The sequence below is a fragment of the Sander vitreus genome, chromosome 5 (assembly GCF_031162955.1).
Source record: "Sander vitreus isolate 19-12246 chromosome 5, sanVit1, whole genome shotgun sequence".
NCBI classification, from domain to species: Eukaryota; Metazoa; Chordata; class Actinopteri; order Perciformes; family Percidae; genus Sander; species Sander vitreus.
In genome coordinates this window covers 18,049,298-18,193,476 of record NC_135859.1, presented here as the reverse complement: position 1 = coordinate 18,193,476, position 144,179 = coordinate 18,049,298, and the positions used below count along the sequence as shown (strand labels likewise).

The following is a 144,179-nucleotide window of genomic DNA, read 5'->3' as shown; positions in this document are numbered from 1 at the left end:
TTGCGTGCGCTGCAGGATTTTAATCCATGACGGCGTAGTGTGTTACTAATGGTTTTCTTTGAGACTGTGGTCCCAGCTCTCTTCAGGTCATTGACCAGGTCCTGCCGTGTAGTTCTGGGCTGATCCCTCACCTTCCTCATGATCATTGATGCCCCACGAGGTGAGATCTTGCATGGAGCCCCAGACCGAGGGAGATTGACCATCATCTTGAACTTCTTCCATTTTCTAATAATTGCGCCAACAGTTGTTGCCTTCTCACCAAGCTGCTTGCCTATTGTCCTGTAACCCATCCCAGCATTGTGCAGGTCTAAAATTGTATCCCTGATGTCGTTACACAGCTCTCTGGTCTTGGCCATTGTGGAGAGGTTGGAGTCTGTTTGATTGAGTGTGTGGACAGGTGTCTTTTATACAGGTAACAAGTTCAAACAGGTGCAGTTAATACAGGTAATGAGTGGAGAACAGGAGGGCTTCTTAAAGAAAAACTAACAGGTCTGTGAGAGCCGGAATTCTTACTGGTTGGTAGGTGATCAAATACTTATGTCATGCAATAAAATACAAATTAATTATTTAAAAATCAAAATGTGATTTTCTGGATTTTTGTTTTAGATTCCGTCTCTCACAGTTGAAGAGTACCTATGATAAAAATTACAGACCTCTACATGCTTTGTAAGTAGGAAAACCTGCAAAATCGGCAGTGTATCAAATACTTGTTCTCCCCACTGTATACAGTATATTTGCAAAAGTGTGACACAGAACTAGTTAGTGATCTAATAACATTTGATTCCACTTCCACATTTGAGTCCTCTAAATCAGACAAAAAGGTAAACTTTAAAACAAGAACAAGTACACAAGATGCACAGATAAGAAACTAGTTGTAAAAAGTGTAAATTATATTATCAAACTGTATGACGGGAATCTTTCAAGTAGGGCTGGGCGATAAATCGATTTTATCGATTAACTCGAATGTTTAATTAACGTCGATTTGTTTAAATGAAAATCAATTTTCTCCTTAACATCCGCCGATGCTCCCCTCTGGGCTCCCGTAGCTCCGAACAGGCTCAGCCCTCCCTCCGCGCGTTTGCCATAGAGATACACAAACAACATGGCAGCAACAGGGACTAACATTAATTCTTTTCTTAACTAGTCGTTTCATTACTTACTTATCCGTAATCTCCGCCGAAATAATCGGCAGCTCGCGGTGCTCTGTCCCCGGCTGAGAGTCATGTATTCTCGGATAACTGAACCACCAGCTACCGCTGACCTGAAGGAGCACCATGCGGGGCACCAGAGGCGGTGTTGAGGAACTCTTTTGCGGCTCAACACATCTACTAAATGCCGCTGATACGACTGAGCTGTGACGGAGGTCTGTAGCAGCTTAAACAACTAGCAATCGCCGCTCTGTAGCACGGAGCTCCTCTTCGACGTTTGTTTTTACAGTTATGCTACATTCAAGAGACCATGGGATGTTAATGTACGTTACTCAGCAACAGGTGATAATAGGGGCAAGGTTGCGCAATAACATTAAAATGATTTGAACTTTTAGCGAGGAACGAGAAGTGAATTACCTGTATGTGTGAAAACAGCTTTATTCCCCCCTAAAAAAACAACAACAAAAAAAACAATGGTAGGGAAAACACTCGAACCAATTTATATTTCCACAAAATTGGTACGAATAATCATAATGGTATACATGCCCCATGTGTGTGCGTGTGTGTATGAGTCAAAACTAAATAAAGTTAAAACTTGTTTCAAACTATTTCTTTGTCATCTGCAGATTGGTTTTAAGTAGGTGGAGAAAAAAAAATCGATTTAAATCGGATTTTTTTTTTATTTTTTTAAATCGGGGATTATATTTTTAGGCCATATCGCCCAGCCCTACTTTCAAGGTTGTTGGAGGAATATGGAAAAGAGCAGCATGTAGTCCAAACCCATGGGAAGATGTGAACCTGTGTGCGAGGGTACGTTTGAGTCTGAGAGAGAGAGAGAGAGAGAGAGAGAGAGATAATCTGAGAGAGACAGGTTTGGGGATTTACTCCACACTGTGCTTAGCTCTGCGGGGGGGGTGGTGCAACACTCCCTGCTGCACCACTGGCCATGATGATGGAGGCAATTTGAAGTTACAGTCTCTTTTCAAGAGGGAACTGGACTAAGGTGCAAGTATATTTGTCCAAATATGCACAAATGGTGGGTAAAAGGGGGAGAAAAAAAGGACGAACTAATAAATATTAAAAATGTTTAAAAAAAATAAAAATAGCATCTCCTTCACTTCTGCAGTTCACACAATGAAACTTTATTCTTCGAGATGAACAGCTCCACAAATTGTGAAATATTTTCCGGTACGACTTCCGCTCGCTACTTTATCATGCTAACCTGGATCTGGATTCTTTACTTCACATTGCAGATTCAATACTGCAATGACATGCAGCAAAACTATACTGGGCTCGATGAGTATATGATTGACTATATAGGGATGTATAGGCTAGGATGTAAAAAAATATCTAAAAACAGGAAAATTAGAGAGTGGTGGATATAGTATATGGACATAAAGTAAGTTTCACTAGCAGAGCTGTTGTTAGCTGATGATGAAACTTCAAGGAACGAGTAGAGAGAACATCTACAACTACACCCCTGATCAATGGCAGTGACAGCAGACATGAATACTTATTATTGTCAAATTGAATAATTAGATGAAGTCTATCTATAGCAGCACTGAAATTAAAACCTTTGAAACAGATCTTCATCTGCAGTACATATAGGACCAGCTAGAGGAATCCATACTAGAGATGCACCGATAGACCGGCCTGTGACCGGAATTGGCCGGTTTTCACGTGCTCGGCCATGACCGGCGACCGGCAGGTCAGTCTGACATATGCCGATTTCATGCCGGTCAACGCTACAATTAACTGACAACATAAGTTATACGAGTTACAGTTTTCAAGGACGCACGCACACACGGACGCGACAGCACAGTTTCTTTTTCCTTTCTCTCAACTTTTCCGCCATGTGTCGCGTGTACCCGCTCGCGGTGTGAAGCGCGTGTCCGCGCTATTCTCGCACATGTAGGGAACCTCGTGAATTAACCTGCAACATGTCAGCTGTTTGGAAATTCTTCAGCGTGTGTGCAGAAGATAACAAGTTTGCAATATGCAACACCTGCAAGGAAAGAGTAGGGCGTGGAGGGACGACACCAAAAACCAAAATCACATTTTTTTAGTTGGATATTGGATGTGAAAAGAAGGAAATGTTCTAACATTGCACTTTAGATGTGTGTGAATTTCCCACACCAGGAGTAATTTATATAGTTCTATTTTATAGTGATCCATTATCTGTTCAAAGATGTTTCTATGTTCTGTGCAAAATGTTCTATTAAAGAAAAGATAGAAAATAAATATTTGTGTGTGCTGTAAAGAGGTTAGAAAAAATGAAATCGGAATCGGCTAAAATTGGTATCGGCTGGCCTAACTCAAAGAAAATCGGAATTGGCCTAGAAAATTGTAATCAGTGCATCTCTAATCCATACTTCATCACATTTACCAACCTTCAACTGAAGCCAATATTGCCCGTTTTAGCTGCTTCCAAGTGTGCTTGTATATCTGCCTCTACTAGTCTTATGGAATGGGGCTTATACAGTGGGTACGGAAAGTATTCAGACCCCTTTAAATTTGTCACTCTTTGTTTCATTGCAGCCATTTGCTAAAATCAAAAAGGTTAATTTTATTTCTCATTAATGAGATGGTTGTACTCCTTCATTGGAGTCCTGCTGTGTTTAGTTAAACTGATTGGACTTGATTAGGAAAGGCACACACCTGTCTATATAAGACCTTACAGCTCACAGTGCATGTTAGAGCAAATGAGAATCATGAGGTCGAAGGAACTGCCCAAGGAGCTCAGAGACAGAATTGTGGCAAGGCACAGATCCGGCCAAGGTTACAAAAGAATTTCTGCAGCACTCAAGGTTCCTAAGAGCACAGTGGCCTCCATAATCCTTAAATGGAAGAAGTTTGGGACGACCAGAACTCTTCCTAGACCTGGCCGTCCAGCCAAACTGAGCAATCGTGGGAGAAGAGCCTTGGTGAGAGAGGTAAAGAAGAACCCAAATATCACTGTGGCTGAGCTCCAGAAATGCAGTAGGGAGAAGGGAGAAAGTTCTACAAAGTCAACTATCACTGCAGCCCTCCACCAGTCGGGGCTTTATGGCAGAGTGGCCCGACGGAAGCCTCTCCTCAGTGCAAGACATATGAAAGCCTGCATCGAGTTTGCCAAAAAACACATGAAGGACTCCCAGACTATGAGAAATAAGATTCTCTGGTCTGATGAGACCAAGATTGAACTTTTTGGCGTTAATTCTAAGCGGTATGTGTGGAGAAAACCAGGCACTGCTCATCACCTGCCCAATACAATCCCAACAGTGAAACATGGTGGTAGCAGCATCATGTTATGGGGGGGGGGGGGTTTCAGCTGCAGGGACAGGACGACAATTGGTTGCAATTGAAGGAAAGATGAATGCGGCCAAGTACAGAGATATCCTGGAAGAAAACCTCATCCAGAGTGCTCAGGACCTCAGACTGGGCCGAAGGTTCACCTTCCAACAAGACAATGACCCTAAGCACACAGCTAAAATAACAAAGGAGTGGCTTCGGAACAACTCTGTGGCCATTCTTGACTGGCCCAGCCAGAGCCCTGACCTAAACCCAATTGAGCATCTCTGGAGAGACCTGAAAATGGCTGTCCACCAACGTTCACCATCCAACCTGACGGAACTGGAGAGGATCTGCAAGGAAGAATGGCAGAGGATCCCCAAATCCAGGTGTGAAAAACTTGTTGCATCACTCCCAAGAAGACTCATGGCTGTACTAGCTCAAAAGGGTGCTTCTACTCAATATTGAGCAAAGGGTCTGAATACTTATGACCATGTGATATTTCAGTTTTTCTTTTTTAATAAATTTGCAAAAATTTCTACATTTCTGTTTTTTTCTGTCAAGATGGGGTGCTGAGTGTACGTTAATGAGAAATAAAATGAACTTTTCTGATTTTAGCAAATGGCTGCAATGAAACGAAGAGTGAAAAATGTAAAGGGGTCTGAATACTTTCCGTACCCACTGTATACAGTAGGTGGTATGAGAGGTAGAGCTGAAACAGACAACTGGTCAAAGTGTGAAAGGGTTGCTTACCTGGTCACATCATTAAATTTCCAGGTGCCCAAAAAAACACCTGGCTGGGGGTGAACACTGGGTGGTCCCACATCAGCCATTATTATTGCAAATGCTGTGTTACAGCTGGTTGGGGTAGTAAAGGGCAGATCCCACTTTAGAGCATTAATGCCTCCTGCAGAGCTGAACCAGAGAGAGGGGGAGGAAGTGAGGAGGACAAAAAAAAGGTTGTGAGCAAGTGATGCACATAGACAAGAAAAAGAGGCCTCTTCAAACTTCTTTCTCATCTCCTCTAACTTCCTGTATCACCTGGTGAAAACAGAAGATGTGGACATATGGATGATTGGCTGGTATATCACCAAGGTTCGCAAGGTTCTTCACCATGTTACGGTACAGTTGATTCTTTTGTCACTGAGACTGAACCTTTTGATCACAAAAGAAAGGGAAAAAGGTCAAGGGTAAAGAGCACATGTGCAGGTCAGGTTTAAATTTTTTGCTAGAAACCCTGCATTTCTTTATGCCAGAGCCCTCTACGTTGACATCCCTGCTGCACCGCCGGACTGGTCTTATTCGAAAAAGAGAGAGCTCAATTTTTACACGCAGGGGGTCGGTCTGAACATGGCCTTACTGTCTATGGTAAGTATGGACTCAGCATTGTATGTGATTGGACAGGCACTGACTTCCAACATACAGTCCATGAGTGACTACAATATACAACTGAAAAAAAGCTACAAATTGACTTATTTTAGCTACAAATGCTATAAAAGCCCTCACAGTGAATAGTGGGGGTCAATGAGCGTGCGTGTGTGGAAGTATGGGTGACTCACGTTTAAGATGGAAATGGAGAGAAAACGTAAGAGAAAGAAAGGGGGGAGATGTGGTGAAAGAGAGATACATCAATCTTCTCTGTGCCCCCTGTGGTCTGGGGTACCTGTCCTGTTTCTGACATCAACAGAGCCAAGCCTTCTGGGTAGTAATCAATCAGTCACACTCCAACACGCTGGTGGAACTGAATGGTGTGTGTGTGTGTGTGTGTGTGTGTGTGTGTGTGTGTGTGTGTGTGTGTGTGTGTGTATTTAAGTGTTTGAGTGCGTATTGGAGTGGAGGAAGCACATTAGCCAGGCAAAGGATGAGTAGAAACAGAGATAATGGAGTGTGGAGGGTAAGAAAGAAAGGCAAGTGAGGTCTGCACATGAAGAAAGGGAAATGAAACAAATTTACAGTACAGAAAAAGGTGACGTGCTAATGACACAACATTGAATTAATGTAAACGTTAAGTTTTCCCAAAATGTACTAAAATACCTCAGGATTACACAATGTCACGTTTATCTTTTACTGCCATCATGGTGAAGAGACTTGAAAAAGGTACTGGCTGTGTCCTCTGAGTGACCTTGGTTGTCATGACAATCGAGGGGGCTTCCTAAACTCTGTACAAGAAACATGAGCAGCACTGAGATCAGAGATTAATGACAATTACGGCTTTAACACAGAACGTTTGTGAATTTTGTATTGGATCTTAGAACAGCTGTTGACTAGTGGCCATAATCTGACCATGTCTACTTCTTATGTTTCTGTGTGCAGGTGAAGGAGGCTGTTTGTGTGAAAAGACAATGAGGTAGAAGTGGCACGAAAACAGATGACGAATAATAACAAATGCAGACTGTATAATAATGATGTATGGATGGTTAGAAATACAATCTCTAATTCTGCTGATTGTTCACACAACCGCAGGTGTTTTCACTTATGTCTGATTAGACCTCTTCTTAGGAGAGTGCAGGCTATATACATACCCGCCTGTCAGTTATGTTGCACCTGTTAGCACAAAATAACATGATTATTATAGGCCTTTTTTTTTCCCTTCTCTTTTTACACAATGATAATTTGACTCACCAGGTAGGAAAAGCACAGGTGTAATTAATGACGTCAATGATGGCTCTGTTCTATTCAAGTGTCCCAGTAAGACATGAAAGTGACTTCAAGTACCTAATCTATATAAAAACCTCCCAGCCCTGTTTGACAAAAAAAAAGTTCTACCATTCTTTTCTTTTTTTTTTCTTTTTTTCTTACACCATAACTTCATTTTATCCATGTTTTTCTTGGCTCCAATTATTTTCTTTACTACAATTTTGTCTTTTAATACAATGTGCTCTGACTGTGATCGATGGGTCTCAAGGTTAAAAGACCAATAAAAGAAAGCTAAAAACTGTGAATGTAAAAGTTTGTTTCAAGTTAAAAAGATTTGAAAAAATCTTACAAAGTTTGTCAGATATTTACAGTGTTGTGTTCTGTTGAGAGGTGTCCATTTAAATGTTTCCTGAGGTCTCCTTAAAGCCTCTTAGTCATCACCGGACCTTCCAACCCAGCACAACAATAAACCGGCCCTCGTAAATCACCAAGGATCTCTATCGAATTAGCTCTGCAGCCAGATCAAATCCAGCATAATTGGTTAAATGCATTATGTTGATTAATCTGTTCCACTAGCTGTAATAAAGTAACAAGAAGCACAATGAGAGCAGATTTCTTTTTTTCGTTTCTTACTTCGGTCTTTCGTACTGAGAAATCTTTACAAATGACCTGACAAACGAGAGTTGGTTTCCTCCTCCCCCTCCCACTGCCAGTCTCTCACTCAGTTCTCATTTTTGATCGTCCTTCCATTCTGTACCTCAGGATTCTGGTAAAAGCTCTTTCTACCAGCACCCCCTTTTATCTCATTATCTTCCTCTCCATCTTCTGATGCATAGGCTTTTAGGAATGAAAAACTTTGCAAAGCAACACATCTATCCATTCTAATGAAGAAAATCACATTCTTCTTCTCTCTAATCACCACTCCTCCATCAGTGCTGCTACTCACATGCCGCCTGTATTTAAAAGGAATGCTTTTGTGCTCTGAATAATGCCATAATTACTGAGGACTTTTTAGAGAAACAGCCACAAAATCTTTTATTCCAAAGACACTCAATTAATTTGGAGGAGGAGGAAAACTATTTACAACTGTCAAGTACCTCTTCAGCAAAAACCTGTGTCTTTTCTCCATTGGTTTGATCCTGCTCTGTTGAATGAATGCGGTGAATACTTTACTGCAAAGTTGTGGCAGTAGCATCTGTGACTTTAAGGCCTCTGGTGATCCAACTTTTACTCCCTGGAATAAATGAAAAGCAGCTTAAAGACCTCATATTATGCTCATTTTCAGGTTCATAATTGTATTAAGAGGTTATATCAGAATAGATTTACGTGGTTTAATTTTCAAAAAACACCATATTTTTGTCGGACTGCACATTGCTGCGGCTCCTCTTTCCACCCTGTGTGTTGAGTGCTCCATTTTAGCTACAGAGTGAGACATCTCACTTCTATTCCATCTTTGTTGGCACATGCACATGCACAGTACCTAGGTAAGGACTACTAGCCAGTCAGAAGCAGAGTAGGGCGGGCCCTCACAAGCAAGCTAGTGTGATCCAAAACAAACTCGCTTCAGCTGGTAACCATGGCTCTGGCTCAGCCGTACATGTTCAAACCCGAGTCTGATCCTGAAACACAGGCAGAACAACCTAAACCAGCTTCGTAACCTAGACTGGAGCATGACGTTTCAGGCGTCTCATTGGTAAGTTATTTAAATGTTAACAAATTAGTCTTTCATACGTAACGTTTTAATTCTGCACTGTCTCCTGGACATGGCGATACAACTATCTGAACTCTTGGGGCCTCCGCTCTAACTAGCTTGGTTTGAGGGCGTGCCACACTAGCAGCTAGGTGAGCATTATAACATGTGTTACAAAGTGACACAAAATGACGCCCGTTTGTCACAGAAGTAAAGGTTGGACTACATTAGAGCTGTTTCTAACAGTTTGTGAACAGTTTTCTGTGGGAGATGGTATTTCCCTTTGGGGTGGACTTTGGGCTTTTCCACTTTGTAAACCTATTACATGCACAAAAATGATGTATAACACAATAAAGGAAAGGGAAAAAGCCAAAAAAGCATAATATGAGCACTTTAAAACTCTGATGAGTGGCTGGAATAGTCTGTGTTGCCCCGCAACATTACTAATGGGAGCAGTTGGGGTATCAGCAATTTGGATGCCAGATAGAACCAAATGGTTGGTTTGAGAGCCAGTACCAAGGCGAATGCCATACGTTCTGGCTTACAGCTGCAGATTGCTCAGCAAAATTGGATAGATGTTCAGGGACGATATGAAAACATACATACTTTGTATTGGTTGTATATGGTGAAACATATATAATTCAGTAAATAGAGTAGCATTATCATTGCAAGGTTTTGGGGATTCGTACCCACTTCGGGGACGCATGCTCTAAATGTACTGTAAGCCACATTGGATAAATGCCTCCACTAAAAGCCATATGTTAACGTGGAACAGTTGAGCAAAACTTTGCAACATTTGCAGAAACCTTTTTAAATGTCTGTAGGGCATGAAACATTTTACAGCTTCTTGGGTATTTTTACAAGTCACAGCAGAAATTACATGAAAATGTGCAAGAACTGACAGAATGTACAATACTCAATGAAAAGGTTTGTATAAGTTAGTTATTGACTGTAGCTCTATTCTAATGCAATGCATTCAAGTAATTAAATTCTCAGTCAGGAGCGAGAAGCAAATCTGACCTCGTCTATTGCCTTAAAAACTGTGCTGAACCATTCACATTAGAATAAATATTTATCATGACTATGGAACATGTCCCTTGTCCACAGTGATGTTACACAGTCTGTTCCCCCAGCAGTCGTTTAGCAGCCAAGCACCAGGGCCAGTAACCAACATTCATCCAAAATATCAATCTCTCAACTAACCCGGAGCTGCAGTGCTGTTATTCCAATGAGCAATGCATGCCTTGCCACAACAATAAGAAACAGACCTTTCTCTGCACCACCCATGTCCTCACAGAGTAGTGATGCTACTTGATAGATTATGCTTTTACCAGAGTTCTTTGGCAAGAAACCAGAAGTATCTATTCTCTGAATAAAAGCTTTTAACAAAGTATCCTTGTAGGCTTGTGCCAATTGGCGATCGGATCATATATCAACGATTGAAGAGCTGATCGGCGATTGTTTTTCCTACACCTATATTAAAGTGATTTTAACTACTTACTATCAGAATCAAGATGTTATAATAAAAAAATAAAAAAAGTATCTAGAATCTGCGCTCTACGGTTCATTTAGAGATGTTTCTGGTAAAGCTGCAAGTCCCCCGCTGAGCCACGTTAATCAGCACAAGTGACGAGTGAATTTTAAATCCTTAACGTTAATTACAAACACGTTTGCTGGATCTGACACCTGATAGGCTAATGCTTCTTTCAGACAGTCATCCAGCCTGCCTGGCATCCCAGCTGCTGCAGGGGACGGCTAACAGGAGCTACATGTCAGCACTGACTACTGGGGACTAAGTTACAGCAGCTAACATTAACAATAGACTTTCCCTTGTGCAGAGCCTCGCATCCAACACCGCAAATAAAACTACAGTTATTACATGTACAATTATCAAATTAGGAGGCAAAGTAATAGCTAAACTGAGAGCAGAGAGTGAGAGAACAGCCATCACAAACTACTTAGCTAAAGTTGCTAACAGAACTGAATAACCTGTAAACAACTGTGGCATTAGCGAAGGAAAGGAGAGAGCTATGAGTGCTTGAGAGAACTAGTGTAAGTTTAAATGTAAAGCAGATAATTAGCTACTGTAATGAAGAATATGACAAAATCAACAGGTCGCGCTACCAAAGCAAGATGTTAGATGTAAGTAGGGTTGGGTACCGAACTTGGTACTTTTTTGGGTACCGACCGAATTACGTTGGTACTACCGAGGACCAATTCACTTTAACAAATTTTTTTTCTTTCTCAGTACCTGAGAGCGAGAAGCGCAAGCTTATCTGTCTTCTCTGCATATTGACAGAGAGCGGAGCGCCGACACACACACACACACGCAGAGGTGAGGACGGAGTAAACTCAAGCAAACTACTGTCGGCTCTGCAGTTTTGTTGAAGTCACAGTGAGTCATGGAAATGCCGGTAAAGCGGTTCCAAGTGTGGTTACAGTTTTTCAAAACTTCACGCAGACACCTTTCGCTGTGATATGATATTAATGGTGAGGTGAAAGCAGTCGCAGTGCTGTTGACGTTACACTTCCTCTGAGACAAGCAGGCATAACAGTGGTTTCTATGCCCTGGTGACTGACTGACAGGCTGAGGTTGTAAGGCAAGGCAACTTTATTTCTACAGCACCTTTCAGCAACAAGGCAATTCAAAGTGCTTTACATAAAACATTAAAGAGCAATTAAAAATGGTCATGATGAAAATAAAACAGGCTAAAATAGAATAATATACAAATACAAGAATAAAAGTTACAGTGAGTAAGAAATGAATACTTATTCAATTTAATAGGTTGTAGGGACAGGTTTGGGAGAAGAGAGGGAGGGGTTTTATTTTATGTTTGTTTAATTTCTTTAGAGTAAATATTCTAAATAAATAATGTTCTAAGTAAATAGGATAAATAGGTTTGGAATTATTTTTACAACTGAAATAATTTTTTTGTAATTATACAGGGAAAGTACAGAAAAAAGGTACAGTTGGGTACAGGAACCGACTTTCAGGTACCGGTACCATTATTGGTTCAGATGCGAAAGGTACCCAACCCTAGACATAAGCCAAGCAGGAGGCAGGATAGCCAAGCCAGTGTAGCCAGTTTCATTGATTAAAGTGGAAGCCGCTCCACATTTGCATAATAAGAAACTCTGCAATCTTGAGTAACCACAATTGGATGACTTGAAATTATAAGCGATCGCCCAAGCCTACAGTATATCCTTGTCCACTTTAGAACATATGCAGCTATTCAGCAAGATCACATCCATGCTGTCCTATTTGCTTCTTTTTCACTTTTTTGCATTTGTCAATCACGATCAATGAAAGTAAAATTATAATGATTGACTCGTTTCCCCTAAAATTTCATTAAAATAAAAATGCTGGTTAATGGAGCTAAGACATTAAAGTTTAATGTGTGTGTGTTTGAATGATCTATACAGTTCATCTGTGTATATTTGCTCACACTAGAAGACACCCAAAAGTCAGTAGATACAGTAGCATACACACTGCACCTTGAAAACACGATATCACTGTGAACATATTGTACACACTGCCCTAACTGCATTTTGACACACCTTTTTCCTAGACCACACACACACACACACACACCTTAGTCTTAAGGATGATATATGAGCTGTCAATACTTAGTCAATACCTTGTCTTGTTAGCTTAATAAATGTGGTAGTCAGCCAAATGATGAAGTTGATATTTTCAACACCATTAAGTCTAAAACTAACTGTCTTTTAATTTAAACACTTTTTTCAATTATTCAAAAAACATTGCTTCTGTGTTTGCCTCAGCAGACACGTACTAGTGTGAGTTCAAAATTGGCATCTGTTTGTTTGTCTTTTAAGTCTTTTCTATTTTTGATGCCTCATTTTCCTTGGTTTTGTGAACTATTGTTGCTCTGCTGGAACTGATTACAACATGAGTACAAACATTCAAACTTATTATAACCTATTTGGTGGTAAAAAATATTTTGAAATTGTACGATTTACAATTTTTAAAAAAAGAAACATTCCTCTAAGTTCTCAAAACAGATGCTGCCAAAGACAGCAACTAGCTGGTGAACATAGTGGAGCATTGAGCAGCTGAAGAGCCAGATATCTCCCTCAGGAGTCGGTGGAGAACAAAAACAGAGCTAAAAGAAGAGTGGATGTTGGACCTGAGGCCTGTACTACGAAGCGAGATTTGGCGTTAACAAGCTAACTTCAGGTTCAACCCAGGGTTTTCTGTACTACGAAGGTGGATCACTTGTGATCGGGTTCAATCGCCGTGGTAACTTACCTTAACGCCTAACCTGGTCGGGAGCAGTTTAAGTTGGAGATCAGAGATCAACCGATGTAAAAGCACCGCCTACTGACCAATCAATACTCGATTTATAACAGCGTCACCGTTCTTAGAAGATCAGGCGGAGCTCGGTGCGCGGAGAGAGAGAGAGAGATGCGCAGGTAAAAGTTAAAACATTTAGAGACCGACAACCCCGTTAGCATTCCCTGATGTGTACATTTATGAAATATATAGATTGTAATGGGAGGGAATTACATATCGGCTCGGCTTCTTGAGCCGTGTGTTGCCAATGCGCACATCAGTTTGAATTTTGTTTTTACATATTTTATTTGCTCTCACGATGGCTTCCCACTGCCAGGGCTGCAACTGAAATACTAGGCTAAAGCAACGACAGTTTATGGAAAGTGCACAAGTGTAATTATGGTCAGATCTTGGTCCTGACTGATGGGGAAGTTATATTAATAAGCGTTGTGATTTACGCATCTACAGCGTTGGCTATTTTTTTGCCAGCTTTCCTTCCTGTTTTAGGAAGCAGCGACTGTATTGCGTTTTGCCTGCAAAATTCATATTTATGTAGAATTATAATTTCCTCTTCTTATGTAAAATATGCGGCTCTGGTAGATGTTTGCAATTGGTCGTACTGTGCAAACACCGCCTCCTTTATGTGAACGTGCGCGCCGCTGGATTGGGAAACCCTGGGTTGACTGAACTAGTTGATAACCAGCGTCGTGATACAGGTTATGCGGGACCGCGGGTGTTAGGTTAGGTGAAGCCAGGTAACTGAAAGAAATCCAGAGCATGTTGATCTTGCTTCGTAGTACAGGCCTCAGGTGACCAGAAACATTAATCCAAATAAATGCTGATGTTGTTCCTTATCTGTTGGATGTGAAAATATAGGCAACAGTTTGCTTACATGTTTGCCACAACAACTTAAAAGGACAATTCTGGGGCAAAACGAACCTAGGGGTTAATAACAGATGTGTACCCACTTGATCACTCTCTGGGACATGTTTTCATGCTAATCGAATGCGTTTGTAGCTTGAAACAAGCTAGCGCGGACCACTGATTAGTTTAAAACGCTAGTATTCGGGGCACAGGGAAAGTAAAAACAAATCGCTATTTATACCACTAAAAAGGCTCAAAATATCACCACACTTCAACGGTAGCATATTGAGGGTCCCTAAATGTTAACCGAAGCATTGAGAACTTTGTAAGTGTACCGACAGTTTATTAAAAAGATAGATTATAAAGACAGTTGCATTTATAATCTATCTTTTTAATAAACTGTCGGTACACTTACAAAGTTCTCAATGCTTTGGTTAACATTTAGGGACCCTCATTATGCTACCGCTGAAGTGTGGTGATATTTTGAGCCTTTTTAGTGGTTTAAATAGCGATTTGTTTTTACTTTCCCTGTGCCCCGAATACTAGCGTTGTAAGCTAATCAGCGGTCCACGCTAGCTTGTTTCAAACTACAAACACATTCGATTAGCATGAAAACATGTCCCAGAGAGCGACAGAGTGGGTACACATCTGTTATTAACCCCTAGGTTCGTTTTGTGCGTGTTTTGTGATTGTCCTTTAAAAGGGTGATAATACGTCAGTCTTGTGTTTACTGGTTGTTTCCGCTGCCCTTTGAGTGTAGTGGTGTTGATACTGACAATTGATAAACATGCATACAAAGAAAATATTCTATTTTTTGGAACACTGGGTTGCAAACATGACCAAAAATAAAAAACGGATCACAACTGCAAAAAAATACAGGAATTAAATACAATGTAATATCACAAAATCTGCATGAAACAATTTCATGCTTTCAGTGTTTTATGAAATGTTACTCATTTTTATTTTTCTAAGATGAAAGCCAAAACTCAATCAGCATTCATCTCGTCTCCATCACAAGAGCAGCCAAAAATCACTGGGTGGTGGCACATCAATTTTGGATACTGAGTGAATGAAATGAAAAACATTTCAAACAGAAACACCATCTGCTAAAAATCAGGGTTTAAAAAGTGCATTGTTGTGACACTGATGTAAATCATGTAGCAGCTCATGTCAGCACATCTGGCTTCATAATTACAGTCACAAAGGCAGTGTTTATTTACTGTTAATCCTGACATCAACCTCACACATGATTGCACAAGCACATACACAGCTAAAATCCAAGTGCAGTTGGAAGAAAAATAATTCTGATAATAGCAAAACTGAATAATCAGAGAATTAAAAGAAAATCACATCTTCCACATTGCTTGAATTTTGAAATAATGAAACCCTCTTGACCTTCAATCTGTCTGGTCGGCCTTCAAGCCCGTCATCTCTGTCCATCAATCTCACACGGAGAGACGGAGAAATGGGTTAACTTTGTAGTTCTTTTCAAGTACACCTTGCTTTGTGTTTCCACAGAAACATTATCATCTGGCAATCTGCTGAAAATAACAGTAGTCTGTTTTGACAGTTTCACAATGAGATGGACATATCAATAAAAAATATACAAGTTTTCTCTGCCTTTCGTCTTCACAGTTAACACTGGTATCCAACTTGGTCTCACTATTACAGGGGCTAAAAGAGCTGCTTTTCCTCTCAAGCTACAGATTCAGCTGACCCGACTTTGCAGATATTTATTTTCTATTGTCCTTTACCCTTGTGCACCTGCCCTAGCTGATTACTCCCACTGATATTCCTTTGCATAAAACTCTCTCACCCTCTGATCTGAAATCAAACACTGTATGCACAATCTCACTGAGCCATCCGCGCTACGCTGACACACGCTCACCTCTCCCCTGTTTATCATTAATTCATATGATTTGTTCTCCCACCCGTTTTCATCAATTCTATTATTCAAAAACTCTTCTGAGCATCCCTTAGCAAAAAGCATGGCTGTTTGTTGTTTTGACTCTGAGCGTGAACTAAAAACGAACCTGGTTTGTCACTAAAGCGTTCCACCTGTCACTTATCTAACTTGAAAGTCTAAAAACAGCTTTTTATTTGAATGGCGGATAAAAGTTGTGTTGAAAAGGAAATCCACATGCACTAAACTTACGAAAACATACATGCACACACAGTCACGTTCAAAAATGATACGCCCGACTTGTCCCAGCCCTTCCTAACATAAAGGGCATGTTTGCATCTGCGAGGAGTGCACAGCAAAACTGATGATACAGACGTTGGTTTTGTTTCTGTGGAGAATCTGGAAAGAGATTTTTAGGATATTCAAAGCAAACGCTAATCAGGATATGCTAATCAGGGTACCGTTTGTTTATTCTTTGTCGCAAGACAACCCTGGTACAATCTGTTTAAAAAGACACCTTGATAATGAAATTGAGATGAACACAGAAGACTGCAAATGAAATCAGACCTCTATTCTTTAACTACGGTCTCCTGATGAGGAAAGACAGATGGAGAGAGGGAGGAGTGACGATAACAAACAACAGACCACTGCTCACGATGCGCAGCATTCAGCTAGAATGAGTGAAAGAGCAGTAAATATAGATAAAACACATTATAATAGTAACAGTACCTGAAAAACATGACTGGTTCTATGAAATCACTTTTTACATGCTGGTCAAGAGAGTGCTGAAATGGTTGGTTGGTTGATTGATTAGATAAAAATAAACCAAGAACAATTTTGATTCCATGTTTGCAGCTTCTCAAATGAGAGGACTTACTGCTTTCCCCTGTTTCATATCTTTGAAATTGAATATCTTTGGGTTTTGGACTATTGGGACAGACAAAACAAGGTATTTAAAAGATGTCACCTGGGATATTGTGCCAAGCACTTTTCACTAACACAATTAATCAAAAAAAGAAAAATAAATCATGCGATTACTGAAAATCATGGTTTCAGAGTATTATGTGAGAACCTAAAAGATTCACCATAGTTTCTGGACTACAAAGAAAACATGAGCTGTTAACCTCCACTATCTGAAAGTTTGACTTGCAACAATTCTGATAATAATCACTTTTCAAGCAAAAACATTCTGTTTCCAGCTTTTGTGTTTGGGACTGTTGGTCAAACAAAATAAGCAAATTGAAGATGTCGTCTTGGGCTGTGGGAAACTGTAATGGGTAGGCTATGTTTCATTATTTTCTGACATATTATAGACCAGACAATTAATCAAGAAAATAATTGCCACTGCATTTACTGAAGATGCATCTTAGAAGGTAAAGCATAATGCCCTGAAAAATACTGAACAGGTCCTAAACAAACTCTACTGTACTTAATTGGACTGATGAAAAGTAATGCCAGAGGTGTTTAGAAGAACTGGAATACTTGTGACAGTAGACAAAAAGGTTAAGTAAACTGCTTTTTAGAGATGCACCGATTGACCGGCCGGTGACCGGAATTGGCCGATTTTCACGTCATCGGCCATGACCGGCGACCTGCCGGTCAGTCTGACATATGCCGGTCAAATGAACTCGGGCGCCGCATGACTTACATCGCGCAACATCAGCACCACACGTGCACATGCAGGGTTTCCGCTATATGCATGTAGCAGCGGCGCACTGCCGCTCAATCAGCTGTTTATGAAATGTCATACAGTCATAATTATACACGGCGCGAACAGTCAGCTGCTCTCTCTCTCCCCTCTGAGGCTGAAAAACTGGAACATGAAAATCGCACTCACGCGGGTCCCGTGAAATATGACAACTACAGTTTATCGGAAAATGGCGTTGGGCACACTGACCTGAGACGGTGTAAACAAAAAAAAGAAGAAAAAAAAGACGCTGTAGTCCTCCGACACGCTGTATTAACGTTACTGTTTATGCTTTCCAGGTTAGTGGGGATGCATACCGCTCAAAACCAACATTAAAAACGTAGTAATATTTAAAGAGTTTAGTTTTGTTGTTAAACTGTAAAATGAGCGGTGAAGTTAAATCATCCGTTTCAGGTTTCTGTTTGCATGTTGTTATGCTGCAATCTCAACCTTAAAGCTCCAAACAGAATCTCTCTCCAATGATTCCCTAATCTGCATGATTTGTCATGATACAACTCTCCTGCTATCTGTTTGAGAATGAGCCCTGATAATGACACAGAGATGAACGCAACAAAATGTGGAAATTAAATCAGACATCTATTCTTGAACTACAATGGCCTGATGGGGAAAGACAGGGGAGTAGGAGGAGAAGGGAAGCGGGGAGGGAGGAAGAGAGTGCACAGGTAAATTAGATTGAAAGGAAGAAAGAAGGCCAGGCAGCAGAATGTGGAAGAAAAAGAAATAAATCAAAAGTGTGAAAAATAAATGATATACTGTGGTAAAATGGAAAAAAAGAGAGAGAAGCAGGGGGAGGCAGGGCGGTAAGGGAGCTCTGAAGAGGAAATCAGCTGCTTTCTAATGGGCGCTGATTACATCTCCTCCTAAATGTCAAGTATATTTCCATTTAAAGTGCCTTGCTGCTTAAAAAGGCATGAAGAGAGGCACACCCAGACCACACACACACATACACAATCACATACAGATGCTGGTCATATAATAAGAATATCATGATAAAGTTGATTTATTTCAGTAATTCCATTCAAAAAGTGAAACTTGTATAATGTATACATTCATTCCACACAGACTGATATATTTCAAGTATTTATGTCTTTTAATTTTGATGATTATAACTGACAACTAATGAAAACCCCAAATTCAGTATCTCAGAAAATTAGAATATTGTGACAAGGTTCAATATTGAAGACACCTGGTGTCACACTCTAATCAGCTAATGAACTCAAAACACCAGCTAAGGCCTTTAAATGGTCTCTCAGTCTAGTTCTGTGGGCTACACAATCATGGGGAAGACTGCTGACTTGACAGCTGTCCAAAAGACGACCATTGACACCTTGCACAAGGAGGGCAAGACACAAAAGGTCATTGCTAAAGAGGCTGGCTGGAAGAGAGGAGAGGCACAGAATCCACGTTGCTTGAAGTCCAGTGTAAAGTTTCCACAGTCAGTGATGGTTTGGGGTGCCATGTCAGCTGCTGGTGTTGGTCCACTGTGTTTTCTGAGGTCCAGGGTCAACGCAGCCGTCTACCAGGAAGTTTTAGAGCACTTCATGCTTCCTGCTGCTGACCAACTTTATGGAGATGCAGATTTCATTTTCCAACAGGACTTGGCACCTGCACACAGTGCCAAAGCTACCAGTACCTGGTTTAAGGACCATGGTATCCCTGTTCTTAATTGGCCAGCAAACTCGCCTGACCTTAACCCTATAGAAAATCTATGGGGTATTGTGAAGAGGAAGATGCGATACCCCAGACCCAACAATGCAGAAGAACTGAAGGCCACTATCAGAGCAACCTGGGCTCTCCTAACACCTGAGCAGTGCCACAGACTGATCGACTCCATGCCACACCGCATTGCTGCAGTAATTCAGGCAAAAGGAGCCCCAACTAAGTACTGAGTGCTGTACATGCTCATACTTTTCATGTTCATACTTTTCAGTTGGCCAACATTTCTAAAAATCCTTTTTTTGTATTGGTCTTAAGTAATATTCTAATTTTCTGAGATACTGAATTTGGGATTTTCATTAGTTGTCAGTTATAATCATCACAATTAAAAGAAATTAACATTTGAAATATATCACTCTGTGTGTGATGAATGAATATAATATACAAATTTCACTTTTTGAATGGAATTACTGACAAATCAATTTTTTCATGATATTCTAATTATATGACCAGCACCTGTGTATGTTGATAGGCTGATACAGTCCCACAGTCCACAGATGTACAGGCACATACAGGAATGCAAACACATGAGAAACAACCCAATCCTATGCACAGTTGATTCAATATCTGAATGCAGGCAGTGACTGTGTGCGTAACAACATGTGTGCACGTGTCATTTCTTCAAACATCCATCTTTGTACGTTCATGAATTATACCAAAGTGACACAGTAGCCGGAGTACACCTTAGTATCATCAATAAAATCCACAAACGCACGCACACACACACACTTCTTTATCCTTCCTTTCGACCCGCCCTCAAATCTGCTCTGAACCAATGAGGCGTGTCCTCCCACCGGGGCTCGGTAATGGCTGCCAATCAGGATCACTGTAGCTGTGCCCAACAGCAAAGACCAGTAAGATAGATGAGTGGCCCGAGGCTCCCGCTGCACTGGAGCGAACAGAGCTTAGGGATTGATTCAATATGTCACAATAACATACACATGCTCCAGCACTCCCACAGACACACATGGAAAAAGCCTGGAAACACAAGAACACAGTCTCGCAGAAGTGCAAAACCAGAGGCAGACATTTGTTCTTATGTTCTCTCTCAAACAGGCACAACATAGGAAACTCATATAGGCATGCATGAATATAAATAGTCACAAAAGTTGCACAAATACTGGGCAAACATGAGGTTTTAAATAAAATGCAGAGTGTGTGGGGCCAGCTGTTTGATTTAGAGGGGTCAGTATTAAATCACCTCAAATTACCTGGAGAGGTTCAGAAGCCAAGTCAGAAACAGAAATAAAGCATGTCGAACAATGAGTCATTTTACCAACTAAGTTAACAAATTCAGATTTGTAATGCCATTTCACTGAGGTGTAATATGGCACACCACATAACGTTCAATTCCCAACGTTTTAAGGCGCTGACACCGACACACTGGCGAGGTCGGTGACCCGAGTCCGTTTGGTGTGTTCCGTGCCGTTGTCAGTCGGAGGAGCCATCAGCGTTATGGAGACGTATTACGTCTCGTGCATGCACATAACGTACGCTCATAAGTCGACGTCGCTTCGGTGTGTTTCGAGGCACTTTTTTGACCAACTCAGGGAGACTGATCAGTCCGACTAACTCTTCTGCCGACGGTCGGTCGTCAGGTTGGTGTGTCAGAGCTTTAACACAACAGATTTACACTCAATGTGACATAGATGAGACAGAAACACCTATTAATGCTGTCCAGCGCAACACCACTGCAAACTAAAACATCAATAATAAACATAGTTAAATTAATACCTCTCTGACAGTGTCAACTAACATTATTATCTTTGTAAAGCAAGAATTTCTGGCTGAGCTGATGTATTGGATTGCATTCGAGTTTACACGTGTACTTAAAGAAGTAGCAACTAAGTTTATGTTCTCGCCAAAGAAAGTGCATAAGCTATCATATATTCATGGCTTACAAAATGTTTCTTGTGCATTAATATATTCCTACTGGTATGAGCTTTGTATTGCATGATAAAAGGACTGAAGGCTAAACACATCAGCTCTAAAAAGTTAATCAATGCATGCTACAGTACGAAAGCCTGTAAGGCCTGTAATCTGTAATATTAAATATCACTATAGAGAACAGCTTAAAACACAAGCATGAAGAAATTCTCACAAGCAACAAGCAGACCTGCACAAGGTCATTCACAAATGACACACACAGTCAACAGGTGACTGCATAACCATTCATGCAACATTTGCTCAGCAGCTCAGAAGCATGTTAAATATCGAATAGCCACACAGAGACATTTAACTAACCATCAGCAAAGAAACCAGCGAACAAAGACCAGACAGACATACAGATAACGTTATATAGAGGATGTATCTGACTCACGTTATTTGATGTCAAAGTCCATTCTCATTTTCCTCATGGAGGTGAGGTGGTCCATTTGAAGATGAAATGGTCAAAGTCCATTAGCCATTATCCCACTCTACTTGTTGTTGTTTGCTTGCTGACAGAAGCCCTCACGTCCTCTCTTTATCACTGCTAGGTTACTACTCTTGCAAAAATGTTAGCTGTTTTCATTAGCAACTCTGGAAAACAAGCAAACTCCCGCTTGTTTCATTCAAAATGTTAACTTTCTCTTGTCATTTTAGTAAGACCAAAGTATAACGTTAACTGGCTTCAAAATAACTGAAGTAGGCTAGCTAAGTGTTCCTTTTCAGGAGTCCATACACAATTTTGAAGCTGTGTGACACCGTCCGCATCCAACTGTTTGATACTTAGCCAGGTAGCCTATGTTTTAATCAAAGAAGGCCAGCTTCACCTGTTGTCATCTGTTGGGTGGAAGTCTATAACACCGTGTTTAACACCACACAATAGCTAACGTGGAGCAGTCGTTACAGGCTACAACCCATAGAGGCACTCTTTCCCTCATTTGAGGAAACGATGTAATCTGGGATGAAATTCGTTTTATTAAATTACAGTGATAGATATTGTTGCCCTGAACTTCGAAACCGCAAGTGTGTTTGTTGAATATTGAGCTTTCTTTGACTACGCATCAAATGTCCGACATTCGGATCGTTTACAGACGATTTTTAACGTAAACACGGTGTTACAGACTTCAATCTTGAGATATAAAGTTGAATAGAATAGCCTATCTCTCATGATAAATGTAGCCTATATCACTTACCCTCTCAAATGTTTACTGATGGAGCATAAGGATGTAGCAAAAAAGCTGTGCCACAATGAATCAGTGCATCTACACATTGTGATACTGTTTTGATAATAATTAAAATAATTACCTCAATAGAGACATGGCTTATTATTGTGGTGTCACAAAGTAAGCAAACTTGACAAGTTGTTGTCTGTTGACATTGCCTACTGCAAAAGGGAAAAGTTCACACCTTGAAGGTGCGAGACAGAGAAAAAAAAAAAAAAGAGTAGGCCTATGCATTAGAAATCCACCTGAATTGTCTCAAATTAAAGATTACTGAATGGAATGGCACTCCCGGGACCATCACCTGAAAAAAGATGGCTTTTATTACAGCCTGTATTATAAAGTCTAATGTCCAATACTCATTGGTTGGATTTTCAGGATGAGTTGTAAAAGTGTGAGCAGGTAAAATAAATGAATTAACCACCCTCCCTGAGTCCCTAAGCAATCCAGTGAAGCTACATGGTCGGTGGCCATCTGGGGTCAGAAGATGTTGTTCAGGTTGAGCAGCTGTACTGAAGTGTGTTGAACTGTGTGACAAATAACCAAAATGAGTTTTTCCTTGACAAAATAGAGGGAAAAATACATGTTTTGGTAATATGAACTAACTGACTGACTAACTGTAAACCCCTATTACCATCTATGTTTGCTTATCAGTGTCAACGAGGAATGTCTCAGCACTGTAACTGTAAAATGACTACCCCAAATGAGGCATACAGTTTGTCTCAAGACAAGAGTTTTTAATAATTTATCAGTAACATGCAGCTATAGTGGAAAGTGAAGAGAGAGGGGGAGAGGTGGTGGGAAAAGTAGCCTATGTGTGAAAGCAAGAGCAAATGTTTTTTGTGGTGAAATTATTCAGAGATAATGTGTGTGTGTGTGTGTGTGTGTGTGTGTGTGTGTGTGTGTGTGTGTGTGTGTGTGTGTGTGTGTGTGTGTGTGTGTGTGTGTGTGTGTGAGGGAAGGAGAAGAACAAGTAAGCAGTGCAGCCAAGTGTATAAAGCAAATACATTTTTTAAGTTTAGATTTTTGGCCAGCTAGTGTTTGGCAGTGTGTGAAATATGTTTGAATTAATCAAAAGATAGAAGAAACACTTTTAGAAAGTATAAGAAGTTGTTGTCTTGCACACAGTAGATGATGGTACCGAATGACAGAAAACACAAAAGGCCTAAATCAAACTAGGACATAAACAGTTCCATAGAAGAGTGATAGAAAAGAAGTCAGCATTACTTTCCATATAATATACAACATCCCTGCATGTATTTTAAAACCTTTAGTCTTAGGAATTGGAGTAATTGTTTGGCAAATCTCATTAGTGCAGAAGCCTTAAACAGCTGCATTAAGGTGGACATAAAGCTGGATAGATGCAAAGAGGATTTCAGCAGTGACTGCCACTGATTATAACCCTGTCTCATTCTTCTCACTACTCAATGTAGTATCTAAATGAAGCCGCACTGTCTCTTCTGCCCTTGTCAGCACTTGTTAACCTCCACATTGATTCTTCTGCACTACTGTACATCTCCTTTAATTAAAGACACCGGCTAATCTGGCTTTCAACGAGCTGTGTTTGCAAGCGTGAAGCTGTCATCTCAAGATGATTGGGGCTAAATATAGCACTTTACATTTACATGTATTGACAAAATAAATTATAAAGGTCAGCATAGGATTGATGAAACTAGTTTGACCTCTGGTGAGTTGCATCTCTACTTTCACATACACATTGCAGAGAAATATTGAAGTTTACAATGACTTATTCACAGTGGAACAAAAGTACCAAACCCCCCATAAATATCCTGGTTCCATCTCAATCTTTGACATGGTTTGTGCACATGAGAGCAACCGCCTCCTGCTCCTGACTTAAGCGTGTAAGGCATTTTTTAAAGGTCTTCTGAAATCAGTAGAAATGTGGATTGATATGGACAAAATGTCATCTTCACAGTTATACAGTATAGTTTTTAATTTTGATGCTAGGTTACAAGTTACTGGAACGAAACTCAAGCCTAACCAGAATAAAAACAGTAAATGTGAGATCTTTTTTAACAAAAGTAAAAGTATAACACCAGAAACTGAACATACAAAAAATCTCTAAAGACCATTTTGATGTACTACTGTCAGTTAAAAAGCATTGGTCAATTTAAAATAAATGCTATCTCTTTACTGGGAATAAAATCACCAATGGGAAATACAGAAGACCATCACAATAATGGACTTACACAGTAATCTGTGTAGTTGTCTTTTTTTAACTGGTGAAATGTTGACATTCCTTTACAAAACTATGGTTATTATGGAAGATGAATATAAAGGCCATGCTTGGTTTGGCCAAAAAATCATATCATTTGCTAACAACATATTTGGACAATATATGCCCAAACAATTATCTCCCAGAAGCAGTTATTTCCTGGTGTATCTGCAGCTTTAGCAGCTGCTAGTTGTTTGCATGTGTTCCATGTATTACAAGTCCCACTGTAACCGATAAAAACACTGATCAACTTACCTCTGTTTTACAATTATCAAGAGATCTCTCAGGGACAGCTTCAAGGTTTGGCAGAGCTAATTAGATTTAATAATGGCTCAAAGGCAGAGACCGAGTGCTTTAGCAAATGAGGTATACAAATGCCTTTTAGATGCCTAGGCACAAAGACAATGAAAATAGCCATCATGAGGGGACAATGTAAGGACAGGATACAATATGTCTTCCTCCCACACAAGACATCTGCAAGTGACGGCACTTGGTGCTGCATGAGAGATGAGAACAGAACAGAAAAAAGAGCCCATTCGAGCATCGATCACTTTTATGCCCCTGGTCTGTTTGCATATTTTGGACCTATAAACAACATGAATGATGTGCCGTGTAATGCACCATAATCGAGATTTATTCAATCTCGCGTGGAGGGGGATGGAGGAGGAGATGTTCACAATCCCAGAATCAGGAGGGGCTGTTGTGGCTGTGTGTGTGCGTACTTGTGTGTGTGCGATGTGATTTATTTGATTTAATTAGATCGCTGATGTAAAACAGCTCGTGGAAGAAGAAAAAAAGGTAAAGACAAGTGCCGAGGGAGGCATAAATAACACCAGGCTCTTTCCCCTTCTTTCCTCCTCTGCCTCTCATTTTTTTTTCCCCAACTCTCTGATCTTTCCTCTGCCCATATACAATCTCTCATTTTTTTCTCCATCTTACACTTGCCTTTTTCCTTCACCTCCTTTTTTTCTTTGCTTTCTTCTTTCTCCATTTTGCTCTATATTTTACCCTATGCTCTCTACCCCTCCCCTTCCCTCTACCTCCCTCCGTCTCCCTCTGCCCCGCTTCCAGCTGAATAATGATAGGGGGTAAACACCTCATTAGGCTAAAAGGCCCACAGGAACAACCAGAGACATGGTGCTCTGTCGAACCTGTTACTCTGCACACTCAGACATTTTGAACACAGCAGGACAAGGAGGCATCCAACATAGGAAGTAAGGAATGGTGGAGGTACTCATTCAATTAGAAAGGTTATTTCCAATTGGATATGACCAACAACAAGATCTACATGCACGGTGTCATCTGTGCTCTTCTGTTGATGCTTAAACACTTCTTGTTACTTTCTTTCTGTCTTTTAGGACTGGGAACACACACATTTACACATAACCATGAATAGCTGATTTATGGTGAGTGATCAGCAGAGAAGAGGAGCATAAATCTACACTCTCCAGTGGTAACGGCCAGTAAAAGTGGTTTATCTGACACTTTGAACCGCCTGCATCACCTTGTCACAGCCAGCTCTGCCTCTCTGATAACAGAGGCACAAGTCCAATAGGATAATCAAAAAGACATATGTTACAACACGGCAAATGTTTTTATTAATTTCAAAGCAATACTTTGACATTTCTTGCTGTGACTTAGAGGATTGATACCACTCTCATGTCTGTGTGGTACTTAACTATGATTCTACAGTACAGCCGGCAGCAAGTTAGCTTAGCTTAGCATAAAGTCTAAAAATGGGGGGAAAAGCTAGGCTGGCTCTGTCTGAAAGGAACACCACCTCTAAAGCTTGCTAAATAACATGTTATATCGTGTTTTGTTTTTTATCTGTAAACTTAAGCATAAAATAGACAAGCTGTGGTTTTACATGGGGTACATATGTGCCGGAATATTTATTGGCACAGTCGTCACTGTGAGGTTGCCAGGCAATCAGCTACAACTCATCCCAGTTGGCTGCTGGCTGAAGCTTCATATGAGATATGAGGTATATTGTATCAATGTTCTCTTATAGCTATCGGTGAGAAAGGAACTAAGCATTGTTATAAACCCAAAGTTGCATGGTGTCACGGTCGGAAAACAGCTGTTGGCCTCGGTACCCTCTGGCAGTCGACAGCGAACAGCTTCCTCAGGATCGGCTCCAGCGTCGTCTCTCTCTGGGCATGGACAGACCCAGCGTTTCCTCGTTGCATATTTCCCAAAAAGCCAAACTGTTCAGGCATAGTTTCCTCCATCACTGCTCCACAAAACTTTTGTTTCCTCTCTCCGAGGTGTGTCTCTCCTCTGCACGCTAAGCTGCATGCTGCAGTTAAAACCACGTCTAAATCACAAAATAATCCCTCTAGCTCTCGAACCTAAGTCCATGTTTGTATTTATGAGCAGAATGCACTTTCACATGCTGTTGCTGATTTGTGTTTCTGTATGTTGTGCAGCATGTGAGTGTGTGTGTGATACTAAAGGTGAGACTAATTTGATTAATGAGCAAAGAATATCAGTGTACAACAAAACTGCAACATAAGTTATGAGTCTTCTATATGACTTTCACACCTGTTTTTCTGGTAGTCAGCACAAATATACATAATGAATGGCTTCATAATTTATGCACGCTAAGCAATAATGTACAGCTATGAAGCTTTTTCTAATTCTAATAGCATTTTGTTTTCTAATTGTCTCATGCACTGGTCAATTGTCATTACATAAAACATGATTTCTGACAATCCTGGCATTTAAGTTGGCCAGTAGTTAAGCGCAGACTGTATGTGATCCCGTGCTACTTACCCAGCTTTCAAGTCATTAGCCAACACGGGCAGCACAGTAAAATCTATATAGCAAAACTTTCCATCATTTTTAATCTTTGTCTTATTTATGTCAGATTGGATCTTTTGATTGCTGCTTTAAGAAAACTTTTTTTAATAAAATGCTTTCGAAAAGACCTAAGGCAATATTCATACTAATAGCTTTTTAATTGTTATTGATTAACAAAGTGGTTTATGCAGAAGGAACTGACCCACAAAAACAGCTGAATCAGTGTGTCAAGCGTGTCATTACTGCGAGTAAAGAATGAGGGAACCATCAGCTGTAGATGTGATTGTAGGTATTTTACTTTGCGACACTGAATAAAAAGCAGTCATCTTCCTCCAAACTGCTGCCTGAAACAATACACAAAGTTAATCAGTCAGCAGTTTGCTCAGATACATTTTAGGTTTGAAAAATTACAAGTTTTAAGCTGCTCTATTTGTGAATTGGCTGTTAAATTAACTGTGAGGGCAATTTAGACTAGACTTTTACTAAAACAACAGCTGTAGGGATCTACTGTGTGTTGTTAATTGATAGCAAATTTTGGGCTGAGACACACACACACACACACACACACACACACACACAATGCAAAACATACAGAGATTGGACAGACTGCTTAAGTAAGCTTTCAACAGTGGCAGGGAATAGAAATATCGAACAGAGAAAGACACTCAAACAAGCTATAAAGTGCTTCAGTGGTGATTGTCATCACAATTCATTTCAAAACAGCTTGCTTGAAACCTTGCATTACATATTACTATTGCAATGTCTAGATTTACAGAGTTACAATTCAATAATTGAAAATAAGCTCATTTATTATCTATTATACTTTCAACAGAAAAGGATTAAAAAAATATGATTGATGTTTTACCCCACTCACCTTACACCTCTAAACTTTGACCCACAAAGAGCTCTAAGAAGTGCTGATGAAGGTGTTGGGCGCGACAGTGTTAATGGTCTTGTAGGCGGTTAAAAGGCCAGGGGCCGCACGAGGGCAACAGAAGGGACCCAGAGGGTTGTTGAGCGTCACATTGAAGGTGCCCTTCAGTACTGTGTTCATGACGCCTGGACTCAACTGCAGAGACACACAAAAAAAGCAGAAATTGGCAAAATAATAGCAATTTAGTATGTTTGTGTGAAATATGAGGTGTCTTAATTTCTGAAAATGCAGTCAGCACTAACATTGTTGTGTTTTGATACTTATGTGGCATTAAACAGTCCGTCCTTTTATGCAACCCTTTGTACAGTATTATATGTGAAAAAGATCCAGACAGGCTGATGTTACACTATGAAAACTGGCCAAAGAAAATAGGTATAAAAAAGAGAAATATTCATTTACAATTGCACATTTTTTTTGTTGAACAGGACATACTCTATGGCAATGAAGCCTTGGAGGAGTGATGATGAGGGTGGTTGTCCTTTGACTTTAAAACAGGAGTAATCAACAGTTCTTGGCATTTTCCACCAATCACCCTGTTTTTTATTGCATTCAACCGTCTAATAAAACTTCACATAAACTGTGTATGAACCTGTTTACTGAAGGCAGGAGTCTCATATGAAACAGCTTTACAGTGTCTTCCAGAACAGAACTTTTTGAAGAATGGAACCTCGCATTAGTTCAGGCAGGCATGGAAGTCATTTTTATAGTCACATGTTCCATACACCATCCAATCATGTGACCTACAGTATCTCTCACAATAGGTGAATCGATAAGTCTCTCCAACTCAACAGCCTCTTTCTGTATAAGCATTTAGTTGTGCATGCATTTTGAAGGGTTCTTTAAGGTGTATATGTTCATCAAATGTTGTGTATGTCCAGCTGCTGGTGGTTAAACATAACTTACACTCAAACATTCTCCCAAAGTACAACACATTTCTTTCTGCTAGAAAGTGGTCATTAAGGTGGAATTCACAAACTAGCATGCAATTAACACACAGCAACACACACAAATAATTAGACTGTCTGACCCAGGTCTTACTAAGGGGAACATGAGAAAAACAGTAAAAAATCACCTCACCACACAAATGTCAAAGACCTCTGTCTCTCTCTCTCTTTCACACACACACACACACACACACACACACACACACACACACACACACACACACACACACACACACACACACACACACACACACACACAAGCACACACACACACACACACACACACACACACACACACACACACACACACACACAGGCTAAGATGCAGGCATACATGACAACACCCAGGTACTGCCTGAGGAATCTACCTCTTCTATGTTACAAAAGTTTTCTCTTCCTCTCTCTCCCTTTCCTTCTCCCCTAACCTCCCAGCACACATACACGCATCAGTATGCCAGAGGTGCCACAGTAGGATTTAGGCACATTGCAGGGGCCGCTCAGATCTCAGTATTGATCCTAATGGGAAAAGGGTTGTGGGTTCAACTCCAGGTCACCCTCAGGGTTGGCCAGGAGGTCGGGGAGATGGTGAAGAGCTCTTGGAAGTGACGACACCACCGGCATAGCAATAATGAGGGAGCTTATAGGATGTTTCACTAGGTCATAGAGGGGAGATGGAAAAGGGAATCTGTGCGCGGAGTTGGTGATGATGTTACTCGGTATGTATGTAGACGTGTACAAGTGTGCACACACGCACGGTAGTAAGAGTGCTGGATGCAAAGTCTTTCCCACAATACACATACAATGCATGACACAACAACACAAGCTTCATCCCATACATGCATATACACATGCCAGCAAAACAAAGGATGCAAATTCTCTGTTGGAGTATGCAGAAACTCACACAAGGTGATGCCTTTGTTTTTCTACACATACACAATTCACAGAAACAGTCTTCAAATCTGAAGACTATCAGATCTAAATCAATAACAAAATGTGTTGTTAGTTACAATGGAGATTTGTAAGAGTGCTGCTGTCTGATCTGCCACTCGATACTCGATTACTAAAATAATTGTTAGCTGCGGCCCTAACACACACACACACACACACACACACACACACACACACTGTATACAGTAGTCATGCAAACTCATACCTGTCGTAAGTTAGAGTTTCTAACTATCCAAACTCAAACAAAAAGACAGTAGCAAACAAACAGAATGTTTATGCAAAGTGGGTGTGATGAATTAAAATGCAGCAATGGGGAGACATTTTTGCATTTTAAATTACTAGTGCAGTGCCTGTTGAAAATGTGCCTGTTTGCTTGGCCTGTGGTATTGCTGCTTGTAGAATTCTTCAAAACCAAATTGTACCCCAAAATTACTTACAGAAGGACCCCAAACCACAATGCAACTCCACTGTATAGCCTACTAATGACTTACAGTGTAGGCTACTTCTACATCAGAGGAAGACATTGCACTACTATATTTACCTGATAGAGAACGCTGCAGATTCAGAATGTAATCACAAAATATCCCAATGAAAATGTGGAGTAATCAGACATTAGCGTCATGGACTCATGGCAGTGCGCTACCCACCTGGCCCGTTATGAGAGCTAATCAGCACAAATCTGGGTTCATCAACCACCACAACCGGACCGTTTGTGTGTGTGTGTGTGTGTGTGTGTGTGTGTGTGTGTGTGTGTGTGTGTGTGTGGACACGCACAGAGAGAGAGAGAGAGAGAGAGAGAGAGAGAGAGAGAGAGAGAGAGAGAGAGAGAGACGTTGTCTCGTGTCGTTTGATCGTTAAGGTAGTGCAACTTTGTACATTTTGTGGGTCTGAGGTGTATGTCACATTTTAGCTGCCAAAGCACCGCTGCTCTCTGTCTGTCTCTGTTCCTGCTCACTGATCACTCAGTGAGCAGAGGGGGAGTGGCCAGCGGCTAGAGCGGCAAAAGCCAATGCGTGCTTCTTTTACAGACGATATCTTTTGCAATTCCTATCCAAACAACGTCAGACTTGGCACTGAACTTACTCGTGGCCGTAGCAAGACGCCTGTCAAGTTTGAAATCCATCGGACTAACGGTTCAAGAGATATGCGTTTAACACCCACACAGACAGACAGACGTTCCTGCAATTTATAGATAGATAAGGATTATTACCTCACTGCCTTCATCAGAAAGAAATTATGAGAACATGATGAGATGGTATCAGGTGACTGTGCTTCCCACTTAGAAGCATCAGCAAGCACCGTAGAACTATAAAAAATTGTCACATGTAGGAGGCACATGTTGAGACATAAGATTTGATGAAATTGCAGCTATGTTAAGGACACCTTCTGTTCTAACTCATAATGAATATCACATTAACTTGAGCTTCTTTTTGTTGGCTCTGTTTGTGCTTTGCACTCTGCAGGGTTTATATATCAGCAAAGATCACAGCATTTAATTAACATTTGTTTCTGCTTGACGTCTGCTCCAGTGTCTTTTTATATTCCTGTGTTTCATCCTCACACTGCTAAATTAAGCTCAACCAATAAGAGCAGTGTCATGAGTGAGAAAGGTAATCGAGCCTACTTTCCAGAAGTTGGTGCCTCGGATGGTACATTTAATGGAAACACTAAATGAGCCCTAACTGTGACCTAATGCTGCTGATGTAGATAGCTTTGTGACATTACTCACACATGTATGGATGGACGCATATAGGAACACACTGATGCTGAAAAGGCTACTATTCCATTACGTGGCCGTCTGCTTCAGATTGCAGGCCCTCAGAACACATTTTCAGCTGTTGAATTTAACTACCCTCTTCAGCTGCTCCATTTGCTGCTGTCTGTCTCTCTGCTTCTCTTCCTCTCTGCTTTTCCACCACCTTTTTATCGCTGTCTCACCTCGGTCCATGTCTCTTCTTTCTCCCTCAGCCATCCCTGCTTCTCTTTCTCATCGCTATCATCCCACTCTCTCTTTCTGCTTGTCTTCAACACTTACTTACCTCTCTGCCTCTCTGCACCACTTCACCCCATCTTTAACTCTGTATGGCCTACGGTGTCATATAGACTCAGTCCCACGAGCTTCAGAGAACTGATCCTCCTAAAGCTACAAAATGTCACACAATGCAAGGCATCAGTCTCTATAAGGCATGAATCACAAAATGTTTCTTTGTCAGTGTAAAGGTCTTATACATATGTATGAACTCCACATCAATATCTGAGCTCAAGTCACAGAAAGTTAACTAAAAGCTAAATGGTTTGTAGTACTTCTGGTGGCAGGTTTTCTGTTAATGTGCAATACGCTTGAATTGCATGTATTTATATGAAACATATAAACACATGCATATTTAAACCCAGGGCCTTATTTATTGGTCTGCAATTCTGTCTTCTACAGTAGGAGGTAGCAAGATGTTATTAGCTTTATTCCATAAACTAACCCATTTTTACTTTGTGCCAATTATCTCCCAACATTTACTCTACTCTCTGCTTTGACTGAAGTGGCTGTAGAAAAACACTTGACAAGCCAAAATTGAGGATTTTGATTTTACTTTTAATTGAATGCCCTAGTTGAATTTTTTTTTTTTTTACCTTCAGATACCCTGGGAGAGGAGAGGACAGGAGAAGAGGATGGTATGAGATACTTCAACAGTTTTAATAGCTACTGTCAGTGGAAAGATTCTCGCAACTACAGCTTCCCCTTATAACAGAGAAAAAGAGAGAGACAGAGTGAGAGACAGTGAAGGACTTGTAGAGCAAGAAAGAACATCCGCAAGCATACATCCACATAGCAAGATAGAGGTTTTAAAAATGTATGTGGAAAAAATATGCACTGCATTTTGCCTACATTACTGACGTTTAATACTTACAAAGTGAAACACTCTCACACTGGGGCATGCTGTTATTTTTGAAACGTACAACTAGGCATGTACCTAGTCCAGTGGCGGCTGGCAGTGTGATGAGGGAAGCCACCGGCGGAGTGCAACGTAAAATAGTGGATGTGTACGAAAATGCGCACTACGTCCACTATACGGTGTTCATTTTATGACATCCACAGATCTCAGACTCAAACGAAACGGCCTCAGCGTCGGAAAAACCTCTCTCATCCTCAGACAAAACGGCGTCAGAAAATATATATTATATATATATATATATATATTGGTCTTGCCAATATACCAAGAAACTTTGGAGCAGATTGTCACATTTTATTGCTGTTCATATTTACCCTCAATTCACATTACTTTAGGAAAATGTATTGTTTGGATTCACTCAATATGATAGAAAGTTTTATTCAGAGTATTATGCGATACATTTAATAATTATTTGAACCAAATTTTATTTACATAAGTCAACGTTTTTGAAAAAGAAGCCAAGCTTTTTGGAGCTGGTTTCCAATATTAAACAATACATGTTTTCCATATCTGAATGTACAAACTAAAAAGTTGTTGGATCATATGACCTCAGTAAGCTTTACAAAATATTGATATGAAGTTTTTTGTTTTGTTTTGATTTCTTTCCTTTAGTAACCAACTGGCTCGTTTATGAACATAGACTGTTGTTTCCTGCTGTATATCCACTCCTTTCAATAAAGCTTGATTAAAAAAATAAAAAATCACGAACTGCCGTGTATTCACTGTAAAAGCTGCTAGCTACTTTAGCTAATTCAGAAAGCTAGTCAACAGCTCCCTCATCTGGGCAAGTTATCTCTGACAACTTTCTTTCTGAAAAGGTTTTTTCTGAGGCTGAGAGGTTTTTCTGACGCCGTTTTGTCTGAGGATGAGAGAGATTTTTCTGACGCCGTTTTTTTTGAGGCTGAGAGAGGTTTTTCTGACGCTGAGGCCGTTTTTTCTGAGGCTGAGAGATTTTTCTGAAGCCGTTTTTTCTGAGGATGAGAGAGGTTTTTCTTTTTAAGCTTTATTGCAAATTAAAGCTGATGATGTATCTTTTACAGGTATGTGATGCCATCCTGATTCATGCCAAGGAGAGGTTCTCCTTCACCCAGCACCTCATCAGTGCAACACTGTTGCACAGAGAGTTGTTCCCACAACACAGTGTGAAGTTCCCCGATACAGTGCTTGAAACAACCGTGGAGGCGTACCCCATGTTGAACAAGGCCAAGCTCAAAACCGAACTGCCCCTCATCTATGAGAACAGTGAGTTCAAGGCTTGTAGTGGTGCAGTGCCCCTGTACCAGTTCTTCATGGAGAACAACCTTCAGAGCACTTTCACAGAGACTGTCAGCCTCCTCAAGATCCTCATCACCACACCCATGACAACAGCTGAGTCAGAAAGGTGCTTCTCTACACTGAAGAGGATCAAGACCTTCCTGAGAAACAGCATGACACAGGATCGCCTGAATGCTCTGGCTATGCTCTCCATGGAGAAGAAACTTGTCAGGGACATTCCTGACTTTAATAAAAGGGTCATTGAGAGGACAGACGGGCAAAATTCATGTACAAATAAGATGACACACACACCCACACACACACACACACACACACACACACACACACACACACACACACACACACACACACACAGCAGCACTGACCACATGTTTCTTTGTATATAGTTGACCTTAGCATAAAAAATCATCCATTTATATATGGTACTCTAGAAAGTCTTAATAGTGTGTTTGCTAATATTACTGTATATATGTTGTTTTGTATCAATTCATTGTTGCAGTTCTGGAGCACATTAACAATTAGTTACATTTAGTTTGATCATAAAATACTGTATGCTATTCTTCCAGTCAAAGGTTTGAGTTCAGCCCCTTGATATCCATTTCTATATTATACATCCTTTATACAGTGTAAGATTTCCAATAAACTTCATACATATATATATATATAGTGTTTGTGCAATATGATGTTTATGTTTTTGTGTAAGAATGCCTCAACTTTTTAATATTGGCATTAAATAATTACTGACTATTTCGCTGAGCACTGCTGTCCTGCAGTTTGTGTTAAATTGTATTGCGATGGTTACAGAAACAAAAAAGTATGGCACAGCCCCACCAAGAATATTTTTCACCAGCCGCCACTGGTACCTACTGTAATATATTACGATTATTTGCACTGATTATCATACAAACAATTCTTAGTCCTAGTGAAACAGAATTGGTTGTCTATCATGGTGCACAATTGTTCCTTTGTTTGGTCGGTAATTAACGTGTGGCGTCGGTGTAGATGCGTGTATTTTGTACAAACAATTGCCAGTGAATAACTCGTTGTCCAAGAGTTCAAATTTAAGGTTGGATATGACAATCCGTTTATTAAACTAAACAGCAAACTAATCAAACAAAATAATAGTTCTTCTTTTAATCTTACCACGTTATCATACACTTAACCACGGTCAAAACAAAACTGTGACCTTGCTGTACACAACACAGCTGAACCAATTAGGCCGCATTTAAATAAACTTTTTCCACCCCCCAGCGTCACGCGTTGGTTGCCAATGAAATGTCTCCAACACAAAGAAAAGTAGCAAACAATAATTCAGATGAGATGGTGGATGGAGAGATGTAGGCAACAAGGATTGTATGCTCCGCAGAAGAGAGAGCTGTGGAGGAACAAACTTAATAATAGTGAGGTGAAGTTCAGGTGAGCTGTGGCTCTGTACTAAAACCTGATGAACTGAAATGGAGGATGGGCGTCCGGCTGAGCAATAAAGTAGCGCTAGCATTGACTGCTTTTTTCATGCTTTAAAATCACTGGCTTATTCATCAGCTTTTTGGCTACCAGCTGACTAGTAACGTCCAATCATATTTAAGCAATCAAATCCAGCGAGAACACAAATTCTCACGTGTTGCTGTACATCCATCAAAACCGTTAGAAAAGGATGAAAAATGGATGAGAGAGACAGGGACTGTAGATTCTGAAGAGAAATGGAACTGGATATATGTAAACTTCATAAGTGGAGGTGAATCTCCATAAAGCTGTTGCTCTTGCTTTCATTCATTGGCTGGCTTAAACTAGGCATTGCTGATTGAATACAAATCAATATTCTTTCAGTGTATTGCATGTATCTCACCTAAAATGTTTTCAGAAACACATTTTAGTGGACCTGGTAAAAGCTGTAATTTGAGAAAGTTTGTAACCAGACCGCCATTTTTGTTCCTGCTTTAAAACGGACCAAGCACTGCCCCAACTTGCATGTGTTGCTCAGAGCCACGTCGTTTAGTTGCTCAAATTGGGTTGTACAGTAGGTCTATTCAATTGCATGCAGAGGCATTTTGGTATGCACTGTTTATAGCACCCCTTAGTAATCGAAAATGAACTGAGAGGTTCCAGACTACAGTAATACACAGTTGTGAATTAGTCTGCCTATGCCAGGCTACATGGGAGAGGGACATGGAGGTGGAAACAGGCAGTGAGAAGAGAGACAGAGACAGTGAACTGCAGAAGAGAAGAGATGGGAAAAGTTGAGGAGATAAATCCATACAGAGACAGCAGACAGATTGGGAGACAGGCAGACAGAGAAGAGAAGAAAGAGCCCTGTGATAACATTACACCCATAGACATGAACACGAACACAATGATGAACTCTGTAGTAAGGTTTAAATCAAACTCAGTGGTTTTGTCTTTGATGTTCACCACTCAAAGTCAGCAGGGACTGGAAGCAACATTAGCTCTTTCAATCATTTCGTACACGCGCGCTCACACACACACACGCGCACACACACACACACACACACACACACACACACACATGCACACGCAGCTGTAACCCAGGGCTGTAATTCCTATTAAAACACACTGAAATTGAGCAGGGAGAGATAAGGTTCTGGTTAGGTTTCATTACAACTGTATTATGCTTCAACCATAAAGTGCATTTGTCTCTGTCAGCAGTCTAAGGTGGCTGCTTAAACAACACTACACTTAATAAAAATGCACTCACTTTTGCCAGTTTAATTTAACTAGGCAGGTCAATTAAGAACAATTCTCCTGCAAAGCTGCCTTGAGCAGGAAAAGGCATCATTTAGCCTCATGTTGCATCAAATGGAGATTGGTCGAAACCACAGAAACTTATTGAAGTTTGGATTTTTTTTTATTACAAAGCAATCAATTTCTTCTGCACAGCTCAAGGTCAGAGACAGAAATTTGATAGATTCTCTGAGGATCAAAACATGAGATAATGTCAGGCATATATTTGTGGCCTCTCATGCATACACCAGACACGCAAACAGGGTCTGTGTATGCACACTACCGTCTCATCATACTCTGTTAGTCGTATATAGATACATTCAAATCCAAGGACACACACACATCCATAGCGACACTCATGTCCGTACACTATTACTGAATGTTGGCTGCTCAAGGAGTCATGTAGACATGTAGGAGTGTGTTTGGAGGTAAGAATGTTTCATGAGAGTTACATTTTCACAGTATGCTTACCTGATAAGCGCCTGGTCCAGGGTTGGTGTCCACGGAGACTTTAAATCGATCTTCTCTGGAGGAGATCAGAGCCATTTGGGGTACAGATTTCACACTGGGGTTATACTGGCCAGGCCCTGATGAACACATACACACATAATCCACACCTAAATTCATCATTTCACATTTAGTTGCTGTGAGGCAGGAAAGACACCCATGTACTTTATAGGAGCACATACTGACTATGCCTTCAGTGTGTGCTAGAAAACCAGCGCATGACACCCTACAAAAGTACATTTTTTCTGTCTAATACAGAATTTCCATCATAGTTATTCAGTCAAGTCAAGTGTTATATCTGGGGGTTGAGGTAGGTGAAATCATTTTAGTTATAGCTGAAATCCTCTGCAATGCTAAGAGGTCTACAGCAATGTAGACGGGTCAGATTACTGGTGATGAATTATTTTGCTCAAGGTTAAAAGGTTTTAATGTTTTTCTCTCTTATGTAAAAAGCTACCCTGATGTTTTGCTCCTTGCCAACATATTGGACAACGAATGTCACAGCAGTGTGGGTGCATTTTACAGTATGTTGCCAGGGTATGCTATCTTTCTTTCTTTCTTGGGCTGCAGATCATTGTGACTGGACACAACCCAGCACCAAGACGTGTTATATATTGTACAGATGGCCCTGTATAGATCAACCAAAATCTCTGCAGTGATTAGAAATTATATTTTTGCTTTGGAGAATGTGTCCATGTTATGAATATACAAACACAGGTGTACAGAGATCCATGTACATACACACATTCACACATACTCACATGCTGATAAGGTTACAAACAAGCAAAGAGGCACTGACAAATAAAAAATACCTACACATACTGCATACTGCCATTTTCATTTAAAGAAGAAACATTCACACTGAATTCTGAAAAAATGAAAACTGTTCTCAAAATGAAGAAGCTAAGCCTCAAGGGTTTATCCATTACACAACATTGTTTCCATAAACATTTCTTTTATTTAAAACCTACACTGCCAACCTTTCATAAATTATAGAAACAACTTTTACAATCCTTTTTGAAATGGTTTAATGGACCCCAGGGCTTCGGATTGTATTCAGTGCATTAAGAATTATGATTAGGAAAAAAAGAAGGAGAATCCATCGCTGGTCCAGCACGGTTTTACAGTAAGAAAGCAGCAGCTGCTTGTCTGACCCAACAGCTAATTGCAGCTTATGACTACACAAACATAGAGGGACTTTTAAAGTTGCAGACAAACACATACCAAAAAAACACCTTGAGCCATTGCTCATGGAACATTATATGGAACACTGTCATTCATTTTGCACGTGTGTGTCGGTGTGTGTGTGTGTGTGTGTGTGTGTGTGTGTGTGTTTCAAAACTGTTGAGTAGTCAAATGCTCTTACATTATGAGAAATGTGATCACAGGGGACCCAGCATGATGAGGAATATAATGTTCCATATACTGTATGCCTATTCATAAATGCAAATTTAATAACAGGCAAAATTATTGTATGTGCGTGTTGTGTGTCTCAATGTGAGTCTGAATGTGCGCAAGAGTGTCCATATGCTTGTGTCTGTATGAAGAAGAAACACTATTGCAAACAGTCCAAATCTATTTATATGCAAATTGAGTTTTGGTTAAACGGTTTGGGGTGCCTCATGGGTTAAGACCCTCGGTGAAATGGGGCTAGTCATAAATTATCCAAGTAAGTCATGAATCTATCAATTTTGAAACAACATTTTTCAATGGGAGTGTAATTGAGGTAAATATTAGGTTAGAAGCCCGCAGAGATGGAGCTAATTGGACTGCATGATGGTGAAAAGGTGGAGCTATACAGTTTTCCTTTTATCCTTTATATATTTTGTATTGTCGTTTAGCATCAAAGACAATTCCATAAAACATGTTTCAAATATTGCATGCATATATCAGCCATTTATGTTTGTCTGAAATGCCCCCATTTTAAGATTTGTGAGAAATACAGAGACAAATATAAACAGTAAAAAATATAACATTTAGGGAAAGATCTTTTCTTTTTCATATAATCATAAATTTGCACATAAAAAAGTCTGGTCTATAGGACGTTTGGTCAAACCAGGTCACCTAGCGTGACACAGATAATTCCAATTTATGGATAACATTAAGCCTTTAAAATGCTCCTTCTTTAATTATGTTGCACAGAACAGTTGTTTCTTTAGGTGTGTGTGTGTGTGTGTGTGTGTGTGTGTGTGTGTGTGTGTGTGTGTGTGTGTGTGTGTGTGTGTGTGTGTGTGAGATACCTGGTACAGTGGGGTCACATTGCAGGAAGAAATTATCCCGTGGTGCAGCAGAGAGGAAGCAGCTCTGTCGTCTCTTAGCTCCTTCATTTCGGGGTTCTAAGTAAGAGCGGCCATTAGCCTTCTCAAATGTCTGACTCACATTGTAACTGTTGGGTGGAGGGGAATCCTGAGAGGAGAGGAGAGGAGAGGAGAGGAGAGGAGAGGAGAGGAGAGTGTTTAAGTTTACATGGCAATACACATTGTATGTAGAGTCTACAGCCATAGCCATAGCTAACAGGCTGATGTTTAGCAGATATACTGTTTATCATATTCACCATCTTAGATTAACGTGTTCATTATTAGTATTAGTAATCATTAGTTTTGCAGGCATTTAGTCATAAACCAAAATATTGGACAGATTTAAATTTTGACCATTTTATCACTAAAGGAACAGTCAGAGAATTACGTCATTAGGATAAATTGTCTGGGGACGATGGATAAATGGCCGCCCAAAGTGTTATGCCAATCCTTGCAGTAAATTATATTTCACTGGATGAATGCAAACTTTGACCTGCTGGTGGCACTAAATAAAAAATCAGGAGATCACCAAAGTCATTTTGATTCATTCTGTGGCCCCCAGGAGATCTTGACATTTCAGTAAAAAAAGCAAAAATGTTAAACTCATGGTGGCACTGGAGGAAAAGTCAGGAGAACACCAAAATCAGTAGGCTAAAAACAGACACACATCATTTCTATATATGGGAGAAAAACTACTGAAGAAAAAGTCACATTGTCACCTGGCACTGTCTGTAACACTGTTAGATAATAATGTAATAATGTAACACACACACACACACACACACACACACACACACACACACACACACACACACACACACAGCAACCCCTTATTAGATTACACAATTGACAGTCCCACAGTATAAGGGACACACACATTATAAATAACAAATGACCCATTTAACCATCTGTTGTCAGAGCTGACTGTCAGGCTTGCTACAATATCACCCATGTACACACATTCATGCATGAATATCAGCGTAGACGCAAGGGGACATACAGTACATGTCACATCATCTGCATGCAAATGCAGGCAAACACACACACAAGCACAGATATCTCATCCATGGCGCAAATGAGTGCTTGTCTCACAGCTGTCATTATGCCACTCCTTCACAGAGGGAGGAACAATGATGGAACATATAATAGGTAATTTCAGATGAATAACCTCCATAACAAGGCCTTTATATTCTTAGTTGTTAATTAATTGCTAATAATTAAGAGCTAATTCCCGGTGGCACTCCAGCTGAAGTGAGCATGTAATAGATTCCAGAAACTGGGATATGAAAAGGGAACTGGGTGAATTATGTCACCTGGTTAGAAACTTGCTTTACCACCACTGCAAAGAAATCTCAGTTACTGTGGATTTGTCTTGTCTGTGGGTCTTTGAATAATTGATGGCGAAGGCTGAATATAGCTGCACAATCCATTTATCCTGAACATAGCAGAGCTGTCATTTACCTCAAACTGTCATTTCCCGACCGCTGTTTTCTCCGTCTCCTCCTCGGTAGCCGTCCATCTTTAATCATTGCTAACCCAGGCCATTTAGCTTTTCATTATAGACACAGCGGGAGGAAAAAGGAGGCAAGCACAACATGTGCTCGACAGTACAACCCACACACACACACACACACACACACACACACACACACAGAAACAGATTCTTTGTGATGTTAAAAGCAACTGTGGAATTGTTGGAAAAGTCAAATGAATTGAATGATGGTGAGAATAATTTGTGTTGTTACTGTTACTGTTTCACATGGTTAGATTTGGAGTATTTCTCATGGTTGATTTGATACACTCACTCACACACACACACACACACACACACACACACACACACACACACACACACACACACACACACACACACACACACACACACACCTGTAGGCACACATCTGTCACAGATCTATCTAACAGTGCAGAGCAATCATCCTCCAACCTCTGCAACATAATGTGCACATACCTGTCGAGGGACCCTATGGTCCGTAATTATAATTGAACATGGGGCGAACCACTGTTCCCAGTAGCAGTCATCACATATTGACAGCAATCAGGTTGACTTTAATTACACACCCTCGGAATTTAGACAGCTAAATGCTTATCTTCCTACATACACACAGAGGACGCACACTAACACACCTTTTCCTAACGATTCTGTCACATTGCCCTTGACTGTCAGAAAAATATCTCAGAATGCATAAAGTATACTGTAGAGGACAGATACACATTTGTGGCAGGCAGGCAGTGATGCAGAATAACTTAAATTGAATATTGATGTGATGCTAGCACCAAGACAGACTGTCAGACCTGACAGTATTTTTTAATAAGTTTTAATAAGTAAAGCAAGAGAAAATTTATCACTTTTTTTTATTTCTGATGCATACAAAATGTAATATATAAACTTAAAGTTGTAGTTCTAGTCAATCAAGACAATATAGAACTACCAATCAAGCACACTGTGACAGGAAATCATTAAGTCATGATATATACTAAATAAACTTACAGGTCAATACTAAATTAAGTAAAAGTATACAATGCAGCAGAGGTCCAACAATAAACTGTATACAATATGTAATAATGTATGTCCTGAATGTGCTGCCTTAGATAAGATACTTTCAAGAGGCACACTGTGCATCAACAGTGTTGAGTTCAGCCGAAAATCCAAATCACATGTCAAAGCACATGTTAAAACAGGAACATGAAACATTCTTATAAATCCTCGATATGACTATACACAAGACAGTCAAAGAACATGCTTGTTTGGTAACATTCCATCTATCCAAACAAAACACACAACAAAACTGATTAAATTAAACAAAATTCTATATTTTAAGTATAAGTTTACCCTGGCTCATGGCCACATGACAATGTGTCTCTTCTCTTTGAAGGTTTACAAAAGCATAACTGGGTGAATATATGTGTTTCTCCGGTTCAGTTTCAGTAGGTTGGATCTGACATTATTAAAGGACTTTTCTAAAATTGATAAAACAGTTGTTGTCTGTTGCTAGTTGAAAAAAAAGATTTTAGTGACAAGGCAATGCAGCTGCACAATGTCCAATGTCATTATAGTGGGGTTCCCATGTTTCTCCTTCAATAGTTTAATCCTGAAAAAGTGTACATGGCTCAGAGCTGTTACCTTGGCCAAGCACAATGAATTTCCAGGAAGGATTTTGCAAATTGCTTAACTGTTTTAAAGGTCCTACGACATGCTGCTTTTTGAATGCTTTTATATAGGCCTCAGTGGTCACCTAATACTGTATCTGAAGTCTCTTTTATATAGGCCTTAGTGGTCCCCTAATACTGTATCTGAAGTCTCTTTTATATAGACCTTAGTGGTCCCCTAATACTGTATCTGAAGTCTCTTTTATATAGACCTTAGTGGTCCCCTAATACTGTATCTGAAGTCTCTTTTATATAGACCTTAGTGGTCCACTAATACTGTATCTGAAGTCTCTTTTATATAGGCCTTAGTGGTCCACTAATACTGTATCTGAAGTCTCTTTTATATAGACCTTAGTGGTCCCCTAATACTGTATCTGAAGTCTCTTTTATATAGACCTTAGTGGTCCCCTAATACTGTATCTGAAGTCTCTTTTATATAGACCTTAGTGGTCCCCTAATACTGTATCTGAAGTCTCTTTTATATAGACCTTAGTGGTCACCCTAATACTGTATCTGAAGTCTCTTTTATATAGGCCTTAGTGGTCCCCTAATACTGTATCTGAAGTCTCTTTTATATAGACCTTAGTGGTCCCCTAATACTGTATCTGAAGTCTCTTTTATATAGACCTTAGTGGTCCCCTAATACTGTATCTGAAGTCTCTTTTATATAGGCCTTAGTGGTCCCCTAATACTGTATCTGAAGTCTCTTTTATATAGGCCTTAGTGGTCCCCTAATACTGTATCTGAAGTCTCTTTCCCAAAATTCAGCCTTGGTGCAGAATTCCAGCCACTAGAGCCAGTCCCACAATGAGCTTTCCTTAGGATGTCCCATTTCTGTGTCTGTAGCTTTAAATGCTATTGAGGAGGAGAGAGGGGGGGCAAGGTGGAGGGTGGGGGTGTGGCCTTGACCAACTGCCACTTTGCTTGTTTGCAAGCCATGATGTCTCTCTCTTTCTCATTGGCGGGCCAAATTCTCTGGGCGGGCAAAGCAGAGAAAGGGGAGGTAACCTTCCTCCTAATGACGTCATAAGGAGCAGATTTGAGGTCGGCCCATCTGAGCTTTCATTTTCTCAAAGGCAGAGCAGGATACCCAGGGCTCGGTTTACACCTATCGCCATTTCTAGCCACTGGGGGACCATAGGCAGGCTGGGGAACTCATATTAATGTTAAAAAAACCTCATAAAGTGAAATTTTCATGCCATGGGACCTTTAAAAATGGTCTAACCCTAATATTTACACTCAGTAAATATTTGTTGACTGCTGGAGAGCAGCCTTTGCATGACCAGTGAATTCTTTGAAATAATTTTTTTTCATTGTTCAAAGGTGATAAGTATTGTCAGATGCTGATGTGTCTTGGACACTTTACAGTATTTAGTACTAATTCTGACAAACCTTGTGTAATCCATTTAGAAAGTCAAATTAAACAAATCTTGTAAGGATAAAAACCTTGGTGTCCTTTAAAGTAACTATTAAAATATCTTTAAAATCAGATTTCCAACCTGATCATTTTATTATGAATATCTTATTCAATGTTCTGCAGTTTCTATTCAAAATAAACACCAATAAATGTACTGATTCTTTTAAATACAATACAATAATGAGCCCTATTTGTAAGTGATTTAAGGCCATTTATGTGCATAAGCCTCTGTTCTTACCATTCTGTACAATCAAGAAAAACAAACATTTCTACAGAGATCAACAACATATTGCAGTATACTGTAGCATACTTTACATCCAATACTAAATGCAGAGCATATTCGCAGTTAAAAGGCCCGCCTCATAAGGGTTCAAACAAAGTTACAGTTTTTTTCGATTGCTAAACGACACTGGTCACAACTGAAGCCACATGTGCAAAACTCTACAGTCGGCATTACCAGCAGTTACCTGCAAAACTCATTCCTAACAACACAACTCTTAACCCATGTCTTAAAACAGGCTGCAGTGCAGCCAAACACTTTGAACAATCCTCATCTAGATAACACACACGGTCACTCAGAACACACTGAGAGTAAAAACACTAGCATCAAACACCAATACAGAAAATACTAACTTTTCATCTTTACAGTTTGTATAGTTTAAGTGACTTTACACTAATCAATGTTTTCCATAAGAAAAGAGTGAAGTTATTTTCTTTTTTGAGGTAAACAAGAATAAATGAAAATCCTCAGTTTGCTTACCTACAGCACCGTACATAGATATATTTTTTTTTAATTTTTTAATTTTGTCTGTAGTAATTTACATAATTACTATAGTCCAGAAGTTTTACAAGTTTTTTTTATCAACAAATTGGATGTCTTCTCTTGCCATGAAGCTACATTATCTATAAATACAAATGACTGTGGTGTTCCCATTGCTTACACCTCCATTACTTTGTGAAAAACAGTAAGTGTGCAGTTTTACTACAGTAAAGGAAGTGGTTTTCACATTTTCACAACTATGTATGTAACCTCAAAGATCTTACCTGGACGTATTGGTATCTTTGCTTTTTTACCTGTTCACTGTTTCTCTCAAACGGTACAATGCATAACTGTTTCATTCCTATTTGGTGTTTCTTTATTTCCAAAAAAGGCTTTATGAGCTTTCCCTATATACTGTATATACAGTATGTGTTCACTAACAAGTCTAAAACAAGAAACCATTGCAATCAGCAGTGTTTCATAGGCACCAGACTGAAATCTATTCCGTTTTGAATGTGTGGTTTACAGTTTTGACAGCAGCGTGTTAGCATTTGAACAAAATGCTGTAGATCCACAGTGTTGTGCAGGTCGAAAAAAACTGTAAATGCAAACACAACATTAGATGTTACTTGGTATCTTCTTATATAATTTCTTCCACACCAAGTTCTCTCACACTAATGGCCATTCAAGTACACCTGACAACCGCCATACTAACGATTTGGCTTATTATGTACAGTGACAGCTTTGACTAATGTCCAGGCATGAACAACACGATTGTGTGTGCATGTGTGTGTGTGTGTGTGTGTGTGTGTGTGTGTGTGTGTGTGTGTGTGTGTGTGTGTGTGTGTGTCTCTTCTCTCATTATTCTTAAAACCTTTCATTCTTCCTCGCAGAGCAGAATGCTATTTTCAGACACTGTATTTCCATATTTCATATCACCGTACTACAGATAATATATATTCTTACTGTGTATGTGTGCCAATGCATGTGCTTGTCTGTGTGTGACACCATTATACTATCTACTCTACACATGACACCGGCCATGACATATTCTCATATCCATTAAAAAAACTCACTACTGTGCTCAGTCAGTGATGGCTCTGATTCATTTTATCTTCTCAGGTTAAAAATACATTTGTTAGTTTTTGTTGGGAAATTACTGTCACTGGTCTAAAGCTTAATTATGAATCTTGTTGGGAACTAATTTGTACTTGATGCGACGAGGCTATAAGAAAGTTCTGCAAACTTGAAATCAAAGTCTAACTTTGATACGGATTTTGTACTGATAGGTACTTCTACTTAAAAAAAAAAAGTTAAGACAAAAGCGTTCAGGTAGTTTCTGCTTTAAAAGCTGCACATCCTTAAACTGGCTATTGCACCGACTCTGCACTTTGTCCTCAGTTTTGCTGGCATACTATGCAGATAATGAACAGGTTGGATATCCCCATTTAGAGTCTAATAAATAATAATGGTTACTTAAGCTTTGCCTCTTAAATCCAGTGTCACATGAGGTTCATCTGTTCCTCTTAACAGTGAAACTTGCATGTGGTGCAGCATATTAAAAAGTGTGAAAAATACTGCACAATGAGCAGATTCCAAAACACGTGGTCACAGCTTGCTCTCCCATGCAACGTAACTAACGATTGCTGGGATATCTGTCTGTATTCTCTCAATTTTGTTATTTCAGCTTCAGGTGGGATCCTGTAAATGTTGTTTCCTCTTCATAATAATTTGCCTTAAATTGAAATCAAAGCCACTAATCATATGCCAAAATATACTAACAGATGAAGACAAATAGGGAGAAATAGAAGAGGGTTGTTCTCTATCACTATCACTGTGTGTGTGTGTGTGTGTGTGTGTGTGTGTGTGTGTGTGTGTGTGTGTGTGTGTGTGTGTGTGTGTGTGTGTGTGTGTGTGTGTGTGTGCGTACGTATGTGGCGCACTATATTTCTTTTAATTAAGCATTGTTCATGTTTGTGTGTTTCTTCATCTTATGTAACAAAATAGATTGCTAGCATTTAAATTAAGTGAACACAGCATTTGTTTGCTTGTTTTCCTCCCAAAATAGCCTATCATCATAAGCTGTACAAGCACACTATACTGTCAAAAGCACAGCTGTTGTTTCATCATAGAGCTTGATAACCATCTGTCTGATTTTAGTAGTGGAGGTGTCATACGGCCTTAATGAGGTCTTAGACAGGTCTTCAATACAGATGGAATGACAGAGGGAAACCATATGATTCCCATTTGCTTCCTATTCGCACTTTATAGGCAGCAGTTAGTCTCACAATTTGCTGACAGCTACAGTTTTCTGCTGTGTTTTGTAGTCTTGTCTTATTTATATATATATATATATTGCTTTCTCCTTCATTTTATTTTACCCTTTCCTTATATGCTTATTATTATTATCACCTTCACTTCTCTTTTTGTATGTCTTGCTCCCTCTTCTTCCAATGGTTCAAAAACTCCATCATCCTTTATGTCTATGACATCAACTATATGTCTGCAGTCTTGCAGTTTTTGTGTACACTCTCTTTATCTCACAAGTTCTCTATTTACTCTAACATGTCTCTCATTTCACCACATTTCATGTGGCATTTACACGTACATGTAGGCCTGAACAGCTAGTCTGATTTTGAGTGGAAGGACTGGACTACAGTTTAGATTAGTTTAAACCCTGACCCTTTTAAGGCTAGACTTACTGTAACTGTTTTTCTTTACTACAGTAGTAATCAGTAAGCTGTCTGTGGAGTCTGGCAGGTTCAGAGTCATGTATAAACACTGACACCCACAGCTTGGTTTCTCCTGAACCACTAGCCATCCAGCAGAGGTCCAGAAGGCCCTGGTTGAGTGAACGCCCAGCCCAGGCCTCCTTACATCTTACTGGGCTTAGCTCTCCCCCTCGTCCCCCTGCCTGGCGAACTGCCTGCTTGGCTCCTAAAATCATCACCTGCTACTAAACAGCTGTCCATAACACACACAAAACACACAGCTGCTGAATAAAATGGGTACGTGCCCACACCTGCATATGGGTGCACGCATGCGCGCACACACACACACACACACACACACACACACTCTCACACACACACACACACACACACACACACACACACACACACACAATGCACTATACACACAGCTGCTGGCCACATCTGGGGCCCATAACTTGGACAGAGAAATGTAGGCATGCACATGCAAACACCAGACACAGCCGTTTACCACATGCACCTACTTCATCCACATGAGGATTGGGGTGAAGAGAAACAAACGGGGAGACAGAGAGAGACTGATTAACTTACAGAGAAATAAAATACAGATATGGAGCAAGATGACAAGAAAATAGCAGAAATATAGAGGCAGCAAATAAGAAATAAAATAGGATGAAAAGAGAAAAAAATATATATATATATAAATGAAACTGAGGAAATTGGCAGTAGAAGTAAAAGTCAAGCATGATAATAAACATAGACAGTATCAAATTAAAGGACCAGGTCTTATTACATTTCACTTCTACTAATCCAATCTACAAGGAGAAAATAAGTTTGTTAGAAAGTAATTTGTTTAAATACTGATCTCTATTCTGGGCAGTGTCATGTCTGCAGGCATCCGCTGACGATTCCATTATTCTCAGATAAATAACTATAAATGGGATCCAAACTCTCACCTGCTATTGAAGATTTTCAAAAGCAGGTCGATACAAATAAAATTTGACAGACAGAGCATGTGGCTCCTTCTGACACTGGACAGAAAAGGTGCAACTGTTCATTTATCAAAATTATGTTATTTTACATAATGTAAGTACCGTATAAAAGCTGCTGCCTGACTGTATTTCTTCAATTGAGTTTGTTTGTGCTACTCTGTTTTCTTGAACATGTCACTGGATTTAAGACAGACAACACATAAAAGAAGACATGATCTCATTTGTGTATGTGCCAGCTTTTTCAAAGACAGAGAGTAACTAACACACCAGGTCAGCTTACTTAATACAATAAACACAGTTTGCACTAACCCAAATGTGGATTTCTTTTCTATATGGTGCTTTTGCAAGACTTTCCTCACCAAAAACAGGATAGCAGAGGGTGGTTATTTCCATCCATCCATCCATCCATCTTCATCCGCTTATCCGGGGTCGGGTCGCGGGGGTAACAGCTCCAGCAGGGGACCCCAAACTTCCCTTTCCCGGGTCACATTAACCAGCTCCGACTGGGGGATCCCGAGGCATTCCCAGGCCAGGTTAGAGATATAATCCCTCCACCTAGTCCTGGGTCTCCCCCGAGGCCTCCTCCCAGCTGGACGTGCCTGGAACACCTCCCTAGGGAGGCGCCCAGGGGACATCCTTACCAGATGCCCGAACCACCTCAACTGGCTCCTTTCGACGCAAAGGAGCAGCGGCTCTACTCCGAGCTCCTCACGGATAACTGAGCTTCTCACCCTATCTCTAAGGGAGACGCCAGCTACCCTCCTGAGGAAACCCATTTCGGCCGCTTGTACCCTGGATCTTGTTCTTTCGGTCATGACCCAGCCTTCATGACCATAGGTGAGGGTAGGAACAAAAACTGACCGGTAGATTGAGAGCTTTGCCTTCTGGCTCAGCTCTCTTTTGACATCTAACGGTGCGATAAATTTAATGTAATACCGCACCTGCTGTGCCGATTCTCCGACCAATCTCCCGCTCCATTGTCCCCTCACTCGCGAACAAGACCCCAAGGTCCTTTCCAGCACCTTGGAGTAGACTTTACCGGGGAGGCTGAGAAGTGTGATACCCCTGTAATTGGCACACACCCTCTGGTCCCCCTTTTTAAAAAGGGGAACCACCACCCCGGTCTGCCACTCCTTAGGCACCGTCCCAGACTTCCACGCAATGTTGAAGAGGCATGTCAACCAAGACAACCCCTCCACACCCAGAGCTTTAAGCATTTCTGGACGGATCTCATCAATTCCTGGGGCTTTGCCACTGTGGAGTTGTTTAACTACCTCAGCAACCTCCACCAGGGAAATTGATGCCAATCCCCCCTCATCCTCCAGCTCTGCCTCTACCATAGAGGGCGTATTAGTCGGATTTAGGAGTTCCTCAAAGTGCTCCTTCCACCGCCCTATTACCTCCTCAGTTGAGGTCAACAGCGTCCCATCCTTACTGTACACAGCTTGGATGGTTCACCGCTTCCCCCTCCTGAGGTGGCGAACGGTTTTCCAGAAGTACCTTGGTGCCGACCGAAAGTCCTTCTCCATGTCTTCTCCGAACTTCTCCCACACATGCTGCTTTGCCTCTTTCACGGCAGAGGCTGCAGCCCTTCGGGCCCTTCGGTACCTTGCAACTGCCTCCGGAGTCGTCTGGGATAACATATCCCGGAAAGACTCCTTCTTCAGTCGGACGGCTTCCCTGACCACCGGTGTCCACCACGGTGTTCGTGGGTTACCGCCCCTTGAGGCACCTAAGACAATAAGACCACAGCTCCTCACCGCAGCTTCAGCAATGGAAACTTTGAACATTGTCCACTCGGGTTCAATGCCCCCAGCCTCCACAGGGATGCACGAAAAGCTCCGCCGGAGGTGTGAGTTGAAAGTCTGTCGGACAGGGGCCTCCTCCAGACGTTCCCAATTTACCCGCACTACCCGTTTGGGCTTACCAGGTCTGTCCAGAGTCTTCCCCCACCCCCTGACCCAACTCACCACCAGATGGTGATCGGTTGACAGCTCCGCCCCTCTCTTCACCCGAGTGTCCAAAACATACGGCCTCAGATCAGATGAAACGATTATAAAATCGATCATTGACCTTTGGCCTAGGGTGCTCTGGTACCAAGTACACTTATGAGCATCCCTATGTTCGAACATGGTGTTCGTTATAGACAATCCATGACTAGCACAGAAGTGTTGGTTATTTGTTCAAATAAAACAATGTTTGTTTAACGCTGACGTTTTTTTTCTTTGGAAACCGTAATTTGGCAAAAGAAAAAAACTTCATTCAAGAAAGCTCGCTTTTTCCTGATATTTCAAACACATCCAATTATCATTCATCTGCATCAACAGAAGCTGCTGAAGGCTCTGGAAGTTGAGATATTTTGGTCAAACAATGTATTATTTGTTTTTTCTGACAGGCAACCTCTGGTGACATCCCTTCACCTTCCAACAGTCAACGTGAACCATGACTACGGTCTTTCCCTAACCTGAACCATTTACCGAGACAATTTTTAAAATATTTTCAATCCTTCATTGTTTACTTTGCATACAATAGCTATGGACTCCACAAAGGCTTGCTCTGTGTGAGAAATCGTGTAGCGTTTATCCACCTTCACTTGTAAAATGTCTTTTATTTTGAGAAAGTCTGTTCTTGAGGAAGGGCTGTTTTATAGCAGCAAGACAGCAGGGAACAACCAGGACTTCACAGCAAGAGAAAGATAGAGAAAAATAATGTCACCGAGCGTATGTGATCTTTTCCTCTGAGCAATAACTTAGAGAGCATCAACATCCGCATCATAAAATCAGAAAGTGCTACACAGACAAGTTCTCCATCTGTGCCCTATCACACATTTTAAGACTCACGTGTTTGCCTCTCTCTTTTCTCTTTCTTTTCCTCTTTTGCCCATACATGTATCTTCATTTACATTTATTCCAGTCGCTGAAGCTCTCTTTCTAGGTTATCTACTTTCACTTATCTTTTACTTCACTGCCCCTCCTTCTCCCCATGGTGTCAATGTAAATCAAGACAGATTTGAAACAATGTACTGGTGTTATTAAAAGATGTCAACATTATATTTTCATTAGATATGAATCCCTTCATATATATCTATCCCACTCAAGGCAGGAAATTAAGCTTACCACAACTTAATTAGAGGACAGGTGAGGTCAGTCCGTTTAGCAAGTGGCAAATTAAAAATCTTGTAAAAGAATAACATTCAAACCATATTAGATGAGTTTTTACCTATACTGACATTTCACAATAACATATTATAGGGAAGTTCAGTGTCTTAATATCAGCTTCTATCATTCTCCCCCAGTTCCCAAAATCTATATTTTTTGTGTACCTGCAAATAATGAAACCTGCCAAATCTGTTTTATTGGCAAACATATTTGATATTGTCCATAGAAACATGTTAATATTACCTTTGTCATTTTTTGGTGACTCCCTGACCTGGCATCACCAACAGGCAAAGATTTCTTTTTGTACACGAGAAATAGTAAACTCTCATGAGAAGACTGCCATAAAAATTAACTGAGCACATTCATAAACAAATGTTGTTTTGGGGCATTTACTGAAACAACTGAGCTGTCGTTCTTGCGAGGAAAGCCTCCAAATTGCTGTATAATTCTTTGGCAATATTCATGCTCCAGGGGGATAATCTGCATTGATTTTAATAGACATATGGCTTTTTCTGAGTCCCACCATCAGGAAAAAAGATTAGTTAGGAGTATAAATCATTTGTTTGCTATTTGTTGTGTGCAATTCTTTAATATTGTGAGGGGTCATGAACAATGCAGCCTCTGGTCACTGGCAGAACTCCAAACTGTTTGTCCTGTCCTTTTATCTCTCTGTCGATCATCATCTATCACGCAGCCTTTTTCTCTATCTCTGTTAGCTGATCAGGCCATTACATGATCTGAGCATCAGACTTCACTTAGATCCAGCAAACTGTGAGTGTTACAGACTGACACATATTTTAATGGACAGCAATCTATTTCACTGAAAAGTAAATCAGGAAAAGAGAATAAAAGCCTAGACAGAGGTGCTTAAGAAGCCAGACAAGGGCCTCAAATAGTCGGTAAATAATATATTAAAAGGGAGACATAAAGTAGATCAGGCTATTGGACCTGAAGCTTTTATTTATTTCAGATACTGCTATTTACTGTAAATGAAAATGTATTCTGAGATTAGAGTAATAGTTACTAATTGTAACTCTAGCTCAATGATGAAAGGTGGAGCCCTCAGTGACCCCGCTGCTCCGTATGTCGCTGAAGACTTATTATGTGTTCAGAACAGGAAGCAAATTTTAGAGTCTGTGGTAGAGATTGCATACAGAGTCAATGGAAAGCATACCTGCCAACACTCCCGTTTTTCCTGGGTTTCTCCCGTTTTTTAGCCTTATCTCCCGGACCCCTCCCGGTTTGTTATTTCTCCCGGACCAATATGTTTGTCTAATGGTGACCAGTTGCCAGATGTTGTATGAAACGCATCCTATTCACACAATCCACACACCACATACAATTTTCAACCCGTTTGTCACCTCAACCTGGCAACCTATAACCCAGTTGCGCAGTTGATCTCTGCGCAAGCTTCGCGGAAAGTTCAGACCCAAAAGCGAGCCGATAAAAATGGCAGGTGAAGGCGGCTTTCCTGCAAAGAAATCGAAATATAGCTGTAAATTTAAACAGTGTTGGCCGCAACAATTTACATGGACCTTACCTAGTCATATCGACAACCTCCACGCTTTTTGTAAGGTGTGTCGTATTGATTTTAATGTAGCGCACAGTGGGAAAAATGACATTACCCAGCACATTAAAACACAGCGGCACCATCGTGCAGAAGAGGCACATAAGGGCACACAGTACACTTATCAGTAATAGGCCGTGTTCCAACTGACACCAGAAATGTAGCCACCCCATTCATTTCAATGAACAAGCACTGTGTTGACACAATCAAATACGTGCAAGTGCACATACCTGCTAGATTAGATTGCTACTTTTTACCTCCCAATCATTGCAATGCAGGATGAAACAAGTGTTGCCATGATAACTCTCCAGAGTTGTAAAATCCTTTCTCATATAAACAGCTGTGCAGTGTTGGGGCTTCTGATAATCCTTCAAACTCATAGATCTATTATCCTAATTCACTTGTCTCACCAGTTCCTAAATCCTAAATCCTTGACATAAATATGATCCTAAACATCTTAGTTAATCTAATCAAAATCCAGTTTGACTGTGACTTTATGTTTAGAGGCAAGTGGCGAGGCAGAAGCTAGCTTATTTCAAAAAATCTATCACATTTATAAATTGTTCAGGGGAATGTTGGGCAAAGCATGATGGCAGTGCTACTGAAGCCTCGGGGTGGAAGTGTCAATAAGCACTTCTTCTCATTCGGTCATTTAATTGGGAGTGCGTGTGTCTCCTGTATATGTGCTACTACAATATGTGTTTATGCATTTATAAGCACATGCAAATAAGTTTACTGTATGTACATTTTGAGTATAGTTGCATAAATATGTGTATCTATGTATTTATGGGCACATTTTGAGTGAGTCACTTTCTCAGTGTGTGCAGTATGTATGTGGCTGTACTGGAATTCTCACAGGGACTCACATCATCAGCATTACCCTGACAGCTGACAGTAAAATCCATATCAAATCTATAACTCAATTTTCCTGTTTTTGTTCCTTTATTTCATCACCCGAATCCTTTGTCTCCCATAAATAGAGGCTGCACCATGACATGCCATTAGCTGTCCATGGATATATCATAAAAATGCAATGAAACACAGGGACAAAAAGTCAATAAGTGACAAACCCCGGGCCGCTGCATATTTTCCTATTCGAGATACTTCAAGAATATCTGGCCATAGCATTACCTTCCATGCAACTGTCACACTCTTTGTCTGAGTCACATGGCTTTTATTTATTTAACATATTTATCTCTCTAGAACCACAGACAGCAATGCCTAATTTCTTCCCATCCTTCTGTCTTTCCATCTTTCTTTGTCCACAGGGTCAACCTCTCTTTCTCTCTACAGTATACAGTACGGCCCTCTTTCTCGGTCATTCCTTCATCCGTCTGTCAATCCCCCCCCCCCTCCCCAATTCTCAGTATTATTGTTGCACGGTTCATTCTGCAGAGCAGGGGGGTGATGCTGTGCTTTAGTTTGATAAATGTATGTTTAGCAAACACTCTAATTATCTCAACCAGAGCTAATAGGATAGATAATTACACATTATACACAGAGGCTCTGTCTCTCTCTCACCCTCTTTGTTTTTCCTTCATTCCCTCTCACTGCTTCTTCCATTCAGTTCTATCACCTATCCTCTCTTTCTTTCTTTCTCTAGCCCATGGTATGTGGTATCTTTTTCTGAGAGCAATGTGGTGTTTTTCCACTTCTAATTGACATTAATGAGGTTTTCCTTGACTGTGTCAGGCCTTGTGAATTATGTCTGTCTGTGTCACTGGACCAGAAATACAATAGAGTAGCTGCTGAATATGATTTCATGTTGTATATGACTTTGATAAGGACAGACACAGCAGTCCGGTCTCCACATAGCACCTGCTGAAGTTATATTTTTGAGGAGGTGCACATTAGCAAGAGCTGGACTCTCTATACTGTAGAGCTAACATTGCATACAGCAACACCTGACACTGACGCATAATTCAGCCTTCATAGTTAACTGTCTTTACCACAAAATTACTGTAATTATGGCACATTTACCTTGTTACCTGTCAATGCTGGTAATAATTGTGCAAAATTACAAATTATAAGTAAGTGTACAATGAGTAACTATAAAAAAATATATATTTGTTGCCATGGCATTGGAAATCAGTGTAAACCTCCACCAGCACTAGCGACAGTTGCCAAGTGAAGGATGTGTGTCTCCGTTCCCTTTGTTTTCATTATTATTTTCACACCATTGGTGTATTATGAATCCTGCCTACAATCACTGTCAGTGGTACATGTGATAAAAGTAATGTATTAATATTGTGTCTGATTCCATCGAGCCAGTTACACACTGAGGAAGGACAAATATGAAGCGTTGTTCATTGTCAGGGTAACAGATATTAGTGCAGATTAACTGAAGTTTGTTTGACTGGCAGAGACATTATTGCTTGGTTACATCAGTTAAAATGACTTGCATGGAGCCAACAGAGCTGCTTGAACAAGAACTTGATATTGTCACCACTGCCCTGTGACATCTGGGTTCTGTTTTTTGCAACTCCACCACCGTAACTGCCGTCTACTTCCAATCACAGCCTTTACCATACGCTACAGGTTGCTACTATCAGCCTACTCTTCTCTTATCACATAGCTCAAAATAGCTAACTATAGCTTAATGTAAAATAGAGGAAATAGATATTATAAGGGGATTCTCTTACTATTATTAAAAACATTGCTTATTGCCCAGCATGGATAATCAAACTTCAAAGCTGATGTTTCTCTAGGAGTTTTACTTAGATAATGTTAGTTTTGTATTAGTAAGCTAAGGCACTTGCAAACAGAGTACTATAACTTTCTGATTTATCCACATTCCACAATAACACAAACGCATACTGTGTAGAAAATGCAGCTTTAGCTTAACTTACAGACTTGTCACTTGTTTACAATACAAGACATATTGATGACACCCAGGCTCTACCTTTAGCCATCTTGCCATCAGGAGCCAGGCAGCCTTTTTGAATCAGTGAGTACATTATCATACTCTCTTACTTACCACTCAGCTAAGTAGCAGTATTAGGGGCTGGTATGCAGTGTTCAAAAGTAACTTTTTATCCACCAGCCAAATACTAGTGAATGTTAAAATTGTACTTATTTTTGGCTGGTGAGTTAAGCGAATCTACCAGCCACTTGCATATTTTACCAGCATTTGGCTGGTAAATTGTGCTAATTTTGGACCCTGCTTACATGTGTTGAAGGGGAGTGCAAGGACAGGTGGTGTCCGGCCAATCGTGGTGGGCTGGTCTGGGTCTCAAAAGTCCATAGCTGATTTTTTTACCCCAGTCCAGCCCTGCCCACTGCCCACAATTCACTGATAGTGCACTTATAAATGAAAGTGCACTTTACATTAAACAATTGTTAACACCTAATTAATGAAACCAATGCCCTTGCCATTGACAACCTCTCACTCTCACTGAGTATAACACTAACCGTCCATGAAGACCTCTAACAATCTCAACATCATTGGCAACAGAACAAAATCGACAGAGGCAGACTGGTGAAAAAATGAGTGACAGACAGACCAAATGCTGTGTCAAACCTCTCTCCTATCGCTTCAATGGACAGGGCAATATTTCACTGATCTATAGGAGAGGAATTCCACTGCCTCGGGGTAAAACATAGGTCCAAATTAAATTCCACACTTATTCTCTCCCAGCGCCGCCTGAGGGTATCCCACGACCTCAGCAACACAAAGGTCATAATAAAGAAGGGTTGGCCCGGAGGAAGGAAATGAAGGCAGGAGATGGAGAGGAGGGAATGTGGAATGTGGGGTAGGAGGAGGAAGAAAAAAGGGATTAAAGGGACAGAAGAGAAAAAGAGGGAGGAGAGAACAGAACAAGAGAGAGAGTAAGATGGGGATCAGGAGAAATAACACTGGAAAAGAGCACTGGATTAGACGTGGGAGAAAAGCAAACTCTCATTTAAGATATGCTCTACTCATAATCATTTCTTCTTGCAGATCTGTCATTTCTCAATAACACGTCTGGTTTTTGCTTCTCCACAGACAAGTAATCATCTTCTATAAGATCCAGACCTGAAGCTAAAGTACAGATCTAACATAGCGTCAAATATTTGAACTAGCTGAGGTGTGTTTGATTTACACTGTCAGAAATTTAAGCATCCTTTGAATGAAGGGCACACCGCAAGATAAGAAAAATCAACATAAATAAATCATGCCATGCCTGGTATTCAATGTGTATTAACCACTGTTTGGCAATCTTATCCTTATATAATGGATTTGGAAATAGACTGATTTGGGAATAGAATAAATTATCATCATTTATCATAATAAAATGGACTTTTCTGAAAACAAAACAATGAGAAACAAAAGATCTGGATAATAAAAAGACAGAGAGAAGACTAATAAATATCTTCTGGAGAGTCAGATAACAAGTCTCCCTGCACCCCACAAGACAGCTTCTATCATTTCAACTGACATGATACATCTTTCATATTTTCGATTTCAAAAGCCATGCAGTGTGAATAATTTCTCTATAAAATGCCAACCTCTACTGCTCGATAAAGCTTTTAAGTCAAAGTACAAAAGACATTAACTCTCAAACAGAAAACAAATAACAAAGACGTACTTTCTGCCTTTATTCTTTTTTTTCTTGTCTTGTCTTTCTCCCCATCTCATGATCATGATCGTTTCCTAATTAGACACTTTTAATATCCATCCCAGTGGGGTAGTCCGTTACCAGGGATACAGCCTAGGCTGCAGCGCGGCATGTGGCAAACTGTTACAGCTAAGATGTTCCCGGGTGATTTTTCATTAACTGGTCATAAAGGAGGCTCTGTGTGAAGCCATTACAAGTGGCCTCAGATCTTCTCCAAAGAGCATGCAAAGGTACGACCCAGAAAGCAAAAAAGAGCAAGGGACAGGGAGGTAAACATGGAGATAATTTAAGTATTAATAAGTAAGTAGTACGATGTAAGTTCATCGTAATGTACATTTCTACCAATTTAATTTAATAGATTCAACAATATATTCATGCTTTTTTCCACACTTTGTTTTTCTGGATTATGATCATCATGTAAAGTATTATTCTCCTACCAATATTTTAGTCAATGCGGCTGTATGTGTTACTCAGCCAAGTGTAGTTTGTAGTAATGTACAGGTGCCAATAGATGGCAGTAGCTACATTGGATGTAACACGGGTCTCATTTAGTGCTAGCAGAGAATGACAGGCTCTGGTGCTAGTGACAGACTTTTCAACAACAAAACAAAATTAGTTTTAAAGTATGCGGAGGAAAACTCGGGTGAAAAAGCTGCGAGACATTTCGACATTGACCCCAGGAGAATCCGATACTGGAAGAAACAGAAGGATGAGCTGGCAAGATTAGCCGACAAGAGCAGAGCACAGCTAGCTAGCTGGAGGTGAGAGGAAAAAAGTTAGCCTAGAGCTAGAAACAAATAGCTACCGTCTGTAACGTTAACCCTTGTGTTGTCCTTCGGGTCACCAGGACCCGTCCAGTTTATTTGATGTTTTGTATTGGCCTGGCGTTGAGCTTCGGGTTTTGCAAATGTTTCTTAAAAAATGAATGATCTCTGTCCACTGGAACGCTATGGCTTTTCATTTAAAACTGTTTATTTAAAACAATTATACTTATCAAACAGATGGAATTAGAAATAAAGGCCTGCCTCTAACAAAAGCCTGCTTCAAATAAAAGCCTGGTACCTTCTGCAGTTCAGGTAAATAAAGGCCCCGGTTTTTATTTGAGGAATTACGGTATACCTACCCGTTTAACATATGATATTCTAATAGGCCACCCTTTCACTACTAGCTTTAGGCTATACAAAAACAAAACATAACCAAGCTGGAGGTGCTGCTACCGGGAATTGAACCAAGTTGAAGCCATTGTTAAATATTTAATCACCCTGTGTGTCCGGCATTGAATGAAAGTACCACTGATCATTTAAACTTGCAGACCATGACAATGTGAAACACAGACCTTATGTGGACTGTGTGTAGTATGGCTGTCAAGTTTCCTACTGTCTAGCGCACTGAGGATTCTGGGTGAGCAGGCTCATCCATCAGCACAATACACTGCAGTCTGACACAATACTACACAGAGCCATTGTCATGAAAAATGGCAAACGGCGCAGACAGATATATGAGGTGGAGACTATTACAGAGGTGATCAGCACCAGATCCGTAATGGATCATTCTCAGTTTTCTAATGAGTCTCATCACACTCGCTTAAGTTCACTTGTAATGTGCACAGAATGTGAGTGATCCACATTATCTGAATGCATAAACAATGTAACGCTAACAATAATGTAAACATATAAATACACACAAGTTGGCGACAAACTTTGTCCACCTGCCATAAAAACTACTTAGAGTTTAAAAACTGACAATGGACATTGCTGATGTATAATATTAGTATGTTCATTTACTACACAGGTGCATTTGGTGATATTTTCACATGCAACACCTGTATATTTCTCAGGCTCCGCTCCTCATTCGCTGGGGCAGTAGTTCTCAATCCTGCTCCTGCGTACACAGAGTCCTGCTGGTTTTATGTCCTACCAGGTACTTAATTGCATTCACTTGGTGTACGAGGAGTAAATCACTCCCTGATTAGACAGCAGGAACGAAAACCAGCAGGGCTCTGTGTCCTGACGACAAGGACTGATAACTTCTGGGCCTGGGTGAGACCTAAGCACGGCTGTTTTCTAACTTGTAAAATATAGTTTTTTACAAATTAGCTTTTTTATTAGTAAGACTTTTAAAACTTTCTGTGAAAAAAAAAAATGCATTTCTGTATTGTCTGTACTGCATAGATGCAACCGTTTAAAAGTCATCTAATATTAGACCACCGAGGATAGAACTCCCATCCTTCACTACTCTCTTTTGTGTTTAAATGTCATGTAAACGAGAAACCTGTGTATATAACTGGGATTCTAGTAGGCTGTTGGACCTACCCAGTCTCTTGAGTGCATGTAAACGTACTGCTGGAGGAAAACACCTGCTGTGATGTTACTGTGAGGAAGTTAGTCATATTAGCAGCATATAACTAAGTAAGAGATACAGTATGTATGACAGCTACCAGACAAACTAAACCTGGTGATGTGGCGCAGTACACCTACAATAGAAAATTGTGTCGTATTACCCTTTAAACTCTGTTTTTATAGAGAGCAGTTAAGATCAGTTTTGGAGCCTCGAGATTTAGATAACACTTCTGACCTTTGGAGTTAATCAGAGTAAACACCAGCTGGTACCCAGAAGGGTACTTGAAAATACAAATTGAGTACCTTGAATATTTGTAGTATACACAGCAGGAGATTTATATATTTCTTTCCTGGAATATTTTTTCAATACTAGAGTCAGTAAGTAACTGCTAACCCCCATGTCAGGCTGCTTCTCCGTTAGCACATTATTTATCATACAGGGAAAGCAAGTCCAGCTTTCACAATGCAAACATTGTCTCTTTTTCAAATGTAGGACCATTGTTGGAGTTGTAGTAGAGTGATGTAATGTAGTTAAAGACAAGGGTTTTTAGCAATAATTCCAATAATTTTAAATTGGATGCAATCATAAAACACACAGCCCTGGAAATAATAGCAGTCTGAATTTACAGTGTTTTCAATGTTCACTTTGGCTGTGCTGTTACCATCTCATAGCAAGATAAAGATTTTTGATACATTTATACTGAGCACCCGATCATCTTTGAAGAATATGGAATTAGAATTGTTCAATATTTAACTAAATAGAAATAATTTGAAACCCGAAAAATCTACAATGAAATTATAAAACAAATTGCCACTTTTGAACACAACATCCTCTGCTTTCATTTTAATCATTGACGTTTGTCCTTTCATTTTTAACCTTTACAAATGTTGTTAATATTCAGGTCACTGATGGAAAGTTACTGTGAAGGAGTCAGTGAACTTTTAAATGCATTGAAACCTGTTTGGATCTGTGGTTCAGATAAATGAGTCTCTGTTAGGCAATCTTGTGTATCACTGCCTTAAGATCGATGCCCAGTGGTTATAGAAATACTCAGATTTGCATGACAATAACACTAACGTATTCTAGTATATAAAATGTACGTATAATCATAAACATAACAGTAAAAGCATGATCTCTTTTTGTTTTAGCTTGAGGCAATACTCATAAACGTTTGATCAGGAAAATAATTATTTTGAAATACAACTAAATAAAGTAACACTTTGGAAAGACTCACGTCTGTTAATATATTATATTTGGTTTATATTAACATCAGTTAAGTCAGAGAGTTTAAAAAAAGCCAGGAAAGAAACTAAAGCAGAGGAAACTAAAGCAGAGGAAGAGGAAAGGAAGAGGAACAGAAGAAAAGAAGAAGTCAAAGAAAATTAACTGATGGAAAACAGCACACTTGGCATAGTGGGTCAGATGCTACCGCTGCGATGGCCGATTTATGAAAGGAAAAACTTGGCATGTAATGCTGTTGTACTTTATCTTAGACTCCTCTGTTAAGTAGGTTTTAACGGCTTTACGTGGTGTGAGGATAAGAAAGAGTGAGACAAAGACAACTGTCGGGGCATGCTGGGAGACAGAAGGAAACGGACTTACTTTAGCCAGTAGTGCCAGGCGTTCTGTGGCTGATTTGAAAACTGCTGTGTGCTGCTTTTTGTACTCCTCCTCTGTCTTCTTTTCTGTCTGAAAGCAAACACACACCATTCACACACACACACACACACACACACACACACACACACACACACACACACACACACACACACACACACACACAGACACACACACACACACACACACACACACACACACACACATTGCAATGAGGATATGAATAACAGAGCTTTATATTTCAGCCTAATTAATATCAGAAAAATGAATGAATTGCAATTATATTGATGGATCTTCCTACCTCATACTGCCCTGGACTTGGGGCCTCTATCGATTCCTTGTTGTGGAAGAAGGAGTTGCGTTGAGCAGTGGAGCCAAAGCCTCCCTTCCTGGTTCTCTCTAAAACTGCCTTTTTAAAACTCTCGCGGGCTAAACCATGCTCAAACACATTATATGACCCTGGACCTGCACAGAGTACAGAAAGATGAGATTATTGTGGGTATTTGTGTAGAGAATGTTTTTATATAGTCCTTTTCACTGTCCTGAGATAAAATGGTCCAAGACAACGGATTACTTTCCATCAACCCTATTAGTTCTGTCCTCACTTTGTTTTAAAGCACTTTGAGCTACACTCTCTGTATGAAAGATGTAATATAAATAAAGTTAATTATTATTATACGAGCACGAAAGTGCAAGGCCCCAACGCTGCCTTGGAACCTATTGTTTTTGTACGGATTATTATTATTCTGCGACGTCACTCACATTTTTGAAGGGCTTAGCATGCAACTCACAAAAATTTGCACACGTGTCAGACCTGGCAGAAACTACAAAGTTCTGTAGTGATTGGGCTCGAGCGTTGCCAGGGGGCTCCATAGCGCCCCCTAACGAGCTTTGGAATTCTGAAAAAATGAGAAGTTAATATACCATATTTTGAGGGAACATAGGTCTCATCTTGAAGTCCATGGAGCATTTTTTGGAAATGTTTCCACCTGACAGGAAGTCGGCCATCTTGGTTTTCGTGGGAAATTTTTCATTTTACGAACAGGTGTTTAAGGACTTTAGGATGCACGAAAACTTTCGAAGTTGTGCAGCCATGTGCATAATAGGAAATTCTTTGATCTGAGTTCACATTTAGGCTTGAGAGTGGTATGGTTGCTCTATAGCGCCCCCTAATTGGTTTTAGCCCTTGGGCACATTTTTGACGGGCTCAATATATACGAAAACTCACAAATATTGGCGCCCATATAAACACCTGGGAGCTTTGCGAGAATGTACAGCGATTTTGCCCATACCTGTAACCAGGCTCAATAGCGCCCCCTAATGCGTGGAAAGCCTTAACTTGGACATAGTTGCTTCCGATATTTACCAGATTACTACACATATTGCTCTAATCATTGCGGACATATTTCCAATTTACTTTTATTAGCTCCGCCCAACCAGAAGGCGGCCATTTTTTATTTATTCATTTTTCATGTGTTTTATATTCTTTCTAACTCCTCCTAGACGGTGATTCCGATCTTCACCAAACTTTGGAGGTACTATCTATGGACCCTCATGACAAAAAAGTTATCAAAAGACTTTTGATAGTTGAAAATATGCTAAAGTTAGGGGGGACAAACTTCCTGTAGGTGTCTGTCGAAACAGGAAGTTGCGTATCTTGATCACGAAACTTGACACAGTTGTTCCTCATAGGGGGTTGAGCATCCATGCCAAAGTTTGAGTGAATTGGCCATTAGATGACACTGTTTACATTTTTTTAATTAATTAGCCACATCACGATAAATGGGAAACCTACTTTGTTCAACTCCTCCTGGGCCGTGAGTCCGATCTGCACGAAAACTTGCGTATAGACTCGGTGTACCCTTGTGACAAAAAGTTATCAAAAGAATTTTGATAGCTAACACTGTGCAAGTTATAGAGGACCAACTTCCTATAGATGGCTGTCGAAACAGGAACAGCTGTATTTTGGCAAAAGTTATTCGGATTTACATGAAACTTAGAATGTGTGGTCTACATGTGATATTGAGCCGCCCCCTATACTCTAGCCACGCCCATGTACACAGACCACACCCACTTCCATAACTTGTGAACTGTTTAAGGTAGACCCTTGTGAGAGGTATCATTGAACCAGCAAAGAGTTCCTTTTTAATTGGTGACGGTTTGCCCCGCCCCATATGCTTAAGCCACGCCCCCTTTAATAACTAACTACTAACTACTTATTGTACACAATTGTATGAAGTATCATTGAACTCTGCAGAGAGTTCCCTGTCTGAGTGCCACGCAAATGCACGGGCCGTTCATCGCTGCTTGCAGCTTTAATTATTATTATTATTATTATTATTATTATTAATTATTATAAAATTATGCAAATTAATTTAAATAGACTTACAGTAAAGACACAGGCATTAGACATATGTAGCGGAGGTGTAGATTCGGCTTAGTGTCTTAAGTTCTGGCAGTGTGTATGTAGTGTTGGTTTTCACTGAAAATGACGCCTGTACTGCACCAAATTTCATATGGAGACACTCATGTGTTACTTCTATTTTAATAGCTGTCTCATTAACAGTACAGTCTGCATGTGTGAACGCCGCCTTTGGTAACAACTTGAGAAGAAAATGCTCAAAAGCACAGAAGAATGATCCTCCATTTTTATAATACCACGGCTGACCACTCACAAGCAATTTAGAGCCCCAAGCAAATCAGAATTCATAAACATGATGATACAAATACACAGGTAAACACAGAAATGCAACTACATGCAAGGCAATGCAAATGTGAAACACTTGTGTTTTGCTGGCAAAAAAAAGCAGACTGGATTGGATTTTTTTCATTGGATTTAAATATAAAATAACAATTAAAAAAATTCTACAAGAGTAAGAAATTGATGAAGAACCAATTATTAAAACAACAACAAGCATGAAAATACAAGTACACCTCCTGTACAATGTCTAATGAGATAACAAGGAAGGCCCTTAAAATCAGCCAAAAAACATCAAGTGTAGACTCACCTGCTCCACAATCTATATGTCAAAAAGCTCCTTCAGACCTGCATTTTAACTCCACACTAAAATGTAATCTTTCCAGATAAACCATGAACTGCCTTCAAATTCAGTCATACTTAGAGACGTTTGAGGAGAGAACACAAAAACAGGTCTAAAGTTTTTTTTATAAATGCCTGTATAAATTAAAAAAACATACGATTTCAAACCTATTTTAGACTTCCACGCTGTAATTTCAAATGCTACACCTATAAAATGGTTCACTATTGGGACAATAAATGGGCAAGAAATACCGTCCTCAGACATTATGGTGGTGACACTCAAGTGGCAATGATGTCTGACATGTTACCTCTTAGGGCTAGATCCATGTTACGAAATCTATTTATGTATAAGAAATCTGTGCAAAGCAATGCCATATTTTATCACAAACAAAACAATGCTAGATCCCTGTAAAAGAGAAAACTGAATTGCATCTGTAAAATATATCTACATATATCAAAAAGGAATATCACTTTGAACAGCATCCAAATTAAACACTGCATAGATGGGCACACACACAACTACACACATACTGACCTGGTGTGGAGCATTTTTTGTGGTTAAGAGTGAAGCGCACTGCGGTGATGCCAAATGGGCTTTTCTTCATTCCCGTGGTCCTCTTCAGCAGCTCCAGGGCACACCGTGGGTCATTATATACACCAACAGGGGGCGACACTTCTTTCGCAGGGCTAAACCTCTAACGGAGGGAGATAAAAGGGAATAAGACAGATAAAGGTTAGAATAAGACACTGAAAGACTGAAATTGTACAATATAATGATGAATAGCACTTTCTATTGATAAAACTAACATCAGCACTGTTTTAAAATGATAAATATTCCATTTATTTTCTCTAACAAGTGCCTATCTGGAACACCAAAACAAATCCAGCTGTGAATATATGCTTTATCCACAGGAACAAAGAATCAACATCTCAGTTATTGATACCAAGTAGAGACAGAACCTGACCAAATACAGCCTAACTGCCCACAGCCCACATGTAGACAAGACTAATCTATAATCACACTATCAGCCTTGTGGCGTTTTACTGCTCATTACACACCAGAAAGCAAACTTTGGGGATGGATGAAGGATGGAAGGGGACATGTTTTTAAGTGTGTATTCTTAGTAGGGATGCACCGATTTATTGGCTGAACATTGGTATCGGCCAATATTCGCCTTGTTGACTGCCATCGGCTGTTCGGCAATTAAGATGGCATTCACCGATGGCAGTGGCCGATGTTTATATGTTGTTTTTTTGCAGTAGGACTCAGACAACACAGTCCGCACATATGCTGCTGCTGATTCAGAGAAGAAGCCACTGACTGGACGCAACGCTGGCATGACGTATGATAAGAGGTCAAAGGGGGCCATGTGCACGTGTGGTTTGTTTACATTAAAAGTAAATGTCGGCCGTGTTGGAGTATTACACCCTGTCGGAGAAAGTGACATAAACTGCCACCAGAAAGACTCATTCAATGATAACCACAGCATTTAAAAAAAGGGAGAAAATTCCCCACAGACAGCACCAGAGCTAAAGGTATTACTAACAAGGTGATGGAGTTCATCGCATTAGATGACCAGGCCAACACACAGCCCAGTCGTTGTCATTTTGCTAACTTCTGTCTCCCTGAAATCTAAAAGTAAGTGAAAACGTCGTGGCCACACATATTCATGAGCTACTGGCTCGTGTGAGTATGTTTAGCCTCACGGCACAGTGGATTGACAAAGATTTTAACTTGATAAAAGCAGTGTTACACTCCAAGGAAAATATATTAATATTTTTGCTTTTGTAAAGGCTTTTACATTAACATTTAATTTATGTTTAACAAAATGTTTTTGTTGGGCTATGTAGCCTAAGTACTGAAGGATTATTGCTCACTATTGCTCTCAGATTCTGCTTGACATAGATTCACTTTGAGGCTCGTAAGATAATAGATGTGCAAAAGGTGACATGTATTGGACTGTTGATTTTGGCTACACACACCCGATACTATGTTTTGAAAAGCCTGGGTTCATAATTCTTTGATATTCCAGTCTGGATCAAAAAGGTGGACTGACAGACAGACAGCTTGACATTGCCATCCATAGAGCCATACTACATGCATGAGAGAAAAGAAAAGAGAGTCAAATGAATACAGTCAGAACAAAGTGATAAGATGGGGAGAGAAAAAAAGAGATGGGGGTAAACAGCATATCCAACTCAAAAACAATGATGCACACAATCAGGTATGTAATGTTCTTTGACTGTTTTGCTGATATCAGAGCTGATTCAGCGTTACAACTCCTTGCCAGCATCACGTCCCAGGTATAAATGTGTTCATCTGATTGCCTATTATAACACAGGCAAGCATGGGGCCGAAGCAGATAAGTTGCCTTTTCAGTTAAAATTACTGAAGGTGAACTGTGTTTCAATGTAACTCCAAATTTCTCTTCATCCTCTTGCAACTGAACCAGTCAGCTGGTTTTTATCAAAAGCAATAGAGGAATAAAAAGACCTTGATGACTTGAAGACCCCCCCCACACACACACACACACCCATACTCTGAGTCAGTTCAGATGCGATTCAAACTATAGGAATGATCTTAAATTTAACCCATTTTTTGGAAACATGCCAATCATTGATTTGCACTTCCCATTTAAACCAGATGCAGCCTATGGAAAATTAGTTGTGGGGTAATAAAAATGGTGTTAGGATTGCACAGTTGAATTATTGAGCTTTTAGTCGAAAAAGAGAAATGAGAGCAAAAGAAGAACAAGTAAAAAGGTGCAGCTGGGGAGGAAAGGGAGAGAGGAGAAGAAAATGACTGAGAGGGGAAGTGTTTGGGTTAGAAATGAAGTGAGTATTTGAAGAGAAGAAAGAAGAGGAGAGGGAGTTACAAGACATGCTGTTTCAAGGCCAAAACTGTGCATCTGTGTTCATTAAAAGTGGGTTGTAGAGATGGGTTCGTGGCCATCTGTCAATCCACAACGCTGCCCTACTGGCTTTGATAACGTTTTATTCCTGGGCAATTTTCTTCCCTCTCGAACTTAGTGACTGCTCTTTGTTAGCATTTTACATTTAATATGATAGGAAATGCCAAAGGAATACTTCATGCTGAAAGCCAACGTGTTGTCCATGCAAGGTGCTTCTGTGCGTACCTCAGCGACAAAACGTAACATCTGTAAATGGGGGCTAATGACGCCACAGAGGGATGGAACAACAGAGGTAGTGCAAGTGCCCACATGCCCCTCTGGCACCAAACAAAACCACACTTTCACGGTTAAGATGAGTTTAGGCTGAGCATAAAGAGAATTTCAAAGGCAGTACAACAGCATATAAAGATAATGCAAAGACACAAATCCACCCTGGGCTGCACAAAAAAGGCAAAGATGCATACCAGGGGGTTGAGAAAGAAACACAGCAAAAGAAACACACCTTAGGTTCTATACGCTTTGTAACAATGAGGGATTCCTTCAATTGCATCATTTTGGATCTTATGTATAATATAATATATAATAATCAATTTGCTGCTGTTGTTAAGGATTCAGTGTCTCATGATTTTGAATTGGTTTAAGGCTGAATGGGCTTAGATTTCATTCATTCACAACAATGAGTAATCAGTGTTGTCACTTATAAATATATAAAAATAAAAATTACCATTCACAGCAAATAAAAAAAAAGGCTTTTAGTTTAAGGGAACAAAAGGGAAATGAGTGGGGGAGCAAGGGCATGGAGAGTCGAGAAAAAAGCATGTGTTCAAAAAAGTGTTTGTCTGATATTAGGAAATTGGGAAGTCAAAGGGTGGAGTAAGAGGCGAGAGCTGGAAGATGCCAGCTGTTCCTCTTATCTTCCCCTCCCTCCCTTCATCCCCTCCTTCCCTCGTTTCCTCTCCATCCGTCCACAGGGTAACAGTGTCAGATGGAGCCGGACACACGGGGAGACGAAGATCTAAGAAAACTGTCGCTCTTAGTTCTGCATGTGAGATGACATGTGACACGTGCACACACACTCACAGATTTCCTCGGTGGGTGTCAGTGACGACTTCACAGGGTCGACGCACGAACACAGCATGTGGCCAGGGAAATTAGGTCAGAGGAAACTATGACACACGCATACACACACACGCACGCACGCATGCACACACACACACACACACACACACACACACACACAGATCAAATGAACCCAAGAATCTTGCATCAGTTGTTGATGTTTCAGTCTTGTATGTGTGTGTGTGTGTGTGTGTGTGCGGGCGGGTGCGCGAGTGCATGCCTGTGTGCTCGTATGTAGAAGTGTAAGTGTTTACATGAAATATATAGGTGTGTTACAGTTTTTTACATCACTTTGGCACTCATTTCAGAACCTTGACGTCATTTTTCAAAACTCTAGACAAAAAACTCACAACCAATGATCAAAAAACACATTTTTCAAAACTCTAACACTTTTTTCAATTGCTTGGATACAATACACATAAACCAAAGATCATTTGTTCATTTAACAAAGATCACCTGTTCAATATGACACAACTTAACATCAAAGTACTACTCCTTCAAAAAGCAATTCACACATTACATTTCAGATGATTGTCTATTCATTCCATTACAATGATCTAACTATCAATGGATACAACTACTCAAAATGATAAGTAACTGTTGCATTACTCTTAATGCATAGTTGTATGGAAATAGACAAACAATATTCCATGTTTAGATCATGAAAGTTTCAAGATAACGAGATTCATTGTCACCAATTAGTGTGGAGCATGAACCAATTAGACTACATTATCTATGGATGTAATATTTCATCATCATTCTTTACTGTAATGTACTACTGTTTACTGTATCAGACACTGTTTCTATGGTCCCATGTACCTTTGAGACTATTTACAGTAGTGACAGTACTGCACTGTATGCATGCAGGCCCTTGGAATTGCTTGTCCAATTCTGCCAACTCGTTACTGATGATTGAGATATATACTTTATAGATATACTGTATATATATATATATATATATATATATATATATATATATATATGTGTGTGGTATATATATACATATATATATATATCACATTGTTCGCCATGCCCGAAGGTTTTTTCCAAGATGTTTGGCTAATTGCAATGTAGATGAGAACCTGCAGCCAAATCCACAAGACAGAGTTGATGAATATGTAGAAGTACAGTAATCACTTCTTTGTTTTACTTTTTACAGTACAAGCAAGTTGAGGAACACTGCATTTGATGTTTTGCAGTACTGTCTTTTCTATTTTGTAGCTAATTATTTTGCTTTGATTCAAATAAACCTATGTTGTGATCATACTGTATTGTTTTTCATCAATACATTTCAGGTTTTGTTCAATGATTCCACTGTGTCTGTAGTATTCTCTCTACTACTGCAGTACTTTTACAGGGATGTATTTACATCTAGTACCATAATGAAACATGTATCACCTATTTTGTACTACAATATTTAATGATTGTACGAATGATGACCCAGTGAAACTATGGGTAGCTTGTGTGTGGGTGATCTAAAGTAACGTTTCAATGGCATTTCACAATCAATTTGTTTTTTGAACCAATGATTGTGCAAGTGCAAGATTTATTTAAAGATATGAATGCACAATGCAATGTTTGAACATGGGACAGCCTGTGTTACAAGTGATGATCATTTGAGTTTTGTGTCTAGAGTTTTGAAAAATGACGTCAAGGTTCTGAAATTAGTAGCAAAGTGATTGTAAAAAACTGTAATTTGCATGCCTGTCAGTAGTACTTGCAAACTTGTCCGTTGTGTCTATGTCTGCAAATGAAATTTGCGTGTGCGTCAGAGTGATAATTAAAACATCAGTAGGAGAGTTTCACAGGAGTGAATCTGTGAGGTAATGGGGCAGTGCCACAGAGGAGTTCATCTATTCCTGAGATGCAGAACTACACATTTTCACATCCTTCATCTCTGCTCCTCTGAGCCTCTTAATAAACTCATCCTCACCCTCATCTGAAGAAACCCTCCACTCCCAGCACATCAATTAAACAAGCAAAGCCTAGCTCAATGTCTTGGAACTGTAACTTAATCTTAAATATTCCATATTAAAATCAAGTCTTCTTTTGAGAAATTGTAAATTGAATATATTTGCCTCCCATAGATTATTTCTTTTCAATATGGTGTGATTATTTTCTCTGTGTATAGTGCATTATGTTGAGCAATACCACTAAATCTATGGATCTACATTTGTTTATCTTAGCCAGTTAAATCAATATTGGTGCATGATTACTCCATCCCAGAATGATCTGTATTATTACAGCAAATGCTAAAAGCTAAAGATGTTGAATTAGTGTTATGGGTAGCTATATGTAGCTTCATGAGGTTACAAAGCTACTTGTTACAGACAGTATAAGTATTAAGCACAAAAGAGCAGACAAGCAAAATTAGCGACTAATAAACATAGTGGAGCATTTAGAAACTAAAAAGCCAGATATTTCATTTTGGAAACCAAAACAAAACTAAAAGGAGAGTGGATATTGGATTTTCATTTGTCAAGTAACCACAATAGCCACATAAGCTCCGGTATAAGGGGTTTACTTTTCAATCAGTAATGAGAATTTAAGCCGGGCAGACACGGTACGGATTAAGCCCGTTTTAAACTCTGAATTGTCCCCCTTGTCAATGGACAAAATCAACCGGTGGTTCTGTGCTTACGTTCAGTGTGAGCATGCATGTCATGCAGAAAGGCCAATTAAAATATGTAGCGTAAGTTAACAAAACGTACAAGGTTAAAAACGTACAGTGATGTCTTAGGGTAAGTGTCCACACAACTTAACTTTAAATAAATGCTAATATTTACACAAGGTTATCTTTGCTTATAGATGATTTCATTTAACTACAACTTACAGACAAAAGTAACTGGTCTCATACTTCCTGGAAAGAAATCACTGTAGTTCTGCAGTCATATACTGCTGGTTGCATGCAGACATTAAATCAACGCAATAGGAAGCTGAAAGCAAAAACACCAAAAAAGAAATAGACCCTTGTGGACAAAAGCAGTGTTAAAGTTGCTTGAGAAAGAACCTGCTCTATACAGTACAACCCGATTCACCTGAAAATGCATGCACAGGCCGACACAAAGAGCACCTAATGGCTTCACTGTGAGCCATATCTAGTTCTATTTGCATTGTACCTCTGCCTGAGAGAGGAAGGGACAGGTGACCTTCGGCAAGTTACCACTGGACTTCACAGGCTTCTCAAACTGACTTCTGATGTGATAGTGGCCTGGTCCAGGAACTCCCTGATGGGAAGCAGAAAGCAAGGAATGTACATTAAGTACAAGGTGATATTTGTAGTCAAGTGCTCTTATCATAGTCATAGGAAACATCATGTTATCTGCCAACTCAAGACTATTGCAAGATTTCAGTGCAGTAATTACACCAGACCTCACACACCACACACACACACACACACACACACACACACACACACACACACACACACACACACACACACACACACACACATTCTCTAGTGCAGAGCCAGGAGATTTTTGTATTTGTAGTAAACCCAAAGGTTACTGAGCCAGAGGTAGGTTAACAAGGTCGGCAGGAAAACAGCATGGATTTCTGTGGCGATTGTAAGCAGTTACACCCGAATCTTGAGAGGGAACAGTGGAGCATATTGGCACAATATGTCTTCCCCAAGCCTTAGGACAGCTCAATCTTTATTCATGAATATTGACTACAATGTCTGCTTGCCAGAAACAAGTTTCTTGTCCTCAGAATCTGAAATGTCACATATAGACATACAATATGCTAATGTACAGTAAAGCTGCCACTGAGAATGCTTTTCTTAAGGTGAAACGTATCGTTTTTTTGAATAAAGACGCAGAGAGCAATACTACTTGTTTCGATCATTTTCAGCTCTGTGCCAGACCTGCTCGGAGTCAAAGACATTTACGTTTCTGTAAGTATTTCTTTGTGACACGCTCGGTACACCTTGTCTCTGCCATTACTGTAATAAAAACGTGTTAGTTTTACTCTGTGGCCCTTGACTAGAAAATGATTGGGACTCTCCTCTTAACACAACTCTTGGAAGCAGAAAGAAATTCCTGAACAGGTTTGCTATTTTTTTATTTTCATCAGCCATGCGGATACATGAGTAAATCTCCATGCACTCCATCACTGCAAGGCACCAATATACAGGCTCAAATTATGATAAGGTTCAATACAATTTTGACCTTGCAAGATGATGAATTTGAAAAAAATAAGAAAATGTAAGGACCCTTATCCAAATACAATATCATTATAATACATTTAACTTAACGTATACAGTCTGTCTCAGTTGTTTGCTCAGTCTAAAGGTAGATAATACCAGATGCAGTGTTGTTATTTATTTTCTTCCCATGGGAGAAATACTGCTTTCCAGGCTCTAAAAATAACAAGTGCTGCCAACATAACATCATCATCCATTATAACGTTAACATGGAATTCACAACATTTTTTAAGCTGAACTGACTGTGAACTTTATATTTACACGGTAATATCAGGCATTGCATTGGTATAACTCCATCTGTTTTGCTTTTGTTTGCAGGGATACACACGATAATGGTTTGTTAAAGTGGTGTGCTCAGTCGTTGCCCTTGCCATGTCAGAATGCCTATTTAATGGGGAAATCCTACATACAGACCTTAAACTCTATGGGACACCAGCAGCCCCAAGCCATAAGAGGCAGACGGTCTGCTGATCTCTAGGAAGTAAAGGTGTTTGTCCTGATTCTCCCCACTGTGGGTAATGACCCATCTGGTCAGTGTATGTGTGTGTGTAGGCGTACGTGTGAGTTGAGATGTCAGATACTAATGATGACGGATGGAGGTGCAGCCATCACGGTAGGGGGTCCAAATTCAGCATGGTGCACACATAAAGCTTACACAGAAGGCAAAGTTGTTGATACAAGTCACAGGATAATTTATAGTATGTTAGAACACATTTTTAGTAATATTAATAGACACATATATATATATATATATTCAAATAGAGGTAGAACAAATGCAATAAAATGTCGTGTATAATGAACTATGCATGATTACATAAACTAAAACCTAAAAGAGTTGAGAGGCAGCAGAGCAAATTGTTCAAGGAGAGAGGACAAGAAGAGAGAAAGACGTATGTGCGAGTCCTTAACAGAAAGGATATGGTCACCTCTCTCTCCACAAATCCAGTCCCACGTTTTTTGGACTCTGCCTTACCCACTCTACCCCACCGACAGTTGAAATAAGGCGTCACAAAGTATAACTCTGTCGGCACACTTAAGTTCATATGCAGGTGAGTAACTTCCCTCCACTCAACAGGCTCAAATGGATCAGTGTGTGTTTGTGTGTGTGTGTGGTTGGAAGTCAGTGTGTGTTTGCATGTGCGTTTGGTTGGAAGTTAGTGTGTGTTTGCATGTGTGTGTGGTTGCCAGTCTGTGATGAAATGTTATGTTCTACTGCCCTCTATGGGTAAACATATCAACTGATGAATTATAAAGAGGGAGAGGAAGGAGGGGTTGAATCATTTCCTCTTTTTTTTTACATTTTATTTTGGGCTTGTATGGCCTTTGATTGACAGGTTAGCTTAGACACGAAAGGGGAGATAGATCAGGGGGACAAAATGCAGCCCACATGGGGTGCATACTCTACTGGGTGAGCTAGGAATCATTTCCTCTTTAATCGACTGTACTTGAATAAATCAAGAATAAATCCAAAGTACTTACCTTGACTCAGTTCTCACTGTAAACCACCGTGCTCTATCATGACTCATTCTCAATCTGCAGTTTTCAAATCCTATTGTGTTAAGAATTTATCTAAATCAAAGTGCAGTGAAGGAGGACAAGCTGTTTAACTGCCAAAGATAAATGTCTTCTTAAGCATTAAAACTCCTGAAACCTGTCAAAGCATCAGAATTTAACTATGGGTGTTTACTGTGATTTCAACTACTTTATATAATATGTTAAAATAGACATAATTTGTTCAACCCTTAGGGTTAGAGGTTTCAGTAACTACGGGGTCATGGAAGCAAATATTACACACAAGCTACAGTATTACTATGCAACACAGAGCAATAAGCAAAGTGAATATTGGACTTACATTCATCAGGTGACCAGAAACCTGACTCCAAGTGAATGCTTGTGTTGCTGTTTAAAAAAAGCAACCCTTTGCTAACACGTTCACCATGTCAACTTTAATCAGGTGATAATATGTCAATGTTGTGCTTACAGCTTGTTGCACTGCCCACAAGTGCCTAACAAAATCCAATAATGCTGCTTTAATTATCACTTGTGGTCGCAGTGGCCATTGTTCAGTAAGTTACATAGGCTCACTTTTAAAGGACTGTGTCCTCCACAGGGGCAGAGCTTAATGCTGATCCCAGTCCTTTAAAGCTTTTATCTCTTACTCTTCTCATTCATCTACTCTTAGCAATTATAGCATCACATGGACACAAATACATACTCGCCTTCTTTTCCTCTTGCTTGGGTACCAGCTCGTGGTAGCGAGGGATGATAAGCTCAGCTCTGCCTTTCTGCTCCTTTTGAAGGTTCACATTCTCATAGTGCATTTCTAGGTTTCTGAGACAGACGGAGACCAAGACAATGAGAATAGAAGACACAGACAAACAAATAGAAGAGATAAGCAATAAAGAGAGGGAGAAGTGTTCTGTGTAGGAGAAATGGGGAGATACAATATATTGAATGAAATGGGAAGAGAGGTGTGTAATGGAAAAGTAAATAGGAAGAGATAGACAAAGAAAAGTAGGATGGGAGAGAGAATTAATAACTAGATGAGGAAAGAAATAAGACTGAAACAACTGTAACAGGAGGAAATACATGTTTTTAATCATTTTTAAATGATTCCAATAATCACATGCGAATCACAGACATTTTTGTGTGAGTGTGTAAACCTCTGCCTACACCTATGTGTGTACAGTGTGATTGCTCACATGTACACTTTCTCTTCTAATACTTAGTCAATTGCTTTATGCATAGCTGAGCTGGGTGTGCCCACCAATGCAGAAGTGCTTAGTAAGACCCATCCTCGGTGGCCATCAATAGAAACACTATGTGAGAAATGTCAAACATAATGCCCTGGCTGTAGGATCAAAGCAATATTTCCCTTTGGTGGAACAGTTTCTCTGTTCAACACACATCTCCGTACGAGCTCAAGAGCAGTGAACTAATCTAACCTTTTGGCTCTCTATCCATGATTCAAAATGTGATTTTTTTTTAAAGGTTTTTATTCCAAATACCAGCATTGAACTTCAATTCTCACTCTCTCCGAATCACAAATGATGCTACTTGTTTATTTAGCGACGTTCCTAAGGTACTGCTAACTTTAGCATTTTCTAAAGTGAACTGAAATGCCAACCATCTTCTTATCTAATTCTCTGCAAAGAAAAAGTGTATTTAACAAAATGTCAAACTATTGCTTTAACATGTTGCCAGGCCTCTGGTAAAATAATCAGAATTGATTTTCATATCAGAATCAGATAAAAAATTATTGTCAAGTATGTTTTTTTACACATACAAGGAATTTGTTTTGGTGTTGTAGGTGCATATCACACATTCTCTAAAATAAGAGGTTAAGAAAGTATGCCACTGATGCTAAATACTCTTTTAATACTGTACCATGACATGTAATACTTACATCTCAGGGTAATATTGTCCTGGACCCGGTCCCTCCTCCACTGTCTCCTGACCTCTCTTCCCTGTCATCTTGCCAAAGTGGACGCCTTTATACTTCTGTGCAGAACTCTTCTCGGACTACAGGAAGAGAACGAGTAAGAGAGAGAGAACGGACAGACACCAAGAGAAAGGGGGTGAGGATTGGATGAAAGAAAGGATTGGCCAGATATGGCAAGCAGTTTTAACATTTAGTACAACCACATTCCCATCTGTAATTACATTTTAGATATGCATAATAGTATATGTATTGCAGATGTATATGTATTGCAGATATCCATAATTCAACTCTTCCTAGTCAAAAAGAACATGACATGAAATGACATTCTTCCTATCTAGAATGAACATTCCAGATATCTGCAATAGAATTATTACTAGGAATAACTCCCATTTTAGGTATCTACAATACAATTGTTACTAGTCAAAACTCTAATGTCAGATTTCCAAAATGAAACAAACATTCCAGATATCCATATTGTAATTTTGACTATCCAAAATACATTCTGACTAGTAAAAATGTAATTACAGATATGTACAACTGCAATTTTACTAGGAAAATTACAATTGTGGATATCTATAATAGTAATGCTTCCCATCCAGAATGTAATTTTATATATCTGAAATAGTAACTGACGCAGTGTTTGACTTGTGTCTGTCCGTGACCTGTAATAAACACGTCACCGAACAGATTAAGCAAAAAGATAATAATGAATGCCAAAATGGCTCCCTTTAGTTTTGACTAGTAACAATTGTATTGTAAATATCTAAAATGGGAGTTATTGCTAGTAATAATTATATTGCAGATATCTGGAATGTTCAATCTGGATAGGAAGAATGTCATTGTGGATATCTGAATTGTTCTTTTTGACTAGGAAGAGTTGAATTATGGATATCTGCAATAAATATCCAGTCTAACTATTAAATGTTAAAATGGCTTACCATAGCCAGAGAGTAAGAATGAGATGGTAGGAGAGAGAGAACGAGATAACAGGAGGATAATCAGGTTTCTCTTCTAGCCAGGGGGTCATGTTTGGGTTGAATGAAATGCGAAGTTCAGCTAAATGACAGATATATGTCAGAGATCTTGGGGAGACCCTCAGTGCCATCCTGAGCGCACTGAGAGAGGCTATGTCTGGAAATAAGCTGGTAGGGTGTCACAATTCTCCCAATCAAGACACTGAAAGAAGTATGCTGCTTGTCCCTCAAAAATAAAAACCACCTGTGTGTCTAAAATCAAATCAAAAGAACTTTATTTTTCCCGTGAGGGAACTTCGTTTGTGGTCAGGCACATTTAAACACAACATACAACAATACATAGTCCGTATTAACCATACCAGAGAATAAATAAATGCTAACTACTAAAATACTAAAAGAAACTAAAAACCCTGAGGGTAGGAGTAGTGGGTAGGGAGAATAGGTCGAAGTCTGGATCCATCGATGGGGGGTGGTTATTGTTTGTTCAACAGTCTGATGGATGCTGGCACAAAGGTGGACATGGCTCATTTGGATCGTAGGGGAAGGGAATGGAATCTCCTCCCTGAAGGTAACAGATGGTACTGGTTGTTGAGGTTATGGGTAGGGTCTGATATGATGAGTTTACTTTTCCTGATGGCCTGTTTCTCAAATATGGTTGTAAGAGTGGTCTGGGGTTGTCCAATGATCTTCCCGCTCATTTTTATGATTGTGTTGATTCAATTCAATTCAATTCAATTTGATTTATAGTATCAAATCATAACAAGAGTTATCTCGAGACACTTTACAGATAGAGTAGGTCTAGACCACACTCTATAATTTATAAAGTCCCAACAATTCTAGTAATTCCCCCAAGAGCAAGCATAGTGTGACAGTGTGACAGTAGCGAGGAAAAACTCCCTTTTAGGAAGAAACCTCGGCCAGACCCAGGCTCTTGGTAGGCGGTGTCTGACGGTGCCGGTTGGGGATGTGATGAACAGTGGCAATAATAGTCAAAATAAAGATAATAGAACAGTGACTGTTGAGGGGACATTTGTTCAACTCAGTCAGGGAACCAAACCATGCCAGTATGCTGAAGGTGAGGGTGGATTGGATTGGTTAAAATGAAACAGACATGTAAGAAAAAGCTTCCCTTACTAAAAAAAAAATCTTTCCTTTCTTTTCTTACTTTCCCTTGACCCAACTGTGTCTATACAGCGAGGCAGGTTATGGGAGGATTGGCAGGGAGTCTCAAAAAGTTTTTAACGCCATGGGGTGTCTGTCTCCTTATCTCAACTTCAACAGTGACTAGAGGACGAGATCTGAGGTTCTGTCCCCTGTGATCTACCAATCTAGTTTTGAGGAAGGGAGATAGAAAACGAGAATGTTCAAATGCTTAAAGTTAATAAGAAAAACATAACTGTTCTGCAGTGCAAGCAGACACATACAAGCACTGTGGTGGTATCACAGCTGGCATTGAGTTCAGAAGCACAAATTGCCCATTTCTGTCAAGGAGAGCTTTTAAAAAGCTAAATAAAAACACAGCTAGTGGGGATAAACATAGTCATTCAGCTTTAATACAATGGAATGCCAGGCTATTTATTTTCTATTTATTTATCTCATTTAAATGAGAATCATTTTTGTCAGTACGATTGTGTGCGTGTGTGCAGGATCCCGCAGGCTGAAATTGTTGGTGCGCTTTCTACAAACATACTCACAACACAGCATGGATTTGAATCTGATTCAGGTTCTATTTAGAGGACAATCTTGCCCATATTTCACATCTTTAAGCCAAATCCGGATTCTGTGTAGAAACTGACCAATACTTGATTTCTGGGGTAGAGTATTTACAGACAAACAATGAATGTATTATTTGCAGAATCTATGCAAATGAGTATATCGCTGTTCTGGCAGCTTATGGTGGACCAACATCTGACTAAAATACTTTATGCTGGTTTTTCCTTTAATCTGTTAACCATCTGTACCTCCTAGAAAATTAAATTGAAAGTCAACATTATTTCAGTTCTAGCATACATATTATCATTCAGATATGATATTTTCTAATCGACAAGTAAAGCTTAAAATGTTAACTTTTCTCTCCTTATCAATGCAAACCCCAGCCTCACAAAACAGTGACATTGTAACATTGAATACAAGGATTTACAGCAGTCCTATACGCTTGTTGCCATCATATCAAATGAGTACGCTCGACGTGTTGAGCACAGCAGAAAGCTGCTGGTAAAAAAAGCATAAATCTGATTTTGGTGTGGGGACCATTGCTATGTTCCCACGTGTATGATCTGTCATGGATGCAGCTCATTCATTGATTGGCCAGTTAAAAACTGCTGTAATGTTTATTTTTTAAAGTTTCGCTTTCTAAACTGATTTGGGTGCTCTGTCTCCTACAGTATATAGTAACACAGCCTGTGCTCCATATCACCATCTGGCCAACTGTGTAATGATAATCTGACAAATCACTACACAGTCTGAACTAACAAAATACCTCATGGTGATACTAATACAAGAGCTTTTTACTCATATCGGCCAATAACTACTCACTGCTCCAGCATATTAGTACATCTCTAATTCTGCGTAGCAGTCAATGCAGTAAAGTAATTGTTCTGTCGATACAGCCGTGAACCATCAGTTTAGGGTCAGCAGATAAAACCGCTCACCTCTCAATGACATTCAGACAGAAAACAAAGTTTTGCTCTTTTTATTTCTGTCTCATGTCTCATAATTCAAAAGTTGCCACGGTTACTTTGACGTAACATCCTCAGACAACCACTTAATTCCATCTCTCCACACTCCAACTCAGTCGGAGCACGGGGCGGGGGAAGTGTTTGAGTTGAAAGAAATGAGTGTGTCAGATGGAGAGACAGAGGGAGGAAGACAGACAGAGACGGAGGTTGAACTTTCAAAGGGAGAGCAACAGAAGAAAAAAAAGAGCTGAGGATGGATGCACTGCTGATAGCCCTAAATCACAGCACGCCTCTGTGCCTGCGCCGGTGTGTTGACACAACCTCGGCCAACACTCAAGGACGCTGTTGACTTCCTCTGGTGATTAACAGATGAAAAATGACTTAATTGAGAGCCACACCAGCAGGCGTGTGCATTATTTTAAGTGAATATTGTAATATAGCTTGAAGAATAATTACTAATGGCTCTCTTTGTTGGCATGCAAAATGGATGAGCATTGGTGCGCTGTGGCTTTTTTAAAGTAGAGCTCCATTCATTAGCTATGGAAATGGGTTTTGGGCCAACTGAATAGGGAGGGGTGGGGGTTCAGCAGTGCATTACATCTGCCTAGCACTAATGGACCTCGCCTCGCGGGCAGAGTAAGTACACTCAGACACACTCCTACAGACTAATGAAAGCACACATGCGTGCATAAATGAACACCTCACATTCTCTGATGGATGTGTGTGTGTGTGTGTGTGTGTGTGTGTGTGTGTGTGTGTGTGTGTGTGTGTGTGTGTGTGTGTGTGTGTGTGTGTGTATGTGTGTCCTTACCAGCAGTGGATTGTAGAAGGCTGGACCCAGGGTTGTGTCCGTGGGAACGGGCGGCTGCTTGAGGAGCACACCCACGGCGTCCTCCTCGTAGCCATGGGCCTGGCCCGGGGAAGGAATGGATGGGATATCTGACTGACGAACAAGCTGGAGACTTTTAGCCTGCAGCCTCTGCGCAGAGAGAAAAAGCCAGGGAGAGCAGGGAGAGAGGTCAGGGTTTGTGATGGAGAGGATGCCCTGGCTTACAAAGTAGCTGAGCACTGCCTGGGGCCAATAAAGTGTGAGACAGAGGGAGGGACAGCGACAGGAGGAGCGTGGGTAGGCAGAAGATAAGAAACAAACAAGTAAAATGGAAAGGGAGGAAGAAAGAAGGAAAGACAGCAGTGTAGGAGCGGCAACAATATCTGCTGAGTGAACCAACAATGAAGGCCATCTCAGTCAAAATGCATGAAAGCTATTCCAACTTTCTATAGCTGGAAGGTGTGGGTGCATGTGTGTGCTAACATAACTTTCATGGTTGGTCATGAGTGCTTGCCAAAACCTTGTTGTATCTGGACACCAAACACAAAAGGATGAGCAAAGTTTCAGGGGCTTACAAACAACAGAGGTATAATGAACACGCTGTTGTCTTTAGTCCGACTGTCTCTGGACAGAATGAGGTCTGACTTTTCCACTGTTACTGCTACTGAGGATATTATACAAAAAAATTGCATATTCGACCTAATAAGACTTTTGTTATACTGTTTAAAGGTGCTCTAAGCAATGTCACACGTTTTTTAGGCTACAACACTTTTTGTCACATACAGCAAACATCTCCTCACTATTCGCGAGCTGTCTGTCTCCTGAACACAGTGTAAAAAAAACCGCGGTCTCTGTAGACAGCCCAGGCTCCACAAACGGCAACAAAAACAAATTGTGCCAACCTGCACCACACGACATAACAAACATTCTTCCAGTGTTCCAGCCAATAACCGACAAGAAGGATTTGGGGGTGGGGGTTGGGGTGTTAGTGCGCGGAAGCACGGAAGGGAGGGAGAGGGGACGGGATGAGGAGGAGGGAGGGGCGAGCTAGCCTCCGTTTTGTTTGAAAATAATTCTTATGTCAACAAGAAGTGCTGTCACCCAACATCGCTTAAAGCACCTTTAAGTGGCATAAAGAATAAACAATATATGTCAGAAATCTAGCTCTTCTTCCTTCTCACATTTCCATATTCAAAACACATCACTTAAACAGTACAATGAAATAACAGTTTCCTGCAAGACTCTCTCGGTCTGGTGTCTTTATATTTTGGTCCTCAATATATCCATCATGATCGTGAAGTTGTTACTGAGCTTCTGTTGCATATTAAAAAATGACTGCTACACACATTAGAGGCTTTACATCAAGGGTGTCAAACTACTTTTAGTTCGTGGGCCACCCCCCCTAATTGGATCTCAAGTGGGCCGGACCAGTGAACCACTCCAGAAAGATCAGAAACTTTTTCTGCCACAGAGTTTCTTGTCAGCTTGATATTGGCAAACGCAAGTTGCTTCTGCTATAACAGCCTTCTAGGGCCATTGTAGGAAAAATAATAATGTTACGGACCCTGGAGAGAGGGGTAATATTCCGAGAACAACCTCTGAATTTCTAAAATTGAAGTCGTAAATTTACGGAAAAAGAACTCGGATATTCATAGAGGTTAAAGTGGTAAATTTGGAATTGGGATTAATTACTTCTCCAGTGATCCAGTGGGCCTGATTGGACCCTTTGGCGGGCCAGTTCTGGCCCACGGGCCGTATGTTTGACACCCCTGCTTTATACATTGTAAGATGTGATAGAGTGTCTGACTTATTACAAACAAAAGATGTCATAGTCTATCTAATCTTTCATTGGTTTCGCATCCCGTTCAAGTATGCCTTACTGAATGTGATAAGATTTCAAATGTTACAGCAAATACACCAGGTGGTGTTCATTTTAAAAGAACAATAGAAAAGCAACTGTTTTGACAAATGTCTAGAAAAACTAAATGGTGATGATGATGAGCGCTCTGCAGATGGCAAAACTGCCAAAAAAAAAGGGGTTAAGGCATTGGCAAGCTACTGTATTGGCAGTCACCACTTTTGGAGGAGGCAATGTTATTCATATCTTTTCTTTGGTGCAGATACAGCACATCACAGTACAGAGTTTTACATTTTATTAAAATAAAGCAGTGTGTTAATATAAAGTGTAGTAATAAATGTGTTAATACACAGGACAAAAGCATTTGATTGTTAAATGTAGATATACGTAAACTAACCACATATAGGCCTATTCCTTATGCATACAGGTCATGGATATGTACTGTATGAAAGCCAATCTACTGTAGATTAAAAACATAATAAACTGGAGGGAGAAAATCTATAATAAAAGATTTCCTGTAAACTGACTGCTCATTTACTTTGCCCAAATAAATGTACCGATATGCCTACCACTTTCCTGCCAAGCTTCTCAGCCTGTCCTGCTTTAGCCGTCACGGCCCTGAGTGTGTTTCCAGAGGCAGGCGGCACATTGTAGGCCCCGGGGCCCGGAACCTTCGACACTACCTCCTCAAAACGCTTGGAGCGGTTCTGAAGACTGCGCCCACCATGGATGTTTAGCTGAAGAGACATGGGTTCAACAGGGAGACCAGCAGACACACACAGAGAATGAGATTGCGATCAACAAAGATTTACTTAAAGCAACACCAAAGCCCTCTTCCTCTTCGGTCCCCCTACAGGTTGGAAGCGGAATTGTCCATTACCGTTCTCATTTGAACGACCATATTGCTACAGATCCTCTACCTGGCCTCTATCTGGCAAACTTGCATAGTGCGGCTTTAGCCGATAAAGGGGCGCAAAGCGAATACAGAAGTGCCGTTCACCCTGTTACGAGTTGATGAACCACTGAAACCATTTTGGAAACATTATTTTAAGTTACAAAAGAATCTTTGGTGTTGCTTTAACTGTAAATTTTCCTAAAAAAAAAAAAAAATTTCCAAAAAATTCTCCAGTCATCCAGTATTATACGCTTCATCTCCTGCCTTCCTAAATTAATAGTTTTAGATATTTTTAACAGGAAAAAACAAAAAGTACTCCATATTTATTTATTTGTTGTGTACGTACTTGACAATGACTTCTTCTTCAGCCTCACCTAACCCAATATATGGTTCTCAGGTACACTCAGGTCTTGACTTAATTGTATGTAAATGATACTCTCTGAACTGCAGTACCTTGACAGGTGAGAAGTCATACTGTCCAGGTCCTGGTATCCTCTCACTGGACTGGTTGAATATTGACTGTCTTTTGGTCAAGGTCAGGAATGGAGCATAGCCATCTTTAATAAAGGAAAACATACAAAAAGAGAATAGCCTATGCAATTTGTTGATTGATAAAATTATTGATTGATTGATTAATTGATTGGTTGATTGATTTACACACTATAGTAAATGAAAAAATAACAAGCATGAAGAAACATTTAAACAGCTGGGTGAGAAAAGGAGAAGACATGCAGGAAATTGTTACAAGGCAGATTCGAATCCTGGACCTCTACGTCGCGGCATAAACCTCTCAGTATATGTGTGCCTGCTCTACCACTGAGCCAACCCGGCCACTGCTAGTTAATGTATTGAACTCCATTGCCAGATGTAACGTTAGGTCTTTTATTTTGTATAACATTATGAAGTTTGAATGTCGTCATCTTTCTAATAAATGAATAAATGTATTTTACAATTACATTTGGACTCTGTCACTGCAGCGTTAACGTTACTAATGTTAGCTTATGGTTTTCAGGTTAACGTTAGCATTTTAACATCCAGCTTTATAACGTTATTTTAATCATAGATAGATGATGTTCATGAATATCTATGGTTTTAATATTGTAATATGTAGCTAGGCCTTCGTTTTGGCCTAACGTTACAATTTCTCTGGAGTACAAAAAAAAAGCAGGTGGATTTTTTTATTTAAAACGAGACTGGAGTAGCCTAGACTTGTTCAGTCAAGTTTCGCTTGTAGCAACTGATCCCTAACGTTAACGTTACCTGCTATTTTAGAACTGCGCAAGGTGACGTCGTAGGAGCCGGGGCCAACTGTCGATGCAGTGCAGCTGGTTGTCATGAAGGTCACTCTTGGAGCGCGTCCATACATTTTAACTTCCCCTGCGGAAACAGACTGCTGGCTTAACTAAACTTCATTTATACAGCACGGACACCTGCTAGAGTTGACCCAAAAACGTATTATAGTTCCCACTTTATTTAATTTGTTAAGCCCCAGGTTGGTTAAAACATTCCTCAACTGCTCTCTTTCTACTACTGACTTATTTGCGTTGCATTGCGTGCGTCGTTGCTTAGATACCACATATCGTTCCCGCTGCAGTTACAGCGAACCATCACCATGGATGTATTCATAGTGACGTCACGTGAAAACTATGAATTAAGAGAACTTCACTGATGAGAAGGAACCAAAGTAGCCTAAGTGAGGTACCAAAACAGGCCTATAGTATCTCCCTTGATGATAATTTTCGATCACCTGAACATTTTCTAACTCTAATAAATGTTATTGCCTTTATTAACGTTACCAATATTGGTTTTGCTCGCATATTGTGCATAATCAACCTATAATTGATTTTTCACATACAGCAAAATGACTGTTTCACATTAATCTCGTGTATATTGTAATGGATTTTGTTATTAATGTGCAACCATAGTCCATAGAAAAAGTACTCATGTTCCTGTGATTAAACAAATTCCAGCGAAACAGCTTGCTTGTTTCTGTAGTAAAAACAACTGTTCCTGCATTTGCCTACTCTTGTCAGTTGTCACCACTCATGTTATCATTATTTGCAGGCTTGACCTACTTCCTCCTGCACTATTAGCATTGCCCCACAATGTAGTTAAGATATGGATAATGAGGGAAAGCCATCCAAGTAATAGGCCTAACTGCCTTCTCTGGAACAGCAGCGAACTGCATCTTTATTTGAACTTCCTGTCATGTCTCATGAGCAGGTTTGGTCTGTAGGCCTATTCCATTTAACAAATGTTATTAGGCTAATTAAACTTAGTCAGACAACAGGGTATCCAATAACTTAGCAGCAACAATAATAATCATACAGTGAAGACCAATATAGCATTTTATTGATGACAATATGACATGATTACTGTAGTTGACAACTTCTCGATGGTGCACTAAATTACAATCATCACAGAGATAATATCAAATGTCATCCACATGCTCAAAGTGATATTTTATTTTCCTAAAACTCACTTTATAATTTCTCACACCAAAGACTTTGCTCACATACCAAGTCAGTACGAATAGAACAGAAGCTGTTTACTAAAAACTGCACCACTGAAAGTAATACTAATACATCGGAAAATGGCATAAATATATTGGCAATACAAAAAATACAATACAAAACGTGTGTTGTCTTTTTCCCAAGGGATCTTGGTGCAAGCCAAGTTAAGAAAGCATTTTTTGATCAATGTGTAAACACAGCAAACCGTGCTGAAAAACAAGACACACCAATGACTAATAAGAGAAGAAAATCGAACAAAAGTAGGTTTAATTGCAGAAAGTAATTTCGTTTCCAGTTGACTTAGGGTTTACAATTACAGCGAAATCAATTGAATTATCTTGGTTAGTAATTTAATTGTGTAGCTGTAGACAGATAGGAGACTAAATGATGCAGAAACATGTTTTTGTCCAAGCATGATATCTTCTTATGAAATAAAGTTTTGCTTGGTTTGTACGAAACCAGAACAGAGCTTGGAGCTTTCGTTGGTAAGACTACTTCACCACTGGAGGGCAGCAGCAAGCTTTAAATTAGTCTATCCTGCCTCAAATTCCCACGAAGACAAGCGATGCCTTTACCGATAATCGGACATGTTGGGTTATAAAGGCATGACACGTCAAGTTTTTCAAAAAGGCAAATGGATGGAAAATCCATGTAATAAATATACGTGTAATAATTCGGTACTCTAAATAGTGTTGATGCCTATGAGTATTTTTCACAACTGTCCTTTCTGTATGCTTCCTGCAGACGCACAAGATGTCTTTTGTAAGTAAACCAAATAAAACACCTATTAGGAAACATACTGATATTATGTTCCCATTGCCACTGCAGCACAGAGCAGCTAATTGTCGTTTGACTGTTACAATAAAGCAGCAGCCGTTAATCGACTGCTTTTCTCACACGAAAGGCCAATTTAGGGCGAGGAAGAATGAGTATACGAGGTGTCCATGAAGGCAACACGGGTTATCACGACCATCACTAGTCTCATCCCCCACCACCAAGGTGTCACTTTAGGCAGCTAGCTCCCAGGCTTACCTTGCGTTTAATTGAACCATTTTGATACACATTTCCGCTTGACATCTCGGGACGTTTGGTGCCATGAAGGGAATCAGGGTTTTTGTGGTTTTCTTTGTGATTTCTGCGTCTCTGCTGTGCGCAGCCGAAGCGGCCAGGAGCAGGACCAGCAACCAGAACAGCTTCCGACGGGCAGCTAACGGCATCTACCAGACTCTGAGCAGTGTTTTCGGAGAGGACAACATTAGAGGGTTATACAAGGTGAGTGTGAGACTTTTGGCAAGATAACAGTTTTTTTTGCGGCTTGTAGAAGCTAGGCGTTTTTGTGGTCTGACTGTGGCGGAAACAAGCGCGCCGGGGCCCCTGACCAACAATTTCACGGATGCCATTTTGAAAAAAAAAAATTGCCATAATTTGCCATGTTTTATCCATCTATAACGTTAGATGTCAGTTGAACAATAAAATTAGGTAACGTTATGTTTTCATGCAGTAACACTTAAAATCTATAATTTGCTGTGCAACCAATTTCCCCATTCATTGTTCTGAGTCCATCAGCAAGTGCATCAAATGTCGCCTCACAGATGGCTGTAACGTAATGTGAGCCCCGTTGGTCCAGGCTATAACAGCTGATTCTTTTTGTCGACTTCATCTCTAAATTAGTGGTGGGTGGATCGATCCATATATCGATAATATCTATACGAACGTTGGTATTGGTGATACTGGCCCGTATTTACTTGGTATCGGATCATACCAAATTTTACAGTATCGCACACCACCACTCTAAATCATTAGAAAGCTGCTTTTGCTAGGGAAACATTAGCTTGTGCTCTGGTTCAGCTGCACTCCCTGCATTTGAAATCTAATGTTATTTCCTGTTTGTAGCCGCCCTAGCAAACAAAAGTGACATATGTGAGTCTCCACGACACACATGTTATACACTGTCTGACTGTAGCAGTTTTAGCTATTTCATCGAAAAAAATTAAAGAATGTCCTCATTTAGATATGCCGATGTGGACTTGATGGACAATGAAAGTTTGTGTTTCACAGTTTGTCTGCTTTACCGATTACAACATGCAAATTGAGTCAAGTTATGGAGAAACAGTGGGCATCAGTTGCACACAATACACCTAACTCCTCGTCTTGTGACTCGTCTACAAAGCCAAGGCTGAGATGATCATCACAGATGTAGTTTACTATATTCTTTAGTAAGTCTGCCTTTAACTGATGATGACTTCCAAGTGACATTGACCTTTGTCGTGAGGGATATTGTGACTTGTTAAATACAGCAGTTGTAACTAAGTTAATATCATTAATACAAGTTGCAATCAATTTACACTTACGCGTTTTTTAGCTATGATAAGCTGTGAGAAAGGGCTATTAAAGTGTGTAGGCAGTAGCATGTATTGCTTCCTATGAAGAGTCTGCTTTCAGTGTGAAAATGGCACGTGATCAGCCTTATAACAGTTGTATTAATAGTTTACAGTAGTTGTCTGTCCATTTCAAAATGAGAGTTGGTTGGTTGAAGAATTGGTAAGCCCTGTTTTGATTTAAAGCCACATAGGCCATTTATAGTCAGAGCGCTGGCCTTTTGAATGGGAGTATTAGGGGCACTGTTATGCTAGCCTCAAAATAGCTATTTTTAAAACACTAAGAAGGCTCGACACAACATGAAACTTTGCTCCAAGTATCACCAGGGGCTCTACACCTTAACTACACCGGTGCACAGGGGATATACTAAATCTGTGGCTACTTGTTTTGATATCGACTCGTTTTGACTGCCGAGGTGGTAGCGGCCGGAAACAACAGAGCTATGGTGAGTTGTTCAAAACCTCTCTTTTTAGTAAACTCTGGGTACACAATCAATGTTGTCAATGCTTTCGTTAAGGTGTAGAGACCCTGGTGATACTTCGAGCAAAGTTTCATGTTGTGTCGAGCCTTCTTAGTGTTTTAAAAACAGCTATTTTGAGGCTAGCATAAAAGTGCCCCTATTACTCCCATTCAAAAGGCCATTTGACCGAAAAACGAACATATGCTTTTAAACGAAAGTTTCGGGTACATTCACAAAAAGACCCTAGGTTGCATTTTGGCGAGAGTTACGCTTTAATAGTTGTGAAATGTGTATTAAATGTGGACAATGCTAACATGCTAACAAAGCTTTTTGGCTGACCGTACTGTGAAATAGTACCTAAAGAAAGCTATCATTAGCATAGAGTGGCTTTCTTGTTGACAATAGATTGAAGAATGATCTCGTCATCAATGGTTATTGCACAACTGTACGGATTTAAACTACTACACTGCTGTTCTCTTCATGTATTGGTTGACACCTCTCCTTTTTTCTTTTACTATAGGCTTTCACTGTAGGCTTGGTTCCATTACAATGTTCTGAATGATTCATCTGTATACTGTACAATAGCTCTTGACTAAAAAATGTTGATCATCATTTTTTTTTAATTTTTTATAGTTTTTCTCCAAAACGACTGAGCGGTTTGTCCATGGAGTGGACTCTTTTCTCGACACGATCTGGAAGATCTGGTCAGATTTGTTGGATGTCATGGGCATCGACTGTAAGTTTTAACTTGATTATGACATTTGTAACAATGAAACATGGGCACAAAGAAAGGGTCGTATTGTAAGACTAAAATCCTCTTTTCTCTCTTTTGTCCCTCTGTAGCCTCAAACCTCAGCCACTACTTCAGCCCCACATCTCTCACCAACTCTCCGGCACGCGCCCTGCTCTTGGTTGCCGCCGTACTTGTGGCCTACTGGTTCCTTTCCATGTTCTTGGGGGGTTTCTTTTACCTGCTGCACGCTGTGTTCGGCCGCTTCTTCTGGCTAGCACGTGTCACGCTCTTTGCCCTGTCCTGTCTCTATATCCTGCAGAAGTTTGAGGGCGACCCTGAGCGTGCGGTGCTGCCACTTTGCTTCATTATGGTGGTGTACTTCATGACGGGGCCTGTGGGAGCGTACTGGCGTCGAGGAGGTGGGGCAGGTTCACTGGAAGAGAAAATCGACCACCTGGACACTCAGATCAGGCTGCTTAACATCCGGCTGAGCCGCGTCATAGACGGCCTGGAACGCACCGGGGACCAGTAGGGAGCAGCAAGGATGAGGGGGAGGGAGGGGATGTTTTCCAACCAGCTGCAGTTGATGTCAGAATGCTGTACACATCTGCAGTAACACAACTACTGGGTATTTACAACTCTATTGTCAGATGGGAGACAAAACTAGATTTGAAAACCGTATTTTAAATGCTTGAGTTGATTTTAGTTACAGAATACCTACAAATCCTCAGAGGTGTGGACAGTTGACTTGGAGCTTACGCAAATCAACCAAACAACTATTTTTCTTTATGCTTGTCTCAAGGCTTTAATTGAAAGGTTTTTGCTACATCTGTGAGGAAGTTATCAGAGAGATGTCCATGGTTTTCTAAATGCTGGCCTAATTCTACACCTCAGCTATTTTTGAGAAACTCCCAAGTTGGGGTTTGAATTTTTGGTGTTTGGATAAGCATTGTCAATGCTTTTGCTAAATGAATAATCCTATTTTATGTATGTTTGTTTATTTCTATCCTTGTGAATAACCTGGGGGTTACCATTCTTACACAGGTTTGTCCACAAACATGTATTCCCCTTTTTTGAAACTACTGAAGTAGGAAAGGGGTTGGGCGATGCAAACATTGTATTTCTAATTTGTAAAAATCCTCAAGATGTTAGATGGTTGTTCACAGTAAGATTTATTTATTCCATTTTCCATCCAAAATGTTGAAATCATAGATCTAGTTTGTTTCATTAAGGTACCGTCCCATAGTGGCAATAGTTTGACATCAGGACCTCTTTTTCTGTGTGTGTGTGTGTGTGTGTGTGTGTGTGTGTGTGTGTGTGAGCACTGTATCAAAAAGTCATCATAAAAATAGCAGAAAATGCAGACAGGCAGCAATATCTCAGGGACTCAACCAACACACAGAATTGGAAACGAGATATCGAGTATATTAAAATCATGTCTTAGTCTCTTTGAGTCACTTCACAGTTTTTCAGATATAGTTTGAAATCTGTCTCAGTAACGTACAATATGTATTGATAAATGGGTTTTGTTCTTGCATCACGTTGAAGTTTCAAAGTCTGATTAATGTCTGATGTCAAGACCAAATCCATCTTTTTGATGTTAGTGTGGAATTATTGTAGGGATTTGAACTGCAGCTAGTGGTTTATAGTATCTTTCAATTGGTGGGAAAGCATTGTTAACATTTAAATGTGTGAATGCAAAAAGCAAATTATCCACAGAAATGGTTAGAAAGAATTACTTGAGTCGTTTTAAATCACACTGGCTTGAAGTATGTCTTACTACATCTTTTAGGATGAGGATTTTTTTGTGGGGACAGGATCAATTTCTCAACATGATTACAGATGAAATTAGGTCTAGTGCCTTTGATCCTGTAACAAAAATACAAGCTTGTAACTGTACAACCCCATTTGACCCTGCATTGGAAAATGTACATTTGAAGCTGTATATTATTTTAATTGTTAATGTGATATCTATTCCTAGTAACTTAATGAGAGATTTACAACCAGCGTGATACATACAGTATATTATATTAAAACTGCTTCAGACACAGGCTTGGTGTGCATCACTGTAGCCAACTCTAATTTGATAGGGCTTTTTATGTATATTATTTCTGCCAATTATTTTTATATCTCATCATGTGCTGTCATAAAAAGACTGGGACTTTCCCTGCCATGGTTCTCTATGTTTAACACACACATTACCATAGGCACAGTTTTTTGTAATTTCAATTTATAGAATCTGGGCTCTGTTAACATTTCTTTTATACAAACGACCCTAATGCTGTGCAAATTTGGGTGGGAAATGTTGCTTTCAGTTTCCCATGAGAAAGATTAACTAAAGGACATGTCAGTAATGTGGCAGGATGGTTGAAATGATCAGAGGGCTCTTACAGTTCATGACACTACTGAGGCCAAAGAACCAACCAGTATTTACCACCTTTGATACTTGTGTTAACAAAAACATTTGTATGTGTGAGATGCAACTTTGCTCCACTCCTAATGTTTCTTAGTGTAGGGTATAGTGTTAATAATCTTTTGGGAAAAGGAAGGTGTCGCATCACCACAATACCAGATACAGACACTGGCTAATGTCAGATAATTACTATATTCATATGGTTTTTCATATGTTCAGTACAGTGGCTGGATTCAGATTCTTATCAGACCCATTGGCTTGCCTTTCATCTTTATCTTGGAATTAAGTCTTAATTAAATCAGCAAAATAGTTTGATGTTGTAATACAGCTTGTCTTAATGTGTATCAATTGATTGAAAAAAATCTCTCCCTAGACAAACCCAGTTCACCCATGCCATTTTTTGAATTGCACAGGAGTTCTCTCACTGTTTTTATTATTTCTTGCACCACAAAAATGTCAGTTTGTGAGAAAAAAAAACCCATCTTGAAAACACAGATAAACTTTATAACGTTGTCACTAGCTGTAGGCCTACTCATGTATTACTTGTCATTACCACTTGGATGTTAAAAGATGCCAGTGTATCTTTCTGTTGACATCTCAGATTATCTGTTTATTCTCTGTTGAAACTGCCTGTTGAATGTCTAGTGATTCCATAATGTCAATGAACTGTATCCTTATTCCTATTATTTCATGGTTTTTTATAACATGCTGTGCCAATAATGTATATTTTGTTTAATTTAATATGCATCAGATTTTTTTTTAATTTCATCAATATTTTTAGACTTTTTTTATCAGAATATTTCTGTACTTAAGTGATGTGGCAAGCACCAAACTGTTCTGTGTGTGTGTGTGTGCGTATGCGTGTCTATCAAAACCGGTTGATGGCTAAATGGTTCTTTTGACAGTGAAAATGAGGTCCAGATTTGAATAAATTAAACACCATCTTCTTTCTGATTCATTAATAATATCATGCAGATGTGTTACCCGTTCAAAGTGTGAATGTGTGTGTTCATTTTATGTCGTGATAAACAATTTCAGGATGTGTCACCAGTCTATACCAAAGTCATAGGAATCCATTGAAACTAACATAAGTGTGATTTGAGATGAAATGCCTGTAGATTTAATTTTTTCCTTTATTTGATGAATAACTTTAAATACATTTTTATTTTGTAGTATTTGGTTATAATTTTCTAACAAGGACATTTCTGGCACTAGGTGGCACTGATACATCTTTGGGGTTTCCTAAAAGCCTATTTTGGAATAGATACAGTACTGATTTTAAACTGTTTACTTGACAAAAAGGAATTAAATGAGTGTCAGCTGTGCCATGAGTCCTGCTGTATACATATGGATTAAGAAAATACTTTGAAAAGGCATTTACATAAATGTACAATCTAGATTATATTAGCAGATCATCTTAATGTAAGAAAGTGTTCTCAAAAACAATCCATAGCTCCACTTAAAGATTACAAACTGTTAGGAAGCGCCTGGGTGGGGGAAGTCCATTATTTAAACAGTCATGGTGCCCTTGGGCAAAACAATAACCCCAAGGAGCTCCAGTGGCTGTTAACAGAAAATTTAAGTTGTACACAGCACCTTTCAGGTGTAAACTTGTTTCTACTAGAGCTTTTCTCACAGTAGGCACAAAGTACATACTATTGATTTGTGCTGATTTGGGATATATCTCTCGCAGAGTGAACTGGTAGACCATGAATGATTTAATTTAAAGGTGCTCTAAAGCGATGTCACGCGTTTTTTAGACTACAACATTTTTTGTCCTTATCTCCTCACTATTCGCGAGCTGCCTGTCCCCTGTAAAAAAAAAACGCGGTCTCTGTAGACAGCCCAGGCTCCACAAACAGCAACACAAGGGGGGGCACAAGTCTTTATCTGGTTTGAGGTTGAGGTAAAAAAAAAAAAATGTTATATGTTAAACAAATTATGATAATACACTAGAATATATAATGTATACAAAAGTCTGTATGAAAACTATATATTTTTGTTCTCGCTTAAAATTGTAGGCAGGCTACTTAGTAGGCCAAACCTCCGGGACCTCTTAACCTTCGGCCCTTGCTGTCATCAGATCAGCTGCTAGCTGCTATCATCCCGCCACGGCATCACTATTTTATGAATGAAGCATGGCGGAGAAACGTAAAAGTGCTGATAACTCCTCTGTATCAAAAGAGAAAGTAAGGCTCTATCTCGAGATAGATAGAGCTCAGCTTTTCTTAGACATGAGTAGGGGGGGCGCCAAGGAAAAAAGGTTGGGAACCAGTGTTTTAGAGCACCTTTAACTGTGGTACTCTACTGAATGAGATGAAGCAAGCATTCATATTTAATGACAAGTATGTTAAGATGCATGTTAAATATAAGTCTGTGACCACGTTAAAAATATCTCAGCTTGGGCACCTGGGTAGCTCACATGGTAGAGCAGGCCCACATGCAGAGGCTCAGTCCTCGACGCAACGGCTCAGGGTTCGAGTCCTACCTGCAGCCATTTGCTGCACGTCTTCCCCCTCTTTCTCTCCCCCCCAGCTGTCCTGTCTATTAAAGGCTAACATGCCAAAAAAATTATCTTAAAAAAAAAATATCTCAGCTTACCCAAGGAGCCACAACCAAGATTTACTCATCAGACATAAAATGATTTATTTATTTATTTATTGCTTAATCATAGTGTATAAACACAGATAGATCAAATCAACTGGGGATGTTTAGAGTCCCAGATATCCACATGAGTGCATTTGGAATCACCTGATAGTACATTACCGTTGAACTGGTTACTTTGAACTATAGCCTGTCCATTGTGTTGTTCTAGGTGCAGATAATTCTCTAAAATGGAATTTGATGATATAGCAACTACTGTCTTTGGGAGAGATGGTACCCAGGATAACCACAAACAAAAAGGAAAATTATGTAACTTTTAAGCTGCTGAAACTGACAAAGTAATCCGTATTCAATTTACACTTCAAATTTTAACTCATCTCCTGACAAAAATCAGTTAAGGTAGGAATGTTATGTGCGGCCAAATTAACTTAAAACTCACTTAAGGCTGCTAATTATATTTTTACATTGGAATTTGCTGGCTAAACTACAGCGGTCTGGATTGCTAATCCTAACACAGTAGTTGTTAATAGCACAGTAGCAACCCCGTATTAAATAAAATCTAATACCTCAATCAATGTTAATCGCACAATAACTTAACTGGTAGCAGGATTTATATATGTTTATGTGTAGGTCGCAGAGCAGCTTTCTTTTGTATTTGCAATATATTGTATACCCATTTGTTTATTCAAACACTATTTTATTAAAAAAGGGAATTACTCTGGTATTTTGCATAGTAATTTTCAAATTTGAATATATTGGATATCGGCACCAAACATCAGCTATCGGCAGCTTCAGCTCAAAAATATCGGAATAGGTATATTTAAAAAACATTATGAATAGAATTTGACCTAAAAAATAATGTTTATACAGTCTTGTGTCTAAGGTATTGATTTGGTCCAACACTTGACAAGTTAAAGTTAAAATACAAACTAATCAACGGTGACATATCAATATACACGTGTTTAGCATTACTCTGTTTGGTGATAAAAACAACCACAACGTGTTTGACAAACAAGACTGCAAGTCTGACTGCACCTACTAAGTTTTATCCAGGAAAAATCATAGTACATCTGACCAAATAGCTGATTTTCCTGCTCTAAGATTGCTTCCACATTTTCAACACTACTCCTGCCCCATTAGGATGTCCTCCAAACATGTATTCCACCACCACCAATAAAGGCAATATAACATGTGCATGAAGCATCTCGTCAAATCCACGTAGCTGAAGTAGTGTACAAAATTGAGAGTAAACCCCAGCTATTCTGGTTCTGTCCAAGAAGGCAGCAATCCAAGCAGGATCACTTAGATGTTTATAGTTTCATCAATTAATGGGTAATGTGACTTACAGACCATTCCCCAAGAAGAGCAGCCATGATGGGCATCCAGGTTGCTTTGCTGGACAAAATGTGCATCCTCCATACATGTCATTCCTTTTTTCACTGATCTCTTCTGTCATTATTCACTGTATGGCAATCTAGTAAAGCAAAAATGTCTATAGAAATATGTAAAATAGTAAAAATAAAAAAAAGCATATCCAGTGATACTGCTCGCAGAGTCACTGGCCGTTCACAGGTCTGGGTTACGAGCATACGAGTCACACCAGGCTCTTCTGGGCTGTCAGAAGCGTGCCACAACTTTCATGTCCAGGCCACCTAAACCTGCCCCAGAAACCTGAGCCTGGTTTGATCCGTGGCCCACCTGGATATGGTGGAGGCCGTTGTTGAAGCTGGCACACAGCAGATCGGTGGAGTCAGTGGGAGCCAGACAAATCAGTGGACCAGCACTATCCAGAGACAACGTCCCTAAACAGACTGAACAGAGGATGGCGGCGGGGGGGTTGGAGGAGGGTTAGTGTAAAAAGACTACGCACCCAAACCGTGTCTGTATATGTGCCCATGCGTGCATTTGTATTTGTATTCCTGTATATCAATGTTTCCATCAATAAGTGGGTTTTACCTGCTGTGTTCTGATCCCAGATTTTAATGGAACAGTCATGGGAGGATGTTGCTACCTGAGGTGTGCCACCAGGAGGTGTAGGCAGAAACATACAGCAGGCGGTGGTCTGGACATGACCTCTGTACTCCACAACTTTACAGCCAGGCTGACGCAGGTCCCAGAGCTAATAACACAGACACAACTCCACTGAGAACAAATGACAATGTCAGAAGTTTCAAAACTAATTACAGACCACCAGAGACTAACAAAACTACCTCTAGTATTAATAAATCAATACATATTCAAGGCTCTGTTGGAAACAGGGTGTTCCCACATGAGGAGTAACACTGTGTAGAAGCCAGGCAAGGGATGTTCAAAACCAACTAAATTCTTGTTCTGAATCTGAACTATAACAACTATAATGATTCTCAAATAACTGACAGTAGTGTAATAAAACATATTAAAGGGGTGATAGAATGATTATATAGGGTATTTCACACTGTTCCTTAAGGTCTCCTAATAGCGTATGTAACATTGGTTGGGCTGAAAATTGCCCGAATGCTATTTTATGGGTCCTTAACTACCCTGTGAATATGGGCCTATTTGTAACAAGAGCTTTTCTTCCAAATATGGTATTCTCATGAATATTTAGATGAGCTGCGCGCTGATTGGTTTGAGCCAACCACATACACATCCATTGGAGACTAGACAGCAGGTCTTATATTTCAGACACTGCAAAGTTATACATTGTTTGTCTGCTATTTCGTTATTAAATTCACTTCTGAGACTTTTTTATGCAAGAAATCAACTATATAAAGCTCAAATATGGCCGTTTTACGAAAATTGATGGCTAATTTCAAATTTGGTAAGACGTGTCGGACTTTAGGAGCTCCACACAGTCTGACAAGAAAATGGCAACCTCCATACCCTCGTTTCTCGGTTACTGGACTACCGGGGCTTGGGGCTCCGCGGAGCTCCGCGGAGCTGGCTGGCTGCCAGCATAACTAGAGTATATTTACAGTTTGAATTTCGTCACGCCACTTATAAAACATCTACCCCAAGGTCTTATAAAGCTAACAATGGTGTCCGATTTCAATTTAATGCATTTTTGTGAACATTAGGGAGTTCGTTAGCTGCTACTGTCCCTTCAATCCTATGTGTACAGATCGTGGCTAGTTAGTTTCACTTTCGGCATAATTAGAGTATATTTACAGTTTGAATTTCGTCACACCACTTATATGATCTACCCCAAGGTCTTATAAAGCTAACAATGGTGTCCGATTTCAATTTAATGCATTTTTGTGAACATTAGGGATTTCGTTAGCTGCGACTGTCCCTTCAATCCTATGGGTAAAGATCGCAGCTAGCTGCAGGCCCTGGAGTTCCATCAGGGCCTCTGCATTTTGTAGTCCAGTAACCCAGAAACGGTGACTTTGCGCGGGTATGGAACGCCGCGGGCTTCCCTTCGTGACGGAGATCCAGCTAGCTCACAGCGAGCCAGAGTCTATGAAGTAGATGCCGACAGGCGAGGCAGCACCGGCCACTGTCACATAGCCTGCTGAGCTCCTGCTGAACTGCGACAAACAATTGGACAAAATTTGCAATTAGCCATCAATTTTTGTAAAACTGCCCATATTTGACCTCTACATAGTTGATTTCTCGCATAAAAAAAGTCTCAGAAGTTAATTTAGTAATTAAATAGCGGACCTCTGGAGATCTGCATGACCTAGCTAGATTCATAAGACTAAGCTGACCTCAGGTCAGTGGTGTAGCCTATGCAAATGTTGGGGCATGACAAAGACTAGGAGTTGAGATGCTTACGTCAACTTTTAGCTTTGTTCAGATTCGCCCGTTTTCAGCGGCAGTTTCAAAATGTGAGATTTGCATAGTAAAGGGGTATCAATAGGATTTTGAGCTTCAATGTATGTCCTATTTACCCACCGAACTGTCGTTATTCAACTATGACAAGGTAAAATCGGTTTTGCATTCTATCACCCCTTTAATGCCTGTCATATATTTAAAACGTTTTACTAGACTGGACTGGACTGTACTACAGAATCACTGGTAAGCGGTCAAATAGGATTAACTTCATATTTGACTCTCTTTGCTACTTTTTGGAAGACACAGATTAGTCTAGAAACTGGTCTAGCTGGTGGTGGAGTCAAACCCACAAGGTAAACATACAGAGACCATCTGCACAAGGGAAAGGTCTAAATATTGTTTTGTTTGAAAAAAAATGAAGAACTGGTATTAACTGAGTAGCTAGCCACTGGGCGTCCTGCTTTATGAGTGCATGCTATTACACCTGTAAATGCGCAAAACATATTGTATTTTCCAGTTGATGTTTGTTTGTCTTGCATCAACTTAAACCAAACCAGACAATAGGTAACCTGCTAACAGCCTTAACATATCCGCCATCTGTACATTTACATCTTACCACACAAACACCTCCAATGTTCTCACCGTGGCTTCACCGCCCTGGCCTCCAAAGCCGTTGCTGCTGGACACCAAGTAGTTGCCATTTGCAGAAACGTCACAGTGGGTCTGGATGTATTGCTTGGCTGGAAAAGTATTGGTCACCTGCCATGCACGGCTGTCCCACACCCTGCGCACATAAACAAAAACATCACTGTAGAAATACAAGCTTTTCTTGTTAAAAAGGAGTGGACACATCTGACTTTTAGATAGTTAGATAGAATTTTTTCTCAGATAATAGAGGAATTGTGATGCTACGTTGGTTTTTTAAAAGTGTACTTTTTTTCTTACCTTTTTTTTCTGACATATGTCTAAATGAAAAGAATAAAAAATATTGCAGCTAAAACTACAAACAGCCAAATTTAATATTGACAGATTAAAGCTATAGTGCGGTGTAGTTTCTGTCAGCCCCATGAGGACAACAAAACTGTTGGCACGTCCACATGATACAAGTCTTCCGTGATCGCGCACAGCCCCACCGCCCCCTTCACACAGTTGCTAGTAGGCAAGGAGGACACGGAGGATTAAAAAAACATGATGGATTCTTCAGAAGAGGTAAATCTCTTCACTCAAGTTTCTGCGTGCAAAAGTTGCCGGACGACACAATCTTCTGAACATAGCCATACTGAGAAATACAGAGAGAGTTGTGTGGATCTGATAGTCTTAATTAGCTTTGTAGCAACTCATTTGGCAATGGCTTGAATGTAACAGACGTTTAAAAAGTTACGCACTAAAGCTTTAACAGTATACTGAAGATGAACAGTTCATCATCCATGTTTGCTGTAATACTGGGCTAGCTTAGGCAGTTGTCAAGTGCTTCTCAATGTTCATATTGGGCAAATACTGCTCAAATACATAGCAGGATCTATCCTCCAAATTAGTCAAAGGTGTGCTTATTATTCCCTCATCTGATGACAGCATACTACGGGTGGGAAAAAAAATTGATTCTTAGATGCATCGCGATTCTCTCTAGAACGATTCGATTATCGATTCTGATAAGTTAATAATCGATGTAAATATATATATATATAAAGTGGGGAGAACAAGTATTTGATACACTGCCGATTTTGCGGGTTTTCCCACTTACAATGCATGTAGAAATCTGTAATTTTTATCATAGGTACTCTTCAACTGTGAGAGACAGAATCTAAAACAAAAATCCAGAAAATCACATTGTATGATTTTTAAGTAATTAATTTGCATTTTATTGCATGACATAAGTATTTGATACATCAGAAAATCAGAACTTAATATTTGGTACAGAAACCTGTTTGCAATTACAGAGATCATGCGTTTCCTGTAGTTCTTGACCAGGTTTGCACACACTGCAGCAGGGATTTTGGCCCACTCCTCCATACAGACCTTCTCCAGATCCTTCAGGTTTCGGGGCTGTCGCAGGGCCATACGGACTTTCAGCTCCCTCCAAAGATTTTCTATTAGGGTTCAGGTCTGGAGACTGGCTAGGTCACTCCAGGACCTTGAGATGCTTCTTACGGAGCCACTCCTTAGTTGCCCTGGCTGTGTGTTTCAGGTTGTTGTCATGCTGGAAGACCCAGCCACGACCCATCTTCAATGCTCTTACTGAGGGAAGAAGGTTGTTGGCCAAGATCTCGCGATACATGGCCCCATCCATCCTCCCCTCAATACGGTGCAGTCGTCCTGTCCCCTTTGCAGAAAAGCATCCCCAAAGAATGATGTTTCCACCTCGATGCTTCACAGTTGGGAAGGTGTTCTTGGGGTTGTAGTCATCCTTCTTCTTCCTCCAAACACAGCAAGTGGAGTTTAGACTAAAAAGCTCTATTTTTGTCTCATCAGACCACATGACCTTCTCCCATTCCTCCTCTGGATCATCCAGATGGTCATTGGCAAACTTCAGACAGGCCTGGACATGCGCTGGCTTGAGCAGGGGGACCTTGCGTGCGCTGCAGGATTTTAATCCATGACAGCGTAGTGTGTTACTAATGGTTTTCTTTGAGACTGTGGTCCCAGCTCTCTTCAGGTCATTGACCAGGTCCTGCCGTGTAGTTCTGGGCTGATCCCTCACCTTCCTCATGATCATTGATGCCCCACGAGGTGAGATCTTGCATGGAGCCCCAGACCGAGGGAGATTGACCGTCATCTTGAACTTCTTCCATTTTCTAATAATTGCGCCAACAGTTGTTGCCTTCTCACCAAGCTGCTTGCCTATTGTCCTGTAGCCCATCCCAGCATTGTGCAGGTCTACAATTTTTGTCCCTGATGTCCTTACACAGCTCTCTAGTCTTGGCCATTGTGGAGAGGTTGGAGTCTGTTTGATTGAGTGTGTGGACAGGTGTCTTTTATACAGGTAACAAGTTCAAACAGGTGCAGTTAATACAGGTAATGAGTGGAGAACAGGAGGGCTTCTTAAAGAAAAACTAACAGGTCTGTGAGAGCCGGAATTCTTACTGGTTGGTAGGTGATCAAATACTTATGTCATGCAATAAAATGCAAATTAATTATTTAAAAATCATACAATGTGATTTTCTGGATTTTTGTTTTCTCTCACAGTTGAAGAGTACCTATGATAAAAAATTATAGACCTCTACATGCTTTGTAAGTGGGAAAACCTGCAAAATGGGCAGTGTATCAAATACTTGTCCTCCCTACTGTGTGTATATATATATATATATATATATATATATATATATATATATATATATATATATATTTTTTTTTATATATATTTATTTATTTATTTTAAAGATGTTGATTTTTATTTAAAAGTTACTGTCTCTAGACAAGTACAAATCTGAAAACAGTGACTGGAAGAGGATGGGATAATGGACAATAACTTAGAGTTTAGGCACAAGAGTGCACAAAAAAAAATGTCCAAAAGGAAACAAAAATAAAATGTTGTATATATACACATGATCTAATAAGACATACATAAAATAATTAGGCAAAACACATAGGCTGTTACATTACATCTGACCACCTCATGTTTCATGTTCTAAGAATCCAATCATCCACCTTTAAACATGACTGAGCCTCTGACATGGAAGATTACTGTGAGAGAAGGTGACTTTCACAAGCATGTTTAAGGCTTAAGCATGGAATGACTACAAAACAAAAACCTCAGTAGACAAAACATTTCATTAACACTTGTGTGTGACAAATACTGTATATGTCAAAATCTAAGCTTTGTCTAGCTGCTTTGTCTAGGAAGTGATTAGCAAACTTATTTGCAAATTTATATGTATATTTTTAAAAATCATGCATGGAAATGTACATTAAAAAAATTGTTGCATCGAGATGCATCAATAATCGGTTTAGAATCGAATCGTTGGCCTCTGAATCGGAATCGTATCAAATTGTGAGGTGCCAATCGATTCCTGACCTTGGCTGAACTGTAAACAGTTGGATAAATGAATGTTTTTTGTGACCTACTGATTGAAGTCTAGGTAAAGATAACCTGTCAATGAATGTGAGACAGTGAGCGCTCAGTCTCAGTGTCACTTTTATGTTATACTTATTGTAGTTTGACCCTGCATTGTTACCAAATGAGGAGCATTCCATGACTGATTATAATTGTTGTAAAGCACTGGTATCACACTCCACAACACCTTTTTTGCTATATATTTTCCTATAAAGTAAAAACAAGTCAGCATATTTCACATTACCAACTGCAACCAAATTGAATTTCCAATGAATTTTCTTGCTATGCTGCAGATGGCAAATGTGCATCTACAGTAATATACTTGCAGAAGCCAATCTTTATGTACCTTATGGTCTTATCCTCGGAGGTCTGAGCTATAGAAGAGCTGCCAGGAACCCAACAAACATGAGTCACCTAGACGGAGAAGAAAGGACAGTGGAAAAGTTTAAAGCCTGCAGGGCATGAACTCGGAAGTAACAGTCAGCTTGTCTGGCTTATTGATTTGATTCTTTTTCTTACATGCCCAGGTACACACCTAAGGCGATGCTTGAAACAATTATTAGTACAAGGTTGTGTGCACACAAAAGCACATACTATTATTCTCACCAGGTTTCTCGAAATGTTGTGTCTCTGTTCACATTTTGCAGATTCTATATCCCACAGGCACATCCAGTTGTCACGAGAACCAGTGCACAGCTTTCTCCCATCTAAAATATATAAAATGAAACATGAGAGAATTGTTCCCATTGCTAAAAAAAACAATGTTATCATCTGAGATAATAAACATTGTCCAGTCAAAGTTGATAATAGATAAGATATCACCGCTTGCATTCAGGACAGGTGGCAAGTTGATATAATACTTTATTTACTGTAGCAGTATCTTGACTGACTGAGACATGAGATCAGTGCGGAGATATTCCCTCAGCCTTCAAATATTATCCAGCTTGTTGAGAAGTCTCTATCACATCTCAAATTACATCTATACCCAGGAGGCCTGATAGTGGACATTCTTACAAACATTGTTTAAGGATATTTAGAATTATCATCCAACAGCTGCACCTAGCGTTTTGTTTTTCCATCACTTGTATATTTAGTGCTGCAATGACTGGCGGCTAATATGAACAGAGATATCTGTTCCCAGACCAACTAATATACAAGGATTTGACAAAGTGTATAACTGAATATAATGAATATTTATTGATAGAAAGCTATGTTTTGGGATGAATAAAATGTTATCTGCACAGAGATATAACATACTATATTTGGTATGATAACCTTGAGTTCTATCATGTATCCTGACTTACTATAAATGGCAGAACTTTATCTTGAACAATAAAAAAAATGTTAAAATATGTACTCGATAAAATATGACTGAGGACAATCGTGTGTGTGTGTGTGTGTGTGTGTGTACCAGGGCTGATAGCTAGTCCATTGACCACCAATTCATGCCCACAAAATTCCTGAATAGGTTCGTCCCCCTGGTTTAGGTCCCACATCAGAACAGTCTTGTCCCGTGAGGCACTAAAGATCCATGTACTGCCTGGATAACACACCACCTGGCAGATAGATGGAGGCAGAATTATGAGGAGACGATGTACAGTGACGATGCACAGCGACGATGCACAGCGACACACCTTTATCAGTTTGCGAACACACAGAATCAGGGTCCAAAATTAACTTTTTTATCCACCAGCCAAACGGCTAGGGAATGTTCAAATTTTACCAGCCACTCAATGGCTAACCATTGTTTTTTGGGTAAGTGAAGCAAATATCCCAGCCACTTGCATATTTTACCAGCATGTGGCTAGTAGATGGTGCTAATTCTGGACCCTGCTCAGTATTAATGTTACCTTGGTAACCTCTCGGTTGTGACCCTGGAAGGACTGACACATCCTGCCTTGTTTCCAGTCATACACCACCACAGCCTACAGGGGCAGACACACACACACACACACACACACACACACACACACACACACACACACACACACACACACAAACATGCACATAATAACAACTTCATGTTTAACTATTTTCCACAGAAATTAAATTAAATGGTAAATGGTAAATGGCTACATTTATATAGCGCCATTATCCAAAACGCTTAAAAAGGTTTTTGCCGCTTATTTGCCCATTCACGCACACACGCCAAACTGATGGCAAAGAGCTACCACGCAGGGTGCTGGCCTGACCATCGGGAATTATTTGAGATTTAGTGTTTTGCCCAAAGACACTTTGGCATGTGGACAGGAAGAGGTGGGGATCGAAGCGCCAACCCTGGGATCATGACACTTTTTATACTATGCAAATGAAAATGTATAATTTCAGTCTTTTTCTTGCATTAGGCATTCTAATTATATTTAAACTTTTACACTGGTTCATTTATCACCTGAACCTTTCCAAAAGATAGTTACAATAATTTACCTGGTCACTCCCACCAGAAACACACAGATCTGGGCTGAGATTAGTGACAGTGTTGGTGGACCCTTGATGGGCAGGTTCATACTGCACCACCTGACTGTCAAAGGTATTATCTGCCTTCTCCCCCTGAGATGCCCTGCACAGGAAACACCAATTAGGAAAAAACATGTTAATAGGCTGCAGTGCTAAAACTCTTCTGCTTAATATGAATTATTGAGATGAAAATAATCCTCAAGAAATGACTGTTACCACTTTTGATGATGACACTTCTCATGTAGACATACAGTACAACAAAGTAAATATACTAATACTACACTGTATGTACTAGTATAATCTTCATATAGCAAACAATAACCTTATCTTCATGGTACTGGTATCTGCTGCTCCCAACAAATTTGAGTAAACTCTACAGAGAGCAAAATATTTTTCCAAAGATTCAATAAATTGATTTTTTCACCAAATGTTCCAGCAGCTGTCTCACTGCTATCCACAACTTATTGAAATTTTGAGTGAGCTTTTATTTTTTTGCATCTGTGAGTAGCTCCTTGATTTCCACTGTGCACTGTATTGTGGACAATGATCATCAAAACCACAAAAACAATTGAAGACCTTTAGTATGCATGCTGACTTCTTTGATAGTACTTTTTAATTTTTCTCTAGTTAGAACAGATTACATACTGAAAACCTAGTTCTAATAGTACATACAAGAATACAAGCTGTTTCAGTAATGCACATGTTTACCTGTAGAGGTGAGACCTCTTGCGAAACTTGCTCTGTAGTTTACCCATGTCTGCTAGGTACCTGCAGCCGTGTGTCACGTGTAGAGTAGATAGCATAATTGTGTCACACACAGACAAGCACATGCATTGGCACACATACACAGTAAGAATATATATTATCTGTAGTACGGTGATATGAAATATGGAAATACAGTGTCTGAAAATAGCATCCTGCTCTGATGAAAGGATTTAAGAATAATGAGAGGAGATGAACACACACACACACACACACACACACACACACACACACACACACACACACACAGAGAGAAATGCTATCAAACTAGGACAACAATCATGATTGCATCCATAAATGTCTATCCTTCCCTTTAGTGAATAATGATGATTATGGGCAATGGATTAAGTCACTTTGCAACCATACAAATTCAAATTCTATACAAGAGTTCCGTTCTGTATTTAAAATTGTATCTCAAAAATCACCTTAAGCACAAATAAAGCAAAACCACAATGAATGTTTCAAAGTATATCATTGATATTAAATAAAGACCTCAAGAAGAAACATCAATGCTTTGACTTGCTGCAAATGTACCACTGTACATTATCAACTCCCTGAGAATATTATTCTGTATGGTACTATTTTAGGCTCACCTACATATATCACACATCCCAACTTAAGTACACAGCCTCTTACTGCGAAATATCTTATCTTGCATAAGGTAAGACAGACCAGTCTACAAGGAGAGATTAAACCACACCTTCCCAGGCAAACACTACTTTCTCTCTTTCTCTCTCTCTCTCACACACACACACACACACACACACACACACACACACACACACACACACACACACACACACACACACACACACACACACACACACATCTAAGCTCCTCCCTCGTTATCCTGGCGTACTCCTCAAACAATCGACAGGAAGGAGAGGGCTCAAATCCTATTAGAGCCGCATCATTACTGTCACAAAGAATTAGTCGCTCGAAAACACCTGCTATGAACTGTGCTGGCAATTATTATGTAACAACACCAAGGGATTTTAATCGTAGTTACAAATGGTGAAAAATAGTTCATGACTCGTAGTAAACAATCCTGGAGATACGTGAAGCAAGATTTCTTACCTGTCACTGGCAGGTGTGGTCGCTTTGTGATGCTGAGGCTGTGTGGCTAGCTCGCTAGCATGCTAACTAATCTTTATCTGTCATGCCAACATAGATTAGCTAGTGCACTAGAAGCACCAAAACATGTATATACAAACGTTAAAACTTGGTAGAGTCGTTGTCGCAACGACCGAGAAGTGTTTCCCATAGACTGCCATGATAGTAAGTTGTCCTAACTGCGTGGGAAAGTAAACAGAAGTGTCTTTTAACTACCACAGACCCATCCCTCTCTCCGTAGCGACGCTTTCTCGTATCCAGGCGAGGGCGAGGTCACGGGGCAGGAAGTAATCGAAAGCGTTCTCTTACAAAATAAAAGTCTGATTTACGCTTTACTTTTTTTATTTTTTTTTATGTTTTTGCATTTCTGAACGTGTAACTCCCCCTTCTACAATTCACTTGCATTCAATACATGTGCACAGTTTTTCTGGTCATGTGTCCAAAGTGAATAACTAAGTTGTGTGCACATCACACCATTCATTTCTTTTTTCCTCATCTACACCCATGGATGGCTGGATTAACCTGCTGGGTGGGCATTAACCCCCTCTCACTCTCTGTGCATTGCCTCTTAGTAATATTGATTAAACACACACAAAATCTTAAATATGCATCATGTGAGTACTATATTAGCAAAAATAATAGGACCTTAAAACAAAATTTTGACAAAACAGGGCCTTAACAGGTAATAAAGTAGGGCCCATTTTCAGTTGATATTTTACTTTAATAATTTATATTCCCATATTCCTTAACAAAAGAAAAACAAGTAGGCCTAATTAAAGTACCACAAACCAGCTGCCACACATTAACTTGGGTGTTTGGGGGGCGCTGGGGCTCTGGGGCCACCCGTTGGTCTGACAAGTTGTTCAGTATAGTGTTGCAGGATATACTGATCTGTATTATATTGGATAGGCCTAGCCTAATTTGACACTGTGTAACTATTGTCACATGATGGTCATCCATGCTGTTATTCAGACAATTTCCAATTAATTCATGTTTTCCTCAGTGAGCTAAAACAAATCTATGAAAGCCCTTTGTACCCTGCACTGCAATGAAAGTATTGTCTGGAGTACAACCAACAACCCAAGCTTTTCTTTCCAGATATCATAAATGTAAGAGCGTTCTTTTTCTATCCTCACACTGCCCAAAGTCAGAGAAGGATGCAAGAAAGCTGTGTTTTTTCTTTTGTTGAAATGTAAGTCCAAAGTAAAGATTATACAGTATGTGCATAATACATTTGACTGGGAAAATGTGAAGCTCAAACAACAACTAAGTTTAACATTTCAAATTTGCATTGTTTTTTAGAAAAATAAACTGGGATGTGGTTTTCAGCCAACAACATAATGCTTTTGTTTAAATAAGATTATGCTGAACAGCACATGACAGGTTAAAATTTAACTGACCTGTGTCTGGGTGCCTCTCTACAGGCACAGGTTGAATGGCTCCTAAAGCAGGAAATCTGGTACGAATCAGAAAGGTCCCTGGACAGCTAACATTAATTATACTAGAACTCTTTTCTATTTTTTTCTTTTATTGTCATAAACTGTATTCATGTGCTTCATTGTAGCTCTGATTTTAGTCAGATAGTCAGGAAAGATAAGACTGGCTTTGATTTCATGGGCTGGATTTAAGCATTGCATCACAAGCAATTAAGCACTGAGTCACTGGTATGTCCCCATTTAAATGGTCTAAATGGGCCACTTAGTTAGGTTACAATCAACACTGTTCAATGGTGAGATGACCTCAATTCTAACTTTTTGTTTACAGCATAGTGTGACAACAGTTAAACTGTTGAAATATATTGTCAGGCATTTTACAGCAAAATAAAGTTTATTCGAATCATATAATGGTATTTTAAACAAAACATCATACATTTCAATGCTTAGTAGTTTCCAAATTTGAATATGTCTGACTATTCCAGTAAAATGTTTTACGATAAGTATTTTCTTTGTGTATACAGTGGTTTGTCTTCTGAAGGGTCTATTACTATAAAATGGAACTGCTTCCTTCACTTGCATGACACAGTACTTTTCAGTGAAGTAAGGCAAGAAACAAAAGCAACTCACAAAGGCAAGTGCTCTCACTTCACTAATCCCTATCTCTGACTTGATGGTGCAAGATCCATTTGCCTCACCCACACTGTCACGAGGATTGATGTAGAGATTTACTGTATGTCACACACTGCTGAAAACACTGAGAGTATGCAGTAGTAATGCAGATCTTTTATGATGCAGTTCAAAAGTCCTGAATTTTGCCCTGTGAATGTCCATCTGATAATTAGACTAAGATGTATGTTTCCATTTGATGGTTTTTAGGCAGGCCTTAAACACAAAAAGCCTTCAAACCAAAACTGGCCTATAAAAAAGGGACAGCACTCATTCTACAGCCATGGCTCTGGACCTTTATCTGACTGGGATCCAAATGAGAAATTCAGTATGTTGCTTGGGGCCCAGCCTCATTACTGTTCTCATTAGGATGGGGCCTGAGAAGTCCACTGTAGACCCAGGAACCACGCAGAGCCCGAAACCCAAAACAAAATAGCTCATGCAAAAATGTGTTGACTTAAAATAAAATGACTGACTATCCTTCCAATAATGAGTGGGTATAGCCAATTGTTTGGTTGGGGAAAAGGCAGAAGTAAAAAGGACACTGATTCACAGTGATAATACTAATGGCTCAGGCAAGAACAGTCAGTGCGGATGATCATAATGGAACAACTCTGGATATGTGATATGGCCCCTCTAACATCCATCTATCCATCCACTTATCATTTCATCAATCTGTAAGTGTGTGGGCCTGTTATTAGAATACTGTGACTAACAACTGCTGTGGAACTCTCCGGATTGTTAAAGGCACATGGCACATATCTACATACAATTAACAATTACAGGGGATGTATTATGATTTACTTGAGACAGAGATTAAACTCTATATTTTGAGGCTATCTTCACAATATCAATCTGAAACAATACAACATTCACAAAGGGAATATTTACTGGACTGCATACAGGTGTTATTGTGCCCACTGTACACTAGAGACTGTGCTAGATGACCTCCACTGATTGTCATGCAATCACAAAAGATACACACAAAAATGAGTTGTAGCATATTTGCAGAAAATCATATACTGCCATAAACTGTTTTCCAATAAAATACGTCATATTTACCCACAGATATTGTGACTGTGATTACTCTCCCTACAAAGTCAGCACAAACACTGAGTTAAAGTGGAATTGTCCTGCCCACGCCCATGGAGATACGACTTTGCTTCTCCATTCATACAGATTTTCTATTGCACAGGTTGGGGTATAGATACTTGTGTGGCGTTTGTTGGACGTGACACTCCCCCCTTGTCGATGGGAGGCCGACGTCACCCTTCCAGCGGAGGAGTGGATGGCCTCTGTAATAAAAATACATGAAGAGAATTGAGGAAAAGGAGAAGATTGGCTGGGAGAAAAAAAAAAGCAACAACACGGCGTTCATTCCTTTCTTCTCACCCCGCTGATGAGCCATGGATGTAAACGGCTTTTGATACAAACTGGGATATATTTTGGTTGCGGCATCGACAGCTCCGGCTGTAATGCCATGTTATGTGTGGTTTTCTTGGTTTTTTGAGCAGACACAGAGAGAGATAACTGTACTGTATCCCAGCCTAGCGGATTGGAGTGAAAGTCCGCCATATTCTGCTTTACCACGCCCGGGAGTCGAGCCATTGGAAAATAAACGGAAAGCTTTATTCATATGTTTTTCTCGTTGCCCTCACCCACGGACGAACTTGAACACAAGGGGTTTTGTTGATTGGAAAATAACAACATTGAAGACTTTGATGAGGGTGGCCAGGCACGGATGGCAATGCTTAACGAGATCAAACAGAGCAGTACGGAGGATGTGTCCTAAAAGGATCTGTTGATCATATTGAGAAGGAAAAGCAGATTGCACCAATTAAGATTGCACAGATATTCAACTCAAACCGCCTTGGACACTATTTTGAAGCTGTCGGGAAGCCCAGAAAGCGAACCGAAACGGGGCAGGGGGGGGGCAATAATTTCTCAAATATCTAATTTTCCTTTCCACCACAATCTGTGCGCTGTTCAGGCTCATTATAAGGGCGTCCACGCGTTATTTCACCGCAAGTAGGCCTGTATGAGGACGTATTTTTTTTTACCTCGACGAATCTGAAACCTGAATGAATCAGTAAAAGGAAAAAGCGGAAAAGTGCGTGTTTAAAAAGAGAGAGAGAGAATGACCCTGGAATCCATTATGGCGTGTTGCCTCAGCGAGGAGGCGAAAGAAGCCAGGCGGATCAACGACGAGATCGAAAGGCAGCTCCGCCGGGATAAGAAGGACGCACGCCGTGAACTGAAACTGTTGCTTCTCGGTAAGGTCGACAGGGAGAAACACGGGGAGGGACAGGAGTGTGGGGAGACATGCAAAGCCCAAATTCCTCTCACCAAAAATACCATTGTCGGGCAGGGGGTGGGGGGGTCTAGTAATGAGGCTTCCCACCTGAGTAAAGTTGGGGAGTGGGTGGTTGAAATACCTTGGAGTTGTGAGTTGAGTGCACAGATTGGCAGGTCAGCAGAGGGAGGAGATGCTGCCCAGCCAGATTTGTAGGGTTCCCAGTGTTAAAACCACCTGATTTGAATAACTGCGACCGGTTTGTGTCGAGGAAACAAATGCTTACTAGTCACCAAGGGCCATTACCTCTCCATGCATTCACTGGACTGACAACCTGTGCAGCCAGGCCTCAAGGGCCCATCCAGGTGGTGTGCTTATGAGTGTGTCAAACATCCTGGGCCAAAGTCTAGCGTTTTATTGGAAGTAATTAAGGCAGTATTGCAGCTTAACACCAATCCTGGCAGTGGTTATAGCATAGATATTAGTCTGAATTGGAACCTTGCCATCACTAATAGCCCTACGTTTTTGTTTAAAAACGCATTTTGTTCTGAAGTTGCCTGCTCCTCATTTGAATAAGTTGAGGTCCAGGCTACTTTATGCAAATAATGCCCCCCCCAGCTTGAGTCGACGCCTCTCGAAAACTAAAAAAATCTTTTAACCTGACCGTAAACTGACGACAGATTCAGCAACTGCATAGCCTATTTCTCGCATAAAATGTTTTCAGAAACATATTTTGGTAAACTATTTTTGTAAAATAAGAGAAAGTTTCCACCATTTTGGTCCGGGAGAAGACAGCCCACGAGCGAAGCGTTCGTCCAATCAGGTGCAGCCATCGCAGTTGTAGGAGGGTGTAGCCTGTTTTCTTTGCTTGTCAGTGGTCATTGAAGATAAATTGATTAGTGCTAGTGGAAAGCCCATCAAGCGTCCAATGCTGGGAAGCGGGGACGATCCCTGCCGACAAAAAATGCCTATGTGGACATGTACCATTACATCATAGATTTATAGGCTTACAAACCTTTTTGTAACAGTTCCACCTCGTCGTCGGTCCAAGCAAATAAATGCCTGGTCTTACTATTTACCAATGTTGTTATTTTGTCGTTGTATATATTTTTGTTGTTATGAGTGATGTTAGACAATCTGCTTCCTGATTTCACCGGCCCATGCATGCCCAGTGAATGCAATGGTCATGTGATATGCATTGTCAAACATGTTAATCATGGTGTTAATATGGATGAAGATCATTAGAGATCGACCTATGTGGATAGAGATCGTTTTTGTTTCAAAATGCCATTTAAAAAACGTTTTTGTTTAAAAACGCATATATTTTGCTTCGTTTGACGTTTTACTAGTATCTGATTGTTTGAGTTGGCCCTATAACTCCGGATTTCCACTGAATGCAGAACATCTGCGGACCGGCTCCGCTGCGTGCTCCGCCGTCCGTCAATACCCACTAGGTTCGGATTTGTTGCGGCACGGCTGCGGCCATGACTGACAGCTGTAGTCACGAGGACCCACAAGATCTCGCAAATTCACGTAGAATAGAACCACAAAACCAACAACAGTTTGTTTCCATCCAGAGGAGTAGAGGGGAAACAACTCTGTGCTGTGTTTTCAAGGTGTAGTGCAGGGAAATATGATCTGCCGTGAGTACGGTGTATCTTATTTTGAAAATGAACCAGATGTTTTATTTTGTTTCTGTGCTCGACTTCCTGTCCCGCACAATCTGAATTGTGCTGAATTGCTGCGGAGGTCTCCGGCGTCTGACAAAAATAGACTTTATAGACACATTGACTTTAATGGAAACCTATTGACTCCGCAGCCGTTCCGCAACCAGTGGAAATTGGGGGTTACGGAGATGCAGCAAGAAAGCAGTCACTTTTCTTATCAGCAGAAGCTGTCACTTGATCACAGCTTGATCACTGCAATTGTTTTAGTTTACAAATAAATAAGCCCAAAAAACAGGGAAAAATGATTTAAGACTGTACAGTAGTCTTGATAAGCTGATCATTACCGGTTCTTTTATCGGTAGGCTACTTTTTAACATTTTAGTGTAAATTATTATCAGCTGCAACATCTCCTATTCTCCCTTTGTCGTGGCTGAGCTCCTCCACATAGAAAGCGATATTTGAATGTGCTCTGGCTGCACTGCTGCTATGTTTTACACAAGCACAGCACCACCAGCTACTAATGGCCCCCCATTCAAAGCAGTCTAGAACCGGACCTCGTTGGAAGCATGCTGTCTTATGATATAAAGAGGCTTGTGTGACGGTATGCCCATACACCTACCTTTAAATAAGCTACATTAATTCATTATTCTCAAATTAATTGAATCATCAATCAAAAGCATGCTGCAAAATAACGGTGACATAAAAATCTGAAAACTTTTAAATTATCTCATGGTACCTGTGCATTTTTACAGTGTGGGGTCGTGTGGGTGTTTATCCTGTCCAGAAGTATTTGTCATACTGGAGAAATTTGAGGAAAACAAGTCATCTACTCACCATCCTGTTTATAATTAGATTTGCAACGAAAAGCCCATTAGTTGTGATGACCGTGGCTATGGAGAGCAGTGCTAGAAACCTCTCTTCCTGATCCAGTGCCCTTCTCTCTCAGGCCCTTAGAAAATGCATGGAGGAGAAGGTGGTGTAGCAGGCTGGGATATAAGATCACACCATCCAGACTACTTTCTGAAACGAGCATGCAGGGGTTTTGCCCCTTTTGGGATAAAGGTTTCCCCTTTGCCCTCCTGTTGGTACAAAATGATTAAATGAATCTCCCTTAACAGGATTTGTAGGAGCTGACTGCCACTTCCCTTGTTAACTATGGATGAATAACTGTGTTGTTTTCCTCTAATCTCTTTTAATACCCAACAATTCGCCTATTATGCAAACACATAAACAGCCAATGAACCAAACCTAAAAGTGATGTGTAAGTCTGACTAGGCTAACTGTATTTATTCAATGATTAGTCACTATTCTTGTGATACGAACCATTTGATGGCCCTAATTCATGAGTATGATGCTTATTCAATATGTATTTTTTGTGTAGGAGCTGCTTATCAGTAGGTCCAATCAATATAGGGTGTTATATTTCAGAGTGGATTCGTAGCATGCCTCTAATGACAGGAAGCTTACAATTAATGTCTATGAATATTGAGTCACAGGAAAGATGCGCTCCATTAAGTAACAGAGTAAAAAGTTTCCAGTACTGATAAACCATATGTGTGATCTCACACCAACATTCTCGTGTCTGAGCTCATGAAACAAGTATGGCTCAATCAACCATTTTTTCACTGAATCCAGAGCTCATTGAATATATGAGCTCTGAAATTGAATTCACTCCACCGCTCCCACTACTACTGGTGGAGTTAACTGTAGGAAGTTGTGTGTGGTCTATATGGCTTCATTAACCCATATGCTATCTGTGTATTGTGGGTTTTCAAACTCACTAATTGCCTAAAGTCCCTTGGGATCTGGCACAAAACTCTCAAGTCAAGTTTAGAAGTTTCTCAATTATTCAAAATGTCCATCACTTGGTTTTTCACAAATGATCTTGGCTTTTTCACTTATAGCCTTTTAAAGCAACTAATTGCTTTATGCCTACAGAGACTGGGTACATTGAAACCCACACAACACAACAAATGAGCAAGTTGTTTGCAAGGAAAGAAAACACAGATTCTTTTTTTTGGACCTGTTTATGCTCAAAGCTTTATTGTAATACAACAAGGCTTTGTTTTCCACACAATGTACTGTGCCAAAAATGTCTCTATATCATTATCAACTTCACATATTTTGCAACTTATGCCATACTTGGCAAAATATTATAATAATAACAGTAAAAGGTTAGTGAAATAATAACTCAGTGGTACCAAAACTGTCGCTTGTGACCAGAAATGTCGAGTGAAACGAGTTGAACAGAACTTTTTAACAGCAGACATCCTAACTTGTCAAACACAGGTGTAACTAATAATATTGTTAATTGCTGCATTGCACGGCAAAAAAACGGAGGCATTATTGACGTTATCATTATTAGTGCCACCTGTGCTTTTCTTTCTATGACAAGTCAAAATGTCTGCTGTAAATAAACATGTTGATTTATTTGGGAACATTGGGCCTCATTCACCAAACGTTCTTAAGAACAAATGTGTTCTTAAACCTCACTTAACGCAGTCTTCACAAAGATTCTGGCATTCACCAATGTTTTCTTATTTGGGATTTGTTCTTAGGTAAGAACAGAACCTACGCACACTCAAGAGCACTCTTACGCACAATTTAGAGCTGACATATTTGCGCAAAACAAGTAGCTATACCGTTTTCGTCCGTTCTAATTTAAAATGTAACATTTCTCTCCATTTTGTAACTAATTATTTTACACATAATTATACGTTTGTTTGTTTTAATAAATACACACTACTGCTCATTTGTAAAACACTTTGGATTGCCATTGTGTATGAATTGTGCTAGGCCTATATAAATAAACTTGCCTTGCTTTGCCTTCAATTCACATTAGTTATGTTAACAGGGAACCCTGCCATCCAATAATAAGTGATTGATCACGCTATTTATACGCCAATAGTATCTTCTGTGTTTTGAAATAAAAGAAATTGCCTCAGATTTCAGATCAAACCATTTCTTTTCTACTTCATTGGTTCTGCGCCCTTCAGCGTTCACTGCATGAGTTAACTTTTTGCAGCAGTACCTCCACTTCAGAATTACTAAAGTTTTTCTTTCTCTTGGAGTCGAGGCATCCACCGTCTTTGCCACGTCTTTTGGACATTTCTCCAAGTGTGCACACGACACGGCCCTGCCATCTCATGCCCTTTTATGGGAATTAACGGGGCATTTACCTATGCTAAATAGGAGCAACGGGCACAAGCTTTCAATTTACGAAGACATTGGGATTCATCATTCTAAGAACACACCTGCGAACAATTCTGCTGTTTAAGAACACGTCATGAATCAGACGTAGACTTTTCTTAAGACTTTCTTAAGAACATATTTAAGAGAAAACTTAGGAAGATATTGGTGAATGAGGCCCAATGAGGCTAGCAAGATGTAGGTTAACAATATTTATTCCCAAAGCAAAACAAACATGATTTGTTTGTCTTTCAAAAGCATGTATGACAGAAACAGTTATTGAACCACTGACATAACTGATGGGCGCATGCTAGCCAGGGTAGGACACATGATATTAAGTTTAATCATAAGATGCTGACAGCCGAAGTGTAGCTCAACAACAACCAGATCATAGTTTGTAACAACACACGCAAGTAAAAATGGGCACACCTCCAAACATAGATACATTTTGTCAGATTAAAGTGGTGCATAATAACATCAAGAGCTGGATAAGACCTTTAACCTTGACATATTTCTGTCAGAGAAATGAGACTGCTGTGGGGAGAGAGAATTAATCTGAGACCCTCCCACTGACCCAAAAAATCGATTAGGTAAAGGCTGCGTTTTTTCTTCAGCATGGAAGTCGGCACAAGTGAACTCTCTTATTTTCCGATCAAGGCTCATTGAGAGAGCTGCTCCACTGGAGGAATGGACAATGCTTAGAAGGCACTTGACTCGTTGTTGCTTCTGAAATGTGCAAGTGATGGGGGCATTTAGCTTAAAACTATGTTTATTTGATCAGAAAGCCCTTGTTCGAAGGGAATTACATGCTAAATTATGGTAAAAATGATGAATACCATTAGACTTAGATTGTTCTTTTGTCTTTATTTTATTGGAAGGTGTTTTTTTTTTATATTTTAGCACATTAGCTACACATTGCATATATTTTGCTGCTGACCATCCTCCAGATGTATTTTAAAGTGATTTTCTACCTTCCAGGCTGCCATCTTTTCAGTTGGTTTTGCATAAAAGGACTTTCTGTAGTTAGCTACTAATCAATCATAGTAGAGACATATTTTGTCATCTATATTGAGTTAAGTTGAGCTAATTTTCATAGTTCATTTTATTGTAAGTTATTGGAACGTGTTTTGGTGAGCTCACAGTGCATCAGGAGTTAAAGGATGCTCTGACATCTAAACTTTAACTTAAAGTACAATCCTATCATCAACTAACCAAATTCCCCTGATCATTTGTATGAAGTCCATGTTTTGTGGCTAATGAATACAATACTTTTACCTAGAAACGCGTTGCCTCATTAGAGCATGTTTATTGTATACACAACACACTGAACTGAAACTACTGAAAGAGCACATGCACAGTGTAGGGGCTCCTAAGATGGTAGTGTATTTTAGTAGCTTATTATTAATTTGAAGTTTACCTCTCAAAGTGGATTGAGATAATGTTTTATGCCCGCTGAGGCCAAACCTGTTTAGTTACTCTTGAGCAAGATTAACAACCTGTATTGTAACCTGTACTGAAATAATCAGGATTTCTTTTTTTACTAGAGCTGAAGTGATTATGTCAATTAACCAATCCATCTCAAATGTGATGCTTTTCCTTGTCATATATAATAGTAAACTGAATATGTTTATTGGGTTTGGACTGTTGGTCGCTGAAAGAAGCAATTTAAATGTGTCACCTCAGGTTCTGGTAAATTTATCACAATCAACAGACTATACATTGTATAGTCAAAATTATTTAGTAAATAATTGGCAATTAATCAAAAATGAAAATAATCAGTAGTTGGCTCCCTACATTTTACCATTGTAGGATACAGTTTTACAGAGGACATACAGAGTAAAATTGAGAGAGAGATATTGCTATATGTTGATACATAATACTTTCTTGTTGCATTCCTACATATATTGCATACATCTGACTTTAATTTATTTTGCATTGAGGTCTGAAACATCTGTTGACAGTCAAAATGGTTAAACAATAATAAATATCAGGCTTGTCTTCATCTGCTAAATTGATTTAAAATGGCTCAATTACAAAGTGGCCCAGCTCCAATCCTCAAGAGACCATTGGACCTAGTTTATGATGCCTGGCCCCCTTTTACACACTTGCATTCATGGAGAAAATCATAGACAAGTGGGATGGCCGGATTTGAAGGTAAATCAGTTTTAAAACATCAGAACAGGCAGAACAGTTATGAACAATTTAGATTATGGAACTACCTCTGTAGTCACAGAAAACATCTGCTCAACTGTGTTCACATTTTGCACAGCTGGATAACTTTTATGACAGCATGTTTATTCTGCACCTTTGACTCCAATTTCAAATCAACTCCAAATCATCTGTCAAAAACATTTGCAAAAGTGTTGATCTACCCAATCACTGTCAGCTGCTTTCATCGGCCAAATGAAAGCTGTGGGAACAAAGTCCACCGCATACTTTTTAACAAGCTTCTAACAAACACGTGGTTGTAATTGTGAGAGGGTTAGCACTAAATATGTCATATGCAGCTAAGTTAACAGTGTGCAGCTATAGAAAGTGCAAAATTAGGGAGGCAAACCATTTTTTACAACACTGTGCATTATTGACATCTAGTTGTCCTAATCTGAAATAACTCACACTAACATTGGGGAACATCAGAATTCTGTCTCTAATGACTGAATTGACTTAATTAATGTCTCCACCTTGTGTTTTGCCTTGAGATTTGCTGGTGCTTGCTAAAGACTGCCAGCCATTAACAGTGAATATATTTGACACCCACAAGAGTGGGTTTCTTTATAAAATTGAAAACACTAGTACAGTGCCCTTTAAAGAAATTATTTGGAATGGGCCGATTGCTTGGCCTGTGGTATTGCTGCTTGTAGAATTCTCCAAAACCAAATTGTACCTCAACATTACTTACAGAAGGACTCCGGACCACTTAATATGCAACTCCACTGTATAGCCTACTAATGACTTACAGTGTAGGCTACGTCTACATCAGAGGAAGACATTGTACTACTATATTTACCTGACAGAGAACGTTGCAGATTCAGATTTTAATCACAAAATATCAGACAGTTGCCTGTGTATGTGTGTTGAATGTGTGTTGAATGTGTGTGTGTGTGTGTGTGTGTGTGTGTGTGTGTGTGTGTGTATAGAGAGAGAGAGAAAACATTTTAGTGTTGTCTTTTTTGTCAACGATGTTGCATGTTGATATCACCACAGTCAGAGTTTATAATGACGGTGGTGTTGTCTCGTCTCGTATTATCGTTAATGAAGTTAACACTTGTGGCTTGATGGTTAACGTTGAAGTATGGATTTGATTCGCGGGGGTATTTTGGCGACGGTAATGTAATTAGTGTTATATGTTAATTAACCGGACCCAGGGTGAGTCTGATGTAAACTGCTGTCTTTGCCGGTCAGCATCGAGATAGTCTGCGTTGCACAGCGCGGTGGAGGAATAAGCTCCAAGAATAGGTTATGTTCTGCCTGTGTTTAGAATTGGTGAATGTACAGCGCACAGCACCTTAATATGATGTAGTGTCTGGCTTTTGTTTGATATTTAGTGTTGGCAAATGGCTTTTTATTGAGTTTCCTCTTAGCAAAATAATAGACATGGAACGTACGTTTTTCCAACACAACAGTTCAGATGTTCGTGTCAGCTATCCGCTCGTGCTCCAGGAACGTGAAGAAAAGTTTGCTTGGTATATCCAGCAATCATGTTACATTAGAAGCTGCAAAAAGTGAACCGCAGCCCAAGCCGGTAAACCTCCCCTACCCCAGCTGCTGTCCAGAGCGTGTCAACAGTCTGCTGCACCAGCAGTTTATTGTTCGGCCGTTTAGTTTTATGTTTAATATCCAATATCCAATGCTGTCCAAATTGCTCCAAACTCCAAGTTTATTAGGTACCCAGGAAACCAAATGTGAAGTAGATTGGATGAACAGTTCATGAGATCTTTCAAAGAGAGACGCATAGACACACTTACATACATAAATACACACACACACAGACAGACACAGAGGCGTCCCGCTTTATTAGATAGACCGTTGTCAACTTTCAGTTCATGAAAGTGCGAAAAACAAATCATCTTCATGTGTTTTCCAGTGACTTGTGACTACTGTACAGATACTACAGTCTGTAGTTAGAGAAAGACATTGCAAGCTAGACTAAAGCATTTTTAAAAGTGAATGTGTTGCAGTGGCCTCCCTCTGCTCTCTGTGTTAACTCTCTCCTTGAGGTGCTGCTAAGCTCTCCGTGGTGAATTCATTTCCTTGTCTTCACTCATGCATTTTTTATAACTAGTGCAATGCCTGTTCAAAACAGTTTGCTTGGCCTGCGGTATTGCTTTCTTGTAGTTTTCTCCAGAACCATTGTACCCTGAAATAACTGGCCCCCAGAGAACTTAATATGCAACCCAACTGTATCCTACTGACTTACTGTGTACTTCTACTTCAGAGGAAAACACTGTACTACTACATTTTCCTGAGAGAGAAATTGTATTGGTTATGTTGCAGATTCAGATTTTACTCAGAAAATATCACAATAAAAATATGATGCATTATTATTTTTATAAATATATAATATATATTTTATTTACCAGTGACGCCTGTTGCAGCACAGCTCAATCAGGCGCAGATCAGCTGCTGCTCATTTAGATATTCAATGTGTCGCCTATTTTATTTTGGCCGCCACACATCATCTGGTAGTAGTAGGCATTGTGGCCCAGGCAGGGAAAACACACACACACACACACACACACACACACACACACACACACACACACACACATGCATCCTTTATCTCATTTCTTTTAAAAAGTCAGCTGCAGGCGTCACCTCAGATGTATTGGTGAGCCATTCACGCCAACCTCAAACACGGGGTTAATCCTGGGTCACTGCATTAGTCTGAAGAGTGACTCAGCAGCCTGGAATGCCCAGCAAACACTCATACCCAGCATGCTCGCTGTCTCTCTACCTTTCACAGTGTCTTTAGTTGGTGTAATAGAGAAGATCTATTACGACCCAGATGTGGTCAAGCGATCCTGTTAATTTTTAAGGCATTGCAATCATTGTTCTTATTATACATACATCTGTTAGTTATACAATGCTGTATAACCTTCTAATTTTTCTATAACCCAAGGTAACCTGTATAAAATACTGTACTTTCATAGCAAAGTATCTTCTAAATTAAGTTTATTCTCTGAGGATTATTTTCTTGAAAGGGTGGATCCCTAGTCTGGCTATCACCAGACCAAACTCAATCTTTTAACTTCAATCTGAAGTGGGGAGTCTGCTCTGTATTTTCTCTGCACAAGAGGCATCATCAACGGGCATAGTTCAAATGACTCTGTACGCAATTGGATAGTCCTTCAACCAATCAGACCAACGATCCGGGTGACGTAGCAGCGACAGCGCCATCAACGGGTTGCTGCCGCTTCGGTGGCCGCCATGTTGAATGTAAACAAAAAGCTGCTTGGTCGCTTCTCTATCGTCATCATGTTAAACCCGCCGATAGCACGCCAGGTGGATGAGCCAGTTTGTGATTGGTTCCCGCAAATTTGTAACAGAAGCAGGATAGATAAACGTACAGGTTTCCAGCCTGAGCTGCAGGGCAAAATCAAATCGCCGGCAGATCGGGCTGGGTTTACCCAGTCTAGTGGATCCCCAGAAAAAACCTTTACAAGTAGACTAAGCTGTATTCATTTTGTAACATAACACTGAATTGCAGCATCTCAGTTCCAATTTATCAGGTCAGACTTGGCAAATTAAGAGCAACTATAATTATAAAGGTTTCTATCTATGGATGAATTTATGAGCCAATCACATTGTTCTTCTTGTGTGAGAGCATTAGGTTCTCTCCCATTTTCTGTGTTTGAACAGCCACGAGGGGATCAAAACTGTGCCTCACAAGAGCAACCCAGATCCATTCTGCCGTACAAATCCAGAACCTATTGGCAGTTAATTTAAGTTTTTGAGATTACTCACTGTTCCACTTGCCTACTTTAAAAAAAAGTGTCTATTTTAGGGTGAATGCTGTAAGGCATTAACTCTTGTGCAACACTATTTGTGGCCTGCAACAACAACTACTTGTCATTGAGGTTAATAATGGTGAATTATATGTGGACAGTGTGTGTGGGTTGAAGGCAGGTGGTGACAAGTCTCACCCACCCTTTGGTGCTATAAAGTGAATATTTTAAAGTGCACCAAAGGGATAATGCAACAGTATTAGCATGTAGCACTTATAAGCAATTGCAAATTGAATACTGTGAGCATCTATAAACATTGCCCTGGTATATTGAAAAGAAATCTGTGTATACAATGTAGTATATTTAGTTTTAATGCGTTTTATAATGTGAAAATGAATTAGCAACCAAGTTGCTAAAATTAGCATAGCCATACTTTCATATTTTAAAAGCCACCATATTCAACCAAATACGAAACAGAAAAAAATGCTTCTGTCTACATGATAGCATTTCCTCATTGCTTCATGCACCTTTAAAAAAATGAATTTGTAAATAGAATTTCAAGGGTTAAATGCTTGGCCCTAGAGCACTTTAACCGTAATTGTGCCAACTCCTGTTTTTTTATTACTGCCTTCCCTGCTCATTTCAGGCTTCTAAATTGGCAACCCTACAAGAGACAAGCCGTTTCTCTGGAGGTTTTGGTACTTTAGCAGTAGTTTAGTCTTTAGCTTGGTTTTGTTAAGCGCTTGGTCTGTGTTGTGGGCCCACAGTAGAGGGGCTAATTTGGTTAAAATAGAGTTTATATAATATGCAATATAACGGAGTGTAACATATCCAAACTTTCAGAGACTTTAGGTTGCACTAGAATGCAGCACACATCTCTTGGCCACTGACAAGCAAACACACACACATACACTCCTTCCTGCCAACGGTATGCAAGAATTAGAGGTGAGGTAAAGTTAGACCTTTCAGGTGGTCTGCCAAGAGTCTCAATGAACCAAAGAGAAAGTATTCCCCCAGCTCTTCACACCCAAATAGTCCCTGTCACCACTGAGAGGAGCGAGATGTTGTTATTGGTCAGTCACCAGACCAAGCAAACAGACTGCGAGGAAAGTAGCCAGTACATCATATTATATGTGAATGACTGACTGAGTGAGTGCATCAGTGAGGGAGTACACACTGTACATCTGTGTGTATAATTGTGTAGGCACGTTTCTTTCCAAACAGGATTTTGTGTTACAAAAAGCCATGTAACCCTTTCCCTTTTTCCCTTTGGAAACTCCAAAACTACATTAATTCATATTTCTATATTATCAATGGATCAAATGACTATGTGTGATGTGAAAAGGGTTGTTCATAGTGAACTCTGGAGATTCCCTCAGCTCTACAGAGCCTTTTAGCCAATTATTGTTTAAATTATTAGATTATTTTAGTTTCTCAACTCTAATGAACTTATTGTTTTCTTGTGAAAATATGACTTACTTTTGTTTTATAGTTCCTTCTTGCCCATAGAGGTCCAGGAAAGACATAAATTACTAAATGTCCATTTAAGGAGCATGGATGCCGAAACAAGAAATGAAATGTGTTGTCTGGTTAAGTGATATTATTTCCCTGTCTTTTCTCTCAGGCACTGGGGAAAGTGGGAAGAGCACATTCATAAAACAAATGAGGATTATCCACGGCACCGGTTACTCTGACGAGGACAAAAGGGGTTTCACCAAACTGGTCTATCAGAACATCTTCACAGCCATGCAGGCCATGATTCGAGCCTCAGAGACCCTCAAGGTCCCCTACAAATATGAGCACAACAAGGTAAATAAGATCCTTTCACTCAAGCCATTTCAAATTCCTCAACTAAAAAAACGACTTTTGTGAAGGCTGCCAAATAGTTTTAGAACAAAGACGCTACAAAGTGGCCACAGCGTCCTTGTATATTTTTAGAGCGCTGTCTATCTTATTTGGAACAGCCATCCATAATCGTTTCCTGTCCTTTTTGACACTTCCTGTGTCATTTAAGCACTCCAGCCCTCCATCGCACCCTGTGTGTATTTGTGTTTGCCTGTGGGTTTCAGTAAACTCAAATCCATGATGAGTGCATATACACACACAAATATACATAGCAAATACACAAGAGAGACCTCCCCTACACTACTCACCCAAATTTGACCTCACTTGTAACTATGACTTCAGCAGGTCAATTTTTTCTCCTTTTTCACCATAGCCTTGGGAACTGTGACCTCTTACACACAGTTTATTTCCTGTGAGAGTGACAAATAATGGCAGTGGAGCATCATCACTTCTGCAACCATTTTTCGTCTTCTATAAATCAGACCATTTCAGGTGACAGCTGACGACACAGCTTCAGCTTTTCCTTCCCTGACATTGCTCGCTGGAAAGTTTTGTAGGGATTTAGTTATGCAGGGTAGATCAATTATTTAGTAGATTTTAGTGTGATGGCCTGAAGTCAGATCATAATCTCGGGATGTTAGGATCAGGACCCAGTAAGTGTTTTACTGAAAATACACAGAAAAAAGGGGGATAAAACAGTGTTTCCTTTAGGATTTTTTTTAGCAGTGGGGGCAGGTCTGTCCAAACAACAACCCTACATTTTTTGTACAGCCCTATTTCTGATACCGTGGTGGCAGAAATTTTGCCATGGTGGGCCGCCACTACAAAATCAACATAGAGGAAATACTGTAAAAATATACTATTCAAGGTGATACGAATATAAAACTTTGATATTGTAGGTGTATTAGACATGCTTTTTGGTTTATCAGTATTGCCATATCTTTAAACATAAATCAACAAGTAGACCAATCGCCATTGGCTCCCATTCATTTCATTAGAGGAGGGACTTCCTAATATGTTACTAAATGAATTATTGTGCTGATACTCCATGTTCCAGGTATTTCTTAGTTATTACCTATTTGATAGTGGTCTGGACAGTGCAGAACATTTGATTGACACAGTAAATGGTAATTTAGATCAGAAGTTAGATGTTTTTTTAACAAAAGGTATTATGTCTTTAGTTTTAGGTATTTGGGTATATATTTCTGAATACTTTGTGCAGCCCTTATAGGCAAATTACCGATGCCGGCCACATAACAGATGCCATATTGGTTGTGTTTTTATAACTGTATGTCTGAATTTATGTTGACAGTTTACAAACAGCTTTTAGTTGCAACAGCTTTATCTTTTAAACGTTATGATTTTATGAGAGAAAGGGTTGAATTTGTGCACACTGTCAGCACTGAGACTTTATAATGGCACCATATCTTGGTTGGTCTGCTGTTGTGGTGAATCACCATTGTCCATGTTAGCTTTCACTTCCAGTTCCACATATGCATGCTCATGAAGAAGGAAAATGAATGTGCCGTTTCAGCCCAGCCATTTCACCACAAAGTTTGTAGGTAAACGTTTTCTCCCATCCTACATTGCACTATACAGTAATTCCAGTTTACCATCAGCTTCTTCATACTCCATAATCCAGTATCTGGACTATCAAAATAAATGGCTTTTGTATGTTTAGTGTATTTACACATTAGGGTTTTGTATGAGACATTCAGTACTCAGTGGAAAAATACCGGAATACTAGTATTGTACTATAAATGTACTTAAGTACAGCAAACAACAAAGCGTATGATGAAATCAAAGTTATGCGTACAACAAAACTACTAAATGCCTGTCATACTTTGTACCCAACATCCATCTCTCTGGCTAAAATGGGAAGTAGTATACCACTGACAAAGGAGTGCACTGACATCGCAAAGGAAGTGAAAATAAAACCTGTTGATCATGTTTACACTGGCTGTCTGGGCGCTTAGTAAATGTCATGATTGTAGGCTTGTAGGCTCTAAAGCCCACCCATGAAAGTATTCTGTATACTGGATAATTGATTTGTCTTCTATGGCATTTTACTTGTTCATTTTATTATATACTTTTGTTGTGATATATTTATTATTTATAAGTAGTGCAGTACACACAAAAGGAACCGTTCAACATTCAGGCACATGTTGATCTCTTGTCATGGGACACAGCAGAGTTTGATGGGAATCTGGGGCGGCAAAACTTTCCCCTCAATAGCCCCAGTGGGATTTGAGCTTCGGATATTAGGTCCATGCTGAGCCTGGGGGTGTAAAGTAATTTCTGGATATAGAATATGGGATTGTGTGAGAAAATAAACCAGTGATAATTGGGACTTTATAACCTGTATGTTGATTGTCTTTCATAGTCACTGTGTTTTTTAGATTATCAAAAAAGCTTGAAGTTTTGATAAATTAAGCATTACTTTTTGTATCTCAATAAGTCACGACGGTTACTCCCTTTGTTTCTTCCCTCCAGGGCTACGCCAACATCGTGAGAGAGGTGGATGTGGAAAAGGTCAGCATGTTCCAGAATCCCTATGTAGATGCAATCAAGAGCTTATGGAATGACCCGGGCATCCAGGAGTGCTACGACCGAAGGAGGGAATACCAACTCTCGGACTCCACTAAATAGTGAGTAGAGTGGAAAGAAAATACAATACAGATGTCAAAACCAGACAACTCTGGAGTGACGTATGAATTGACCTCAGGCTTACAATAAACGAAAAAAATACTTTTTCGAGATATGTTTAAGGTGAAATACAAGACAAATACACACCCTGGTTCATTTCCTCTCTCTGTGGCTGTAGTTACCTGAACGCGTTGGACCGGATCGCCGAGCCAGCCTACCTTCCCACCCAGCAGGATGTGTTGAGGGTTCGAGTCCCCACCACGGGCATCATTGAATATCCGTTTGACCTGCAGAGTGTCATATTCAGGTGAGTGAAGAAATATATTCAGGATCAGAAAACAGCATTTGTGAAAATAGCATTTGTGTACATTGTGTACATATCTACCCAATAACTACTTTGTTGTTGTTATTTTGTCTGTACAACTGTTGGTGAAGTTGGTAAAAACACATCAAATGTGCAGAGAAATGTTAAAAGAAAATATGTCTATCTAGAACTCATAGCCGTTCATATAATGATAGAAAAATAATAATCCTCAACTACAACTACTGAATTTGACCTTTTTTTTAATGATGCTTTCCACTTGTCCACAAATCCAACAAGTCTAACGTCCCTAAACGTTTTAGTCTACAACCAGTGTGTGCATGTCATTGATGGAAAGTAAAGTACCTTTACTCAATTAAAGTTTTCAGATATTGGAACACTGAGAAAATATTTGTACTTCAACGCCTGTAAAAGGGAAATATATACCCAACTACATTTATCTGATGGTTGTAATTGTTTTTGCATATAAAATATTAATCCACACTGTAAAGTACAATACGCTCATCAAATAGTAATAACATAAGATGCTTTGTTAAGGTTTATAGTACCCAACAGTAAAATTCTGAATGCAATGCTTAACTTGTGGCATTAGGTGCTTATATTCATGTAAAGGATTTGAATATTTTCCTGACTTAAGCACACAATTCATCCCGTTATAACAAAAATACACTTTCTTAACTCAGAACAGCTTCAATAAAGCATTGACATAGCACCACACTGACTGAACATGCTGTTTTATTTTTGATTCTTCAGTATATATTACAGCAAATTCCCCTCATCTTCAGTCACACTTAGGAAATATTATTAGGTTGTAGTCATAGTCACAATGTTAATATTCTGCTTTTACTCAGCTGAATATTGGAATAACTTTTAAGTCACACCCAAGGATCAATAGAATTATCCTATTCGATTTATTTTTGCCCTCTTGCTTCTTTTGAATTAAGCAATGCCCCTCAAAATGTGTTGAAAAGAGATTCAAACAGATTTGCAAACGTTTTGCTCATAGTGACTGTTTTTTCTCTCCTGGATGCTGCTGCCCCAACAGGATGGTGGATGTCGGAGGTCAGAGGTCAGAGAGGAGGAAGTGGATCCACTGCTTTGAGAACGTCACCTCCATCATGTTCCTGGTAGCACTCAGCGAGTACGACCAAGTTTTGGTGGAATCGGACAATGAGGTGAATGATAAAAACACGCTCACACAAAAGCTACATTTAAAAGTAAATTCAATAACCAAACTAAGTGATTAAATTGATTGTGTGATGCTTAGTTTCACATTTTCAAAAACAACTTCAACTTCATGTGACGTGGAAGATGAGTTGTCGGAAGATGAAAAGCTATTCCTTATTTAAAACAATGACAATCAGATTCCCCTCCTACCTGGCCACGCTCCACCTTTTTTTTTTTCCCTTGGAAAGCATTTGTAAATGATCAGCCAGCTGTTTTGAATACCGCCTCAGGCCACATCGCCTTCTTAAGAGGATATAGCCTGTGTGTCAGTCTGTTAAAGTGTATTAATGAGCAGATGTGTGTTCATATGTGTGTCTTGTCTGTATTTGTGCCCATGTGTTTTGCTTCCTTTGTTATCGCAAGCCTACAAACTGAAGAAAGAGAAGGCTGACCAGCTGCATGTCCTGCATGTATTCTGACGTCAATAGATTAGATTTTATAACATACAGGAGATATTCTGTTGAGCACTCTAAATACACTGCAGTGCTGGCGATGTGATATATAAGGCTTGCTTTCAGAATGGTCGTTCTGTTCAGTTAAACACTGAAATCAAGTGCAAGGGAGAAATGTAACTCTTGAAGGTGACACGGCCCCTTTCTCTTTTATCGTTTCTGCTGTCCCTCTGGTGTGGTAAAACGTTTATTAAAACCTGTACCTAATGAGTTTGAAAGACTGCGGTTTAATTAAGTGACTCTCTCTCTCTCTGTCTTTCTTCCCCTCACTTTACCTCTCCTCACGCACACATTCACACTCTCTCTGTAGAACCGGATGGAGGAGAGTAAAGCTCTGTTTAGGACAATAATCACATACCCCTGGTTCCAAAACTCCTCAGTCATTCTCTTCCTCAACAAGAAGGACCTGTTGGAGGAGAAGATCATGTACTCTCATCTGGTTGACTACTTCCCAGAGTATGACGGTGAGTAACAGCAGCATCTAAGTCAACTAAGTCCAACCCAAACATCAAACATCCGAACCAAGCACAACGCTCTACTTAGCTGCTAGTTTGCGTCACTCCATAGTGATACAGTATAAAAGCCGAAGGCAGGTGTGAAACAGATGAAGGTTTACAGACTTATTCTGAATATTAGGCCATTTGACTTTTGTGTTAGTGCTAATTTGATTGTAATAACAAGCATCCAAAAACCATAAGAATATTGGACCAATACTGATATAATATTTTTAAAAGGTGTTATTATACTGATAGTGTGTCCATATATTGGTATATCTTGGTCAGTAATATACTGTATTTTGCTGGCAAACATAACATCTAAATACCAACAATGTAATATTTTCATATTTCTGTTCAGATTATGAGGCTGCATTTTGTCAGTATCTGACAAGAATGCATTACAAATGTCAGACTGATGTCAAAATCATGCCTGCTACTGTACATTATTTGATATTTTGGTGATATGCTGGTTAATTACAAGTGCCTGAGATTTAATTTCTTTCAGCCATGACAAAATGTGACAGTTATCGCACAATCAAAGTAATCATTGCAATGAAAAAATGAACAGTATGCATCCCTCTAGATTAAAATGCACTAGCCTGTAAGAGAATCAAATCCTGTCAAAAGTATTTTGAACGTAATGGTACTTACTGTAATGAAAGAAAGTGGAAAGTGCATTCATGGAGCATGGTCCTCCTCTCTCCAGGTCCCCAGAGGGATGCCCAAGCAGGGCGAGAGTTTATCCTCAAGATGTTTGTGGACCTGAATCCAGACAGCGATAAGATCATCTACTCTCACTTCACCTGTGCCACTGACACAGAGAACATCCGTTTCGTCTTTGCCGCCGTCAAAGACACCATCCTGCAGCTCAACCTTAAGGAGTACAACCTTGTGTAGAGCAGAGCAGGGCTGCCACCAGGAGGCCCTCAACACACACTGACTGATGCAATCTGTGAAAAGATAAATCATATACACACACATGAAAAGAAAATCAAAGAAAAAAAGAAATCTAATGGTTGCATAATACTAATTTATTTGCCATTTGTTGATTTCTTTGTCCCCAAGGGGTGAGCAAAGTAAATGTTATCTTGCTGTTTAAGGAGTTGATGAAATATAGGGAGGGAAAGGGTGGGGGGGGCAAGATATTTGGAAGCGTTAGGGGGGGATTTGCTGTTGAATATGTACAGCACCAATCCTCATTTCTAGGCTTTGCTCTTTGTGAAGTTTTGTTTTGCTTTTTGAAAAAAAAGAAACTACTTTGCGCACTCAAGGTTTGGGGCTTGTTCTGTCTGTCAGTCTGATAGATCAGAGCTGCAACAAATGCAATGTGCTCCATGCCTCCTGCCTTTTTATAAACAAGAAGGTTTTCATTCCTTTTTTGTTTTACCCTCCTACCTGTCCGTTCATTCTGAAGCTTCATCCTGGGCATTCACCTGTTTTCCCAACAGGAAATTATGCCACAGATCTCTAACTGATAGTTTCCATTTTCCTACAAAGGACTGATTGGCAAGTCTCTTGAATAACAGGTATAAACTGTGATTTTGTAAATTATTTCATTTTGATTTGCTATTAATTAATTTAAATTATTATTATTATTATTATTATTATTATTATTACATTGCATTGATTTTGATACCATCCGATGAGTAGAGCATGTGTGACCGTCTTGACAGTCACACGAGTTCTCCAGCATTGACGTAACCATGAAGTTCAGAAGTTTGAAAGAAATGTGGCTTTAAAAAATGCTTTCTGAGCTTTGAGCGAGCAGGTGAGGAGACACACGGGGACCTCTGCTCTGTCATGTCATGTCATAAAAACCATGATGGCGCTAGTTTCTTTACACAGACTGAAGGGAGCTGAGAAGGTGATTATTTATGAGACAATGTTGTTAAATGGTTATGTTCAACTGTGCCACCAACGCTTTTTATTATGGTAATATGTATACTTATTGCCAATGCCAAAACAGCTCAAGCACCTGATGCCATTTTGCGCTTGTTTTGTTTACTACTTTTAATGAAATGAATAGTGTGTAGGAAAGAAAAAGAGCAGGGCTAATGAACACACAGGCTTTACTGACTGACTTATTGATCGATCGACTGATTCCTGAAAGTATTCAACAATGTCAACGGTATTCTCTCCAACCACCCCTACAGTTAGTTAGCAGGCTTTCAGAGAGGAGTATGCCAGAAATAACAGAAATGTTGTAAAAATAACATTTCTTTTTACAATTAACACTTGAAAAGATAAAGGCACTTGCTGATTACAAGGTAGTACAAAATATAAACCATACCATGGTGTTTCATTTTTACCCGTTCTTAAGATTACATTAAACTTAATTTATTTCTGCGCTAAACTGCTTGAACGGTCCAAACACAACCTTGCGCGTGGCTACAAACCCCTCCCCCTTTCCTACAGACTATCCAGTCACATTTTAGCTGTGTCTTTATAGTCGTCCAATCACAGCCCGGCTGTCTTGACTGTTGTAGTTCAGTAGCAGTGGAGAATAAATTTGGCTAAATACTATGAAAAAGGGCAAAGTGTTGATGTTCAGTTTGTACCAAAGTAAGCCCTCCTTATTTCTAATTACATTTCTCTCATTCCCAAGTTACTTTGAGTATTTTTTGTAGCAATTCCGTAGAACATACGCCTGTAATTTACATTTATTGAGGCATAGTGCAATTATGAATGCTATAATCATTGTACATACATCTCTCTCTCTCTCTCTCTCTCTCTATATATATATATATATATATATATATATATGGCAGCATCTTTGTTGGCTTTGTAATCATTACTTTTTTGGCAGATTGAATGTGAGGTATTGAAAATATGTATCTATGTAATTGTATTGTATGTCTAAAGGCTAATTCATTTTTGGAAGAAAAAAAATGTTATTTACATGTTTGTTTTTGTTTCCTTCCTTCCCCTTTAAGAAGAGAATGTAAATTTTGTGTGTTGCCATTTTTGTTTCTCAGCAAAGAAACATTGTTCAGCTTCAGAACTGCATAAAGAGGAATATAATTATTATACAACAACAACACATTGATTAGTAAGCCAGTACTTATAGCTGGTGTGTTAAATTGATTTTTATATGAAAAACTGCAGACTGAATCCAAACTACAGGGCTAATTGTAATAGTTTAGTTTCTAACTGGCTTCAGGAACAGAGCACTTGTCATATAGGTGTAATCACGTCACTCATTGATTTGTATTCTTTTATATTTATCTTAATCACACAGCGTCTCAATACGTATTTATTAACTTTGAGATTTCTTAGTGTACCGCACACATTGTCATCCTGAGCACCCCCCCACTCCACCACCAACCACCTTAGTAGGTTTTATTTAACAAGTAGTGCTAGAACGAGGTGGATGGCATCCAGGTTAAGTGTTGCTGTGGCTCAGATTTTATATAAAAAATCTTAGGATGAGATGTAATTATCTGATTGTTTGTGCAATGCTATCACCCTTAATGCTCCCTTACATGAACCTCCACCCTGACAGAAACTCAGTATTGCTGTCAGAGACAAAAGATGACTCAACTATTTGGCTTAATTAGGATGGTGCATTTACAGGTGCTTTTATATTCTTTTTTTTCTACCTGATTTCCATATTGAATTGCCACCAATTCATTAGAATGTACAGTTTTATTTTGGACTTTATTTATGAAATGACAACATAGGAGAAAATACACAACAGTTCACATGTACATATTGCCTTATTGAATAAGCCGTGCCTCTGAAGTCCCATGCAAGGCACCTGTGTTTTTATGAGAAGTGAAGCTAGTGCAGTCAATAATGCCCCATTGTGCAGCTGGAAGATTGTTTGGTTTTGGCTTGGTGTTCTCTCTTTGTTATTCTGTGCTATAAGAAGCCCTGGGAACAGCTTTGAAGTGTAGTTCATGTAGCTAATATGACATCATTACAGGACATTATAAGAACATCCTGAGTGAATTGTAATCGGAACACACTTTCTGTTGATTTCAAAATATTTAATCAGATTCATGTCTTTTAATCCATGCCACAGTGCATTATAATGGATTTAACTGCGGCTATGACTAAATAACATCAGTATGTGTAGAATGTGACACAATCTGGACTCTAAACCACCACCTGCGGAGGGGTGTTTTTGCCACATTTGGCTATGGTTCAGTATCTAGCAGCCACTTTGGCAGTTAACTAGCCCTTACTCAGAGGTCCTGTTGTTTTCAGATATTTCAGCTGGCCGGTAAAATTTCTTACAAGGATGATTGATTTTGGCAGGCAACAACTACTCCAACAAGTTAATTTCAAGCCCAATTCAGTGTCCTTGAAGTCAATAACCACTTATCAACAGCAGGGCCTTATAGGAAAAACCAACTCGTCACACATTTCACTGAATGTTAAGACGATGTCAATGTGATTCTGCTTGTTTCCAGAGGAGATGTTTTGAAGCTGGACTATAGTTTCAACTTATCAGTGTTAAAGATCACTTGTTGTAGAGTTGCAGTAATTGCTAACATGTGTCCCTGCTGTTGTAAAGTGCTTATTTACACTGACCCTGCTACATATAGGGGAAACCGTTGTTTCAACAATTCACACACTGCATTCAACGCACTGAGCAGAGACCGCCTGGCCATGTTTGTGAAACTCAAAAAGTAAAAAGTGATTTTAAAAACAAAAGTCACTAACTTATATTAATATTTTGCTTTAGCTTTTTTACACAATGATGAAGGTAGATCATAAAAAAATATATTGTACTGGCAAAAATACAAATAATTGGATTTTGTTAGATAAATATGAACCACAAAGGACTGTTTCCAAGCTTTGTGAGTGACTTGTTCATCATCATTACTCTAAGGGAGCACATGTGGATTATATTCAGGCTGGATTTTCCCTTTAAGAGGGCGCAGACTGCTGTTCTGTTCAACTTAATGCAGTATGTTCAAGAGCAGCGCAGTTTTACTTACAGTATATTAAGGACTGAAGGGTTGAGTTTTTGAAAAACAACTTTTCATAAAACTGCTCTGTTACTCTCAGACACATCATCTGATTGCTTTCATCCCACAGATATGAAGTTTGATGATTCCTTTTGAAATAGTGCTATTATGATGATCTCCAAACATTATTGTGTAAAATGTTTCCTGTATCTATGAACTGGCACTCAAACATGTTTCTGAATGAAACGACGTGTTTCTGTTCAAAAGTATGTCAACTGATGATTTTCATTGTAACTTTAGTGATACATTTATCATTTCTACAATGTGGGTAATTAAATGCCTTTAAATATATAGCATTACTCCGCACCACACTTCCTACCAGATGTCCTAAGTCAAGTTGTATTTGAACTCTAGTTTATATTACAAACCTCTGTCAAGCACTGAAGATGTAATTAAAGTGAAAACAGATGTGATTCTTGCTAAGTAGAATCATCAATTAAAAGTGCCCCAAGAATTTCACCAAGCAACATGTTGGGTGAAGTTTCCCCAGGTTCATTTTCTCTTTTTTCCCCCTGCCTTAGGTAATTTATATTTTTTTACATGCTCAAAAAGAAAAAAAGAGAGACAACAAAACACTTTAAAAAGATAGGAGAGCTGACTTTGTTTACTTACTGGTTTAAAACTCCTAACACCACTATAAATAAAGTTGGTTTAGATGTAAGACAACTTATGAGGGTAAATCAAGGAGACACGTCCAAGAAAATTCATCGCATTTCATAAAATCCACTGCTTTTTATATTCTTAAAGGACTGATTGTTAACATTGTAAATTATCTCTCACAAAACAAATGGTCATATTCTCCATTGAAAATGGTAGTAGAGGTATTGTATTGACAGCAGCCGACAGATCCTCCCTGATCAACTCAATAGAAAAATGACATCTTTGTACTTAACTGTTCCCGCTGATATAATGTGCTCAGTCTTTCTGTTTTTGTAAATGTTCCTGTTGCAAAGCAATCATGATGATACAGAGTAGATTGGACTATTCTAAAATGTTGTTCAAAAAGAGGACACAAGTGTGGATAAACAGAGAGTAAACTGCACAAACAAATAAGCCTAAAGACTGCTTGTGGTTATTTTGTCAATGTTAGCTGTACACAATACTGAAAAATAATAAGTCATATATGATGTATACACATGTATACACATCACACACACACACACACTCACTCACACTCACACACAAAGGCATGGATACCCACCCGAGCCCGACGGGTCCCGACGGTACCCGACGGGCCGGGTTCGGACAGATATTTAGAAATTATGGTCGGGTTCGGTCACATCAGCGTGATAAGACATTTGTTGTAAAATGGTGCTGCGGCTCCTTTAAGAGAGCTCATGTGTCTGTGTGTGTATGTGTCTATGTGGAAGCTGGTCAGAAGAGAGATAGAGAAAGAGGAGCAGATGTGTAAATGCGACCGGAGCAGGGTTATTCATGTTATAACGGCGGCCTTGGAGGTACCGAGCCTCCCCTGGTTTTCTGATCACAGTCGGAAACGAAGCAAGCAGTGAAGGTTAACACATTGAACATTTTAACAGCTTATTAAGATGAGCTTGTTGCCCCGTGTGCGCTGATGCGCTCATCTGTTGACATTTCCGAATGCCTTCCTACAGTTGCTTAATAAAAGCTTTCCACACAAACAAACGTATGCCTACATGTGTCATTAGTATGAGAACAAAATGAAATTTTAACGGCGTCGGGCTCGGACATAAATCTCTTGATGCCTGTCGGGCTCGAGCCGGGCTCGGTCACGGTTCCGTCGGACGCGGGCCGGGTTCGGACAGAAAAATTCGGCCCGATCCGGACTCTAACACACATAAAGGGTCAAATTCAAACACTCACTCACAGTTGGCCTTTCTGAACCCTAGTGGCCATTAGGAGACATGGCAGTGTCAGAGGATGCACTGAAGCAGGGTACTTTAGCCTACTTCTCCTCTCCCTGTAGTGCTGCGAAACTCTGGAGGATGTTCCACGTCCTGAACCCCTTTGTAATACATGTCAGATGTATACATATTTGCCAAGAAAGCTACTTGCAGCTACAATTCAGGTTATCAGCGCCAGTTTATCTAAGTCAGGCCTATGGCTCCTACTTTTTTTATATGCTTTCGGGCAAAATTATTTTGCAGATTTCTTCGATTAAAGCATATGACCCTACTCTAGCATTCTTAGTTCTCATCATGTCACAGTCATCTCTGTGCGGTAAAGACAACACAGTCTGCTTGCAGTGGACTTCCCATTTATCCCTTTCTATTTGCAGCCAGTGCCACGCCCTCCCGAGGCGGCAGGATAAAGTTCAACAAGTGTCCTTCTGCTTCAGACCAACCGCGGCACCTTATCAAATAGGGTCAACTCCTTTAATTCCTGAAAAAAGGATATCTGGATTTCCCTTTAAACGAAATATTTTCTGTTTTAGCCGCGACATATTCAATATAGGCTATTCAAAAAAAGTATAGTCACCTCCTTATCTTCGTCAATAAACTGCTTTCCCACTTAAGAGGAAGAAGAAGGCGTCACTTTCAAAGATGAAAGTCTTTTCCCACTGACTTTGTGAAGTAAGAGAGGGGAGCGAGAGAAAAAGACGGTGCGGACACATTCATAGCCTTCAGCATTTTCACGTCGACAGCCGAGGGCTCATTGGAGAGCGAGCTGGTCAGTGGGAACGATGGCTGGATGTTGTGTGTCGGCGGAGGAGAAAGAGAACCAGAGGATCAACGAGGAGATCGAGAAGCAGCTGCGGAGAGACAAGAAGGACTCTCGCAGGGAGCTGAAGCTGCTGCTGTTAGGTGAGCATCAAACCTGGAGGGTTACTCGGCTTTACACAGCCGCAGATTGTCTTAAATGCCTCACACATACTAGCTTAGTCCAGGGTAAGTGACACTCTGGGGTAAATTATAAATTGAAACTATGATCATAATGGGATGAAAACCATTGGTGCGTACATTCATCCTTATATTTTCTGCGCCTTTCCGGCCAAAATGCCACAAAATAATCTTTAAAAGCTCTTAAAAATGTTCCTCTGATGGAATACTATACTGCTTCCTGACCACACCTGGACATGCAGGGATGAGGGGTGCAGGTGAGACAGCACTCAGCAGCCTGTCAACTAAACTGTATTTTAATTATAATTCATTTTATAATGTAAGAATAAACAGACACTTTATAAGGGAATAGCCATTCTCTATATGTTAAGATGTTTAATGGGTTGGATAGATGTGACTGTGCATCAAAAATTAATGTCACGAGGAGGCACAAGTTTAATATCTAACTGTTCTCCGCATTTCTTCTCTTCCTTCTGGTCTCCAGAGCGCATGGCTTTCCCCGAACACTCTCAGGGTGTGCGCAGCTGCGCGTCCATAGTCGTGCCATTGATTTTACGCAACATGAAGAGTTTTGCAAGCTTGATTAATTTAGTCTATTTGACTCATTTAGTTCCCACCTGCCACAGAAATACAGAAAACAGTCACATGCGAAGAGAGATTTGACAGTTTAAGTTTTTATGTTGTGTGTAACGTTAGCTCGTTATCAGTCAGAATGTCCATAGTAACCGAAACTGACAGCGCGTTCATTTCCACCTAAATTCCCTCATATAGCTGTGCGTTGGTTTTTTTTCTGTTTGCTCCATGATGGACTGGAGAAATGTGGGCGTTTTCTCTTCCTCTGTTGAGATAAACTCCAGCCTCATCTCACCATTAAAGGGAGTAAAGAAAACATTAGTGAGAGGAATATATAAATGAGATGTCAATTATCAGTACATCCGATAGACAGACAGTGTGAGTTAACCTAACTGGGCTTTTTTTCAGGGTAGTTGTCCTGCTTCATGGTTGTGATGTTTAGACACTGTGGGGTATTTTATAGAGATATAGAGATCAATAATGTGAAGCTTCTGATGCTCATACAAGTTGTGCACTTGTCACATTGAAGGAGGGGTGCACAGCTCACTTCATGGTATGAGTTGGTAAGGATTAAGGCTTGGTTTGTGTGGTGTCAGTGATGTGTTAGAAAGCCATAACTAGCTGCTGCGGACACACCTCATGCAAAAGTCATGCAAATCCAGCCCTGAGTAGGACATGGACCCTAGGTTTGCCTCCACTGCTCTTTTAGACAGGGCTACACCCAATTTATTATAAATCCCATTTAATTTGCTTTGAAAATTGTTTTCTTGGCTCACTGAAGGGTATGACCCACGAACCATTGATGGAGAAGGTCCCTTTAGATTTTTTAGATTTTCCAGGTAACGCAGGTAAGTATTATAAGCAATATAAGCAAAGTATCAAGTAATCTGTAATCTTTGGCATTTGGGAAGTACTTTAAACATTTATTTACCTGAGTAACTCAGAGCTCTCAGTGGATTTCATTAGGATGGTCACGGTCAGGTCTCTGGAGAGGACAAGTGGGAGTGGAGCAGGAAGAAAGATCAACACGTACACATTCTGCCTCTTCTGTCCATTCAGTCACCAGACCTGCAAAGCTGTGAGACAATACACATGTGTCAACACCGCTCTATACTGCACCTGCACATCATTAGAAAAACAGAAAGAAAGAAGGAATCTATATAAGCCTTTATACGGACTACCAACCATGTAGTCATGTACTGTTCTATTTGAATAGATGTATCAATATTTAATATAAACAAACTAAAACTCATTCAAGCAACAAACAAACAAAAAACACATTGAGAACAGAAAACAACAGTCACGGTTCATGACGAGAGAAAAAAGAATGAATTTACAAAACATGGGGAAACAGGAATAAAGTGGATTGAGATTTATGAAATATTAATTTCTTGTTTGCAACCTAGTTTAGCATTATATTATGCAACTGTTTTTATGTTTATAAAGCCTACTGAAACAGCTAAGAAATTTTAAAATGGAACGTAAATGTATGACATAATTTGTTAAACTGTAACAGAGGAATATAGTATGCAACTATAGGGTACATTGACAACATGTATATATAATCTACATATATAAGGAGTTTACGTGTGATGGCTGCCATATAGTTCAAACTAAATCAATTTCTTGTAGTTTAGTGACTTCTTCTTTTGTGCCCTACATTTTCCTCCAAAGCCTCCCATGCCATGTTAGTTTCAGCTGCCAAAAAACTAAAGGCAGAGTGTGACAGATACTAGCAGTTCTCATCTTGGTGACATTAACATTCAGTGTGTGTGTGTGTGTGTGTGTGTGTGTGTGTGTGTGTGTGTGTGTATGCGTGCGTGCATTCTCTCAGACATGACAGTTTGCACAGGCTGAGTTGTACTCCCTATAGTCTCGCTTTGCCAGACCATCCACACACTGCATCCGGCGGAATTTCCTGCGGCACCGGAGCAATCCCGGAGGTGGAACGTCAAGGATATAGACTATACTCTCTGACAGATAAAATTATCTTATTAGTGGCGTGCCCCTTTAAGCATTTCAAATAATTTAATTTAAACAGTATTTGTACTACAAGTCATTCAGCAATAACATTTCATGTATTCATTTTAATTTTATTGGCGCTATTTGTGTCCACTGAGGGAGAACTTTCAGAGAAAAAAAAGAAATTGACTGATTCAATATTCATTGAATGAATGAAGAAATGTATTTCAGACATATCAAAAATAAACCAAACAAAACATCAAAAAGTAGTACTAATAAGTTAAATAAGCAAAACATTCAATAAACAATAAGTAACATTAACCAACATAGACATGTCTGAAAAGGAATTGGAAGAAGTATACATTTACAGTATCTCACAAAAGTGAGTACACCCCTCACATTTTAGTAAATATTTCATTATATCTTTTAATGGGACAACACTGAAGAAATTACACTTTGCTACAATGTAAAGTATTAAGTGTACAGCTTGTATAACAGTGTAAATGTGCTGTCCCCTCAAAATAACTCAACACACAGCCATTAATGTCTAAACCGCAGTAAACCAAGTACACCCCTATGTTAAATTCCCATGGAGGCAGCCAGTTATTTCAAGGATCCAGGACACTATGCATCCTGATAAAGTTCCCTTGGCCTTTAGAATTAAAATAGCCCCCCCACATCATCACATACCCTTCACCATACCTAGAGATTGGCATGGTTTTAGTTCAGTTAGCCTAATAGCTGGTTTGATTTGCATTGAGAGATGATTTTATGGAAAGTACCCCATGCCAATTAATGGCTGTATGTTGAGTTATTTTGAGGGGACAGCACATTTACACTGTTATACAAGCTGTACACTTAATACTTTACATTGTAGCAGTATAATTTCTTCAGTGTTGTCCCATTAAAAGATATAATGAAATATTTACTAAAATGTGAGGGGTGTACTCACTTTTGTGAGATACTGTATTTAATCCTACCTCTTTTCCATAACTCATAAATTATTATTATTATTATTATTTCATTTAACACATATTTATATCTTATTCACAATTATATTATAATATATAATATATACATACACATATATACATACATATACACACACACACACACACACACATAATCATACGTCAATGAACACATATTGCAGCTGTTAAAGCCCTCCTTCTTTCAAATAATTTTTGAAAATCATTGCTTTGTACCTTTTTTTGAAAAGGTAAAAAGGAGTAGCATATTACAGCCTAACAAATGCAAAGAGCTCAGTTTAGAAGTGTGCACACGTAACCCTGGTTGCTTTTTGTACATGATTTTTGTGTACAACTTCTGTACGACTTTTTACAGCATAAGTAAGTTGATTTATCAATTGTTAATCATCACATTATTGAATAATCAATCATGATATTGACATACAGAGGAATAATAGAGTCCATGCAGATCCTTTTTCTTTGAATACTAATGAACAGCACAGATCTGCTCCAAAAGAGAGAAACAAAACGAAAAGTCTGATGTAAGAGCCAAGGAAATTACTACATCAAATTCCACATTAAATACAGACCGGTCACAAAATTAATAAACTTAATAACCGTACATGAATCCTACAAGAGACCAAAAAAAACAGGATGCATACAGAGATAAAAAAAGACTGAGGCTTCTGAGCTCATTTAAAGCTCTCTCTCTCTCTCTAAACAATTTGCCTCCATCTCAGTGTGTACCTGCCTGTTTTTCCCAAACCCCTGTCATCTCCAAGAAACTTGACTTGTAAACAAGGTGCATTCAAATACAAACAATTTGTCTAAGCCTTGTTTGCTAAGATGTAAAGACTCAGGTATTCATGATGACATGCAAAACAGCCAGGAAACCAGAGCACTGCTGGTACCACTCAGTCATCACAGAGCTTTAACACACAGCAATTTCCAATATGCAGGTCTGGTGACAAACACACATTTGTTAAACAAATATTTTCATGAAAAATTAGGAACTTGTGCTGCAAGAACTAAAGAGGACTCTGTGTGTGTGTGTGTGTGTGTGTGTTAAACTATGATGTTATGACTTTTTGTAACTATGATGATAGTGAACACGTTGAGTCAGTGCATTTAGAATTTATTGTCCTTCAATGTAGTGGACTGGCTTTTTAACTACAGTGTGTGCCTGTTTGTTTGACTGTCAGTAAAAAAGTTGGTATGTGTCCCAACATAAACTGCTCATAGAAGACCTCAACAAGCTACACAGAAACAGACAAATGAGTGTAAAACTAAATAATTGGATTTAACCCTCACTGTATCCAACAGGTACTGGAGAGAGTGGAAAGAGTACCTTTATCAAACAAATGAGGATTATCCATGGAGGAGGATACACAGATGAGGACAAGAGGAGCTACGCTAAACTGGTCTACCAGAACATCTTCACGTCCATGCAGGCCATGACCCGAGCCATGGAGGCCCTTAGAATATCTTTGGCTGATCCCCAGAACCAGGTATTGTACAGACACAAGGTCAAACTGGGTCTGCTCCTTTTGTTATCAGTGAGAGCTTTTTTGACTCTGGAGTCCAGGTTACGTTTGCTTAATTTTTGCCAAATTTCTATGCACTAATTTTTGTCTTTGTTTAGCATCTTTTAAACTATTCTCACCCCACACGCATGGTGTCCTCAGCTATAAGTCTGACTTATCATTTGGTAAACTCAAAAAGCATCTGTCTGTGTGTCTATAGAGCCATGCAAACTTAGTCCTGGAGGTGGAAGTGGATAAGGTGGAGGAGTTAGAGCAAAGCCTCGTGGTGGCCCTTAGGAGTCTGTGGGACGACGCAGGGATACAGGAGTGCTACGACCGACGCAGGGAATTCCAGCTGTCCGACTCCACCAAATAGTGAGCATTAGACAAACAACTTATAACTCAATATCATGCACACAGAGATTCTACTCTCTTCAGCTCTGCCAAATAGTTACCACAGATATTACAGAGGGTAGACAAAATAACAGGAACAAATTAATGCCTCAACTCCAAAAAATAAGGTCTAGAAATACTAAACAGGTCCGTTCAACACCTCTCTGACAGTCTCCATTAATGAATAATTGAATCGGATGGCTCGGGAAAGGGAAGTTTGGGGTCCCCTGCTGGAGCTGCTACCCCCGCGACCCGATACCGGATAAGCGGACGAAGATGGATGAATCGGATGGCACTATGATAGGCAGGGCTGTAGCTACCTTTGAAGACACTGAGGTTATGTGCTCGGTATTGTTTTATACTGCAGAGAATTTACCTTTCATTCAGAAGTACACATGGTGGGTATTCTTTATGCTGATTCCTGTGTCTTTAGATTTGTAATTTTTAAATTTGACTACTTTTAGCCAAAAAAAATTTGTACCAGATGTTTTTCCTGGCAGTGAGGAGAAGGGTTTAAGCATTTAGACATTTATGTTGGGAGATAAAATGTATAAAAATCCACCCTGTGTATCTTGCTGTGTCAATCTGGCTGCCATGTTTTGTAAGTACAAAGACACGCTGTAGTGAGCACAGGAGCTGTCCCTGCTGACCACATAGATCTGATCATACCTGCTCCTAATGAAACAAAAATTAGCATTAATAAAGATCAGCTTTTTTTGTTAAGCTACTGATGATCCAAATAGAAAAGGAAAAGAAAAGCAACTATTTTTAGCTTGTAGTTGTCGTCTTCCATCCATCCATCTTCGTTCGCTTATCCGGTATCGGGTCGCGGGGGGAGCAGCTCCAGCAGCTAGTTGCCATCTTTAGCAATGCAAATGCAGTGTATACTACAATACACTGCAACTGTAGTATTTTACTCTACTAAAGCAAAACTCTTTCCCAATGGTTTCATCTCCCCCTCTATGTCTCACTGACAGTTACACATTCAATATCAATACTTAACTTAGGTGACGATGCACAGATAACTGCAGGCAAACCACAAGTATGTGCATTCACTCTGATATTTACTCTTATGATCACATCACTTCATTTTTATGGTTTTAATAGCCACATAATCTCCCCAATCCTGTTGTTTTCCTTTATATTTCCTCTCCTTGTTTTTCCTCCTTTTTTCAGCTATTTTACCGAACTGGATCGAATTTCACAACCCTCTTACATACCTGACCTGCAGGATATCCTCAGAGTGCGAGTGCCAACCAC

At 39.7% G+C, this 144,179-nt stretch overlaps 5 protein-coding genes across 5 annotated transcripts in view; 3 read left to right on the top strand and 2 right to left on the bottom strand.

The window, feature by feature from the left end:
• Nucleotides 1–28,312: 28,312 nt before the first annotated feature.
• Nucleotides 28,313–85,648, bottom strand: stpg2 (sperm-tail PG-rich repeat containing 2). The gene is made up of 13 exons (XM_078249735.1): nucleotides 85,543–85,648; nucleotides 84,736–84,839; nucleotides 83,957–84,124; nucleotides 81,512–81,679; nucleotides 77,013–77,128; nucleotides 75,826–75,937; nucleotides 72,522–72,629; nucleotides 65,907–66,066; nucleotides 62,633–62,796; nucleotides 62,317–62,403; nucleotides 39,947–40,112; nucleotides 37,671–37,786; nucleotides 28,313–28,483 (listed from the first exon to the last, which is right to left on the bottom strand). Exons 1-13 carry the CDS (start codon nucleotides 85,646–85,648, stop codon nucleotides 28,322–28,324), a joined length of 1,737 nt encoding a protein of 578 aa, XP_078105861.1. The 3' UTR covers nucleotides 28,313–28,321.
• A 2,100-nt stretch (nucleotides 85,649–87,748) lies between these two features.
• Nucleotides 87,749–93,727, top strand: bri3bp (bri3 binding protein). The gene is made up of 3 exons (XM_078250833.1): nucleotides 87,749–88,067; nucleotides 90,268–90,370; nucleotides 90,478–93,727. Exons 1-3 carry the CDS (start codon nucleotides 87,891–87,893, stop codon nucleotides 90,897–90,899), a joined length of 702 nt encoding a protein of 233 aa, XP_078106959.1. The 5' UTR covers nucleotides 87,749–87,890; the 3' UTR covers nucleotides 90,900–93,727.
• Nucleotides 93,728–95,421: 1,694 nt separating this feature from the next.
• Nucleotides 95,422–107,803, bottom strand: wdr31 (WD repeat domain 31). The gene is made up of 10 exons (XM_078250832.1): nucleotides 107,485–107,803; nucleotides 106,354–106,413; nucleotides 105,616–105,748; nucleotides 105,042–105,116; nucleotides 104,603–104,747; nucleotides 103,798–103,898; nucleotides 103,538–103,605; nucleotides 99,783–99,924; nucleotides 97,341–97,503; nucleotides 95,422–97,195 (listed from the first exon to the last, which is right to left on the bottom strand). Exons 2-10 carry the CDS (start codon nucleotides 106,398–106,400, stop codon nucleotides 97,002–97,004), a joined length of 1,068 nt encoding a protein of 355 aa, XP_078106958.1. The 5' UTR covers nucleotides 106,401–106,413; nucleotides 107,485–107,803; the 3' UTR covers nucleotides 95,422–97,001.
• A 3,945-nt stretch (nucleotides 107,804–111,748) lies between these two features.
• LOC144518283 (guanine nucleotide-binding protein G(q) subunit alpha) lies at nucleotides 111,749–135,094 on the top strand. Its single transcript, XM_078250831.1, has 7 exons — nucleotides 111,749–111,895; nucleotides 124,341–124,525; nucleotides 127,055–127,209; nucleotides 127,386–127,514; nucleotides 128,575–128,704; nucleotides 129,519–129,672; nucleotides 130,412–135,094. Exons 1-7 carry the CDS (start codon nucleotides 111,760–111,762, stop codon nucleotides 130,600–130,602), a joined length of 1,080 nt encoding a protein of 359 aa, XP_078106957.1. The 5' UTR covers nucleotides 111,749–111,759; the 3' UTR covers nucleotides 130,603–135,094.
• Nucleotides 135,095–136,985: 1,891 nt separating this feature from the next.
• Nucleotides 136,986–144,179, top strand: part of gna14a (guanine nucleotide binding protein (G protein), alpha 14a) — an 8,882-nt gene continuing 1,688 nt past the window's right edge. The window contains exons 1-4 of the mRNA XM_078250830.1: nucleotides 136,986–137,464; nucleotides 142,327–142,511; nucleotides 142,747–142,901; nucleotides 144,096–144,179. The exon at nucleotides 144,096–144,179 is cut by the window's right edge and continues 45 nt beyond it. Coding sequence (XP_078106956.1) covers nucleotides 137,344–137,464; nucleotides 142,327–142,511; nucleotides 142,747–142,901; nucleotides 144,096–144,179 — 545 coding nt within the window. The 5' untranslated portion in view covers nucleotides 136,986–137,343. The remainder of the gene's footprint in view (nucleotides 137,465–142,326; nucleotides 142,512–142,746; nucleotides 142,902–144,095) is intronic.

Coding starts and splice junctions, on each gene's coding strand:
- stpg2 (XM_078249735.1), bottom strand. CDS start 85,648: ATGTATGGACGCGCTCCAAGAGTGACCTTCATGACAACCAGCTGCACT. Junction 81,680..83,956: donor AGAAGCTTGGCAGGAAAGTG/GTAGGCATATCG, acceptor CTCTCTGCGCAG/AGGCTGCAGGCTAAAAGTCT. Junction 40,113..62,316: donor GCCTGGCACTACTGGCTAAA/GTAAGTCCGTTT, acceptor CTCTCCTCTCAG/GATTCCCCTCCACCCAACAG.
- wdr31 (XM_078250832.1), bottom strand. CDS start 106,400: ATGGGTAAACTACAGAGCAAGTTTCGCAAGAGGTCTCACCTCTACAG. Junction 99,925..103,537: donor TCCGAGGATAAGACCATAAG/GTACATAAAGAT, acceptor TTATGTGCGCAG/GGTGTGGGACAGCCGTGCAT. Junction 97,196..97,340: donor CTGGGATCAGAACACAGCAG/GTAAAACCCACT, acceptor TCCTCTGTTCAG/TCTGTTTAGGGACGTTGTCT.
- LOC144518283 (XM_078250831.1), top strand. CDS start 111,760: ATGACCCTGGAATCCATTATGGCGTGTTGCCTCAGCGAGGAGGCGAAA. Junction 111,896..124,340: donor ACTGAAACTGTTGCTTCTCG/GTAAGGTCGACA, acceptor CTTTTCTCTCAG/GCACTGGGGAAAGTGGGAAG. Junction 127,210..127,385: donor CTCTCGGACTCCACTAAATA/GTGAGTAGAGTG, acceptor CTGTGGCTGTAG/TTACCTGAACGCGTTGGACC.
- bri3bp (XM_078250833.1), top strand. CDS start 87,891: ATGAAGGGAATCAGGGTTTTTGTGGTTTTCTTTGTGATTTCTGCGTCT. Junction 88,068..90,267: donor ACATTAGAGGGTTATACAAG/GTGAGTGTGAGA, acceptor AATTTTTTATAG/TTTTTCTCCAAAACGACTGA. Junction 90,371..90,477: donor GGATGTCATGGGCATCGACT/GTAAGTTTTAAC, acceptor GTCCCTCTGTAG/CCTCAAACCTCAGCCACTAC.